The sequence below is a fragment of the Rutilus rutilus genome (assembly GCF_951802725.1).
Source record: "Rutilus rutilus genome assembly, chromosome: 6".
Lineage (NCBI taxonomy): Eukaryota > Metazoa > Chordata > Actinopteri > Cypriniformes > Leuciscidae > Rutilus > Rutilus rutilus.
Window position 1 is genome coordinate 45,815,678 of NC_140214.1, and position 144,179 is coordinate 45,959,856.

General features: G+C 39.7%; 1 protein-coding gene and 1 long non-coding RNA gene across 2 annotated transcripts; one reads left to right on the top strand and one right to left on the bottom strand.

Moving 5' to 3' along the window:
• The first annotated feature begins 1,827 nt into the window (after positions 1 to 1,827).
• On the top strand, positions 1,828 to 107,301 carry LOC311292522 (NACHT, LRR and PYD domains-containing protein 12-like). Its single transcript, XM_084412234.1, has 20 exons — positions 1,828 to 5,063; positions 5,980 to 6,108; positions 8,290 to 8,418; positions 8,906 to 9,013; positions 9,374 to 9,481; positions 9,688 to 9,772; positions 10,050 to 10,245; positions 10,340 to 12,284; positions 12,928 to 13,092; positions 13,671 to 13,844; positions 53,296 to 53,469; positions 53,698 to 53,871; positions 55,005 to 55,178; positions 55,304 to 55,474; positions 101,897 to 102,070; positions 102,301 to 102,474; positions 104,033 to 104,206; positions 104,435 to 104,608; positions 104,844 to 105,005; positions 105,790 to 107,301. The coding sequence occupies exons 3-20, from the start codon at positions 8,360 to 8,362 to the stop codon at positions 105,836 to 105,838; spliced, it is 4,440 nt and encodes a 1,479-aa protein (XP_084268360.1). The 5' UTR covers positions 1,828 to 5,063; positions 5,980 to 6,108; positions 8,290 to 8,359; the 3' UTR covers positions 105,839 to 107,301.
• Positions 18,287 to 21,290, bottom strand: LOC311292584. The gene is made up of 3 exons (XR_014627759.1): positions 20,693 to 21,290; positions 19,615 to 19,649; positions 18,287 to 19,293 (listed from the first exon to the last, which is right to left on the bottom strand). It is a non-coding gene; the product is annotated as an uncharacterized lncRNA (long non-coding RNA).
• Positions 107,302 to 144,179: the final 36,878 nt, after the last annotated feature.

Consider the following 144,179-nt stretch of genomic DNA (forward strand, 5'->3'; position numbering starts at 1 on the left):
TTCAAATGATCTTGGACTTACTTTTCAAAACTACTAATTAGTAATAAAACATTTCCTCTTGACAACAGGGAAAGCTGTTTGCTTAGCATACCGTGAGGCCCGTCGCGACAAGGCAGGCAAACCAAGCAATTGCTTGGGGCCCCGAGCTGGCCTGGGGCCCCAAGACAACGATCTGGTTAAGAATAAAATGCAACGACAAACTGTGTGAGCGCCCCTTTGATAATCAATGCAGTAAAGTGCAATTGTCGGGATCCCCCTCAAGGGGGCCCCTCTCAGTAGTCGCTGACAGCAGCCAGCCAACCACGCGATCTCTGCTGCCGGCAAAATACAAAACCTCCTCGGCAGTCATCATGAAGCGGAATTATGCTTCAGGAAGCCAGAAAAGAATGAAGAGAAAGGAAGAGCAGGATAAGAAAAAACAAGATAGTGGTAAGTAGGGGTGTAACGATACACGTATTCGTATTGAACCGTTCGGTACGAGGCTTTCGTTCGGTGTTCGGTACGCATTTTCAAACCGAACGGTTTGTTGGATCATTTTTCCTGCCGACCAAAATTTCGTTATTTCAAATGTAGGCGCGTTGCGCGTGGCAAGCGCGCTCATAATGTAGAGACGCCGGCGCGACCACAACATTGCCCAACATCAAATGTGCAAACGCAATGCAAGCGGAACGAAACTGGGCTACTCGTTATTGTGTGGTTGACGGACCGTTGTTTATCATTTTGGACCAGTGCAACGCGAGCCGATCGTGATCATGCGACACTGTTACTACACAGCGCTAATAAGAGATCCAGTAAAGAAAGCATTTGAATTCGCCACAGAAGTAATAACATCGCTGCGAGATCTAGTGAGAAACATTCACATAGTTTGGCAGGAATAGTAGGCTATAATGCCTTCAAGTAACATTACGTCGGTTTTATTTTGACATTATGAATACAATGCCCTCAAATGTTAATCTTAACTAAAATAAACATTTGTTTATAACTACTACAATATTACATTTAATTTTTTCAGGAGCTGTTTTGTTTTATATGCTCTTAAGAAGAGTCAATTATAGCTCCAGAATTGCTCAAAGTAAAAAGAAATCATATTTTATGATGCTAGTTTTAATTAAAAAAGAAGAAAAATAAATAAATTAAGGAAATTGGCATTTCTTTCTTTTTGCTGTATCGAAAACATACCAAACCGTGTGTATCGTATTGAACCGAACCGTGAATTTTGTTACACCCCTAGTGGTAAGTGATAAATTACACTGGATAAAATAGCTCCACTTGTCTTGTACAAATGGTGTAATTTTGCAGCAGGTAGGTTAGAAAAAATATGTTTATGTTAGCTACCTGCCTGACGGCAAATGCTGCTTGTAACAAACAGTTAGTGCAACTTTTTTTTCGAACGGACGGAATTATAATATGTTTTTTATTGGGGGGGCCTCCATGTCCATTTTGCTTGGGGCCCCCAAATTCCTTCAAACGGCCCTGCGTCAAACACTACAATTTATGAGTTTAATATCATGTTTTGCTTCGAAATCAAAATTACTTGAAATCACTTCTGTGGTTTCATGTGTGAGAATATATTATTTTATTAAACTCTATAATACAGGCTATGTTGATTAGCATTGCATTAATGGGTTTCAGTGGTTCTCAATTCCAGTCCTCGTGACCCACTGCTCTGCACATTTTGTATGTCTCCCTTATTTAACACACCTGAATCAGATCATCAGCTCATTAGGAGAGACTCCATGAACTGAACTGAGTGTGTCAGATAAGAGAGACATACAAAATGTGCAGAGCAGCGGGTCCTGAGGACTGGAGTTGAGAACCACTGGGTTAGTTCATCCAAAAATGAAAATTAGCCCATGATTTAGTCAAATACTATTTATAACTTTATAATCTAAAATAACTAGCTTCCGCCAGATGACCGTATACGCATACTACGCAAATTCAAGTTCAAGTTCAATATACACATTATGCGTCGGGTCAGGGGTTAGTCTTCCACCGTAACTCGATGCGTATGGTCGTCTGGCAGAAGCTAGTGATTATAGTTTATGGGCAATTCTTAGACTATGGGCACTTTCATGTCCTTTGATCATATTTTATAAAAAACATTTAATTTTGAAAAATGAACACTTTCATAGTAAAATTTACAATGAAAGCACTTTAGGAACTTTTTACCGGTAGTCTACGATGATTTTTTCACCTTTTTAAACATCATTATACATGCAAATATTGCTGTTTTGTGCTTGTCCCACACCCAGACTTCTGACCTTCAATAATGAAAAAGGAAGTGTAAAAAAATGATTTATCTTTTAAATCAGGCCTTTATTAACCCCCTGGAGTAAAGGTGGAGCACTTTTATCAGGGAAGGATGCACTTTTTTGGGCTTCAAATTTTCTCCAGCCATTCACTGCCATTATAAAGCTTGGAAGAGGACATGTTTTAATATAACTCTGATTGTGTTCGTCTGAAAGAAGAAAGTCATATACACCTAGGATGACTTGAGGGTGAATAAATCAGGGGCTAATTTTTCTTTTTGGGTGAACTATCCCTTTAAAGACATACATCATTCTTATGAAAATACCTGAGATAGCTTATTGAACACAGATATATTATCGCTATCATGTGTTTGTCTTCATGTTTCAGCAGTCAAATGTCTCTATTTGCATGTTATTCTATCCATATTGCCATTTCCTGAAACGTCATAAGTGAATCTCTTCTATGAATCTCACTTGTGGACTTTCTGCGCGAGGTATGAATAAGTATGTACTGGGCTTCCAGTATGAATGAGACAGATGACATGAGAGTGTTTAGCGCTCCATATCGCTATCATCTCCCCATTTTGGGTAAAAATAGAAAAACAATACTAAAGTACTTTGTAACATAGTTACTTTAGTAGTTTTTAAGCAAACTACTTATTTGCTCTTACTTGAGTCATTTTATTTTTCAGTACTTCTACTTGTACTCAAGTAAATTATTACTTAAGTAGCAATACTTTTACTTAAGTACAGTTTTTTAGTACTCTTTCCACCACTGTTCAAATGTTTTTCATTTGATTGAGTCATCACTATATAGCCTGGTAAATAAGCAGAATACGGACCAAGTAGTGTATTTCTCAGGCTGGAAGACTGTCATTGGGGCGGATGAAATGATTCAAACAAACATTAAACAAACTTTAAAACATTTATTCAAATATATAGCTGCATCCCATGCAATTAGGCCTACTTCAACCAGTGCACTGTGCACCAATATGCCAATTGTAAACTAATGACATTTTCTATAGATAGAAATTTAAACAAGAAAAAAAAATATTTTTTTTTTAATCTGAACTTCTGGCATTGTCAATTTACAGTGTTTTTTGCCAAGTGCAACACAGTCAGTGACACACTAGGATAGACTATGTGGTGCCTGCCTTTTGGGAAGTGAATCCCAAACAGGGAATGGAAGAAACACCTCATGGTCCATCATCTCATCTCGTCTACATGTAACAGAATATCCCACATCCCCGTCTCTCTCTCCCGCCAGCACTAGCCAGTAAACTCTCCTGAACCGCACAGATCTATGCGATAATGTCGTGAGGGAGACGAGTTACTGCACACCCAACAATACAGATGAGCTGAGGGTCACTATCAGAGCAAGCCTAGCCCATCCATCTCTCTCCCACTCATTTCTATTATTTCTCTGCTGTCCTGTTTCTCTGAAAGACCACATCACATTAAAACACTGTTAATTTGAGTTGGATTGTCCGGATGAGCCGTCTCCAGCTGTCAGTCGTCACTATCGCCAGCCTCGTCCACTCCTCGGCTGGGCTCTCTGGGCTCTCCGCTGCACAAAGGGGATCTAAATAAACATTTGAAGAGAAATTTAAAAGAATTATATGTTTTTTAATGAAACTATGGCTGATTGTCTATATGGATTAATCTAACAGCCTATCACACAGTATAAATCAACATGATAACAGTCTCCTACACAAACTCAAGCAGTTATTTCAGCATCTGCACACACACACACACACACACACACACACACACACACACACACACACACTATATATAGGCCTCCTCTCATGAAGTGACTGGACACCTAAAAATTAAACTTCCTCCACCCCAGTAAAACCAATGCAATTTATTTTTGTTCAGTAATATTTTTTATTTTGTATTTTGAGAGGATTTGATGGTACTTATTAATATTTATGCATTAATTATGGTTAATTTTTGCAATTGAAAATAATACAATTTTTTTTCAGTATTCACAGTATTTCAGATTAATATATAGACTAGGCCTTTTAAATCCATTTTTTGAAGTCAGATTAGCGCCATCTGTTGATAGCCCTCATATATAGACACCATATGTGATGATACATTTATATTAAATCATAAAACATAGAATCCAGAAAAATATAATAAAAAACAAACTTTAGGGAAAAAAATAAAAATATAAATGTGGGCCCTAAATTAAAAGGTAGCTTACTCTGTGGAGTTTAATTTTGAACAAACAAATTATGATGATATTTTTGGCCATATCCAGCTCTATTTTTGAATCATGAATCATTTGTGTCCTAATACAAAACAAAAGGATTGAATGTATAATAAATACAAACCTCAGGATGTCAGTCATTTACAATATCCAGCATCTTAGATAATAGTCCAGAAACAGGGAATATAACAGATGCACTGTTGAAATGTCTATTTAAGAGGTTTTAAACAGGATTTAGAGATATATGTGGTATAATATCCCGCTCCAGTGCAGTAGGTGTCGGTGTGCAACTGTTCAGCTGTTCCAAACCCTCCTGTAGAACACACGAAGAAGAGGAAAACGAAAGTAAAAAACTGCTGAAACCTAAACCTGTTGCTCACTGGATTTGATCTGATCTATGATCCAGAAAACATTTCCACAGATGTCAATTTGGCACAATGCCTCCAAATCTAATAACACTCGCGGCCATTTATGTGTTTAATCCACAATCCATCGAGACCAGCAAGAGATTCTGAGAACGACGCGCGCGGACTGACAACAAGCGTTACTGAGTTTAAAATACTGATAAACTCTCTTCTTAGTGGACAAGACTGCAGGTAAGTTTATTACACTGTCCATTACAGTCATTTGTAATTATTAGGATTCAGGAACTTCATATTGTATATTAAGTGAGATTTAAATGTGAAGTTACAGAAGGCTGTTCTTCTGCTACTCCGAGAACAGGCCTTCTGTAACTTCACATTTAAATCTCACTTAATATACAATATGAAGTTCCTAATAATTACAAATGATTACAGACGAAGAATCTGCCAGAAATTACAATCTTTTGAAGTTAAAACATGAAGTTTTATTGAGAAAGGTTTATTTAAAACAAACATGTTTTTCAAAGTTTTCTCTCATTTCCTCTTCAGTTTTAGGCTGTTGTTTTTGTGAAATCGAAAGTATTTTTGAAGCAGACATTTACAGTAGACAGACAGATGAAGCCTAACGGCAATGAACAACAATCTGCTGTTATTAAACTGAATATTTCAGCTCATATATAGCAATTATGGTTAGTAGTTATACAGTATGTCTATTATAATTCAGGTTACTTTTACTCAATCAGTTATTTTAGGATCATTTGAAAGTAATGAAATCAACCATCACTGTGAACTTGAAGTAATGATTAAATGACAAACGATTCAACAATTAATAAAGATTGGGTAAATCTGATTGTAAAATGATATTAAACTGTAATAGAGAATATAACAAATCAGCTTCAGTTTTCCCACTCAAAGTTTTAAACACAATTGCTTTTCCCCAATGAATTAATATTTAGAGTCAGTTAAACTCATTAAACAATCAGAAATGATTAAGACCATTCGGTTATTTTACATGGCAATATATTTGTCTGTAACTCACTTTATTTTATAGATTGTTTTTGCTGTTGCTGTTGTTGATGATAACTCAGCATTCTTCATTATTGTCTTAAATAAGATGTTCTTCATCTGTGTAAAATGGTGTCATTTCCAGGTGATGCTGAAGGATTGAGTGTTTTCAGAAAGCAGTGCTGATCAGTTTTCAGTGTCAGTTTAGCTGCAGTATGTCAGAGGAAAGAGGAAAGGACTCTCTCTCTCAGATGAGTCTCTCAGAGAAACACAGGTAAGACTGCGTCTGTTTTCATCAGTTTAAACTCCACTGGACTTTGTGTTTCCCTGTCAGTAACACAACTTTAAGCATTGTTTTATTTATATTGTTTTATATTTGCACATTTCTACGGATGTCAATTTAGCACAATGCCTACCAAATCTAATAACACTCGCTGCCATTTATGAGTTTAATCCACAATCCATCGAGACCAGCAAGAGATTCTGAGAACGACGCGCGCGGACTGACAACAAGCGTTACTGAGTTTAAAATACTGATAAATTCTCTTCTTAGTGGACAAGACTGCAAGTAAGTTTAAAGGGGTGGATCAGGATTTTGGACATCGGACCTCATTTCCAAGTTAGCCTGGGTGTTATTTATCAGTGGAGACAGTTTTCAACATTTTTCACCCAGTCCTTCCAGTTGCATAGTTCGCTGGTGCTAGGCTAGCACGAGTCAACGGTATCTGCTAGCCTGCCATTAAAAACAGTTTTACCCACTCCACAGTTCACCAAAATCAAATAAATTATATCGCCAGACTATCGATGTAAATGTCTGTTGAGAGAATAATGTAATAAATCAAACTGCTCTTGCATCTCAATGATCGCATTACATTTACAGGAACTAGTTAACTGTAAATGACTAAGTTATATGTAGCTATACATTTTCTGCACTGGCACCACCAGTCTCCCGATGTTCTGTCCCGGTTCTCTACGGCATCTCCAGCTCCTGTTGTCTCTACAGACATTCTTTCTCTTTCTGCCCTTTAGCATCCATCTCGATTAGTTCTTCGTCTGTGTATTCCGGCTCATACATGTACGGTTTGTTGAATAACACACATTCCTCGCCTGCATCGTCTCCAAAGTCCGAAACATTGGCATGGCTTTCAAACGTGGCCATAGTCCTATGTCTTGTTGATTTCTTCGTGAAATATACTCTGCTTCTGTAGTGATGAGTGTCAGTGGCAGGTAAATATACTTGCGTGATTGTGGACCGGCTCTCTCGGTTGCCTAGGTAACTTAATATCACTCCGCCGCTGTTGTAGATTGTGCTAATAAATACAGGGAACAAAGTATAACTATTGCAATGTGATGAAAGGGTAGTTTGATTTCTTACATTATTCTCTCAACAGACATTTACATCGGTAGTCTGGCGATATAATTTATTTGATTTTGGTGTACTGTGGAGTGGGTAAAACTGTTTTTAATGGCAGGCTAACAGATACCGTTGACTCGCACTAGCCTAGCACCAGCGAACTATGCAACTGGAAGGACTGGGTGAAAAATGTTGAAAACTGTCTCCACTGATAAATAACACCCAGGCTAACTTGGAAATGAGGTCCGATGTCCAAAATCCTGATCCACCCCTTGAATACATTCTCCATTACAGTCATTTGTAATTATGAGGAACTTCATATTGTATATTAAGCGTGATTTAAATGTGAAGTTACAGAAGGCTGTTCTTCTGCTACTCCGAACAGACGAAGAATCTGCCAGAAATTACAATCTTTTGAAGTTAAAACACAAAAAGTTTTATTGAGAAAGGTTCATTTAAAACAAACATGTTTTTCAAAGTTTTCTCTCATTTCCTCTTCAGTTTTAGGCTGTTGTTTTTGTGAAATCGAAAGTATTTTTGAAGCAGACATTTACAGCAGACAGACAGATGAAGCCTGACGGCAATGAACAACAATCTGCTGTTATTAAACTGAATATTTCAGCTCATATATAGCAATTATGATTAGTAGTTATACAGTATGACTATTATAATTCTGGTTACTTTTACTCAATCAGTTATTTTAGGATCATTTGAAAGTAATGAAATCAATCATCACTGTGAACTTGAAGTAATGATTAAATGACAAACGATTCAACAATTAATAAAGATTGGGTAAATATGATTGTAAAATTATATAAACTGTAATAGAGAATATTACAAATCAGCTTCAGTTTTCCCACTCAAAGTTTTAAACACAATTGCTGTTCCCCAATGAATTAATATTTAGAGTCAGTTAAACTCATTAAACAATCAGAAATGATTAAGACCATTCGGTTATTTTACATGGCAATATATTTGTCTGTAACTCACTTTATTTTATAGATAGTTTTTGCTGTTGCTGTTGTTGATGATAACTCAGCATTCTTCATTATTGTCTTAAATAAGATGTTCTTCATCTGTGTAAAATGGTGTCATTTCCAGGTGATGCTGAAGGATTGAGTGTTTTCAGAAAGCAGTGCTGATCAGTTTTCAGTGTCAGTTTAGCTGCAGTATGTCAGAGGAAAGAGGAAAGGACTCTCTCTCTCAGATGAGTCTCTCAGAGAAACACAGGTAAGACTGCGTCTGTTTTCAACAGTTTAAACTCCACTGGACTTTGTGTTTCCCTGTCAATAACACAACTTTAAGCATTGTTTTATATTTGCAAATGCTTTAATCCAAATAGTTAGTTTTTAGATCATAAAATTATTGACAGACATTAGGAAACAACTATACACTTAATTTAATTAAAGTATGCTAACACAACTGTGTCACACAGACATTTCTGCTCTCTATTTCTGTCAATAAACAAAAACTTGACATGTTCTCATAAATTAGAGTCAAGTATTTTTTAACATGTTTAATCTCTCTCATGTATATTAAAGAAATTGTTAAACCAATATATGAATGAAATAAAACAATCATTAACTATAAAACTGTAAATTGTGTGAGTGTGTGTATTTCTGTGGAGGATTAGATAAAGACACAGATGTGTTTCACAGACAGTTGATCCTCCTTTACTAAAGTGTTTTCTCTCTCTCTCTGTTCTTTGTGTCATCAGTGTAAGATCAGGCTCACATGTGTCCAGCTCTGTGTCTCTGAAGAGTGATCGGTCTAAAGAAGGAATACCACCAAACTTCAGTGAGAAAACACCATCATCTAATAAAAGGTATTTTGTGTGTTTACATTACATTATATTGTTGTATTATTTGTCTACAGTGGTGTATGTGAATGATCTTGACTGAATAAAACAATAAGTCACAATAAAACTCAATTCCTGGGAACCTTATGAAACTCATTCAGTAACACAATTACACAGGCAGCCACAAGGAGACACAAATTCACTATGGAAAATAGATCATGAAACTAAACATGTATATATTTATCCATCAAACTGTAGTCATATATGGACAAATGCACATTATACTGCATTTAATTACTATTTGCAATATTAAACCTTTTCAAATGAGCCTAAAGTATCTCCTTTACTAAAGTGTTTTCTCTCTCTCTCTGTTCTTTGTGTCTTCAGTGTAAGATCAGGCTCACATGTGTCCAGCTCTGTGTCTCTGAAAAGTGATCAGTCTAAAGATGGAGATTTACCACACTTCAGTGAGAAAACACCATCATCTAATAAAAGGTATTTCATGATTTTCTAATTGTTTGTCACTCATTGACTGTGTTTAAAAGTTGTATCAGTGAATACCAACCATGAAACATTTTTAGATCCAATATTTATCATAAATCTGATCAAATATTTATAAGAGTATTCACAGCAAATGCTTATTTCTCTTTCTGTGATATTTGCCCGGAAAATCAGTATTTATTTTATTTATTTGATTACAGGCTTCAATATGAGACATTAGACTCAGACGTTCAGACTCACAGGAACCACGAGAATTTCATAGACAATCTTCTAGGAATCTTCCAGGTAGGAAAACACATTTTTATAAATGTATAATATTTACAACAAACAAATATGTTATTTAAATAACAAATTTAAAGTAATTCCTCTAGATCACTATTTTTCCTTTGAAGCACTTATATATTTTTTATTTTTGTTTATTTGTTAAAAATAACAGCTGGTTAACATGTTAGTCTTTTAACTTGATTTTTTAAATATATATAATAGTTGTATATAGATATTAGACTAAATGTAGATGTAAATTTGGTTTAAATTGTGTCTTTTCTCTTACTTTTGTTTGTAGGATCTTGAGAGCAAAATAATCACATTTCTGAAGAATGAACTGGAGAAGTTTAAGAAAATATTACAAAAAGAGAACACACAACACTTTGTGAAGGACTTTATTGAGAACAGATCCAGTATCAAAGAATCAGCTCTTGATCTCACACTACATTACCTGAGAGAGATGAAGCGAGATGAAGCTGCTGATGCTCTAGAAGGTAAGAGACTCATGATCATCTGTCTGATTGTCTCTTATAAATGTAGGAGAGAAAATGAAGACTAAAACTATCTATTTTCTGTTCCTGTGTTTAGAAGAGCTGTTCTTCATTCCTCAGCTGAAATGTGGCCTAAAGAAGAAGTATCAATGTGTGTTTGAAGGAATTGCGAAGCAAGGTGACTCCACACTTCTGAATAACATCTACACAGATCTCTATATCACTCAGGGCGGCAGTGAACAGGTCAATACTGAACATGAGGTGAGACAGATTGAAGTTGCTTCCAGGCGTCATGAAGCACAAGAGATACAGGTTGATTGCACAAATTTGTTTGAAGCTCCTGAACAAGACGACGAGATCCGAACTGTACTGACAAAAGGAGTCGCTGGCATCGGGAAATCAGTCTCTGTGCAAAAGTTTGTTCTGGACTGGGCTGAAGGAAAAGAAAATCAAGATATCAGCTTCATATTTCCTCTTCCATTCAGAGAGATGAACTTAAAGGAGAAAGAAAAACTAAGTTTGATGGACCTTATAACTCAATTTTTCCCAGAGACAAAAGGACTAAACCTTACAAGAAGGAATCAATTCAAAGTGCTGTTCATCCTTGATGGACTGGACGAATGTCGCCTTCCTCTGAAGTTTGATTGTAACGAGACGTGGAGTGATGTATCGTCACCAGCCTCTCTGGATGTTCTCCTAACGAACCTCATGAAGGGAAATCTGCTTCCTTCTGCTCTCATCTGGATCACCACCAGACCAGCAGCTGCCAGTAAGATTCCTCCTGACTGTATCGACCGGCTGACAGAGATACGAGGATTCAGTGACGCACAAAAGCAAGAGTACTTCAAAAAAAGATTCACTGATGAGAATCAGGCCAACACAATCATAGATCACATTAAACAATCAAAGAGTCTCTTTATCATGTGCCACATCCCAGTCTTCTGCTGGATTTCAGCCACGGTTCTCCAGAACATTCTGGAGGAGAAAAGAAATAATGATGTGAAAAACACTCAGGCTGATGAGATCTCTAAAACACTGCAGGAATCAAACACTGAAGACACTCCCAAGACTTTGACACAAATGTACACACACTTTCTCCGCTTTCAGATCCAGCAGAGCCGCCGAAAGTATGATGGAGAATACACACCAGATGTTTCCTGGGATAAAGACGCCATCCTTGCACTGGGGAAACTGGCATTTCATCAGCTGGAAAGAAACAACCTGATCTTCTATGACACAGACCTGGAAGCCTGTGGTATTGACGTCTATAAGGCATCAGTGTACTCAGGCATGTGTACCCAGATCTTTAAGGAGGAAACAGGGATCGTTCTTGGTACCATGTACTGCTTTGTTCACTTGAGCATTCAAGAGTTTATTGCAGCCCTTTATGCACATCTGTTTCTAGACATCAACAAGACAAGTGTGTTTGATCATGAGTCTACAGAACAGGAAAACAGAAATGAAACCATGACTGATTTTCTCAAGACTGCAGTGGACAAGGCGCTCGAGAGTGACAATGGACACCTGGACCTTTTCCTTCGCTTCCTCCTCGGTCTGTCACTCCAGTCCAATCGACGACTCTTACGAGGTCTGTTGACACAGCAAGACGACAAGGCGCTCCAGAGGGACAATGGACACCTGGACATTTTCCGTCGCTTCCGCCTCGGTCTGTCACTCCAGTCCAATCGACGACCCTTACAAGGTTTGTTGACACAGCAAGACGGCAATGACCAGAGCAACAAGGAAATAGTTCAGTACATCAAGCAGAAACTAGAAGATGATCTTCCTGCAGAGAGATCCATCAATCTGTTCTACTGTCTGAATGAACTGAACGACCAAACTCTGGTGAAAGAGATTCAAACCCACCTTAGCAAAGGAAGTCTCTCATCTGGTGACCTTTCACCTGCCCAGTGGTCTGCTTTAGCCTTTGTGTTGTTGACATCAGAGGAAGAGCTGGAGGAGTTTGAGCTTCAGAAATTCAAGAAATCAGACGAGTGTCTCATTAGATTATCGGCAGTCATCAAAACCTCCAGAAGAGCTCTGTAAGTCTTTTAATATATTTTGTCATGTTTTGCTCTCATCTGAAAATGTCTACATTACTCTATAGTGATTCCTCATCATGAACATGAACTTATCCCTGTAAAGCCTGAGATATATGAAATAATAGTCTGATTTTTTTTGAATTTTATTTTTTTTAGTGGAGACAGTTTATCAAACCTTTAGAAAAAATATAAAATACCTTGTAAAAATGTTTGCATGTTTTACATCATATGATACACCAGACTGTTATGACTTATATAGAATTATATATTAGCTCATACTCATACTTGAGGGGAAAAAAGTATATATTTTATTCATATACCCAAACTGGGGGAAAGAATGCTATTTGGTACATATGTTATTTATATTGCCAAAATGAAAGATGAATCTTTCTGAAATTCTGAAAGGTTATAATATAAAACATTGATATTTTTATAAAACAGGCTATGCATACATTATACATTACTAATACATTATCGGTTGTTACTGTATCCCCCAATAATTTGATATTTTAAATGCTTAGTTTATGTAAAAAGTGTTTATGTAAAAATATTATAATGGAAAATATATTTAATATTTATTTTTGGAAAAAAAGTATTGAATGTGCTCCATCTAATTCTGTGATGTGATTTATTTCCCTTGTAGGTTAAATGATTGTAACTTAACAGACAAAAGCTGTTCAGCTCTGGCTGCAGTTCTTGGATCGGACACCAATCTGAAAGAGCTGAACATGAACAATAATAATCTGCAGGATTCAGGAGTGAAGCTGCTCTGCACTGGGCTGAAGAAGTGTAAATTAGAGATACTGAGGTAAGTTGAGCCACAGGAGTCACATGACGAGAGTGAGGCTCGATGACTAACAGAGCGATGCTTGAGACAACAGCGCAAGAGAAATTCTTGGTTACTAATGTACGCCTCATTCCCTAATAGAGGAAACAGAGACATTATGTTAAAGACTGACAAATGGGGTCAGTTCCAATCACCTCTGAGTTCTAGAAAAATGGCCAGTGGAATTTGCATGCCCAGCAACTCCCCCGTACATACGGCTGTATAAGATGGCGGCACACATCCACTCATTCAGGTTTATGCTGAGGAGCCGAGACAGGGTCCCGGCCATTCAGTGGGATAGTTCAGGGTTGTGGCAGGAGAAAAAAATATTGGAAACTAGCGAACATAACATATGGAAACTGCTATTTATGCTGAAGCGCCACGTGGGGAATCGCTGCACTTATCCATGCAATACGCCAGTGAAACACCACTGAATGTGCCGTAGACCACCAGAAAGAGGGGCTTCCTTATTGTAGAGGCGACTGGAAGAGCGATCATTCAGATTTATATTGTTCAGGTTTAACTGATTAATCAGCTGAATGTTTTCCTCTCTGTTCTAGACTCTCTAACTGCAGAGTGACAGAAGAAGGTTATAAAGCTCTGGCTTCAGCTCTGAGATCAAACCCTTCACACCTGATAGAGCTGGATCTCACAGGAAATGATCCTGGACAATCAGGAGTGAAGGAGCTCAGTGATTTACTGCAGGATCCAGACTGTCAACTGAAGACACTGAGGTGACACAGGATGAAATAATTAACTAAATTAGCTCTATGCAGGCTAAATATTCATAAATAATATATTATTTTAGTTATACAATAAGCTGGACAATTTGTTGCATCAAGATCAGATCAAATGCTATGAGCTCTGCCATGATGATGATAACCGTCAACACAGTTTAGTTGTGATACGAGCTACAGGTCAAGTAGACATTATGGGTCAGTATATGTGCTGATATTCTGGAGTATGTTATACCTTGAAAATTAACATGGACAATTTTGTTTTTGTGCACACTTGTCATAAAAAAATTCTAGATAACCTTTTCACTAGTTTGCCTGCCCATTCAGCCTTAAAGATTAATTGTAAACTAACTTGGCTTGCCGTCCTTGGAGGAGGCTCGAAAAAGTATTGCTAAGACAGCAAGCTGGGCAATAAACCGTGAATGGTTTGGCAATATAGGTAGAAAAGACTTAAGACATTAAGCCCTCTCCCCTCAAAGATGAGTAGAATATTTCGCTGAAGTCAATATGGAGAAATATACGGTGGCTCATGGGGTGAATCTCTTGTGGAAGCTAAGAAAAAACGAAGGGGCTCCTGCGGGGAGCAGGGGTAGAAATCACTGATGCGGCAGTGAAAAGAATGGAGGTTATTGCGAGCGGAGTGAGAAATCATTGTTGTGCCAGTTAGAAATATAATTTTCTTTGAAAGTTGGTGCGAAATTGCTGTTGCGGCAGCAAGATACATTTTTATTATGAAAGCTGGTGTGGGAGCTGTGGCTGAAATCACTACTGTGGTAATGAGAAAAAAGTACTCTGAAAGCTGGTGTGAGAGCTGTGGCTGGAATCACTGTTGTGGCAGTGATAAATGAAGTTTACTCTGAAAGCTGGCATGAGACCAGTTGCCAACATCACTACTGCGGTAATGAGAGAGATGTACTCAGGGCCATCGCCAGAACATATAGAATGGGGGGCATTTAATTTTCATGGGGGAGGGCACACTTTTTTATGATCACCATAACAGACATTCACCAAAACAATAACATCCTGTATTTAGCCTAATAAAACAGAAATAGACCTAGTTCTATATTATAACAACACCAGAACACAAAGTAAGATGTACAAATTTTTTAATTTTAAAAATACATTTTCTAATCATAGGCAGAGGGTGAACCAACACCATGAGGATATGCGATTCCCCTTTAAAAACATTTACCATTTACAGGATTTGGCATGGCAGAAAACTTGCATAGAGCGCTCATTTTATAATAATAAAGCGGTTATACAATTTCATTGCGATTTCACAAAGTTACATTATTATCAGTTAAGCTGATGCACAACGAATGTCTTACTGCTTATTATAACGAGAGGATTGCCAATATTCTTTATTACGGAGAGAACTGATCCTAGACCAGCATTTATGGACAGCTTTTCCTTCTAAAAGCAATCAGAATCATATGGAAGCTTGTTTCCACCACAGAATAAAAATAAATAAAAGATAATTGCGACTTTTTATCTCACAATTCTGAAAAAAAAAATGCACTCATTTGCGAGTTTATCTCACAATTCTATTATACATGCAATTACGACTGTATATCACACAACTCTAACTTTATTAGGGATGGGCATTTCAAGCAAAAATAATATTCGATGATTGCTGGGAATTATTCGATTATTACTCAAAAATCGCACCCCTGCCCCACATGCTCACTGGTAAAACGTGTTCGCTCAAATACCGGTCCGACATTAAATTTCTCTGTACTTTAATAGGCTATACGTGTTGTCTAGTTTCTAGTTTCAAATTTATGTTTAAATATATAATGTTATTTTTAAATTTCATCTATGTTGATTATATGAAAAGGGAACAGCATAAGTAAGATAGGATCATAAGATGCGCAATATATCGGGAGACATATTGAGTGAGTCAGACATGATTTTGACCACTTCATTAAGTTTTGTTTTGTAGAAAACCTTTCTTTAAAGTAAATTTCGTTTTGTATAAATTGTATCTTAACCCTCTGGGGACCAAGGTGTTTTTTGAGCCCTTGAGATGTTCTGACATGCCTTGAAATTTGTGCTTTTTTCAGTTATTTATAAACATGTTAATGGCAAAGGTGTAAAATCACTCTATATAGCTCAAACAGGGCTACCAAAATATGCGGGCAACGTGTATGTAGATGTTTGTATTTTTAAGAGAATAATGTTTATGCGTGGTTATTGGAAAAAATAAAAATGAAAGTGGCTGAATTAAGACCACAAAACACATATTAAATATGTGTCCACAAGACTTTTGTCTAATTGATGTTGTACCTTTGAGTACTGGCTTCAAAATTATGTGAAAATAGTCTTGCTTTATCGTTCACAAAAAAAAATACATTGATTTAAGTGGTGTAAAACAGGTTTTGCTTGGAAAGCCAATATGCGAGGGGGGCGTGAAGGAGTAGTTTACACCTGGGATGTCCCACCCACTCTGCATAATAATGACTCTGAATAGTCATTCATTCAGGTGTGACACTGACTGAGCCACAATGCAAGGACAATGTATTTAGAAGAATACTTATATTGACCATTTAAGATTTCGCTTACATCTATCTTGTAAATATGTTTAGCTATTTTATTAAAAATGTTACAATTACAACAATAATTACAATTTCAACAATATTTCAAGTGTACTCTTTCTTTGTAAAAAAAAAAGAAAGAAAAAAAAGATTATAGGCCTACATTTTATCATATGTATTCATTAGTTTGAATATAGCCAACATTGGAACATCTAACATCTTAGTCTATGACTTTATTTTTGACAAAAATAGTGTGACTAACGCCTGACTAACGTTGTTTTATTGAAATATCAGGGCATATAAATGTTAATTTACGTTGCTTATACAAATACATTTTATTTCAACATATTTCAGTCGATTTTTACTCATCTCAGTAGGCTATGGCAAAGCAGTTTATTCTTTCACACACAGACGCGCAATTCATATTCAGGCTAAACACTCTTTACAAATATGTACCCTTCATTCATCTCACAGAAACGCGAGTCATATTATAGAAATGCGATTCATCTTTTTGCTGTTTATAGGCCTACACTAACGTTATTCCATAACGTTATTCCACACTTGAGAAAAGAAAACAGCCTACCTCACTCCTCAGCGCGATCTGCTGCTCATATCAGGAGATATTTCTCCTCATCAGCACTGTGGAAACTTTTCTCCATAAAGGCTATAATGTCTCACTCGCGACGCGCTTTGTTTACAGTTGATGTGGGCGTTTCACAGCTCTGAAATGGTTCTCAGAATTTGCGTTTGAATAGCGCGCGCTCTCCGGGGAGTGGTCAAATTACTTTTGAATGGCTCGTAATGAGCTCGACTGGAGTCGCTCTCTTTTTATACAGATAACAGAAGCTGAGAATATTTGTTTTTTATATAAATTACTTCATTTAAAAGATGCGATCTCAAGCTTTATGCCCGTGGGTCTGTTTGCCTGTTTGACTGAATTTTCGCGGAGTTATAGATCATTTTCGAACGCGTTTCAAACGGGAGTTTACTGACAGAGAGAAGGCAGAAATCGCATCATCTTAATTTTTCTTTATTTGTCAAAAAGCAAAACACTTTATTTTTATTGTGAGTATACAGAAAAATAATAGAAACTGAACAGGATCGATTGATGTATTACACGAAAATGAAAGATCAAAATTAACAGAGCATTTAGTGTTTATTTTCATTGCTAAAAAAAAAAACGAGCAAAACGCGCGGGCGCGTTTTTGGTCCCCAGAGGGTTAATTTTAATCAGTGTTTCATCAACAAATTGCCTGGATTTAAAAAATAAAAAGCAAATATAGCCGACATCAGGACATGGAAGCGCCAGAGCGATCACTAGAGTTGCCCGTGAACTGGAGCTCGTATTATAAATGAATCGAAACTCAGAGTAGTATAGGCTACTTGCCTCACAGACATGATGAGAAATATATATATAGAAAGCTTAAAATGTTTAAATCAAACAAAACAATTCAAAATGAAAAGAAACAGTTGGCTATACTCTCTGCTTATGTAATCCGTATCGTATGAAATGTGCATTTCTCTCTAGAGGCGCGTTCACTACTGCGAACATGGCAAGTCAGCATCGTCAACCGACACTGACACAGAAAACACTACACTGTAAAAAAAAATCCCGTAAAAAAACGGTAAATCTCTGGCAGCAAAGTTTCCAGACGGGTTCCGTTAAATTACAGCAAATAACCATTTCACAAAATTACAGGCAAAAACCGTAAAAATACAGAATTGACTTTACGGTCAAAATTAATTAAATTACAGTACATTACTGTTAATAATGGCTTATTAACCCGTGGAAAAACAGATAAATGATGTCAAATTACATAAAAAGAACATTTAACTTTAAGGTTAAACTGTAAATTTAGGGTTTTATAAATTTATTTTATAATAATGTTCTGTCCATCTACAGTAATTATCTTTTAATATATAGTTTTTCTGTGTAAAATAACTATGAAGTTATGTATAAAAATGTAATAAGTACATAAATTCAAATACAAAGTTTGTATATTTACAGTTTTAATTTTTTGCAGATCCAGTTTCACAACTTTGACCAATCTCTAATTAAGTACTTAATAATAGCAAATGTACAGTCAATTTCTGTTAAATTAACTAAACGTACAAGTACGGAATACCTGCACATTTACAGTATTACTCATTAAACAAACACTGAACATCAAGATACGTGAATGATAGGAAATACAGGCTTAGTATATCATTTAGAACATGTAAAAATATCCACATTAAAAGGCAATTGCTGCATACCTTTATACTCTAATATAACTTATTTCAAATATTTACAATTACATTTTATCCAAAGTGACTTAAAATTAAGAGAACAATAGAAGCAACAAGTGCAGCGACAAGTCCCAGTTAGTGTAGCACAGTACACAAGTTCATTTATTTATTATTAAAACAAAGATTTAGTATTATTGGGTCAAGTGTTTATGAAAAGATGGATCTTTAGCAGTTTCTTGAAAATGTGTTGAGTTGGGCAGGTCATCCCACCAGCAGGGAACAGTCCAGGGAAAGTGATTTTGTGTCTCTTTGGGATGATGGCACCACAAGGCGCCGTTCACTTGCAGAACACAAGCTTCTGGAGACACACAGATCTGAAGCAGTGAGTTTAGGTCTTGCTGCAGCATCTGGATCAGTTGCAGAGGTTTGACTGATGCTGGAAGAGCTGCCAGGAGAGCATTACAATAGTCCAGTCTGGATAGAACAAGAGCTTAGACAAGGAGTTGTGTGGCTCCGATAGGAAGGGCCAGATCTTTCTGATGTTGTATAAGGCAAATCAGCAGGATCGCATGGTTTGGCTGAAACCATAAGCAGTTCTGTCTTGGCAAGGTTGAGTTGAAGGTGAAGGAAGAATTGTCCATCAGGTAGGCTGAGATGCGAGCAGCAACCGTCAGATCCTCTGGCTGGAATGAAAGGTAGAGATATGTGTCATTAAGTGATAGGAAAAGTCATGTTTCTAAATGACAGAGCCTAGTTACACTACAAAAAAAATAAAAAATAAAAAAATAAATAGATGGGTGGAATCTAACACAATCGTGGTCTTACTGTAGTAAAACCAAACCTACCTTGTGCAGCTCCAGTGGCCTCACAAGGATCAAATGAATATTCACATGGGAAAATACAGTATAAAACAATTTAAATGTTCTGCCACTTTTAGTGCAATCATATGGAATCAGAAGACTCGGCCATTACAATATTTTAAATTAGCCTACTTCTTCCCATACCTTGTTTGCCATGATCATTCTGCTTTCCACTTGACCTGAAATCACAAAAAAAAAAAAAAAAAAAAAAAAATTAACAACTCAGTATTACATTTACACATGTCAGAATATGTTCCACTGGGACAATGCAAAACCTCAACTGACTATGATCTGGAAGCTGAGCAGGAAAGGCTAACAGTGATGTTTTGAGCTGAGACACCTAGGGGTGTAACTTTCTGTTCATCTGGATCAATGCAATTTTCATAACCAATGATCAAAAGTATCCTATGAAAAAGGCTACTATGATGACCCCAGGCCATCCAAAATGTAGATAAGTTCATTTCTTCATCAGAACACAAACATTCTATCAACTTTTATTTTATAAGCCTAATATATGCACATGTATGCATTCTATAGCTAACGTTACGAGTTGGCAAGCAGATGCAGCCAGAATATGCAATTTATCATGTTGTGTTCATATTCTAGTCTCATGTGCTTTCCTGTATCAAGTACAGTATTTAGGCTACTGAATTCGTTTTCTTAACAGTCTTGATAGCCACGTTAACCCTTACGAAAATTAACTATGGTTTAACCACAAAGAAAAAACAAAAAAACAAACAAACATGGTAGGCCTATTTGTAGTATAACTGTGGTTATTAAAAATGGTAATAAAAATCCGCCAAAAACGTGGTTACTATAATTTTACTATAATTAAAACCAAGGATATTTTTAAGAGAAGAGTTTTCAGCTTCCAGACAGTGTTTCAAAATGTCCCGCCATTTAAGAGATTGATTTACTGACAGATAGGCCTACTATCGCGTTTTAACGAAGATATTATATACAATTAAACGGACTTTGATATGTATAACATGTCTACGAAAGCTCGTTTTAGGTCTTTTGAGGTGTGGGTTCAACTGATCTTTCTTAAAACAGATGGAAAATGTAAAGACGCATGCTACATTTTCAGTGTTTTGGCCTCCAGCTCTCGCCAGTTAACTGAACATCATTTAAAAATGCTAACGTTAGCTTGAAAACTGTAAACTTAACACAAATGTAATATAAAATATCGTTCACATGTAACTTAGTATAATGAGACTCTTACCTCAGCCGGTGATCGGTTGGCATGATGTCCGCTGTGACGAACAAGGCTCACTGAAAAGGGCGTTATTTCCGAAGAATCCAAACGGACTGACTGACGAGCTCCTGCTCACGGCTGCTCTCGACGAATTTGATTGCTTTGAACCACTGTTGATCTCACAATCCACTTCACGAGAGTAGACTGAATTCAAATCTCCCGCTTGCCCAAACTCGACTGATCAGCTAACGTTAACCGTTGTGGGCGGGAGTCAACAGCGGAAATGAATTTGAATCTGCGTCATCGCGCGCGCGCACTCAAACACACACACACACACACACACAAAGCCCTGAATGTGAAGCAACGGAGATTTGGAAAAATATTTATAAAATATACATGAAATTATGGGAGAATAAGACTGTTTATTATTATACTGTACTATACTAGATTATTATACTGAGAATAATAATGATCAAAATGAGTATAAAATAAAATGTGAAATAAAAAATAATTCAGGCCTACTGTAGCCTATGTAGGGTACTGTACAAATCACAGTCTATGGTACAAATACTTTTATTTAACCTTAAAAAAAAACTCACTTTAACCCCCACATGCTTAATAATCTGTAAGGAAAACATTGAATAGATGCTGATTTCCACAGTTATACCTTCTTTTCTTTGTTTTCTAATTTCACAGAAAAAATCTGTAAAATATTACTTAATAATTTCTGTAAAATTACACATAACTCTGTAAAAATACAGACAAGTTCCTTTTAAAAAACGTAAAATTGCTGTAAAACCAAAATACAAGCAATTACCTGTAAATTTAACAATGGACCTTTAAATTACAGCAAATGCCTTTTATTTTACAGATATTTGCTGTATAATGACAAAACGGTAAAATTCTGTAAAAAAATACAGACAATTACCTGTAAAATTACACTTTTTTTTTACAGTGTAGTTTATTAATAAACTATTAAAATGTCTCCTTGCTATATTTGTCACATTCATAATCATTACTTTTGCCGGTTCTTTGTGACAGTTTTTTAGTGTGTAATTGGCAGCGACGTCGCCCACTGGTTACATGAACGCGTCACCACCTCATCATTAAGTCCGTGGCCAGGGGTTAGCCTTGCCTGTTGCAGCTCCGACTGATTTCCGATTCATAACACTGGAGACAATTTAAACTTACCATTGTCGATATTAGTGCTCCTGTGAGCTTAATAACCTACTGCTGAACAGTGTTGGGAGTAACGCGTTACAAAAGTAATTAATTACTGTAATGCATTGCTTTTTGCTGTAACGCGGTAATGTAAGGCATTACAGGGGGAAAAAAAGTAATATTTTACTCGGTACAAATGTCAGTAACGCGCGTTACAAGCATTGTTAGTTAACCTGGAATAAGGAGTTTTTTCTTCATACAAATTCGCCAAAATCACCGCGAGAGATCAGCAGAGGAGAAACGTCCGCGCAAAATGTTTCACTTTCTGTACGTTAATCAGACAGAGCCGAGATGAGTGAGCCTGCAGCGGATAGTACATTCTCAACAGCGAGAGAGGGAGTTTCTTTTACTGTCTATGGGAGTTTCCTGCTTACCAGTCGCAGTGGTCCAGCGCCGTTTCCATGGCAACTCTGCGCCGCGGCCGCTCCAGTGTTTGAAAGCGACATGAATGTTCAAAGTTCACGCGCACGGCCATTGATTAAACCACGTCAAAATCATGCAGCATTTACAAACATCTAGAATTAGGACATTACTTAAATAAAAATCTCATTAATATTAAATTATACATTTAAAACTGATTTTGGAGATCTATGACTCGTTCATAGACCAAATGGCCTATGCCCACACTACTGCAGTCACTCACAATAATAATTAAAATAAAATAAAAATATTTGGCTTAGTTATTATTCATTAGTTATTTTTATTTTTGCTAAAGTTTAAGCCTAAAGTTTACCCCGGGCTTAAAGTAAAAAGATGTCTGTACCATGCGTCCATGCAAAGTACCATGGTAATATTTGAGGTACCATGGTTATATCTGAGGTAGTATGTACCATGGTAATATGTACGGCAGAATGTACCATAGTTATATCTGAAGTACTAGGGCATGTACCATGTTAAATCTGAGGTACCATACTATGTACCATAGTAACATACTGTACAGTATAGTACTTCAGATATTATCATGGTACCATGATAATATCTGAAGTACTATAAAGTATGTACCATGGTTATATCTGAGGTTCTATGGTATGTACCATGGTAGGTACCATGGTAAATCTGAGGTACCATACTATGTACCATAGTAACATATACAGTACCATGCAATGTACCATGGTACCATGATAATATCTGAAGTACTATATAGTATGTACCATGGTTAGATGTAAGGTACCATGGTACTACCATGGTATACCATGGTATGTACTATAGTACATCATGGTAAAATTTCTTATGGGTCCAAGCTCAGTCGGATACCACATCACCTTCTACTGGATGTGTAATGAGCTAATTGAGCATCATACGCTACATTTAGATTGCCAAATCCATATTGGCAGTTATTTTGGTGAGAGTAACTTAAAAGTAATGCAATAGTAGTGTAATGCCTTACATTTTAAATACAGTAATATTGTAATGTAACGGATTACTTTGAAATGACAGTAACAAGTAATAAATAACGCATTACAGTTTCGAAGTAACTTGCCCAACACTGCTGCTGAATACATCATGGCCAAATCCACTGAATTAAGGTTATTTGCTCTCAATAGTAAATTCACTGAATGACCATGATGATTAGGGGGGCACTTTATGTCATCACAATGCCCCCCCTTGGCGACGGGCCTGGATGTACCCTGAAAGCTGGCGTGAGAGTGGTGGCTGAAATCACTGCTGCGGCAGTGAGAAACGAAGTTTACTCTGAAAGCTGGTGTTAGACCAGTAGGTGAAATCACTACTGCGGTAATGAGAGAAATATATTTTGATAAGGGGAGAAAGCACTGCTGCGGCAGTGAGAAATTAAAGTTTAACTGGAGAACCTGAAGGGAAACCCATGCTAGGTGGACTCGCAGCACTTGAACGGAGATAGGCTGACGGAGCTATAGGGTGGAGGGGGAAAATAAATTCTGCAATTGCATAGGTAAGGAGGAGTGCAGGTGGAATTGATTGATTAATGAACACGTGCGCAGCAGCTACATTGCTGAATGGGTAATTGGTGAGCTTGTCTGTGTCATTAGTTTGAAATTGTCTGTCTGGAGAGCATCTTGAAAGAATGTTTTTTAAAGAGATGGGAGTATTATTGTCGTCAACGAAGAGGGGATCAGCAGGAAATAAAATTCTGGAACTTTTGTGAGCTGAAAATAAGGAAACAGAATGTTAGTGTAGCGGGACCGACTACGCCACCCTAATTAATAGGGAAATATAGATGTTACTACTAAGAATTGGTAAAAGATACACAGGAACGTGATTAGCAAAGAGGGGCTAGAGACGTGGATACCAATAATACAAAAGTTTTTATTTAAATACAATCACTTTTAAATATATAAAAGCTGAGAATCATCAACAGACACATGCAGGAGAGACCCTAATCCAAAGGAGGCCGAGGCTTGATGGCAGACACACTCCCAAGGCTTCAATATCACTCTCAACACCCCGTGTACAAATAACAGCACACCCACTGCAATAAAGTCAAGAAATAATCACACAACACTCTGTGACGAGCTCTCTACCACCACGTACGGGCCTACTAGTGGTCTGCCCCAAAGCCTCAGCTCCTGTAACAAGAGTGTAAAATTATTTATGGTCTCAATATACAACACACTCACTCAACCATGCACAAATAATAAACATTTAGATCAACAAACAAGAAAATACTACAGAAAATGAAAACAGAAAATCAAAGTAAATACAATACTGCAAACACTCAAAATAAACAAATCAAATCACTCAATACACACAAACAATTATAAATGAAAATACTGCAAAATTTGATTGTATAGTGTGGAAGACACTCATCGTTTGGAGTGGTTAATACTGGAGAACGGCGTCACGTTAGGCTGCGCAGTGCGCACTCACATACGCACACACACGTGTGTTGGAAGGAGAGTTTGTTATAAGGATCGTGGGCTAATTTATATATAAAGCAGCAGCGTCAAGTCAGCGTCAAGTCAGCCCTGCCCACCAGGCGTCACAGAACATCTATTCGTCCCAAGAATAAAAGCATCAGCAACTTACAATATATAAAATAATGAGCGCTGTACAAAGTGGGCGTTTCACATACCTTTCATTCACAAACTCGGCATATAGAGGACCCGGGACACAACATCCCTCCGAAGCACGGGAATGCCAGAGAGGCAGGCGAAGAGCAGCCGCCACTTAAGGCTCACACAGCAAACGATCCCCGCAGCTATAAATCACATCGTCATTACCACCAATTGTATAACGTTACCTGTGTACTGACTGATCAGCCAACGCACACACATAAGGCTACCTCAAAGTATCATGAGACACGGGACTGCCATAGAGGCATGCAACAGGAGAGCCGGAGCCGCCAACGGCCGCGAACAATCCTGAAGTAGTGAATAAAACAGTTTACACACAATCCCACATCAATGTTCACCACCTAGTTCAAACAGTGCCTACCTGAAAGCGGAAGCGCTAGGAGAAAGAGGGGCGGTCCCACGGCCAATGACGCGACACCAAACCGGCAAACACACGCACACAAGAGTGACTACAGGTTCTCTCTTTTATACAGTACCACCAAGTTTGTGATTGGACTGCACTACCCCACGCACATTAATTTAATTACAGTGGGCTATATACGTCCCACTACATTAGGTTGGAGGGGTGTGGGTAAATTAACAATATTGAATGGTTGCTCATTAACTGATCCGTTTTGCAATGCTTGAAATTAAAGTGGATAGTGTCTCTGTATAGTACTTAAAGATTGGAGAAAGACTAAATGGATCTGCGGATCAAATTTTAGAACTGCAAGTAGATTCTACGCATCTGAGAAATCAGAAGAATGTGAGGATGAATAGAGTGTTGATTGTTCTGGTGGTGTTTTCTTAGTGACTACCTGAACAGAGGAGAAATAATCAGTTTGCTTAACACTGTACTATCTTACACCTGGCGCACTGCAGCGGCAAGCGCGATGCAAGTGTTTTTTGGTAGTTTCAGTCCAACGCAGTTGTCATTTTTCACGTCCTGCACCACATTGTTTAAATAGCAAATGCATTTGCGCCCATTTGTTTGCCCATGGGCGTGCTGGTCTGAAAACAAGGTGTGTTCTGGCGCATTGTTGGCGCGTTGCTATTTTGAGGCAACAGAAATAGACTCATCATTGACCAACTGAAACCTGGAAAGTCAATGGCACAATATTATTATGTTTTATTTAAAGAGCGCGTTAGTAATGTGTGCGCCTATAGGCGGGTCCACAACGTGTGTACATTCTGCTTATTAAACACACAGGGGTGCACAGCAGCACACAAATATGCCAAATATTAAAATGAAAAGGATTACAATGTAAAAGATTATTATTGTGTACATAAAGATATGGTGGAATCCGTTTTTTTCCGTAGATCATAGGTCTTCAACCCTGCTCCTGGAGGCCCACTGTCCTGTAGAGTTTCGCTCCAACCCTAATCAAACACCTGAACCAGGCTCAACCAGCTAATCAAGGACCTCTGCCGTAGATGGTCTGCTTGCACACTTTTAACTCGCACACAAGCAGTTCCGTTTGCGCTCTGGAGACGGCTTTGGTCTTTCCACTATCAAATTCCATCATGTAAATAGCGAATCTGCCATGGCGCGAGCGCAACTGGCATTTAAGGGGAATGGGAGATGAGACTCTGATTGGTTTAATGCACGCAAATCCCAAAACACACCCATTACTCATTAAGAGAATAGGGACAACCCTTTTAGACCATGTGCCTGGCGCGCCGACCATTGTTCCCGTCGTTAAACTAACAAAAGTGGATTCGGACATGCCCTAAGTGAACTTGCGCCCTACGCTTTAGGCCATGCGCTTAGATAGTTAAAATAGGGCCCTACGAGTGACGAAAATCTAAAGGGATGGGTTCAGATATTTGGATGCTTTTGATAAGGAGGGAATTTGTCAGCTCTTAATAGCTGGGCACTGTTGACAAAAATTAGTTTGTGGATAAATGGGTATGATTGAGAGGAAGATTTACTCGGATGTCAGGTCCACGTAGAGGCACTGGCGTGCATGACGGGCCTGTATATGGAGCTAATTTCCTAAATCTCTGAAAGGCAGAATTTGAAAGAGAGCAATTTGGATTTTATATCCTGCTATATGTTCTGCTTTATTTATGAAATAATTGCAAGCATAAAACCAGATTAGCCGTCTGAGGAGTTGCATTAGTTCGGAGGAACTTGTTCTGCATTTGTTGATGCAATAGACTGCAGTGGAGTTATTGCAATAGAAGAGAATGCTTTTGAAGGCCCATTCTTTATCCCACAGAGTAGCGGCCATGATAAGCGGAGGGAGACATCTCTGCTGCGGCAGTGAAGTAACACGGTTTAATCGAAAAGACTGCACGTTTCGGTAATGTAACAGTTAAGATTTGACGATTTTGACGAAGGCCATTTATGAACCTTTCAAAGCATTAGATGTTGTACTGTTGCTGTCTGTCTTGTTAAATTTGTTTTATTATTATTATCATATAGGGATTGTCAAGGTTTTTTTTTTTTTTTTTTTTTTTTTGTCAACGATACCAGGGACACCGAAACTTTTAGTATGAAACTTTTACGGAAAAATTTCGTTTGGTCCCCGGGGGCCACTCCCCCCCCCGCGGTGGGCCCCCCAAACCCCAAAAATGAAGTTTTTCCTAAATAACTACCTGAACCGTGGCACCAAGGATGAAGAAATTTTTATGGTATGTTGGTCTTAAGGGCCCACATCAACCTAGCCCATAATCGATTGTCAAAGGTTTTTTTTTTTTTTTTTTTTTGTCATCTACTGAATTTTTTCGTCAACGATACCAGGGACACCGAAACACCGGGGAACATGAAATTTGGTGGGCATGTAGCCCCACTAGACTTTTACGGAAAAATTTTGTTTGGTCCCCGGGGGCACTGGGCCCCCCCAAACCCAAAAAATTCAGTTTTTCCTAAATAACTACCTGAACCGTGGCACCGAGGATGAAGAAATTTTTATGGTATGTTGGTCTTAAGGGCCCACATCAACCTAGCCCATAATCACTCATTTGTGATTTGCGCCCCTCCCATGAAAAATGAAAATGCAATATTATTCTGCTTTAATCGCCCCTATCTTCAGTTGAGATGTTCAGAACTGCACCATATTTCATGTGTATGATTAACTTGACATCCTCTGGGGGTATGCTAAGTTTCGTAGAATTTCATCCATGGGGGGGTATAAAATAAATTCATTTATGTGCACATTTAGTGACTGTACACTCATCGGCCTGTAGATGGTGGTGTTGAGCGAAGGTTTGCTGGTTTAGGATGATACTGTCACTAAGGTTGCCAACTGTCCCGAATTAGGCGGGACGTCCAGTATTTTGGGCCTAATTTATTTGTCCCGTGCGTGACCTCCCGTGTCCCGTTTTTTGACAAGCTGATAAATCACTGACTGATACAACAGCAACAGCAGCAGTGCTGACCACGACACTTGAGAATGATCACCGACACCTGTCATCATCCAATCACAGCTTTTTTTAATCACTGTTTTGAGACAAATCATTGTTTGATTTGCGAACATCCTCTGCCGTCTGGTCGCTTCCGCTTCAAGCCGGACTCGTCTCGCGCTAACGGTAATTTCCTTTCACTGTCCACGTTTTGATTTCGGCTAATCAATTTTGGCGAATGCAAACAACGTGATTATTGTTCATGAGTCTAACATCCAGCCACGCAAGAAAACATGTAATCTACCTGAGGGAATAATATGCTCAAAAAACATTTCTGATTATTATTAATGTTTTAAAGCTTTTAGAAAGTACATAGAAAGCTTTTGTAACATTATCTTAACTGTCACTTTTGATTAATGTAATGCATCCTTGCTGAATAAAAGTAGGCAATTACTTTCTTTATTTTTTTTCCCCAAAAATAATCTTACTAACCCCAAACTTTTGAACTGTAAGCCTAGTGTATAATGTTTAAAAAGCTTTCTATTTTAGATAAATGCTGTTATTTTGAACTATGGTTTGTTTGTAATGTGACTTTTTTCATGTATGACATTAAAATTATTTTTTGAATTAAATACATAAATAGGTTAAGCAATACAAATGTGTTTATGTCTGATAACCTTTTAAACACAAACTTAACTGCAGACACTGAAATGACGTACACTGTGTGATACAGTACAAATATTTTGAGTGTCCCTCATTTTCCTATAAATAACCACGATTGTCCCGCATTTTCCTTTTCTGAAGTTGGCAACCCTAACTGTCACACACACACATGCAGGAATACAAACAAACGCAAGCATGCACACACACTGACATCCACACGCACAGACACACACCCATACACACACATACAAATCCACATGCACAGACACATTTGAATACTTTTATTTGGATCTGAAAGACATTACAAAGAAAACAAGATCCAAATACTCTGGGAAAGGTCTTTGACACGGTGACAGGTCATCAATTCATGGCTCACACACTTGTACAGGTCTTTCTATATAAGATTCTCAAAACACTAAGGATAAACAAAACAGCTCCGTCTCCATATCTGCATGCTCCCTATCGAGGCTGAAACAGAGCAGAATTTTGCAAGCCTTTTTGCCTCCTTTTTTTGCAGTCCCCCTAACTGCATCCCCCTGATCACACTCTTATGGACATGGCCCAAACTTCCGAATACCAGAATTATTAGTCTGCAGTTGTATCCAAGATGGAGAATAAGATCTACCAAGGGTTGATATTTCAATAATTTGGAATAGTAGCAAGTATCCATATACAGATCAAAACAGCAGCCCACCTCAAAGACACACACAGATTTCATAGCCTCATTTACAATTACAATGTCAGGAGTATTTGGAATGTTTTTAAAATAGTCACTGTCAAATATGTTATGGTGAAACCAGTTAATTCGTACAGTGCTATGCTTGTAGATCTTACTATCATGTCCACAGATTACCTTTTGCAAGTCCTTTGCAACCAGATCAACCAGACGGTCATGTCTAGCCACATAAAGTCCTTTATAGTTGTAGCATCCGTTTAGTATGTGAGCAACCGTTTCATTTTCCTGCTGAGTTGGGTGTAATATACAATAGGGTTCATGCTTTGATGGATACCATATTGCCAAATTGTACTTCGTTGGTAGACACTGTAATCTTGCTTTAACCATGAATATCAGAATGTCATCTGAGATTGAGGGGTTTGTCAGGACAGAATGAGACACTGAATGATCGGCAAATTGGAGTAATGCAAGTTTTCCTTGTAATCTAAGACCCGTCCAGTGCTGTCTGTTTTGAGTCTGTCTGAGATGAAGAATTGATGCTCTTGCATGTTTAATCTGTAGCTGGTGAGATGTACTGTCGTTATTGAGGATCACCAGGGTGGAAACCAGCGGATTAGTGATTATGTTATCGTTCAGAATAACTCCTTCTCCGTCGGGTCCCAGCCAGGACAGCTGTATTCCTGTACGGCAGCAGAGATCGTTTAAATCTAGCCAGTCGGAGCGCACTCCAAATCCGGCTGCTCTGATGTCTAACTTCCCGTTCTGCTTTAGTTTAAACCCAAGAAACTGGGACTCGTTTGTAGAAGCAGCAGGTATTTTGCGACGCTGTAGATGTAAAAACAGCGATTCGCGTGATAGTTCTCTGCAGTTGTATCGTCATTATTAAGCATGTTTAAAAGATGTCCTGTTCTGGAGGCGGTGTAGAGCCATTCAGTGTTTGGGGCGCCGAGACCTCCGTCTCTACGCGGCTGGAAGATAATGTCCCGAGTTGTACGGCTATTAAGACAAAACCATTTCCTCACCAACTTCACTGTTTCGTTGTTCATCTCTGACAGTGTACATTGTGGAATATGTACGTTCGGGAAAAGGTGTTGGATTTTAGCCGCTGCGATCAGCCCGATGGCTTCAATCTTCATCATTATGGGGAGTGGGGCAGCATCAATCAGCCCGAGTCTTTGGGTGTACTCGTGACACAGCTCTGTGATCTGTTCTTCCCAATCGCCACTGACGTTAAATTTATGACCCAGATAAGGATATGTTTCGTGACGTTCATATAGTCGGATGGGTTTCTGCATTAATGAAAAGGCAGGGGGCTTGTCAGACTTTGCTTTATACCATCTGTTTCCTCCACTGCGTCTTTCATAGAATGCAGCACATTTTGTATGTTTGATGTCTAAACCTGACCACCTTATGAACTCATCTGTGCGGTGGAGCATGTTGGAAATTACACTTTCATCTCTTGAGGAGATTTCCACATCGTCCGCATAGCCTTGCACTGGGTTTGGGGATCGCACACCTACAGGCGCGCACTGGCACAACCACTTCATCCAGGAGTTAATCGCCAGAATGAAATTGATGGCGCTCCACGGGCACCCTGTTTTGATGCCGATTTTAAGTGGTATGGGATCGGTTAGGGCGCTTCCACATATGACTTGGATGTAAGAGTTATTATAAACATCTTTAATTACGTCTGCATACAACTGTGGTAATCTTATTTCATCTAATGCGTGAAACATGACATCATGGGGCAATGTGCCAAATGCATCACGAAAATCCAGAAAGACAGTAAAGAACTTGGTAGATGAGTGTTTGAAGTCATCTATTCCCGTTTTAAGGCAGAAGACATGTTCATTCATCCCCTGCCTATTGACATAAGCTTTTTGCTTTGGTGAAAGTATTCCTGTCTCTACTAACCAAGGAAGTATTCGTGATAGCATACACTTCATAAAAACCTTATAGACTGTAGGTAATAAGGAGATATCTCTCCAGGTAGACGGGTCATCGGGAACATTATCTTTTTTGGGGATACGGTGGATTAGGGCCCCTTTCCATGATTCGGGGACTTTACCATTTTCCAGACAGATGTTAAATATATTAGTCAGAATTGGACACACTGTTTGTTTGGTAATTTTCAGCGTTTCATAAGTCACGCCATCAAGTCCACTTGCTTTATTATTGGGGAGGTCATTAACCACTTTCTCCACTTCAGTGACAGTGAACAGTGAAGTGTTAGGTTGGATAGATTGTACGGAAAATAATGATCCAGTCCACGGCGGTGCATCTAACACGCCCCCAAACCTCTCGTGCGCGCATTTTGAAATGTAATAGTTCTGCACTGACAGTATATTATTCGCGCCGACTGGTACATTTGGATATGTACTGTTGTTAAGAATGATTTGGATTGCTCTAGATTTTCTATTCCGCCATAAATATGCAAGTTTATCTTTGCCCACCTCATTTTGTTGTTGGGATCCGCTCCGTGACGCCCTCAGTGCTGGTTGAACGATGTCCCGCAAAAAGCGCAACTCCGCCTCGATCCAGCTGGCGAGGGAATCCGCGGTCTGGGCCTCGGGAAGGCCTCCGATGGCTCGCGGCATTCTCTTCAGTACACGGATTGTGAACTTCAGAAAAGGTAATCCAAACTGCCTTCCATTTCGCCGGATGATTGTAAAAGTTCCGTTCTTAAAGTAAACTCCATTTAAAACGCGGATGAGTCTGATCCATTTTATCGGCGTTACTCCTGAGAAGAGGAAGTTATGTCTGTCCTCGAGATGTTTCGTATCCAAGGTCTTTCTAAATGCTCTTTCCTGATTTTGGAATAGAATCCACTCGTCCTGGCCCAGTGTTCTTACAGTGGTCGAAAAGTCTGTGTAGTTTCCACCCGCTGGGTGATTGAGCACAGGATCGTGGATAGTCCAGCTTTGTTTGTAAATCCTGCCGGTCTGGAGAGCGTCTTTAAACGCGCTCTTAACTGTTGTTATAAGGCACATTGTCAAAAGTAGTAGCCAGTAGTAGTCAGCCATGTCAAAATACACTTCCCTGCATTAACGCTGGCAGTTACAACGGGTGCTGCTGTTAGAGAATCATGCAGGTAAGCACTCCAGTGCCGCCATGACACACACACACACACACACACACATACGCATGCACACACATACAAATCCACATGCACAGACACACACACATAAACACACACGCGCACACACATGTACGCACGCATACATACATGCACAGACACACACACACACACACACACAGACACACACATACACACAGACAGACATGCACATACTACTACTTTTTTTAGGTATATACATAAACACGCAATACAGCCAAATTGCCCCACGTCATTTATTTTTGTGGAAAGCCAGTGCAGGCCTGAGCGGCGGTCATATTTTGTACCGCCATGCGGTACATCTAGTTATAAATGAGCATGCTAGCGGTGTTGGTACGGCATAATGAAGAAATCTTTTTTAGATTCTTATCATGAGGCGAAGTTTGTAGCATCGCATCATGTGGCCAGCTTGTATGGCAGATGCCGTTTACTTAGCCCAAACTGAGCAGTTCATCTTCAGAAATAGGAAGATGTGGTAGCAATAACTTGCTTTTGCTGTTTTTGTATTAACATTTCAAAAGGAGAAATCACAAATTAGTATTATTAGTCACATTTGTTTTGGAGTTAATAAATAGGTGGATACACTCGGAACAAAGCATGTAAATGAAGTATACAGGTTTAGGAACCCGCCCTAGACTCTAGAGTGTTACCAATCCTAATCCAATCAGCATAACTATTCAAATGCATAGATGATAATCCAATCAGGCTAACTATGCAACGACCGGGGCTGGGGCTGGGGCTCCAAGAGCCATTAAAGACAAAAAGAGAGTCTCAGTGATCTGACTCATTTAACTTACAATAGAGAAAAACAGGTCAGGCAGGAATCTCTTGCTGGAAACTCTGTTTAACAGCTGATATAATCCTCAGTTATACCTCAAATGCTAAATTCAAGGCAAGGCAAGGCAAGGCAAGTTTATTTATATAGCACATTTCATACACAATGGCAATTCAAAGTGCTTTACATAGAAGAAATTAAAATAATAAAAAATTAAAACAGTAAAAAAAAAAAAAAACAGTACAGTACAAACAGTCGGACGAACAGTGGCACAGTGCTCATTCAGTAAATGCATAGCTAAACAGAAGTGTTTTGAGTCTGGATTTGAAAGTGACTACAGTAGGAGCACGTCTGATCTCCTCTGGAAGCTGGTTCCAGCTGCGGCTGGCATAATAGCTAAAAGCAGACTCGCCATGCTTAGAGTGAACCCTTGGTATTTCTAGCTGATATGATCCTAATGATCTGAGTGATCCGTTGGGCTTATATTCAGTGAGCATATCTGCAATGTATTGAGGTCCTAGGCCATTGAATGATTTATATACCACTAATAATACTTTAAAATCAATCCTAAATCTAACTGGGAGCCAGTGTAAAGACCTGAGGACTGGTGTGATATGTTCATATTTTCTGGTTCTGCTCAGAATCCTGGTGGCAGCGTTCTGTATGAGCTGCAACTGTCTTATGGTCTTTTTGGGAAGGCCAGTGAGGAGTCCATTACAATAATCCACCCTGCTGGTGATGAAAGCATGCACAAGTTTCTCTAAGTCTTGTCTGGATACAAAGCATCTAATTCTTGCAATATTTTTCAGATGATAGTATGCTGATTTAGTTATTGCTTTGACATGACTACTGAAACTAAGGTCTGACTCTAGTGTCACACCAAGATTCCTGACTTGATGTTTAGTTGTTTGACCCCTAGAGTGAAGGTATGCGTTCACCTTGAGAACTTCATCTTTGTTTCCAAACGCAATGACTTCAGTTTTGTCTTTGTTTAACTGAAGAAAGTTTTGACACATCCAACTGTTGACTTCATCAATGCATTGGCACAAGGAGTCAATGGGGCTGTAATCGTTAGGCAATAGGGCTAAGTAGAGCTGTGTGTCGTCTGCATAGCTGTGGTAAGAGATTTGGTTCTTTCTCATTATTTGGCTCATTGGGAGCATATACAGGTTGAACAGGAGTGGCGCAAGAATTGAGCCTTGAGGGACTCCGCATGTCATGGATGTCCACTCAGACTTATGGTCTCCTATACTCACATAATAACCTCTCCTATCTAAGTATGACCTGAACCATTTAAGGACTATCCCAGAAAGCCCCACCCAGTTTTCCAGCCTGTCAAGAAGTATGTTATGATCAACAGTGTCAAATGCAGCACTGAGGTCGAGTAGTACCAGCACTGATAATTTGCCTGAATCAGTATTTAAGCGAATGTCGTTTATTATCTTTATGAGCGCTGTCTCTGTGCTGTGGTGCGGTCGGAAACCAGATTGAAAATTGTCAAAGTATCCATTCGAGCATAAGAATTTGTTCAGCTGATTGAAGACAACTTTTTCAATGATCTTGCCTATGAAAGGAAGATTTGAGATCGGTCTATAGTTGCTTAATATGGTCTTATCCAGATTGCTCTTTTTCAGGAGGGGCTTGACAACTGCAGTTTTCAGGGAGTTTGGAAAACTCCCAGAGAGAAGTGAGGCATTTACCACTTCTAGAAGATCTGCTTCTAAACTGTTTAGCACACTTTTGAAGAAAGATGTGGGAAGTGTGTCAAGAGCGCAGGTTGATGTTTTAAGGTGCTGTACGGTTTCTTTCAAAATTTTGCCATCAATTTCTTTGAAATCAGACATAGTAACTACTTTCTCAGGTGGTTTGATCTGTCTGACCTCAGTGCAACTCAAGGATGTGCTGATCACTTTTCTGATATTATTGATTTTCTCAGAGAAGAAAGAAGCAAACTCACTGCACTTGCTGTCTGAGAGCATTTCACTGGGAATCTGGCTTGGGGGGTTTGTCAGTCTCTCTACAGTAGCAAAAAGAGTGCGTGTGTTGTTTAAATGACTGTTTATAATATTTGAGAAGAAAGTCTGTCTAGCTTTGCCTAGCTCCATATTGAAAGCATGAAGGCTGTCTTTGTAGATGTTATAATAGACTACAAGTTTTGTCTTCCGCCACATGCGCTCTGCTTTTCTGCATTGTCTTTTCATATTTTGCACTGCTGTTGAGTTTCTCCAAGGTGCTTTTTGTCTGCCACTCTTCTTCCTGACTTTCACAGGAGCAATATCATCAATTACACCTTTAACTTTTGAGTTAAAAGAATCAAAATCAACAGAGTCTGCAGATATACTTGGTGTTAAGGATATAGCCTTCATAAATAGTACACTAGTGTTCTCATTTAAGCATCTCTTCTTGACACACACAGATCTAGCTTCAGTGGCAGGAGAGATCAATATATCAAAGAAAATACAGAAATGATCAGACAGTGCTACATCCTTAATAACAATCGATGAAATGTTTAGACCCTTACTGATAAGTAAATCTAGAGTGTGTCCGCGATTGTGTGTGGGTCCATGTACATGCTGAGTCAGATCAAAAGTTTTTAAAACAGTTTTGATTTCTTTTGCCATATTGTTTTCTGCATTATCTATGTGAATGTTAAAATCTCCAGCAATGGCAAAACAGTCAAACTCTAAGGTAATTGTTGATAACAGTTCTGTAATGTCCTCAGCAAAGGCTGGAGAGTATTTTGGAGGCCTGTAAATAATGATAAGTAAAATGCGTGGAGCACCTTTTAACACAATACCCAGATATTCGAAAGACAGGTAATTCCCAAATGATATTTGCTTACATTGATAAATATCTTTAAAAAGAGCAGCTAGACCCCCACCTCTCTTAACAGCTCTGCAGACACTCATAAAAGTAAAGTTAGGAGGGGCTGCTTCATTGAGGATTGTTGCACCGCAGCTGTCTTCTAGCCAGGTTTCATTTAGAAACATAAAGTCCAGGTTGTTTGTGGTTATTAAGTCGTTGACTAGAAGTGATTTATTTTTAAGTGAACGAATGTTTAACAGTGCTAACTTGACAGTCTTACTTTTTGTTACAGCAATCTTAGTTTGACGTGTAATAGGCACCAGATTAGTTGAGTTTGCTGTACGGCTATTGAAGGCCTTAGACTTTCTATCATGTAATAGAACAGCAATAGAGAAAGATACAGGCACACTGGGTTCCCGCTTGTTCTGTAAACATTTGAGAAAGTTACTGTTATCAGAGCGGGGACCCGACATATATCACTGAGAGCTGGTATCAGTTGTTTTTAGTTCACCTCGAGCAGATGGAGGAGGGTGTGGGCCCTGGCGATGTGGCAGAGGCCGAAGAGCTCTCACAGGAGGAGGGGGAGGGCGAGCTGGGCCCGCAGGCTTTGGTGGTAGTGGTGCCTGTCGTTTTTTGGTTGGTATCTGGGGGCTTGCAGCAAAAGAGTGGGATAGTTTGGTTTCAGCATGCACCAGTTCTTCCATTTTCTGTGAGAAGCACAGAAGTGGCGATGCTGGAGAGAGGGAAAAAGTGTCTGGTGAAAGGGGCTGTTGCTCTGGTGTTATCAGAGGCTGTGATATGCTGTCCTGGCTTCCCTGGCTGTTTTCCAGGAAGTCGTCCTTGGGTGCTGAATCTTGGAGCAGTTCTAATATGTGTGTCTGTGGTGAGCTCTGTGGGCAGGGCTCAGCTGAGATTGTGTCCGTGGGCAGAGGTTGTTGTGGCGGAGTGGTGGTATCATTGTCCTTGTGTGATATGTCAACCGCATGTCCATTTTGTTGCTGAAGTGAGGTCCTGTGGTCTTTCATACTGTTTCCAGGTGTGTGTGTCGTTCATATTGACACACACTGCAGAAGGATGATTGAGGGAGAAGTAGATATTGTCCTTTAACACTCTTGAACCAAGTTTGTTTGGGTGACGGCCATCTCGATGAAACCGTTGTCGTTGACTCCAGAAAAGATTGAAATTGTCAATGAAGTTTACTCCTTTTATATTGCAGGTTTTTTGCAGCCATGTATTAAGGCCAATCAACTGTGAAAACCTGTTTGTTCCTCTTGCTGGGAGTGGTCCACTGATGAATGTTTGAACTTTCAGTCTTTTAAGTGTTTCAAAAAGTTCATGGAAATCCTTCTTAAGGAGTTCTGACTGCTCTTTATGAATATCATTCTTCCCCACATGAATGATGAGTCGATTTGCAATCTTATGTTTCATCAGAATGTTCTGAAGTTCCCTGTTTACATCAGAAGTTGTTGCTTGTGGAAGGCAGCACGTAGTTGTGTCCCTGCTGCTAATGTTTCTGATTATGGAGTCCCCCACTATCAGAGTCCTGGGCTCGGCTGCGCTCTGAGCTGAGTGCCGCTGTCTGCTCGACCTTGAGCGCCAGTTAACATCAGTGTTAGCTACTGGCCCATTCAGTCTGTGTTCGATCACATTCATCACATTTGAGGATTCCTCATTTACATTCATTAGTACTTCAAATCTGTTCTCAAGATGTATAGGCGGTGGTAGGAGACCAGTGTTTGCAATCCTTGTCAGAGCTGTATATGGGGTAGAGGATGCTACTGCGGTAATATGTGAGGCTCGTGACAATCTGATGTCTCGAGTGCTTTTGGGTTTCGCTCCCTGTTTGTGCCATCGATTAGTAAGTCGATCGGCTTGTTTCTCCTGTCGAGGAGTACTAGTTTCATGGGACTCACCGGCTGTATGCTGAGAGTGTCCATGACGAAGCTCTGTTGTGTGCTCTGTCTGGTTTGGTGGTCCTGTAAGTAACTTTGTTTCAAGAACTGCAATCCTTTGTAAAAGTCTGTGGCAGTTAGTGCAGCAAGTATATTCTTGAACCAGAAGAGGCATTTTCTCTTATCCTTGTAGGCAGTTGTGTTTTCCTTTCCCGGAATGTAAGCTGGTCGGGTAAAAGAATTCTGCGTTTTTGTAGTAATCCAAACTTTGTCGTCTGAGCACTGTGCTGATTTGCTGAAGTTAAAATTAGGTGATAAAAGGAAATAAAATATAAAAATATAAGATATAAAATGTAAAAGCGATAGAGCAAAGCGCGGAGCAGTAAGCAAGAGCGTCCGAACAGTAGATGAGCAGGAAGCAACCAGTCTCCTAAACTTTCTCAGTTTATATACTATTGTATTGGAACCTAAATTAAACATTTAATCAATTTGTAATACAACAGTTACGAAGGACAAATGGACTTGCAATGGTCTGTCATGTCCAGTGTAGAGCTGGTCTCGTCCAGTGTAAACACAGTGTAACAGCGTCAGGAGTTCAGATTCTGGTGTGCTGATATTTGTGTGCAGCCCAACTCACCCGTCCTTCACACACATTCACCGACATTACATTCACTGCATGTGCAAACTCTCAAAACCCATAAATGGCATATTACTTAACAATTAGTTAATAGTCATGTGCCTCAACAAGTAAAGTCATAACATAATGATACATTTGCAAATTATTAGTTAATGATTAATTAAAGCAGACAACTGGAAGTTGAAGTACATTGCTTTGACCAAATGTGGTCATTAACGCATTCATTTACACTTTTAGTTAATAAAATATGTTATTAAGAAATTAATTCATTGACACATTTAATTAATAACAATTCATATATTACTTAATATATTAACCATAAAGAATCTTTATTAGTTGCTGATGCAGTAATCATTAATTAATGGTTAAGTTATTTATGAGTCATACATTAACTCATGATTATCTGTACATTAGTTAAGCATGAATAAATGCATATTAGTGCACCTGTATTGTAAAGTGGTACCGCATTATTTAATGATATAACTTTAGAAATTAGAACTAAAACTTGATAATCATGCATGAATACATATTTGTCATTTTAACTGAACTTAGGACTGGTGGTGGTGCTTAAGATATTGTTGGTCATTCAGTTTTTTGGTAAAAAAAAAAAACAGATAATAATTCTTATTAAAAGATACTACTACTAATAATGACAACATACAACACATGAGCTGCTGGATCTAAAAGACATCATGGCCATCTGTTTGACAAGCCAGAAAGGGGGTGTCATTTAAGGCTTAGAATCTTTTACAGTGAATATAAGGAATATAACCAATTAGGGCTGAAACGATTAGTCGACATTGTCGATAACGTCGACAATAAAAGAATTGTCGACAAAATATATTGTTGTCGAGTAGTCGTTTGATCTCACGTGACCTAATGTGAAGGGCCAGAGTGTAATGCAGCCGTTACAAACATAGATATTATATAGACACTAGATGCCCTATTGGCCGCTGGGCACTGAGAAATGCGGCCGCCATCTTAAACCGGTCGTACTCCTAGTTTCCTTGCGTGGCAGCAGTTAAAGATGCCAGAGCACTGTGGACTATTTTCCTGTTTTAATCGGCGGACCATCGCAAATAGTGCCCGGGGGATTACTTTTAACATTACCGTACTATTGGTTGTATTTTGTGAATAGAATATTACCAGATAATTGAGAACGAGCAAGGATCTTTGATATTACTGTACTGAAATCGTAGCTAGCTAACGTTAGCTAGGCTATGTTTACTGCACCAGCTGGTGTTCACCCGGCATTGAGAGGTGGGGTAAAGTAATAATTACAAGAGCTTCTCGGTTATTTTAGTCCCGTCCGAATGTGCTATCAGTAATCATTACGGACAAAGTCAGTAAAGATTACGGCGACTTTTACCTTCTGTAAAAAGGTCCTGGAAAATTACCTCAGGTAACGTTTTAATAGAGGTGCGAATAGACCCACTGTAAATCAAGTAATTTTGTGTTTAAAAGTAGTTTCCTGTGGTTTAGTGGAATATTATGTTACTGTTAAGCCTACTATGAATATTAAAATACGGCGAACCATGTGTCCTGTATCATAGCTACATGAATGACCTTTGCAGCAAAAAAACCCGCGTGAAAATCAGTTCGGTATTTAGTGAGGTATGATTAATTAAATGCACTGACAGCTCATTGCACCTGCCATTCAGATTACACTGAGTGGAGCGGGTGACCGGTCTAAGATGGCGGCCCCACGGCTCGACCGCGCCAGTAGGCAGTAGCGGTCGATAGGGCGATGTCTATGGTTACAAATGCTATAGCAGGAGAAGAAAACACAGCGCGAAATCAGACACACAACACGAGGACGAAACGACAAGACAGTACAGTATAAGTGGGTGAAATGACCGGGAAATGGATATGGAAGGGAGAGTGGAGAGATGGATGAATGTCCATGTGCGATCAGCATCGCGTGTGCACGCGCTCCTATGATAGCGACAATGAGAGGGAGGAACGAGACATGGATGAATGAGGTGTGTGTGTGTGTGTCAGTGCTGCTTCGCCAGCGGTGGCAGCTAATGTGACTTTATCACAGCTGTATAAGTACTTTTGTCAATATGGCAAAGTTTACTATTTAAGCTATTTTTTTTTTTTTTTTTTTCTATTGAAGCAACTTCATTCCAAGTCAGTGCTATCTCAGTGATCAATGAAACTGTCAGTCAAACAGATATTAGGCAGGCATAATTTGTCAGTTCAATTGTTTTTTCAACAACTGTTTCAAACCAATTTGGCAACAAAAAAACAAAACCATGACTATATAAAACCATATAACTATATAAAACTATAAGAAAACCAGGTGTCAAGAGTGTGTGCATCTTTCCATCAAGTGTCAGGCCAAGGATTGAGATTGGTACGTGATGTCACCGTCAGGAGCAGAAGCTGATGGTAATGCACCAGAAAGCCGGTTGTAGGACCGTACGGTCCGCGTATCATCTGATCATTTCATTTCCTATTTGGACTGGAATAACGAGAAATTAAAAAAGACGGATCGTTTATACGTTTTTTCGTTTAGTTTAAAGGTCCCATGACATGCTACTTTTTGTAGGCTTTAATATAGGCCTTAGTGGTCCCTAGTACTGTATCTGAAACCTCTTTCCAAAAATTAAGCCTCGGTGCAGAATTATAGCCACTACAAGCCAGTCCCAGAATGAGCTTCCTTCAGACGGGCCGTTTCGGTGTCTGTAGCTTTAAATGCTAATGAGGAGGAGAAAGGCGGGGCAAGGTGGAGGGTGGGTGTGGCCTTGACCTTCTTGCTGTACCATGCATGCAGTGTTGCCAGATTGGGCGGGTTGCCGCCCAATTGGGCGGTTTTGAATTTGATTGTGCGGGTAAAAAAGGGTTTGGGCGGGTGGACAAAATTTGGGCTGGTTTGGGGTCAGTTCGGCGGTTTTCAAACATCTACATTTTAAAGTCTAATTGGTTTAAAAACTAAACTAAAGTGTGCATGTAGTCCATAAAATCAGTCATCATGACATTACTGTACACACACGCCCATGCAGAGTCAGCTGGCTTTAGTGTTGACATCACCGACGAGCACGCACTTTTAGCCAATCAGCGATCCGCAGGCAGATGCGATTGAGCGCGATTAGTTGTAGCTGTATATTCAAGTGATCGCTAATGCCAAAGTGATATAGCCTACTGTAATATTCACGTAAGCACTGAATATTTGCGACAGTGATTTACGGCGCCACCGCAAATATTGTTGCTGGCAGGGTCACTTGAACAATGTGACATGTGAAGACGGCTGCACGTTAGCTAATAAAAAGTTTCTAGTTGTTCGGTACTCGCTGTACGTCTCCTCAATTATTACTGCACGCCCTGTGCAACATATACATTTAAACAAGAACAAGACATGGTGTCAGAAGAAAAGTAACTAAAAATGGATTTTGCAGCAGTACCATCTCCGCACATGGACTGGGAATCGTCCAACTTACCAGATGCATGGCGTAAGTTCAGGCAACATGCAGAGCTCATGTTCGCGGGTCCGTTAAAGAAACGAGGTGAAGATGAAAAGTGCAGTTACTTGCTCCTGTGGATAGGAGAGAAAGGAAGAGATATATTCAACACCTGGGCGCTGACAACAGATGAAGCAAAGGTACTGAAAACATATTATGACAAGTACGAAGCATATGTGATGCCCAAAACAAACACAATATTCGCCAGATATAAATTTCATGAGAGAATTCAAGGAGCCAACGAAAGTTTTGAGCAATTTATGACTGAACTAAGACTATTAGTGAAAGACTGTGCTTATGCAGACAGCGAGGAAATGGTTAGAGATCGCATTGTGTTTGGCATTCACTCTCCGCGAGTGCGAGAAAAACTGTTGAGCGTCGGCTCGGAGTTAACGTTAGACAAGGCCATGGATATTGCTAGATCACACGAAGTTGCACAGGCTCAGCTCAAAACGTTTGCAAGCAGCACATACAACCCCCGTGATCAAACCGTGCACGCAGTCATCTCGCAGAAAGAGTCACATAAGCGAACAGTAAAATCTGGAATGAAAGCCTTTCATCGAAGCAGCAATGACGTCACGGAGCGCGGCAGAAATTGCGGTTACTGTGGCAACCAGGCTCACGGTCCTTCTGGAAAATGCCCGGCAAAAGGTAAACAATGTGGCAAATGCGGGAAATCCAACCACTTCGCCAAAGTGTGTCGTTCATTTTACAAAAAGAATGTCCATACAGTGAGCAAAGATGTTTCTCATGATGAAGAAGACCTAAATGAAGAATTTTTCGTGGATGCAGTCTTACAAAAGTCATGTGACACAGAACAAGCATTTGCAGACATACTGCTGGGAGAAGAAAAAACGGAAGTTAGTTTCAAGTTGGACACCGGAGCACAGGTGAATGTCATTCCACTGCACACATTTAATACGCTAAAAGATCAGTGCAAGCTCACACCGACTAAGCACAGCCTCACTGGATATGGTGGTCAAATGCTCACAGTAAAAGGTACATGTGTGTTGATGTGCGGATACAAAGACAAAGAAACACTGATGAACTTCTACATAGTCAACACTCAAGCACCGCCTGTGTTAGGTCTAAAAGCATGCCTGGACCTGGATTTAATCAAGCTAGTGCTCTCAGTGAACGCACTTAGAGAGGAAAAGTCCATCATGGAGGAATATGCTGATGTATTCGATGGCATTGGATTATTTCCAGGGGAGTGCACAATCCATCTAAAACCCGATGCAACTCCAGTTGTTTATCCACCGAGAAGGATACCACTGGCTCTACGTGGCAGACTGAAAGAAGAGCTGCAAAATATGGAAAAACAAGGAGTCATAGTCAAGGTAACAGAGCCTACAGACTGGGTGAACGCACTTGTGGTCGTGGAGAAACCGCGAACTGGCAAACTCAGAATCTGTTTGGATCCCCGCGACCTCAACAAAGCTATCAAGCGTCCACACTACCCCTTGCCAACGATAGAGGACATCACGCCCAAGCTAACGGGTGCAAAATACTTCAGTGTTTTAGATGCCCGTTCAGGGTACTGGGCAATAAAGCTAACAGAAGAATCGTCCAAGCTAACGACATTCAACACTGTACTAGGGCGATACAGATTTCGTCGCCTTCCATTTGGTATCATTTCAGCTCAGGATGAATTTCAACGCAAAATCGATGAGACATATGAAGGTCTAAATGGTGTCGTTGCAATCGTCGATGATATCCTGGTTTACGGTCGAACCAAAAAGGAACATGACGACAACTTGCATGCAGTGCTGCAAAGGTCCCGTGAGAAAGGTGTGAAGCTCAACCATGAGAAAAGCATTGTGAGTGCCTCTGAGGTTCGCTACTTCGGTCACTGCTTATCCGCTGAAGGAGTCAGGCCAGACCCTGAAAAAGTCTCAGCGATCAAGCACATGGAGCCACCAAAGAGCAAGGCGGAGCTCGAAACAGTCCTGGGAATGGTAAATTACCTGTCCAAATTTGCACCCTGCTTATCAGACATCAATGCACCACTTCGTCAGCTGCTCAAACAGTCCAGCGAGTTCATATGGGATTCCCAGCACGACGCCGCATTCCAAAAAATGAAAGATCTCATTACTAAGGAACCCGGACCTGTACTTGCATACTATGACCCACAGAAAGAACTGCACCTTCAAGTGGATGCATCGAAATATGGCCTCGGTGCAGTCCTGCTGCAGGACGGGAAGCCGCTCAGCTATGCCTCAAGATCACTGACTGAATGTGAAGTTAGCTATGCTCAAATAGAGAAGGAGCTCTACGCGGTTTTATTCGGCTGCAAGCGTTTTCATCAGTACGTATATGGCCGGAAAGTCATAGTGGAGTCTGATCACAAGCCGCTTGAAGCAGTGATGAAAAAACCACTAGCCGCAGCTCCACCACGACTTCAAAGAATGATCCTGCAACTCCAGAAATATGATATCACTATCACACACCGGCCAGGAAAGGAGATTCCTGTGGCAGACACCCTCTCTAGAAAGTTCATAGAGGCAGGGAACGACAATCTCAGTGAAGGAATGGACATGCAGGTCCACATGGTATACAAAAGCTTACCTGTCAGTGACGCAAGGCTGCAACAGATCCGTGCTGAGACTGAGTTAGACAGCCAGCTTGTCCAGCTCAGGCAGGTGATTCTGGATGGATGGCCTGGAGAGAGGAGAAAATGCCCTGCAGACATCAGCGACTTCTGGAATTTCCGAGACGAACTGTCATTGACCAACGGAATCATTCTCAAAGGTGAGAAGATAGTCATACCCTCATCACTCAGAGAAGATATGCTCACACGCATTCACGTCGGTCACATGGGCATAGAGAAGTCGAAGCAAAGAGCACGAGATGTGTTATTCTGGCCAGGAATGTGTAAAGAAATAGAACGCATGGTCGAAAGATGCGACACCTGCCTGGAGCAACGCTGTTCAAACACCAAGGAGCCCATGATTCCTCACGAAATTCCAACCAGACCATGGCAGGTGATAGCTTCAGACCTCTTTACCTGGAACAGCGAAGAATACATGGTTACGGTAGACTACTATAGCCGCTTCTTTGAATTGGATAAACTCAACACCACCACAGCTGCCACTGTCATCAGCAAACTCAAAGTCATCTTTGCAAGACATGGCATCCCAGAGAAAGTTGTATCCGATAACGGTCCACAATATCGGGGCAAGGAGTTTGAAGACTTTGCAAAGTCATGGGGTTTCATGCACACCACCACGAGCCCCCATTACCCCCAGAGCAATGGTTTGGCTGAGAAGACTGTGCAGATCGCAAAATCGATCTTGACAAAAGCCAAGATGGACAGGAAAGATCCCCATCTCAGTTTGCTAGAGTATAGGAATACACCTGTTGACAACTATAAGTCACCTGCCCAGCTTCTCATGAGTCGCAGACTGCGATCCATACTGCCAACCACCATCAAGCAGCTCCTACCCGAAATTGTCAGTCTCACAGAGGCACGCTCTAAAAGAGTAAAGCAGCAGCAGCATCAGAAAAAGTATTACGATCGCTCGACTCGTCCACTGTCCCAGCTTCACACTGGACAACGTGTTCGAATTCAAGAGCACGGTCTTTGGAAACCAGCTGTCGTTGTACGACCTGCCGACACACAAAGATCCTATCATGTTTGCACTTCAGATGGTCGGGTGTATCGCAGAAACCGTCGTCATCTTCTCAGCACAAAAGAAGAGCCTGTGGAAAATACCCGCGTTCCTGCAAACATCGAGGAAGAGCAAAACAGCACTGCCTCATCAATGCTTCAGGTACACACTGAAGTACCAGCACAGCATTCAAATGACAGAGAGATCCAGCCCATACAATACCATACCAGATCGGGTCGGGCAGTGCGACCTAGAGCAATCCTTGATTTGTGATTGGTATTTCGTCTGGGGTGTAGGCGGATCGCTGCCCCTATGAGAGAAATGGAATCTAAGATCTGGTATGGGCTGTCTGAGAATAATGGACGTTTTGTTCATAAGTATTGTTTGTCACAGGTGTTTAGATGTTTTGTGAAATACAGCAACCTCTGTGTTTATGCTAGGGTAATGTTTCAGTGATTTGAGTATGCATACTGCATTGGCTTAATGTGTTTTTTTTTATTCTTTCAAAAGAAAGGAGATGTAATATTCACGTAAGCACTGAATATTTGCGACAGTGATTTACGGCGCCACCGCAAATATTGTTGCTGGCAGGGTCACTTGAACAATGTGACATGTGAAGACGGCTGCACGTTAGCTAATAAAAAGTTTCTAGTTGTTCGGTACTCGCTGTACGTCTCCTCAATTATTACTGCACGCCCTGTGCAACATATACATTTAAACAAGAACAAGACACCTACTAAACAGTAAGTTGTATCTACACAGTAAAGAGTGAGATAGTGAGCAGCTCTAAAAACGTACACCTGGTGGGAGATATCGATGGTGAATATAACTCTGAAGAGAGCACAGTTGAATGACTTGAAATGAAATTAAATATGGGACGTGAAATATGTCCATGGTCATGTGCACATTAGCCTAACCTTACCAGACATCGGCAACTTTTACACCGTCCAGACTGCACAATACTCGACCCTGACAGCTGCTGAAAAAGGTTTGAATCAACGATGAATGAGTTTGACTGCTAAATTCTGCGTTATGTTCTGCAATGTTTTCTTCCGAGGGTTAAAGTCATCGGTTCATTTCTTGATTGCCGTTTTGACAGTGTCCATCTGGACATTAGTCATATTGGCTAATTCTCCTTAATTATTGCCCTGTTTTGATCTGTTTTCCTGGAATTTTATTTTATTTTTTATTTTATTTTATCATTGTTATTTTGTTTTAAGGAGACACAAATTGTGCTTATCAACCTTGAATGACATGGTAATGAAATTATATCATATTATTTTGGCAGTAAAATTTTGGGTGGTTTTTTCTTGTAGTGGGTGGGTTTTGGTGAGCTTTTGGGCTGGAAATCACTGTCCCAATCTGGCAACACTGCATGCATGTTTACGTTGGATTTATTGCAATGGCACGAAGACACGCAGTCGTTCAAGCGTTTCAGTTTGATCCCGAATCTGATCCAGATGGAGAAGCAACAGATGAAGAAGTTGCTCCAGCAGGACGTCTCCGAATGGTTAGTTTTAAATATTATGTCTGGATACGGTACTTTATTCGGATGGTTTACAGTTATCATCACGTAGCTAACGCTAACCTACTGTTGCCTTTGTTGCACTGACTTGCTATGTTTAAAGTATAGAGACAACAAGGTCAAATTAGTACTCAATTTATTACTTTGCATATATTACATGAGCAACTTGTAAGAAGATAGAAGATAAGCATGTTTAGTGAATAACATTAATACTTAAAATTAGATCTATGAAACGACAAAATGATATTACATATATTTATTTGTTTAAACAATTTATATTTCATATATCTTAAAAGTAATATATATATTTAAAAAAACATTGCATCACAATTAGTATATTGTGATTGTTACTAACATTTTAGTAACTAAACTGAATTTTATTAGGTTTAGTGACAACATGTTACAATGTTTACATGGTACAATTTCTGGTAAGCTACGCTTTTTTATTATTTCAATTCAATTCAATTATTGTAATTTAATTTAATATTGACTATACATTTCGGTAAGTTGTAGCCTACTGTATCTTTCAACAGTGTTCGTGATGTTTTACTATTAGCTAGTAGAGATGATCGATTCATGTGCGCTAGGAATCTGTCACGTCACATTTACATGCGCCAAAACTGTATTTATTGTTTGAATTTCATAATAAAATTGACAGAACTTTATATCATAAAGTAACCTGCTCTGTCTAGTCTGTCGGTCTCCGTGTCCTCTTTGCTTCGCGATTTTTCTGTGCGTGAGAAAATGTTTGTGTGGTGTGAAAAGTGTCAATCGCGTGTGTCTCACGGTGAATGCGTGAGAGTTGGCAGCTCTGCTTTAGTTTCAGACGTTCAGAAAGCCCAGCTCTGTACTAACCCAAGTTGACGAAACAGTCCTCGGTGAAATGTTTGCCGCAGACATGCAAAACTTTGGGAAGTTGAGTCGGCGCATTTCCAGAGAAAATGAAATGAATCCACTGGTTCTTCTGGGGCTTGGATGAAGGAACTAAAAAAGGCTTCGGTGTTCATTTGTACATCCAATTATTGAGCAATTATTATGCTTCGCTCGCTCAGACAGGCGCGCTGGAAGCTGTTTCATGGAGGGGGGGCTGGGGGCTGGGGGCTGGGTTGGAAAATATGTGACGTCATTATGTTGTGGCCAACGACAAGACATGAAATTTCTCTGTACTGTATATGTGTTGTAGCCATTAAAGAAAACATTTAGTTTCATATTTATGTTTAAATATTATAGGGTAATGTTATTTTTTAATTTAATCAATGTTGATTATGAAAGTGAGCAAATGCAGCATGAGAAAGATAAAGATACATCATGAGATGCATATGACTGGAGACATGGAGTGGGTAAGACATGATTTTTACCACTTCATTGAGTTTTTTTTTGTAGAAAAACTATTTTTAAAAGATTTTCGTTTTGTATAAATTGTATCTTAATTTTGATCAATGTTTTATCAACCAATTGCCTGTATTTAATAAATAAGACGGAAATATATAGCAGACAATGTAATAAGGCACCGGCATGATCACTTGCATTGCACGTGAACTGGAGGGCACCGAAACTCAGCTTGTGCCTCACAGATTTGAGAAATATAGGCTATCTATTATAGAAAGCTTGAAAAGTCTACTTTTAAACGAAACTATTCAAAACGAAAAGAAATAGGCTACACTCTGATTATATCCTATGAAATGTGTATTTCACATGCATTTCTCTCTGGCGTTCATGGCGAGTCCACATCGACAACTCCATCTTTGCAGCGACACAGAAAACACCAGTTTATTACTAAACATTAAATGTCTCCTTTTTATTTTGGACACATTCGTACTTTTGCCGGTTCTTTGTGGCAAGCTTAATGCGTGCGGCCGTGCGCTTGAGTGCGGCAATACCCGCTCATTATCCTGTATAGCCTATTTAAGTAATAAAATTAATATAAAGGGGCGATTTGTGATTTGTCCACTGATGGTTTAAATGAACAACTACTAGTCGACTAGAAAAAAACTTTAGTCGGAGGCAGCCCTTATTCCACATATTTTCGAACCAGCAGGCCATTCTGGGTTGAGCGAGCGACCCTGAGCGGAATGAGCGAGGGAGCGGAATACCGCGCTACTGCGCTCAGACGCCATATCTCTCGTGGACAAACTAAAATCTTCCTACTTCTTCCTAGCTCTTTTTCTCATGGGCGGGAAATATTCTCTGGGTGGGCAAAGCAGAGAAAGGGGAGGTAACATTTCTCCTTATAACGTCATAAGGAGGAGATTCAAGATCAGCCCGATTGAGCTTCCATTTTCTCAAAGGCAGAGACAGATAGCAAAAGCTCGATTTACACCGATTAAAATTTCTAGAAACTTGGGGACCATATACAGGCTAGGGGAACTCATATTAATGTTAAAAAACCTCAGAAAGTGAAAATTACGCGATTCCAGCTTGAATTCTAATTTTTCGTTTGTGGTTTACAAATCGGTTTATTTGATATTTCGTTCGCACATGTGGGCGGCGCTGAAACGGCCCTTTCATCTGATTGGTCAAACCGCTTCGTCTTCAGGACAGCCAGAATAAGAGTCCGTACGGCACACTCACATCCCACTTTAATAAGCTTTTGCACCACTCGCTGACATTTGATGCAGAAATATGTTGCTGGGACACAATTAGTGCTGCTGCGATGCTTCACTTCTAATGTACGACACTTGAGAGATCGCAAGCCATAGGCTACTATATGCTGACATGGAGTTTGGTGTTTTATATATTATTTCTATAGACTCAAGAGCAGCCTATGATTTTTTTTTGCACTGTAGGTCCTGTGTGTCCCTTCGATAAATGAAAATAGTTCAGTATCTCTAAACTTAAAATGTAGGCTATTTTATTTATTTTTTTACTCTAGGCTATAATTACTGTATGAATGAGCATCAAAAATAACATAATATACATGACCATGATAACATGTCTAACCTTTGTGTGTGTGTGTGTGTGTGTGTGTGTGTGTGTGTGTGTGTGTGTGTGTGTGTGTGTGTGTGTGTGTGTGTGTGTGTGTGTGTGTGTGTGTGTGAGACACCTGAATAAATAATTGTGAAAATAGATAGAAATGTAACAGCATGACTGTAAGTGTTGAGGACTCAGTTCACACAAATAGAATGAGATAAAAAAGATAATTGAATCAGCTGAACTTGTAGGATACTGAATACCTGACACAATTATCAGGGTTGGAGAGGAACAGTTGGATTGCATTTATAATCTAAAGTAAACTATTAACAACATTTTTTTAATAACCAGTAATTTACAGTGTATTCTAGCCTTTAACGTTAACAGTTCCTATTCATATTTCAATTTAAGGCCTATAATACAAAATTCACTGGATCATGATGCTTTAAGTAATTAACCGAATACATTAATCTACAAATTACATTTAACAGAGTTTATCATATGTGTGATACAATTTAAAACCAAGCCTCTAAATACTGTAAATTATAAGACAGCACTTTTTAAGTTATTATTGTTACATGCTTAATTGGTTGATGTTTCTCTGAGATTTGCTAATTTCTTTCAAGGTATTATTTATTCCCACTGCTTTATGCATATAATGTTTGTCCATCAAAGCTCTGGTAGTATTTTCTAACAACTAAAATACTTTCTTTATGTTGTTTTCATTTGTCATGAGCTCTATATTTTAAGATGTACTAGGTGTTGATAAATCACATTCAGTTAATGTGAAGGGCCTATGTCAGGGGTGTCCTGATCCTGCAGGGTCAATGTCCTGCAAAGTTCAGCTTCAACCCAATAAACACTCCTGAACCAGCTGAGCAAGTCTTCATGGTTACTAGAAATATCCAGGCTACACTCTCAGAAGAAAATGGTACAAAAACATCACTGGGATGTTACCCTTTTAAAAGTACCTTTTTATTATTAGTTTATATACATATATATAAGGCTACCACCCCAGTTACAGCTTTTGTACCTGATGAACTGTGTTGGGATAGGCTGGAGCTAAACTGCAGGACACTGGTCCTCCAGAAGCTGGATTGGTCACCACTGGCTTGGGTTAAATGTTGTTAAATCTATAAATGAATCTGCACAGCTGGGTGTCTGCAGGCAGATGTGTGAGTCAGTCAATACAATTGAAAATGTAATGTGCAAAATGTTATTTATCTTCACAACAATGCATGCAACCAAACCTGAACATGATTTGAGAGCGACAACACGTTAGCACATCCACATTGGGGAATGCTCACCCGAAACACACACAACCCCGACCCCAAAAGTCATCCATAGGATTGCTCTCTGTTACATATTTTGTCCCAAAGATAAATCATCTACAATGCGGAGCAGACACAGAAATGAAGGGGCGACGCCATAAAACATCCACAACATCCACATCCACAAATACAAAAACACACACATATAGGCCTACACACATATAACACCATGTTCAGGTCTGACTGTATTGTAAAAAACGATGATACTTCAGATACTTCGACCAAAGATTATTTTTTATTGTTATAATAATGATTTTATAATGTCTAAACACATCTAAATATGTGGAAATGGGAAACGAGCCAGTGAGTGATGCGCTGCAGCCATCTAGTGGCTGTCCTTCAAATGTCATGGTGTTTTAATCTTAAATGTGTTTGCTCTCCAGTAGATGGCAGCAATCTTCCACTAAAACACGGCACATTGTCCGTGCTATCTTCATGAGCGATCAGATATAAATTATAACAAATGTAAATACATTTTGCATACAAGAATTACATTACGTATGTTTAAAAAAATTACACTTGTTATTAATCAGTCCTATGAGTTATGAGCTCAGTTTGTAGAAATAATACTTGCATTCAATTAGGAAGAGCACACAGCAGCTTCTGTTGTCACACACACACACACACACACACACACACACACACACACACACACACACACACACACACACACACACACACACCTCATTAAAAGGCGAGTGGGAAATGTTATGTACATGTTATCATGGTCATGTTTATCATTGTTTTTAAGTCCAATCCTTGTTGCCCATACAATAATAGGCTACAGTAAAACATTTTACTTTATCCGTATTATATAAAATATTTTCATTGCATTTTTCAATGGGACAATGACACACAGGAAGGACCCACTTCCCAAATCAGTGCTCTTAAATAGGCTATACATATATAAAACACCAGACTCCATGTCAGCATATTGTAGCCTATGGCTTGCGATCTCTCACATGTGCGAACGAAATATCAAAGCCATAAACCGATTTGTAAACCACAAACAAAAAATTAGAAATCAGGCCGGAATCTCATTTTCCGTTTATTAAACTAAACGAAAAAACGTATAAACGATCGTCTTTTTTCATTTCTCGTTATTCCAGTCCAAATAACTGTAAACTAAAGTCACGGTTTTTATCATGAAACACGTTGTGATTTATTCCAAAGTGACCCAGGCCTTTATAATGCATTTAACTTTGTTCACATAATCTAAATGTTGACTTTCAAAAGTAGGCGCGCCAAGAAGGCTATTCGCTGTATTTTGGTTTATATAGTTTTTAACCACAAATGCTTGTCTTGTACCATCTCTGAGATGTGCCACGTATTACATCATCACGTTGGAAAGGTCACGCGTCACATCATCAAAAAATGTGTTTTGGGGTTTCATGACCCTTTAAAAGTTATATGAAATGAATGTGTAAACATAATTACATCAACGCTTTCAACCTTTGTATTGTTACAATGTTGGTAGTATATTTAAATGAACAATGTGTAGTCTTTCTCTTAAGTGACCTTTACCTTGATATCCCTGTTTATTTGTCAGCAAAAGTCTGCTGGATGAAGATGAACACGTTAGTTGATCATCATAGATCTGAGTCATTTTCTCTTTCTGTCTTCAGTCTGAGTGGATGCAGAATTACAGAGAAACAGAGTCTCATCCTGACTTCAGCTCTGAGATCAAACCCGTCACACCTGAGAGAGCTGGACCTGTGCTGGAATAAACTAGGAAACACAGGAGTGAAGCACTTATGTGCCGTACTGAAGGATTCACACTGTAAACTGGAGAGATTGAGGTCAGTCACATTCACATACAAGAATCAAAATGCTTGAAATCACTTCAACAGTTTAAACTAAAACACTTTAACATTGTATTTGTGCAAACTTAGTATTTTGTGATCTGGTGAAGTAAAGATGAAGATCTCTCTTCCTCTGTTTTATTTGCTTATGAAGATGATGTGACTTTACAGAATAAAGAGTTTTCTTTTCTTTTGTCTTATTTTCTTCTCTCTCTGCTAATGTAGTTTAAGATGCTGTGATATGACAGATGAAGGTTGTTCTGATGTGACTTCAGCTCTGAAATCAAACCCGTCACACCTGAGAGAGCTGGACCTGAGCGGGAATAAACTAGGAGACTCTGGAGTGAAAAACCTCAGTGATCTACTGATGAACCCACAATTCAAGCTGGAGAAACTACAGTTAGTATCATTATACTGTACAGTAATTACAGTGTGACTGAGGTTTATTTATTTGAAGACAGCAGGGCTTATGTTTCATTGTTTATAGCAGTGCACTTTCTGGGTTTCACTATTGCTCACATTTTTATGTGTTTTTTATCTAGTTATTAATTGTTTAATTTCCTGCATTTGATACAATGTACTGATTGTGTACATGCAGAAATCTGCCTTTTCAACAGAGAATAAAGAAGAGAGACGTCAAATAAATAATTAAAATGAAAGAGAAGAAACAGTGTCTTCCAGCACACAGAACTAGTGTGACTGGGTTTCAGAACAGACTATTGGAAACTAAATGCTGCTGTAGCTCTTCAATAAGATGATCATCTAAAGCCGCGTTTCCACCGAAATTACCCAGAACAATCTGTCCCAGGATCTTTTTCTGTGTGTGACTTTCCAGTTCTCGCTGGATTTCGTCCTCCTCATATAACCTTAATAAAGCCTGAACCTCATCGTCGGTCCATCGGTCGTATTTTTTTAAACTCCATTGTTGATTCGAATATCAAACACCCCTCACCATCACCCGGCAGCTCGACGGCACACGACAGGCCAGTGGAGCAGGAGGACCGCGGGGAAACACTCCCACTGTGAGCCTCAGGTCTCCTACAGTGTTAACCGTATTGGCGGCTCTGCTTTGTGCAGAGGCAGTGCTGGGTAACATCAGAGAGACTCTAGCCTTCACGAGGCTGGACAGTCACGACCGCAGGGTCAACATGGTCCTGTTCTCACAGTGAGGACATGAACCATCCACAAACACTATCTCAGCACACTCTTGGCCCAGACATGTGAGATCGTGGCCATCAGAAGAGGACAGGGAACAACCGCATCCAGAAACACACGGACGGAAAGGCATCTTTAAAAAGACGCTCAACATCAGTTTTGCTCTTTTAGGGAAACTGCTCTTTATGCTGAAGCGCCCGGGGGGGAATCGCTGCACTTATCCATGCAATACGCCAGTGAAACACCACTGAATGTGCCGTAGACCACCAGAAAGAGGGGCTTCCTTATTGTAGAGGCGACTGGAAGAGCGATCATTCAGATTTATATTGTTCAGGTATAACTGATTAATCAGCTGAATGTTTTCCTCTCTGTTCTAGACTCTCTAACTGCAGTGTGACAGAAGAAGGTTATAAAGCTCTGGCTTCAGCTCTGAGATCAAACCCTTCACACCTGATAGAGCTGGATCTCACAGGAAATGATCCTGGACAATCAGGAGTGAAGCAGCTCAGTGATTTACTGCAGGATCCAGACTGTCAACTGAAGACACTGAGGTGAGACGGGATCAAATAATTAACTAAATTAGCTATATGCAGACTAAATATTCATAACTAATATATTATTTTAGTTATATAATAAGCTGGACATTTAGTTGAGAACTGAGTTGACTCTTCTGCAGGTTTGTGAGTCCTGCTGCAGAGGAAGCCTGTCAGTATGTGAATAGTGTTGTGGGTATAAACCTGTTACTCCAGAGAGAGCTGAATCTGAGAGAACATGAACTAGGAGACACACGAGTGAATCAGATCGCTGCTCTACTGCAGGATAAACACTGTCAACTCAACACACTGACGTGAGTATTGCTCATTTATTTATAATATCACTTTTTTTTTAAAATGTTTCCCTCAGCGTCACACAGAGCCACAACAATTTAATTTTAATTAAACGGCGAATTAAAAACACACAATTAAAACGTGATATAAAGCTTTAAATATTTGATTAAGACAGTTTGATCATGGGTCAATAATTATTTCAGTTTCTGTAGAGGCAGAACAATGTTTTTTTCTGACATCAGAATCAGAACTGTTCATGACTGCTTTCAGTTCAATGTTTGTATTTCACAAAATGTAAAATGTTTGGTGCAGTGACGGGAGCTTTCGAAACACGCTTCATGAAGCTATGAAACCTTTATGAATTTTCCATTGTTCTTTCAATTTAAAATTTCAATTTCAGTTTATTTATAAAGCACATAATAGCGCAACAATGTTTACCTAGTGCTGCACAAACAATGAAATATTAAAATATAATAAACACAAATAATTATTAATACAGAATATGCAAAATACCTACTCACAGATAAAGACCCACAGACTCTGAGGAGTCTTAAATACACCTAAACCATCTTCAAACTCTTAAAACCCACACCTGTGACAACAGTGCCTCGACACTCATGTATGATCAAAAGACATGACTCATGTATGATTAAATGTCTTTTGAGCTCACTAAGGGTAGATGCTAATCTGATATATTGTGATAGACTGATCCAGTGACTGAGATTGTAAAAGTCTCTTTGACTTCTGCTCCTGAATCCGCAATATACGGAGGGGCTGTACCATGTAAACATTTAAAAACAAATAATAAAATCTTAAAATTTATTCTAAAAGAAACTGGTAACCAATGCATCTTAATACGGGGGTGATATGATCATGGCTGCGTTTCCCGAATCCTTCTTAAGTCGTTCTTAAGTTACACCTTAAGCTGCACCTTATCGTTAAAGGAGCCATATGTAAGATTGTGGCCAAAACTGGTACTGCAATCACTTTCAAATTACTGTAGAGCGGTGTATCCCCTCCCCCTCCCCCCTGACTCCAGGTTGCCAGATAGGTTGCAGGATCCAGCAGGAACGTAGGCTGCTACGTAGATATTAATTGTCATTTAACCCTTCAAGGTCTAAGGGGTTTTAAGTCCGCCAGGCACTATGTTAATATTTTGGTTTCTGGAAGGGTCAATTTTCATGGCAGAGTGAAGAGAGTCATATTTCTGGATTCTATAGACCCTCAGCTATAAGGTGGATGCATTGACAATACACTTCTTGAGACACTTGTATGGGTTCTGATGTGATATATCACCAAGAAATACAAAAAACGGAAGTTCAAATTTTTGTTTTTTATTATATAAAAATAGTAAACCATAATGAATAAGGGATTTTACATCAAATATCGATTCCTCAAAGGGTTTAGAACACCTGTAAAAAATTGGGTGAAAAAATATAAAGAAACAAAATAAATATTTACATTTCTGTGACTGTAGTCACCATACGTTTTTTGGGGAAAAACAGAATATTAGGTTAGGTTAGGTTAGGTATACTTTATTGTCCCAATGGGACATTTGTTTTGGGCTCACGAATACAGCCACTGCATTGTCAAACATATAAAACAAACACATAACATAATAACAGAGAAGAAAGATACACATTTACAATCAAGTAATTGGCCAGAAGCGGTGCTGTGTAGAAAAGGGCGAGTGGTCTGGGTCCTGGGTTCAGCAGAAGATGTAGGCTACTCGGCTGCTCTGGGGTTTCCTGATTTAGACTAAAACACACAGATTTTTTTATTAGTTTACATTCCCACATATCAAAAGTTGTACAGCCTTTAGTACAATGTGGTAAATAAAGATTAGCTATTCATCATCATGTGTGTATTTTTTACATCAAGTAAAGAGTCATAGAACTTCTAACTACAAAATTAGTATTTCTATTATCATAGCAATGATGTAAAGTATGATATTAGTAGGCTATCATGTAAATGACACTACTTTAGTAAAAATGATGTAAATGAGAAAATATGAGTAAATACAATGTCCAAACCAAACCCCCTCTCCATTTCAGCTTTATGTAGACAAATAGTACAGGCCTTAGATAAGGCTTACTGCACCATTATTTCTGAAAAGCTACAATAAAATTTCCCTAAAAGCATTACAATAAAATAGACAAGCAAAGTAAACGAAATATAGCTTATTACTATGCAAAAAATGAAGATGTACTACATGCGGCCTAATCTGCAATCTCATTTTAGCAATAAGCTAATGTACTACCGTTTATGTAGCAGACAAAGGCCCATGAATTTTTAAAATCTACTTACTAATAGTAATAGCGCACATTATTTGATTACTGCACCGTTATTTCTGACAATAAAATAATTTTAATAAAAAAAATGACACAATACATATTAGACAATATATTATCAGCAATATTGCCTTCATACTTACTCCTCAAATGGATCGATTCCGTCCAGAATTGTATCCTCTTCATCTGAATCATATCGGTCTGGATCAGATCCGTTATCACTCTCATCGCTCTCAAAAAAAAATCATTGCAGCAGCTTGCTCGGCACGAGTCGGCTGTGAATCTTCGTTTGGCCATGTTGATTTTCTGTAAAATCTAACCAGTACAAAAACGTCTATCTCCACAGTAATCCAAATGTATCGTGTCCAAAAACCGTATATAAAAAGATTGTGTCTGAGAAGAAGACGCGCGAGATTTATTACAAACCCCTCCCTTTTTTACGTTCCTAGGACACCTGATAATGTCCTTGTTTGTTTTATATTGGTCTGTGATTGGTTCACACACCAACAGCATTATATATCATTTGATAGGGTAAAGTACCAGTCCTCTGTTTTGCGGTAAAATGCTATAGATTTGCACTCAAATACGGAAGGCTTAATTTTTTTTTTTTTTTTTTTTTTATTAAATGCTTGTAGAAGATCGGAAGGCTTATCATTCGCGGAAGTCAACACAGTTTACTCATTATTACGCAGACGAATGTCAGCTTTTTCATAGAAAAAAAAGTAAGTTAATACCTTATTCCATTCCGAAGCTATTAATAGATATGTCAGGCATGCGCACTTTGACGCTCTAGAGCGTCAGTCGACTTTGAAGGGTTAAGTGAAATTACTGAATTTAAATATATGAGCTTGATAAAAATGATCAATCTATAAGAAAATTTCAGATGGCACTTAGAGGCTTTTGCATCTGAACTCTTCACATGTTTCCCGAAACGTTCTTAGTTAAGTATACCTTCTGTAAGCAGAGGTGGGTAGAGTATCCAAAAACTGTACTCAAGTAAAAGTACAAGTACTTATAGAAATATTTACTCAAAGTAAAAGTAAAAGTAATAATCTTAATAGTTACTTGAGTAAGAGTAAAAAAAGTATCCAATGAAAAAACTACTCAAATAGCTAGTTACTTCAGATCATATATATATATATAGTCTCTTCAGTTTTTGTTGCAAAGATAGCCTATCTACTTTTTTTACTTTTGCATCATGAAGTCGTCATATATATAAAATTATATTATTTAGATATTTTTTTTTTTAAATGACTATTATTATCATAAGTAGATAGGCTATCTTTGCAACAAAAACAGAAGAGACGAGCATTATTTCTGCCATCTGTATAGCCCGAAAATCATTGCCTGTCCTTTGGTTTGTATAATAGTAACTTATACAACTACATTTGGATTATTAGACAATGTCGAAATAAAGTGAATCTGCAGAGTGTTGCATTCAAAGGCATGTAATTGACAGAGAAGAAAGAGTTAAAACTCTTCACATGTGCACACGCTCATGACCGCTACTTAAAGGCACACAATGTAGCTTTTCAACCTTCATAATATATTTCCAAGACCCTTGTGATGGTACATCGACTTACAATAGGTTGAATGACACGTCTTCCATAGCCTGACGGGGTCTGTATCGCTTTTACTGGCACTACGTAACTTCAGGGTTCGGGTAGTAACCAGAGCACAAAAAGAACTACAAAACTCAACTGCTTTACGGCATACGTCACTACTCCCACCACTTCCTCAAATTTGGACGTGAGAGGCCAACCAGCGTTTGTTTTCGGCTTTCGTGCGTATGTTTTTGTCATGGGGGCTGTTTACACCTGGCCACTTCATGCGTTTTCTCAGATGGGATAGCTATCCGATCGTGAAAAGACCAGGTGTAAATGCCCTCCGAAACGCATTCAAGACGGATTTGAATCCGATCGCTCAAACCACTTCAGGAGGAGGTCTGAGACGCATTCCAGACGAAACTGGACACGTGTAAATGCATCTGGTTGTTGAAACCACATATGTAAATTGTACTCCTCCCAAAAATGCACAAAAAAAAAAAAGTGTGAGAGTGTGTTATAGGCCAGCGGCTTTCAATAGGTGAGGCGCGCCTCCACTGGGGGGCGCCAAAGAGCCACAGGGGAGGCGCGACACGCAAAGAAAAAAATAACTGTATGCAGCTCTATTGATATCGGTAATTGTGTGTGCCAGTATTAGCTTTAAAATGCGTCGTTCTCTTGTCCCAAGTCAACAGAAGTCAGCATTAAGGGAGGATACGGACAGTGGCGTCATGCCCATTCAAAGTGAGGGGGCACGTGCCCCCTCAGATTTTTCCTCCCTGATAATTTTTTTGTCACAACTTTATTCCTATTATGCTCCATAATATACCAGAGCCTATAACGACTCAAATGTATTCTTCTGGGTGTGTAATAAATCGGTCAGCATCAGCCCTTTTTCCTAATATGGTGTCTGTGTATCAAAGATTAGAATCTTTGCTGTGTATGTTCAAGCAACTCACTCGTCTCGCACGTTGAGCTGGCAATGTTTTACAGATGGTCTTGAAGTGGTAAGTGGGCAAAGCAACAAATCAGCATTGAATTAGTTATCGGATGATATTAAAAGGTAGTGGGATTATTTGTGGTTGACCTGGAAATTTTAACTTGATCAAAAAGTTATGGATTTGATATTAGCTGCGAATTCAGAGCATTAACTTAAGTTGTGTCAGTGTAACGTTATCGATAGCTAGCCTAGTCTAACCGTAAACTAGTTGGCTACCGTTACTGCCTTACAAAGCCATAGTAACGTTATCTGATCGGTTTTGAAACATCTGTTCTGTTTTGTCTTGTGTCAAAGTCTCCAGCTGGTTCAATTGTTTTCAGTTTCATAGAAACAAGGGTGTTAAATTTGTTGTAGGCTAACTGCAAAATCCAACCTAACGTTATCAAGGCATCGACTTGATGTTTCTCCCATAGACTGTTATTCACGGTTCTTCACGGATCAGGCAGCTAATTCAAATGCAGTGAAAAAAGATAGGCTAACGTTACCCGTTCAAAAGCTACAGCATAGCTACAGCATAGTTGGGACACTTTTAAAGTCCTTCATCACATATTAATATTAAAATAACTTAATTTCAGAGCACCACAAAGTCAGACCTCAGCACCTTTATGTACCTTTAATGTAAGATCGTTCTTAGGTCACATACCAATTTAAAATCATAACATAAAAACTGCAATGGTACTGTATTTAAAATCATGTGTAGTAGGCCTAAGTGTACAGTAAGTGTGTGTGTAAACATGCTTTAATGAAGTAGACTTCAAAAGCTTTTGAATTTGAGATACAGTTCTTTCATCAACCTGTCTTTTACATAGGGGACCGTTCGGTATTTATAGAAGGGGCCACCGGAGGAAAATAGGGGAGGGTCATGTCTTTTTATTCTTTGTTGAGGGGAGGGTCATCCAACTTTTTTTAGTCTAGGGGGAGGGTCACCCAAATTTTATATTCATGAAAACAGCAACATTTCAAAGTGGCTTGTTTGGTGCTATTTTTTCCCATTTAGCTCCATGTTGATCTCGCGTTATCAGCCCCCCTTCAATATCAGATGGGTCTGACCCAACAAAAATCCAGTTTGGCGCTGTTTGACAGTGTGCGCGCACTTCAGTTCGCGCTTAGAAAAAGTGCATCATGTCAGAACAGAATGCCAATGAAATGTTTACCCGGCAAAGCTTTAAAGCACGAGCAAATAATGAACTTTTGTGATTGCGAATAAGTGCACAGTGTCCTGTGAGTAACTCTACCGCTGCATTAACATGTGATGTGAACGTACGTCGAGTTTTACAGTATTGGGACTGAGGCGCCAGAACTGCTGATAGAATGTGCGCTGTAGCGCGATACTACCATATTTTAGTTTCCATTCTTATTTTGTTTCCACGATGTGTAAGATGTAGGGCTACCACATCTTTAAATTACGTAGACCTACACCACAAAAATGTCTCAGGTTACGTATGTAACCCTGGTTCCCTGAGAGGGAACGAGACGCTGCGTCGAGACGCGGTGGGAACGCCCTGCGTGATTGCGTCGTGAAGCACGTGTATAATCAGTCCAATGGAAAGACGAGACGTCATAGGCGGGTGACGTCATCGACCAGGAAGCTATAAAGCACCCCTGAAAACAGACCGCGACAGCTTCTGAAAAGCCGAAGCAAGTCGATCACAGGCATGCAGGGAGTATGGCAAGGCGACGCAGCGTCTCGTTCCCTCTCAGGGAACCAGGGTTACATACGTAACCTGAGACGTTCCCTTTCAAGGGAACTCGAGCTGCGTCGAGACGCGGTGGGAACCCTATACCCACGACGCCATATGACAAATGCCTGTTCTGTATGAAGACCATGCGCACACTAGGAAACAAGCACCCTAGACCCTGGAGTGGAGCCTAGGTCCAAGTTATAAATCTAACAAATGTATGCGGTGAGGACCAGCCTGCCGCATTACAGATGTCATAGAGTGAAACTCCTGATAATAAAGCCTTAGAGGCCGCCATACTCCTGGTAGAATGGGCCGGGACAGCCAAAGGTGAAGGCTGTCCGGCCGCTTCATAAGCAAGTGAGATAGCCTCAACTACTCACTTGCTCATTATCTGTTTAGATGCAGGGCAACCCAACTAGGTAACCCGAAGCAGACAAATAATTGCTCTTATATATACGCCACAGGGAGCTCTGTGGACATAAGCATCCAAAGCCCGGACAGGGCATAACAGATTAAGTTTTTCCTGATCTGGGGTATTAAGGTGGAGGACAGAAGGCCTGCAGCACAAAAGACCCACAAATTTAATAGGGACCTAGGAATACAACCCGGCAAGGGGTGAGGAAAGACTACCACCATACCAGGTGCAAATCCAAGTACGTGCAGGCCTCATCCTCATGTACCACGGAGAAGATGAAATAAGGACCTCTCCTCAGAGATAACCCAGCAAAGAAACATTCATTGCAGAAATCAAGTACTGTACCATAGGGCAGATAGCAAGATTCAGAAGGCGTTCTCCGCACCAGGCAGAGAACAGTTTCCATTTCAATGCATATTCAGTCTTCTCGTGGAGGGAGTTCTAGACTGGAGTATGGTCTCCACGACCTCAGTCGAGAGACCTGAATCTATGAGCTGGGCCCCCTCAGAGACCGAGCCCACAGTATCCATAACTCCAGATGAGTGTAACTCCCGGGAGCAAAGATATCGGGAAATGCGTACAGGTGAAGCCTCAACCACACCTAATACGTTGCATCCAGTTCAAGCAGAGCTGGACGCGTCAGGGAGAACCACATAGAGCAATGCGTTGTATAAAACGATGCGAAAAGTAGACTTGAGTCTTGACCGAAGTTCTCCCAAAGGAGCTCCACCACCTCGGGGTGAAGTCTCCATTCCCCGGGCCTCAGCCCCTGCCTCAACAGGATATCTGCTCTGATATACGAGACCATCAGTGCGTTGTCCAGAAGGACAAGCACATGGTGACCTCTCAGGTCTGGCAGGAAGTATTTGAGAGCTCGAAATACTGCCATCATTTCTAGCCGATTTATGTGCCAAGAACGTTGATGGTCCCAAAGACCTTTCGCCGAGCGGCCACTCATGACCGCCCCCCATCCCGTGAGGGAAGCATCCGTCGAAAGCATACGCGTCGATAAGAAGCCCCCAGCACTGGGCCCTGGGCGAGGAACCAAGGTTTCTTCCACATGACCAAGGCACGAAGGCATCGCCGCGTGACCTTGATCATGCGAAACGGATTTCCCCTCGGAGAAAACCCCTTGGTCCTGAGCCACCACTGCAGAGGTCTCATGTACAGAAGGCCAAAAGAAATATGTTGGACGCAGCTGCCATGAGCCCCAACAGTCTCTGAAACTGTTTCACAGTGAGTGACTGGCCTAGTTTTACCCCCTTTATGGCTGTGAGATAAAACACCCGGAAAAGTGGTCCTCTGAGCTGGGAGGAGCACACTCTTCTTGGCGTTGAGCCACAACCCCAACCTCTTTAAGTGAGACAGAACGACATCTCGATGCCGAACTGCCATCTGCTCGGACTGAGTTAAAATCAACCAATTGTCGAGATAATTCAATACATGAATGCCCTGGAGTCTCAGAGGAGCCAGAGCTGCATCCACGCATTTTGTAAAGGTGCGGGGTGATAAACCTAGGCCGAAGGGAAGAACCTGATACTGGTATGCTTCGCCCCCGAAAGCAAACCTCAGGAACCTCCTGTGATGAGGATGGATAGATACATGGAAGTACACGTCCTTCAAGTCTATTGTGACAAACAAGTCCTCGGACTGAGACTGTGACACAATCATATATAGCGTAAGCATACTTTGAACTTGAGATTCTGAAGCCTGTTGTTTAATTGATGCAGGTCTAGAATAGGACGCAACCCCTCATCCTCTTTCGGAACAATGAAGTAATGGCTGTAAAACCCTGACTGTCTGATGGGAGGAGGAACCCCTTCTATAGCTCCTTTTGCAGAAGTGTCAGTACTTCCTGCTCCATAACCAGAGCCTGCTCGGGGTCCACCACTGTGGGGAGGACCTCTAGAAATCTGGGCGGACGAGAACCAAACTGAATTCTGAAGCCCTTTTCTATAGTGTGCAGGACCCACTGAGAAATATGTGGCAGTAGTTTCCACGCTGCCAGAAATTCTAATAGGGGAACCAGTCTCTCGAGACTGGCCTCTGGATTTGGTTGAACAGTCACTTTGGTGCCCTGAAGCGGCGAACCGGCAGGGAACAACCAAACTGACCGCTCTACGCCCCTCCTCGGAGGATCGTATGGGGACGCTGACACCTCGGTGCCCTGAACGGAGAACCGGCAGGGAACAACCGAACTGGCAGCGCTGCAACCCTCCTCAGAGAGTCGCACCCCAGAGGGTGCCGAGGAGAAATGATTTCTCAAAACCGTCCCTGCCCCGGAGGAACCTTCAGAAGCCTGATAGCCTCAGCGTCACGACTTCTAGACTAAGTTTTATTAGAGATAACGACAGTCCTCAGATCTTGCCTACCTCTAACTAGCTTTGTTCCTACGACCCTCCTCGGAGGATCGTTGGAAAAAGCAGGCACCTCAGTGCCCTGAAACGGCAAACCGACAGGGAAACCAAACTGACTGCTCTACGACCCTCCTCGGAGGATCGTTTGGGGACGCTGACACCTCGGTATCCTGAAACGGCGAACCGGCAGGAAAACCGAACTGGCAACATTGCGACCCTCCTCAGAGAGTCGCACCCCAGAGGGTGCCGAGGAGAAACGATTTCTCAAAACCGTCCCTACCCCGGAGGGGACCACCCTCAGAAGCCTGCAGCCTCGGCGTCAGGGCTTCTTCTTCCAAGATATTTTAGAGATAAAACAGTCCTCAGATCTTGCATATCTCTAACTGGCTAGACTGCGACCGCCACCCAAGTCACCTTCGATTGTGGATGAACCCGAATGGCGAATCTCTGTTTTGCCGCACTCTATGCTGCGAGGAGCTTTAGTAGGCTGAGACTGCTCCCGCCCAGCAGTCTCAGGAACATTAGATCGGTGAGGAGGAAACCTCTGGAACGCCGCTGAAGAGTTATTTCTTCGTTTTTTTGAAAGCGGAGCGTCCAGAAGAACAGACATATTTGAATTTCTCTTTACATCAGAAAAAACTATACATATATATATATATACATATAAATATATATCACTCCGTGGCCACCAGCAGGAAACAACCGAACTGACAGCGCTGCGACCCTCCTCAGAGAGTCACCACCCAGAGGACGCCGAGAAGAAACGATTTCTCGAAACCGTCCCTCCCCGGTATAGTTTATCTGTTGCACGACGCAATTCCGAATAGCGTCAGTGCTGTTACATCCTCGCATTCATCCATGTCCTTATATACTTTACCTACCAGTGCTACCTAATAATATTTATCTAATATTTATGATGGCTGGTGGGTACCATCGGGGTTATGATGACGACCCGGGAGAGAGATAGCTCGCAAGCGTCTCTTTAACCCGAGGCACTGTCATACCATGATACTTTATACCCATAACATTACTATAGTTGAAGTTTAGGGATAAACACAAATAGAAACCGGTTTATTCCACGATCTCGACACCTCAGTGTGGAGATAGGGAAAAAACGGCACTCCCCGACGAGGAGGCTGAGATATAGAGTTTTCCTTATATTTTCACTCTCATATATGTTTGGCTGGCCAGAAATATTTAACTTAGCAACAGCACAGGATAAAACCTCCTTTATAAGCTCCTCTTTATTCAACAGAGTTATGAGCTCACTTATTTATTTATTTATTATGAAAACTCAAAAACATCTGCCTTATTTTCTTTATTTATTTATTTATTTATTTTAAACACACTAACGATACCAATTCCTCTGAACTGGAAATCGCAGGATGAATGCCTCATCCCGGGGAGGAGAAACCGCAGAGCGTGCTTCTCCCCGAGATAAAACACTGGATCTAACAGGTGTTTGTAAGAACCATTTGCGATCCCCAAGATGCGCGTCGACGCCGTGCCTCGGCAGCAGCGGGACCCGCGCCTCGGGGCGCGCCCACCGAACCGTCCTCCTCGAAGAACGGCCGGCGGGAGTGGAGCGTCCTCACGGACAGCTTCTCGCAATGCTCACAGTCAGCCCCCTCGAGAACTGACTGTTAGCATGCTCCACTCCCAAACAAGCAACACAAAGCTTTTACTCTGGAGTGTGTGTCCCCACCCGTGATATAACGCGGGCAGGGAACAACACAATGCTTGCTTGCTCTCTTTTGCCATAATATATATATATATATATATTGCAACTTGACAGACAATAATAAATATGACAAGGACAGAATACACAGATCGCTTGCTGAAGGCACAGAAGCTGTCGCGGTCTGTTTTCAGGGGTGCTTTATAGCTTCCTGGTCGATGACGTCACCCGCCTATGACGTCTCGTCTTTCCATTGGACTGATTATACACGTGCTTCACGACGCAATCACGCAGGGCGTTCCCACCGCGTCTCGACGCAGCTCGAGTTCCCTTGAAAGGGAACTAGTTGAGGATAAATTCGTTAAAATTGGGCGATTCCAGTGTTATGGACGTGACATTTGCAGTCAAAACTTGAAATATAAATTCTCAGAAAATGCATTTAATACCAATATTTTGAAACGTCTGAAAGGAGTCAAGACATTAGAAAAATATCAGTCTACACATGCGTTTTATATTTAATATTTTATATGTAATACACATGTGACGTGACACAAAAAATCTTTAACTTTTAGGTGGCAAAATATTTTTTAGTAATTCTATAAATTACACTGTGCAAACCAAAAGATATATACCCACCGGATGAATAAAGATCGGCCTCCACAGAACATAAAATATTATTTTTATTTTATTTTTCGTGTTCGCATTTAGCCTATGTGAAAAAAAGAAAATAAAAAAAAATTTTTTACGGGCGTGACAGTTCTCCATTACGGACATGACTGCTCTGAAAGCGACTTTAAAAAATTCACAGATACCTCAAACAGAAAGCACAAAGCCTTTCTTTAAAGTGAATTTCGTTTTTTATTAATTGTATCTTAATTTTAATCAATGTTTCATCTGGATTTAATAAATAAGAAGTAAATATAGTAGAAAATAGATAATCATGACACGGAGGCGCGGGCGAGTGAACTGGACTCTTGTCTCATAAATGAACCAAAACTCAGCGTAAGGTATAGGCTACTTGCCTCACAGACCTGAGAAATATATAGAAAGCTTGAAATGTCTACTTTTAAACAGAACAATTCAAAACAAAGGAAAACAGACTGCTTTCTGCTTATGAAATGTGCATTTCTCTCTGGCGCGTTCTGAGAAGATCGCGACGCATCGTCAACTTCATCTTTGCAGTCGACACAGAAAACACTTGTTTATTAATAAACAATAAAAATGTCTCCTTGCTATATTTGACATATTAATAATCATTACTTTTGCCGGTTCTTTGTGACAGCTTTTAGATGCTTTGTTGGCAGCGCCACCCACATGTTGAACGAGTCACACCGCATCAGCACCGAAAACATGATTTCTTTCAAATCTAAAATCAAAAATCGTGATACGGACCGAATCGTAGGTTTGGTCTGTCGTTACAGCCCTAGTAAGATGAGAAAGCAACAGTTTATGGTTTAAAAAAACACACACAAAAAAACACAATGGCTATCTGAACATCTTTGCCAAGCGCAAACCAGTACAGAAGTAGGCTAATCAATAAATTATTAGGGAGGGTCATGCCTTTTTTCACAATCATTTTTGAGGGTCATGGAAAAATTTATTGCTGGCGAAGGGAGGGTCATGTATTTTTTGACAACAGATCTCAAAACTCCTCCGGTGGCCCCTTAAATAAAAAACGAACAGTCCCTAATCTTACAAAATAGATACTTTAACTTAGTCCTCAGATAGAGGAGGGTTGCTGCTAGCTCCGTTAAGGTATTTATGTCCCTCCCAAACTGCATTGAAATGGTATGTTTAGCAGCCAGAATAAAAAAAAATTCAGGGGGAGAAACCCCCTGACCCCTCCTAACATGATCCATTTCACCCGTCAGAAAACAATTTCAACGTCTCAGATTGTGCCCCCCCAGAATTTTGGCTTGCATGACGCCCCTGGATACGGAGCCCGGGAAGTCACCTGTGTGAGTAAAAAAAACAACAATCCGTGGCGACGGTTTTGCAATCCGTCCGCTCAGTTTATAAACAGTAGCTACTCATGAATTCTCAAACTGTTCAGTTTAACAAATCGTGCCCACGGATTAATAAACCGTACCCACGAGCTTCTAATCCGCGCTCTCAGACTTAAACCATGCCTTCAGTTTTTGCAATCTGTACCCACAAATTCATAAACCGTGGCCCTTTCGCAATCCGTTCCCACGGGTTTGTAAACTGTAACGTTACTCACGGATTTGTGGCTCGCATTCATTTTAGAAGAGCACCAGGAGGTAGCCTACGTTGTTAACGAATCTTATTGTATATTGTTTTGTTGTGTGGAATATACATCAAATTGTCTCAACAGGCGTCTGCATGTTTAAAGTGATTCTCAATTGTAGCGGGTATGGGGTGGAATATATATACGATTTAATATGATTACATTTTTTAATAATAATTATAATTGCGTGACGAGTTCATAATGCGGAGAGAATTTTGGAGAGAAATTGGGTATTTTTTAATCTCTCTATTTAACTCATCTCATGGTGTGTGATGCTGAACTATCATATGAGTTTCTAAAGGTTTTTGAATTCTTTGCACAGTTATGAATATTTATATTTATGTGCATGCTCAGGCTCAGTGGCCTTACACCTAATTTTAAGCGAAATTTATTTTCAAACAATATGATTTAAATGGTGATGAGTTTACTGATTTGATGCATTTTAAAAAGATGGATGATAGATATTCTTCAATCTTTCTGACAAAGAACAAAATATAATGTGAATTACAGTAAGTGCATTTTTTTTTTAAATGTATTAATTTTAGTGCACAGTGTTTATTATAAGGGGGTAGAATCCACAGCTCAGTACTCGCTACTCACTTCTCATGAGTACTTTTAAATAAGCTACTTTTTTACTCTTACTCAAGTAGTTTTTTGGACAAGTACTTTTTACTCTACTCACACTACATTTTTTGGAATGTAATGGTACTTTTACTTGAGTATGTTTTTTCAGTACTCTTTCCACCACTGCTGATTTTGTTTAAGATGATGTGCATCTCCTTCAAATGTGCGCTTAAAGCCCAGACACACCGTGCCGATTTCAGCCGTCAGGTGTCGTCGGTGGCTCTGGCGCCGATTGCACAAGTTAAAGCATGTTTTGTTGACTTGTGGTTAGGCCTACTGATGTTCAGTGATTTTAAAAGTAGCCTCAATTAGGCCTGCATGAAGTTGGAAATTATTTGCTGTTCCAAAGAATCGTTTATGAATGCACTTTTAAGAAAGTTGTGGAAATAAAATAATATTTACATTTTATCAGTTGTTATTGAAACTCATCATTGCCTGGAACACCCAAAAGATGGCATTTACTGCAAAGGCGCGTGTGGGTTAGGGCAGGCGGACGGGATTTTGGGGAAGGGGGGGCTCGGCTGTCCTTACCTACTCTAAGGGGAGGCTCACATTCACCCAATTTGAAAACCCCTGTTATAGGCGATATGTTATAGCCAGATATGACGACGCTACTGGAACACGCATCACCGCAGATGAGCAACTGAGCATCTGTTCATCAAGCCAACGTGCAAACTATCGCAAATCACAGTGAAAGTAAGTCACAGACGCTAAACACACAATCATCATCATTAAAAGTAAAGATATGAAATGATCTTACCAGGGCTGTTGCTGCTCTCTCTTATTGCGGTCTTTGATTGTGAAATTTTAGCTGATGATCAATAAAATGCAGCTCAATCTGTTGCTTTCGGTGACGTGCACTCCATTAAATCTGCATATAGTGCGGGAATTGAAGATCGAATTTAAATCCGTTTCGCAAAAACACATTTATGTGACCAGGTGTAAATGGAATTGTTTTGATAAATCAGATAGCTATCCGATCTGAGAAAACGCATGAAGTGACCAGTAAATAAATCTCTTATTTGTAAACTATAAGCGTTGTATGTTGTTGCTCTTGCTTGTAGTAGGCTGTCATTTTTTACGATGCTGTTCATTCTTCCATTGTTGATTATTAGACCAGTCCAATAATTTCCACATATGTCTAGCTATAGCTTCGATTATCAGAGCTGTTAACAGACTTGCTAACAAACACTCGTTTCTCTTACGTGTTTTCTGCGTTATGTTTTATTGCCTAGCTTGCCTCACGAACTAGTTTGCCAGCTGAACTCAGGTGTTGTGAGGTGTATTTATCACGTAGTCCTGAGGGATATCAGACGACGCTGTTGACGTTGATTCCTGCGATTATCATGAGAACAGTTTTCAATATCTCACATAATTATCAGGACATAAATAAGCCTAACGTAGAGGTTGTAAATCGTGTAAACGAGCTATATAGTGTAGATCGGTAGTGGAATAGTGGAATAGTGTAAATCGGATATTTACGACAGTGCAAGTATTCCACAGCGACTCTAGGGGTCGCTGTTTGACAAAAACACAATTTCTACATAGTGTGCCTTTAACATCTGAACACAAAAAAACAAACAAAAGTACATCGACGGATCTTCTTCTGTCTGTTCTCCAAAATATAATCAAATGTACATTTCTGCAAGCATGTTTAAACTGGTTAACTGTGTCTACGGCAGGCAAAGGCATTCGTTCTCAAGTCGAGTTCGCACGCCACTGCGCAACAATACACACTAACTACCGCGGGATGGCGGGTGTTCATAAACTGTGAACAATGGTAGCTTATTTAATGTAGAAATTAATGTATATGTCCAAAAAACGGGTAATGTCATACTTTCTAGTAGTGCTTTAGTGGCGTAATAATCTGTTTGGTTGTAAAATGTATTACCTGAGTGAAATGAAATCGAATATCGTCCTGTGGAATCATTCATTCACAGACAGCTCACGAAGATGATCAACTAATAAAGATCTTCATCGCTGGCAAAAATATGATGCATTTGCATATTTGCTCTCACTTGACTGTACTGTAGGTCCACGGCCACTTCATCAAACGCTCTTGGTGATCTTAAATCTTCCTGTTACGACTCCGAGTCGAGTGTGAATTGAAATCGCTTCAGACGATTCAGTGCGTGCAGGAACTGAACAGTTCATTCAAACTGATTCGCGAACCGATTTAGACAGATCTGCCAACTTGTTTGATGAAGTCTTTGAACAGAATCGACTCAAAAGAGTGATTCATTTGTGAACTGAGCATCGCTCAAGCCCAGAAAAAAGATACAGCGCGCTTGGAATAAACTACGCATTTAACAACACATATTGCATTAAAATAAAGTAACGAGAGGAACGTCGTCCAACGTAACGAAGTAAAAGTACATTTTTTTCATTAGAAATGTACTCGAGTTAAAGTAAAAGTACCCACATTCAAATCTACTCTTAAAAGTAAAATTTTTCCAAAAAAATACTCAAGTACATGTAACAAAGTAAATGTACTTCGTTACTTACCCACCTCTGTCTGTAAGTCATGCGTTCTGAAGGTTGGTCTGAACCACTCTTAGCTTCACCTTATCACTGTTGACCGTCTAGACGAATATAAGTTGTAATACACCCAGTGCAACAGGCTAATTCAAGCGTTTTCATGCAAAGAATAAAATAGTCATTACACTGATTGTTGTTAGCTTTTTAATTACATTATCCAAAGGTACATCAGCTGGCAAACCAATATGCAGTAAAGGCTCAGGAGTCTATTTGGGGCGGCAGTGGCTCAGTGGTTCATGTAGGTTGTCTACAAACCGGAAGGTTGGTGGTTCAATCCCCGGGTTCCACCTGACCAAATGTCGAGGTGTCCATGAGCAAGACACAGCTGGATGGCGCCTTGCATGGCTGACACCGCCGTCGGTGTATGAATGAGTGAGTGAATGGGTGAATGTGAGGCTGTATGTAAAGCGCTTTGGTGGCCATAGGTCTGTGAAAGCGCTATATAAATGCAGTCCATATTTAAAGGGAATGATTGTGCCGGGGAGTTTGCTCAAACTATGGCAGCGATACAGCGAATAGTTGTGCTAAAAGATGCGCCGTCCCCGGAGAGCTTTCAAAGGCCAGTGAAAGCACTGCCAGTTGAGCCCTATTCAGATGGCAATTGTTTCTCTCATGGTCGTACGGTATTTTCAACATGTACAGGGCTACGTCTGTGATTTTATTGCCTTCCAAATCCACAGTTTACAAGAAGAGATTCAAAATTCACTGTTTAAATCCTTTTTGATCACTGCCGAGCACCGTATGTACGATGTACACTTTTATTACTGAATGCTGGAAAGTATTTACAAGAACAATATTTCATCACAGCTCCGCCTCAGCGAACAAAAATGGGAAAGAAAAGAAAGCATGTAAACATTTGAAATGGTTATTGTGGCAGCAATATATGATACAATTTTAAAATGTGTAGGCTAGGCTATTATAGGCTATTATAGTTTGGATTATTTTTTATAATATCCCATGAGTGCTAATAAATGCAATGTCCACTATTTCTGAAGAGCTTCTCTTATAAAGAACAGCACTTTCTCACATAACGCAGTGAAGCAGCCCCTGCACGAGAGAATAACTGATTCCCCAGTCGTCGATATCAGCAGATTCAGCAGCATCGCCACGGACAGCACCGGGTAACGGCGCACGTAAGAAGGCATTTCTTAAAGCGGGGCTCAGTAACTTCGGGATTTCTTCGCTGTATTCTTGCTTTTTGCTCGCAGGTTTCTCTCTAGAGCTCCCCCCACAGCTTCGGAATAGATATTTGACAACACTGTTGTAAAAACTCGTAGGCGATTCTCAGACACCAGAGGCTAGTAGATCAACGACATCAAAGCAGATGGAACATTCTTTCAAACGTCTTCTTCCTTCGGGTTCGGACAGCGTGAGGGAGCGCAATAATGACAGTATTTTAGCAGATTTCTTTTGGCCGTAAAGCAATTGTTTACATCGCGAGAACTGATATCACGCGATACTTCCTGACGCGGCCCGCCGGCTCAAAGTTGCAAGTGCGGATTTTCCGCTCACAGGCACCAGGGGGGTGAAATAAGAAATAAACCCGAAGCATTCAACCCGAAATAAGTAATGTAACCATTCCAATGACTCCGAAGCTGTTCAGTTAAGGTAAAAAAGTTACTTAGTTCACCTTTAAGCAGCTTCCTAAGGTATGGTTCGGGGAACACGCCTAGAAAGGGTACACCTTTAGTTAAGTTATACCTTTAGAGTCTTCGTAGCGCTAAGAGACAACGTTATCGGGAAACACAGCCCATATTTACGAGTGCCTGTCGAAAGTATTGCGGCTGCATGTTGGACCATCTGTTTGAACACCAGAATAGAGTTGCAATAGTCTAATCTCGAGAAGACGAACGCATCAATAACCTTTTCCAGATCTTTCCGGGATACAAAATGCTTAATCTTAGAAATCATTCTCAGTTGGAAAAAACTCATTTTGACATTTCTGTGTTTGAATTATGTGAATTGTCGGTCTACATCATCGTGTTCTGTGTGTCAGAATAATCCATCGTATCATCGCATTCATGATCAGACGTACGGCTGTTGTGATGAAGACGAGCCACCAGCTTTTTATTTATTTATTTATTTACAGTGTCAGCGAGGTTTGTCCACAGTGTAGAATATATACAAGTGCCTACACATTTTCAGGCACAGGGGGAATAGGATCTGTATCGGGGTGTTGGATTTTTAACAACATCCCAATAGTAACCAGCCCAAACAAACAACACTCATTTACAGATTATCATACACATGAATGAGGACATAGTTATATGTGAACACTTAGAATTTATGATTAAGTAAATGTTTAAAACCATATCAAATATGCAGAGGCACCCCAATAGGGCAGGCAAGCCAGGCAATTGCATGATTTGATTTGTTAAACATGAAAAGGACTTAACCGTCTGGCATGGCCGCTCGCGCTTACGTTAACCTAACCTAACATTAACCTTTATTATTTCCTTTATTTAACCAGGAGAATCACATTGAGATATTCCAGCGAGACCTGGTCAAGTCAGCGGCACAGAGTTTCACACAAAAGAATAACAATAAGACAACACCACAATTTACAACAATCAAAAATTAGATAAAAGCAAATCAATTAAAACAATTACAAGTATCCTGTAGAACATTTTGCACAAGACGTTTAAAAGTGCTTAAGGTTGGAAGTGCGTCTAAATTAAGAACATTTTGCAATTCATTCCAAGCCCAAGGAGCATAAAAGAAAAACGCACTTTTGCCAAATTCTGACAAAACCCTTGGGACTTTTAGCCAAACGTGGGAACCTGACCTAGTACGATAATTATTTGTGTAATAAATTAAAAGATTTGATATATAAAAGGGTAATTTACCTAAAAGAGCTTTTGCAATAAATAAATACATGTGTAGCTTTCTCCTTTGATATAAAGATGACCAAGATAAAGAATCATATAAAATACAATGATGCGTCCGTGACTCTGCACCGGAGACAAAACGCAAAGCTGCATGATACACAGAATCTAGTTTTCTAAGTAGAGATGTAGCTGCATGCATATATAGAAGATCACCATAGTCAATTATAGATAAAGCACTCTCTACTATTTTCTTTCAGGCCTCATGGGGGAAACAGTTTTTTAAGCGATAAAAGAAACCTAATTTTGGCCTAAGCTTCTTCAACAAATGATCAATATGTACATCAAATGCTAATCTTTCGTCCATCCATATACCTATAAGAAATCACTCTTTCTAATGGTATATCATTTGTAGTTATAATTGAAATGTCGGTTACTTTAGAGCGACCCCGGCTAAAAATCATATATTTTGTCTTTTTAGAATTTAGAACCAATTTTAAAGGGGTGGTAAAACACCTTTTTTTGAAGGCTTGATTGTGTTTGTGAGGTGCACTGTAACATGTGTTCATGCTTCGTTTTTAAAAATTCACATTATTTTTCACATATTTAACCATTATTCTACACTGCTCTGTCCCTCCTTGTAAAAATGGTCGGATGATTTCCGCGTTCTATGAAGCCCCCCCCCTCAAAAATACGCAATGGGCTCAGATTGGTTAGCTGGCCCAGTGTGTTGTGATTCGCTAACCGCCGAGTACACGTAGTTCGGAAACGTCATGCCCCTTACCCTTACCGGTAGTTTGTGCTTCAGTAAACAACGGCGTCAATATTGCCATACAAATTTGAGCCCGAATCAGACCCAGAGAATGTTAGCGGAGAGGATCGAGCAGAACCTGTTCAAGAAACGGCTGTTAAAGGACGTTTCAGAAAGGTATGTTTTTTAATGCTATGACACTGTTACTTTTGTACGATTGTATCTAAATATCTGTCGCCAGAACTATTAAGCCAATACAAACACTAAACATTGGCTTTACAACAGTAACCAAATCAAGCACAAAACCATGTTTAGCATGCCTGTAGATAAACAAGCCTGTAGATAAACAATACATAAAAGCTATAATCAAAGAATAATTTACACTGATCACATAAACGACAACAACCACGAATATTCCAAGTTCGCTGCGCTGGTGATATTAAACAGAAGTTTGTATGTGTTTGTCGGATAAGTATGAATTAGCATTTAACAAACTGGTTTGTGGAGCCAAACAGCATTGTCCTTCGTTTACTTCCTTGCTACAACATGCAATTAACAATAGGAACTATTACAGGAAAACACATCAACGAAAAAATCATACTTACAGGTTGTGGCCCGTAAACAGTTTCTGTTTTTAAAGTTGGAACTGTTCCATCTTTCAGGACTAGCCGTTGTGCGAATCCTTCATCGGAGGAGGGGTTTATGTAAATATTGGGCTTAGTGATGTCAGCAAGCCCGCAGGAATGGAACGCAGGCTTCTGGCTGCTTTATTTTAAATAAGCACCAGATGGCGCTGTTCTCGGCACTCTCGAAGCTTTGAATCTTTTCCCGGAACAGTAAGGGGAAAGCCTCAGTGATTCATGAGGCTTTATTTCCCCATCCCTACAAGATAACTCACCTGCTGTAAACATAAAGAGAGAGATATAATGCGTTTTTTATTATAATAACAACTTTATTTAATGATATAAGTAAAAATATAATAAATATGTAATATAGTAGCCTACACATATTTAGCTAAATACTCTCTATAGCTCTTTTTCTAGCCAACTAACGTGCTATAGCCTATATATTATGGTCATCAAATGGCTTTCCTAAGGTAAATGTTATGTGACATAATTGTTCTCCAGCTGTTTTATTGACCCCTTTGTTTGTTTGATTGATTGATCGATATTATGTATGAGGAATATACATTTTGGTAAGTTGTACTGTATCTTTCAACATTGTTCATTCGTGTTTATTTACTAGCTAGAGATGATCGGTTCACGTGCCGCCAGGGATCTGTCACGTCACATTTACAAGCGCCAAAACGGTATTCATTTATTGTTTGAATTTCGTAATAAAAAAGTGACAGAATCTGAGAGCTGAATTTTTTTTATATCATAACTACCGGTAACCTGCTCTGTCTAGTCTGTCGGTCTCCGTGTCCTCTTTGCTTCGCGATTTTTCTGTGCTTGAGAAAATGGATGTGTGGCGTGAGAGCGTGTGAAAAGTGTCAATTGCGTGAGTCTCACGGTGAATGCGTGACAGAATGGCTGGCAATAAGGACGGATCTTTACTTAAGGGCTATTGGGTCTATTTGATATGGGTCCACACCAATCAAGCTTATCTTCTCTTGATACCGACGAGATGAAGCCATTAGGCTACTGCTCCCCTCAACTCAAATCTGCATGCGGCTAGGGGCAGGACAGATGTCATGTCAACAATATGGCCGCGGTTAGCTACTTCCGGTGTTTGCGAATAAGGCCTATATCATATCATAGTCCGATTCATTTTTAGATTTGCTTTTTTAAATTCTGATGGATTTGTAAATAAATCAGATATTCTCTTCTGACTCGCCATAGTTAGCTGAGTTTGTTTTTTCGTTTGAATATTCTAATTTTAGCATAGTCACGTCCAGAGGTGTGTAGGGTACCCAAAAACTGTACTCAAGTAAAAGTACAAGTACTTATAGAAATATTTACTCAAAGTAAAAGTAAAAGTAATAATCTTAATAGTTACTTGAGTAAGAGTAATAAAGTATCCAATGAAAAAACTACTCAAGTAGCGAGTAACTTACTTCGGATTTTATATATATATATATGAAGAAGACTTCAGATGCAAAAGCCTCTGGGTGCCATCTGAAACTTTCTTCTAAAACAAGAATTTTTATCAAAGCTCGTATATTTAAGTTCAGTAATTTCACTTTAATGACAATTAATAGGTACTTTTCATTGCCATTTAAGTGAAATAACTGAACATAAACGTACAAGCTTGATAAAAATGCTCTTTTAGAAGAAAATTTCAGATGGTACTTAGAGGCTTTTGCATCTGAAGTCGTCATATATATAAAATTATATTATTTAGATGTTTTATTTTTATTTAAATGACTATTATTTTCATAAGTAGATTGGCTCTCTTTGCAACAAAAAGCATTTTCTCCCATCTGTAGCCCGAAAAAGAAAATCATTGCCTGTCCTTTGGTTTGTATAATACAGGGTTCCTGCAGGTTTCAGTTAGTCAAATTTAAGACCTTTTTAAGACATTATAAGACCATAAAGATTGAAATTTAAGACCTACACGACGCATTGCCAAAAAAAATATTCAAATCAGAGAATTCATTTTATTTCAATGAATTCAGTAACTGAAAAAGCATTAACTTAATTTACAGATAAAGCAATCACATTAGTAACCTTCCAGACCCAACAACGCGTGTCAGAGAAAAGAACAGAATCAGATATAATTTTTTTATAGAAAATTGTACTTTGCATATTATAGGCCTACTGTAAAAAACACATAATTAGTTGATTTTAGTTGATCATAGTTGATCATAACTAGAGATGAAATGGCATGAACATTTCATTTAATTATTATAGTGCCAAAAATTACCACTGTTATCACAGAATCCTGTTCAAAAAGTGCTAATACTACACAATGAAATCAATTCACCAAGTTTTATGTCGAAAAAACAGCAAATAACAAATAAAATCAGCATCAATACACACTAACATAAACATTAAAATAATACGATTAAAAATGATAGCCAGATTTTAAAAGTGTCTTGCAGCATGTTATATACTAACATGTACAAGTTCAAATAAAGTTGACAAAAAAGGTTTTTATAAAAAGATAAACCTCACATATTTCAGACTTTAATTTATCTTTTTTGACTCATTCTTTTTATAAAAAATGATTTACTGACATTTACAATACAGTTTAGCTTATCTTTTATTATTAATAGTAAAATTCGGTCCGATTTTCCCGTGGCGTCTGTCGTTGCTATACAACCATGCACTGCGCTCTCCACAATGACAAAAAAGTTTTAGTGGCTAATGGATTTCCACCGCCGAAAAACACTTGCTGTAGCTCTGTTACAAGATTATTTACGGAGAAGAGAAAAACACCCGTAGTGTTTGGGTGCACCTGCATCCTTCATGTCTTTTTTCATGTCGCTGCGCCTGGAAAAAAAGAGCGCGTCACTTCAATTATAAGCGCGCTTACCGCGCCGTCCGCGCGCCTACATTTTAATGAACTTGAGCTTGAAAAAGACGCGATATGTGACCTGCCTCTTGGCGAGCGACTCCGATACTTTTTTGCTACTTTGTAATAACTTTCTGCGGCCAGCGTTTCTGGAAATGAACGAGGGTAAAATCTTTAAGACCTGACTAAATGAAATTTAAGACCGCGGATGAAAATCTGGCTGTTTTTAAGACGTTTTAAGGCCTTAAATTTAAAGTTCAGAATTTAAGCCTTTTTAAGACACCGCGGGAACCCTGTAATAGTAATATAACTTATACAACTACATTTGGATTATTAGACAATGTCGAAATAAAGTGAATCCGCAGAGTGTTGCATTCAAAGGCATGCAATTGACACAGAGAAGAAAGAGTTAAAACTATTCACATGTGCTCGCGCTCATGACTGCTACTGAATATCTGAACACAAAATATAATCAAATGTATATTTCTGCAAGCATGTTTAAACTGGTTAACTGTGTCTACGGCAGGCAATTAAAGGCATTCGTTTTCAAGTCGACCCTTACGAAAATTAACCATGGTTTTACTATAGTAAAACTGTAGTTAACTACGACCGTAGTAGCCGTGGTATTTTGGCGGAAACCATGGTTTTACTACAGTTATATTGTAGTAATACTATAGTAAAACGGTAGTTAACTACAACCGTAGTAACCGTGGTATTTTGGCTGAAACCATGGTTTTGATACCATGGTTTTACTACAGTTATATTGCAGTAATGCTACAGTAAAACCATAGTAACCATGACTGTAGTTTTCTCCAAAAACCACGGTTACGACAGTCATGGTTATGGTTTTACTGTAGTATTACCACAGTGTAGCCATGGTTTTACAAAATTCTTGAATTACATTTAAGCCATTTACTTACAACAAACATCTACCAAATAACAACAGAAAGAAGTTACCATTCTATGATACAGACTTTATTACAGAAATTACATAATCTGAAAACATATAGACTTGCATTTGTTCTCACATGTGACATAAAACAATAAACTACAAAGTTATACAAAATTATTGGTGATAAAGTGCAATGGTTAAATTCAGTTGCTAATTTACAAATAAAAAAATAGCAATTTGTTCCACTGTAATAATGATTTATATACAAATATAACACAAATAAACATGACTTAGAGCACCTTTAAATACACAGCATCTACCTCCTCTAAAAATGTCTATAACATGTAAACACGTGTTCAAAACAAGCATGTTTGCAATTTATACTGTACATACATTAACAAGATGACAACAACATTACTTAATTACTTCATTACTTAAACATTACTAAGAATTTAATGGAAAATTCTTACATGTACTAAAACAAATTCAGAAGAAATTAGCAGTTCTTTGAAGAATGTTTAAAATTATATCCACTCACAAGAGATGAAGACATGGAGTCTCCTCAAGAGATGAAGACATGGAGTCTCCTGAAGAGATGAAGACATGGAGTCTCCTCAAGGGATGAAGACATGGAGTCTCCTCAAGAGATGAAGACATGGAGTCTCCTCAAGAGATGAAGACATGGAGTCTCCTCAAGAGATGAAGACATGGAGTCTCCTGAAGAGATGAAGACATGGAGTCTCCTCAAGGGATGAAGACATGGAGTCTCCTCAAGAGATGAAGACATGGAGTCTCCTGAAGAGATGAAGACATGGAGTCTCCTGAAGAGATGAAGACATGGAGTCTCCTCAAGGGATGAAGACATGGAGTCTCCTCAAGAGATGAAGACATGGAGTCTCCTGAAGAGATGAAGACATGGAGTCTCCTCAAGGGATGAAGACATGGAGTCTCCTGAAGAGATGAAGACATGGAGTCTCCTCAAGGGATGAAGACATGGAGTCTCCTCAAGAGATGAAGACATGGAGTCTCCTCAAGAGATGAAGACATGGAGTCTCCTGAAGAGATGAAGACATGGAGTCTCCTCAAGAGATGAAGACATGGAGTCTCCTCAAGAGATGAAGACATGGAGTCTCCTCAAGAGATGAAGACATGGAGTCTCCTCAAGAGATGAAGACATAAAGTCTCCTCAAGAGATGAAGACATGGAGTCTCCTCGAGAGATGAAGACATGGAGTCTCCTCAAGAGATGAAGACATGGAGTCTCCTCAAGAGATGAAGACATGGAGTCTCCTCAAGGGGGATGAAAATTCTAGGTGAAGAAGTTTTTGTTCAATAACATGTGATGCAGCATCCATGCCAGTAGTTGTCAGTATGAAGTCTGTCATATAGGCCAGTAGGTTACAGTCCAGCTTTGGTTTGGTTCTGTCTTGACCTTCAGCCCAAATGGACACAGGAGCTAAAATGAGAAGAATACACACCACATTAACACACGGCTTGCCGGAATACTCAACTGTACTATTGAGTAGCCGAGTAATAATGTCCAAGTGCAATAATGTCCATTCAGCCAGTGTTTTCATAAATAACCCATAAATTATTAGGGCTCCAAAAGCCAAGCAGAAAGAATGTACATTATATGATCAGCTGAGTGTATTTTCTTTTACTTATACTCTTGAAAGGTTAAACAGAACAAAAAGTACAAGTCTCATATAGGGATGCACCGATCCACATTTTTTCACTTCCGATCCGATCCCGATATCTGAATTTGGATATCGGCCGATACCGATACTATTCCGATACCAGAGCTGTGTTTTCTTTAATATTATTATTATCATTTTTGTTTATTTTATATGATGCTGAAATAAACTTCTCTCAACAGGCAAGTAATAATATGTTATGTACGTAGCCTATGTATGCATGTATGTCCCAAAAGGCAACTTGAGGTAAGTAAGTTATAAGGTCAGAAAAGGAAGTCAGACAAACAGGAAATCCTGTTAACAGGAAAAATCCCATTCTGAAAACAAATATGCAACTGGGGTTTCAAATTGATTGTCATGTCAATATTTATTACATTCCCAAAATGTAAAATACTTGCGTCTTGAAATATAAGAAAAGTGCAAGTGTAAACATCTTACACACACACTATCTGAAGGGTGATCCTCGCTCCGATGCAGTAAATGCTCGATCAACATCAGCATCGTGCAAACAAACAAACGGATTTTGCCTCAGACGCGCGTCGATTTCGCTTCAAACTTTTGCTTTTTACGCACGTCAATTTTTCTCTGGACGCGCGAATGGATTCAAAATATCCCTAACTTGAACATGTTAAACATCTAATTTCTGTAATAAATTTTAATTGTAATTTTAAAAACATATAAACGTTCAAATGTATGTTCAAATTATATGTTAAAGCTAGTGTAGTAATCCCAGCAGGCACTTTATCAAGATTGACATCACTCTGTCATTATGGCAAACAAACTCTTAGGACTAAAAATTCAACCTCACCAGAAAAAAGAATATCATAAGATTAAAGGGATACTCCACTTTTTTGGGAAATAGGCTAATTTTACAACTCCCCCAGAGTTACACAGTTGAGTTTTACAGTTTTCGAATCCATTCAGCTGATCTCCGGGTCTGGCGGCACCATTTTTAGCATAGCTTAGCATAGATCATTGAATCGGACAAGACCATTAGCATCTCTCTTAAAAAAATGAACAAAGAGTTTTGATATTAAGCCTATTTAAAACTTGACTCTTCTGTAGTTACATCGTGTACTAAGACGGACGGAAAATGTAAAGTTGCGATTTTCTTGGCTGATATGGCTAGGAACTATACTCTCATTCCTGCGTAATAATCAAGAAACTTTGCTGCCGTACCATGAGTCCAGCAGGCGTAATGATATGAACTCTTTGTCAAGGCTCGAAATTGCGACCATTTTGGTTGCATATGCTCCTGAAATTTAATCTGTGCGACCTAAAAATATATTTGGGAGCATTTGTGCGAGTGCAAATAATGGTTGTGGTGCGACCTGTTTTCATTTCTCTAAAAAACGTTTGCAAATTACTTCACAGTGTGTACCTTATGTGCGCTGATACGCGATGGCCGGACCGTCATTCTATCCAACTTTATATAACCAGTCCCGGGGTTTTTGCTGCATTGATTTTTTTTGGCGGCCGCCAAAGCCTTTGATCGGTGCGTGAGTGACTGCTGCGCTTGACGAGAGAAAGCCCCGGCCGCGTGCGCGCACTCTCACGTCTTCAAACAACACGAGCGCTGTCTTGCTCTCTCTCCCTCGCGCATATTAATCAAAATCATTTGACACGATAGAAGAAGGGCGGAAGACCGAAGTTTCACGTGGAGCATTCGGAGATTTTTTTTCTCCTAAATTACTGTGGAGTGTGAATTGTGCTAAAAAATAAACTACCGGGATAATCACACAACGCTTGCCGTATGCTACACTTCCACTAATGACACTCCGATTCGCGAACTAATGACTCATTTGAACCGATTCACTTTAATGTGAGACGTCTGAATCGGTGTATAACAAATCGGTACCACTTTACAATAATGTTCCACTTATTAAATTCTAGTTAACACAGTTGTACTATTAAAAAAACTGCACTTTGTTAATTTGTTAACCATTGTTAATGTTAATTTCAACATTTGGGCTACTAATAGCCTATACATTATTGATTTGTTTTTTATTTATTTTTTATACATAGTTAATGCACTGTGAAGTAACATTAATGTACAATGAACAGCTGTATTTTTATTAACTAAGATTAACAAAGATTAATACAGCATATTAATAGCAATAGAGTGCCAAGTGCCAAGCAAAAAATGCAGGGACAGGTGTGTGGCAAACAAATCAGGTTCAATTATTAAGGCTTTTAATCGGCAGGATACGTCAAATATAACCATACTGTCTATGAATATAACACCGCATACACCATCGCCAAATAAGAGCTTGCCTTCACTAAATTTATGTCAAATGACAAATCATGTGCCAATATCATCGGGGTGAGATGATATAGAGCCAGAAGACCAAATTTCAAATCTTGGCCACAGGATGAAATAAAATTTGTTAATATATAATTTGTAGTTGTGGTGCTCCTTAATTTTTGGTGGGTGCTCCTAAATTTTTGCTGGTGCTCCTAACTTTTTGAAGTTGGGAGCACCAGTGCTACCAAGTAAAAAAGTTAATTTCGAGCCCTGTTTGTTCATTTTTTTAAGAGAGATGCTAATAGTCCTGTCCGATTCAATGATCTATGCTAAGCTATGCTAAAAGTGGTACCACCAGACCCGGAGATCGGCTGAATGGATTCGAAAACAATAAAGCTCAACTGTTTAACTCTGGGGAGTTGTAAAATGAGCCTATTTCCAAAAAAAGTGGAGTATCCCTTTAAGAAACTCAAATAACTCATTGTACTGATACTTGCCTCACAGCTAAGGATGCAGGAAGACTTCCAGATGTGTGATGATCAGTGAGACCAGCACTGGTAGTTTACCCCATCATCTTCATGATCTAAAAATCAAAAACATATTTGCTGAGTTTCAACAAAGTTCTCTGTTAAAATGAATGACCTGTATATGACTTAGGGCAGAATCAGGTAAGTTAATCGCAATCATTTAAACACAGAGAACGAGTGATCAACTATTTTATCTGTGCACTGTTCAGTGGTGTTCAGTCACGTTCAACTGCATACAGTATTGTGGACTAATGTAAAGTACACCAGCATGGAACCTCTGGTTAAGCATTCATTTACAATAATTACCTATTAAATGTGTACTCACGACACAGAAACTCAATTGCTTTAAAATATATTTGCAGACGGTTAATATCACCGACTCGATTCGTACCTACACAATTTACACTCGTTATTGTCATGTTAAGTTGTAACGCTTTATACATTTGTTATTTGGTTAAACATAAAACCCACGTTTGAATTTCCTCTTCTCTTCATCTTATAATTCGGGTCCGGCCTCTGTGAAGCGAGGGCGAAGCCATGGTTGTTGTGGTGCTCGTGCTCCGAAGTTCCCGCTCTCCATCTATTTGAAAATGCAGTAACGGCTGCAGCGACCTTGGGCAATCAGTTTTATGTTGCCTAATAGCAAAGTTAACATTTAACAGTTATAGTGGATAATGGAAAACAAACGCCATATGTGTACACGCAATGACTTAATACTAGTCAAAGATTAAAGAGTGTAACTTATAACTTACAAGTCAAACATGGCTAAAAAGCATTCGGTGCAAAGCTAGTTTAACTCGCTAAATTAACGTCAAGTGGCTATAACATTTATATTTTCGACTTGTGAACTACATATAAATGTAAATTATCAGAACTCACCTTTAAATTTCATCTTCTTCAAGTTAAATATTTCAAATAAACCAACAAACTCGACGGCGCTGCTGTCGTGTAACGATAGCTTCCAGCTGTCAGTTCGGAAAATTCCTTGGCTGAAGTGATTTTGACCAACCAGCGTCTTGTTGCTATCCCACATACTCAATGCATCAACCAATCATGAATGAAACAGTAATTTGACCTATCACTGCACCCTTGACGTGAGAACAATTAAAAAATTTTCCAATTGCTAACACACAATTTTGCAAACTATTTTTTTCCTGGTTTTATTAAAATACTTAACACAATTTACAAAACCACACACCCAAACTGCAAAATACCGAATATATCATGCAAAATGAAGCACTGCAACCAAAACTACATAGTAGTGGTTGCACACTTCATCACAAAATGGCACACACACTGCATTCATTCATATCACCAGATTTTTGTCTAACCAACTACTGGTGGGCATAAAATCACTTTAGTACGCTTTGCCATAATACTAAAATAGTTCAAATTGTAGAAAATTCTTCAGATTGTTCACAAAAATATTTGCATATACACGTATGCTGTTGAAGGTTTTTTTTTTTTTTTTTTTACCAAACAAGTCAGTGCAACATATGCACAGCAGATATATTTACATTGGACTGAACAAAAACATGCAAAAAAAAAAAAAAAAAAAAAAAAACCAGTACACTGAAAACCATGGTTCATTTTGTAGTTACTATGGCTTTACTATAAAAACCATGGCTCATTTTATGGTTACTATGGTTTTACTACAAAAACCATGGTTAAACCAAGGTTATTGTAGTAAAACCATGGTTCATTTATAGTTACTATGGTTTGACTGGAAAAACCATAGTTAACTATGGTTCATTTTGTAGTTACTATGGTTTTACTACAAAAACCATAGTTAAACCATGGTAACTATAAAAAAACCATGGTTAAACCACGGTTATTGTAGTAAAACCATGGTTAATTTGCAGTTACTATGGTTTTACTGCATGAACCATAGTTAAACTATGGTTCATTTTGTAGTTACTATGGTTTTACTGCAAAAACCATAGTTAAACCATGGTAACTACAAAAAAACCATAGTTACTACAAAAAAACGTACTCGGTTACTAAACGTAACCTCTGTTCTCTCTAGAGAGGGAACGAGTATTGCGTAAGCTAGCTTACGCTGCGGGAAAGTCTCCTTTCTCGAGATACTGAAGCCAAAAATTATCCTAATTTTTTAAAAACTTGTCAACGCAGTGCGGCAGCCTGCAGACCTAGGGCAAGCGAATCGCGTGCCCATTGGCTGCTCTGCGGCAACTGCAGCAGCCTATGGCTGAGCCTTGCGCGTGACGTCACGTCCAATGAGCGCGCTTGGCGCGCTTAGTGCGTCACAGCCCGTCATTAGGGGTGTGGCTTAGCGTATATAAGCAAGGAACAGAGGCTGCTTCGCTGGTTTCTGTCGCATGAAGCGAAATGAGCTCGTGGCGAGAGCACGGCGGGTTACGCAATACTCGTTCCCTCTCTAGAGAGAACAGAGGTTACGTTTAGTAACCGAGTACGTTCTCTTACGAGAGGTTCTCTCGTATTGCGTAAGCTAGCTTACGCTGCGGGAACACCTTTGTCAACGCCGTGCGCGCGCCCAGCATCCTGAATGAATCCCATGGGGAGCCCAGGGAACGCGAAGCGGAGCTGGGCGGCCAAGATACCACAGTACACAAGCACATAATATGGGGCAGGGAGCGGCACAGCCGGTCCAACTAACACTTCCATATAGTGTAGCTCAACCAGTAGAGCTAAATCAGCAGCGTAGCCCGCGCACAGACAGTGGGCTGGCTTACGCGAGACTTAGACTGATAGCACTTTGGCCTGCAAAGCGGGAACTTCCAGGTTGTAAAACCTAACAAATGTGGAGGGGGAGGCCCAGCCTGCCGCTGCACAAATGTCATGAATGGGAATCCCACTGGACCACGCCCACGATGAGGCCATGCCTCTGGTGGAGTGTGCCCGAATGCCCAAAGGGCACTGCAGGTTTTTAGATGCGTAAGCAGCTGCGATAGCATCGACTATCCATCTGGACAGGGTGTGTTTCGAGGCGGCGAGACCCTTGGTGCGCCCACCAAACGAAACAAAAAGCTGCTCTGAACGCCTGAAGGCGGCGGAGCGCGAAATATAGCTTCTCAGCGCCCTAACTGGGCAGAGGAGGTGACTATCTGCCTCGCAGCCAGTATTCGGCAGGGCTGAAAGGGAAATGACCTGCGCTCTGAAGGGAGTGCCCAAAATTTTTAGGACGTACCATGCCTCGGTCTGAGAATAACTTTAGAGTCATTGGGTCCGAACTCGAGGCACGCAGCGTTAGTGGATAACGCGTGAAGGTCTCCCACACGTTTTACTGAAGACAGTGCTATCAGAAAAACGGTTTTGAGCGTGAGGTATTTCATGTCCACAGTTTCTAAGGGTTCAAAGGGATGTGCTTTCAGTGCGTCTAGGACCAGTGAAAGATCCCACATAGGAACCGAAGGGGGTCGCGGGGGGTTCATCCTCCTCGCTCCTCTAAGGAAGCGGATGACAAACTCGTTCCTTCCTAATGCGCGGCCCGGCTCTGAAACAGAGAGCGCTGAAATGGCCGCGACATAGACTTTGAGCGTGGAGGGGGACCTGCCCGCGTCCAGTAGCTCTTGAAGGAAGCACAATACTTGCGAGACCCCACATGTCTGTGGATTGAGCCCTCTGGTAGTGCACCATTTGTTAAACACAGACCATTTAGACGTGTAGAGCCGCCTCGTGGAGGGGGCTCTAGATTGTATGATCGTGTTCATCACCCCTTCTGGTAGATCAGCATGTAATTGTTGAGGCTCCACGCATGCAGAGACCAGTGCTCTGGGTGGGGATGCCAAATCGAGCCGCGGGCTTGAGAGAGAAGGTCTCTCCGCACCGGAATCGGCCAAGGGGCTGAGTCTTCCAATTGTATGAGTTCCGGGAACCAAGCTTGGTTCTCCCAGAACGGGGCTATGAGGAGCACTGTGTGGCGCGCTTCCCTGACTCTCTCGATGACCTGAGGCAGCAGAGAGACTGGTGGAAACGCATATAGCGGGCCGCTGGGCCAAGGCTGGGCCAGCGCGTCCTCGCTCTTCGAAAAGAACGCTGGGCAGTGTGCGTTGTCTTTTGACGCAAAGAGGTCGACTTTCGCTCTGCCAAAGCGGCGCCACAGCGACTGGACTGTTTGGGGGTGTAGAGACCACTCCCCAGGGGGAACGTTGTCCCTGGACAGTCTGTCGGGGCCCTCGTTCAGATGGCCAGGCACATGCGATGCTCTCAGAGAGCGCAGAGAGTGCTGAGCCCATACGAGGAGGCGTTCCGTCAGGGCGCAGAGTTGCTTTGATCTGACACCGCCCTGGCGGTTCACATAGGCCACTACTGAAGTGTTGTCCGTGCGGACTAGAACATGGTGACCATGGAGGAAAGGGAGGAAGTGCATGAGCGCTTTCTCGACCGCGAGCATCTCTAGACAGTTTATGTGTAGGAGATTCTCCTGGTCTGACCAGTGGCCAAAGACCGGTCTGCCTTCGAAGAGCGCTCCCCAACCTAGGTTGGACGCGTCTGTTGAGACAACTTTCCGGTGTGAAACCACTCCCATATTCACTCCCGTGTGATACCATTCGGCTGCTAGCCAGGGCTGCAGGGCTGAGACACAGACCTGAGTCACTCTGATTAGCGAGCCGCCGGTCGCCCAGGCTCGATGGGATACGCGCGTTCTCAGCCAGCGTTGAAGCGGGCGCATGCGCAGTAAACCCAGCTGAAGCACTGCTGCAGCTGAGGCCATATGCCCCAGAATGCGCTGAAATGCCTTCAGGGGAACCCGGTTGCCTTCTTTGAAGGATGCCGCGAGGCGCTGGATGCGGCGCGCGCGCTGCTCCGACAATCTGGCCGTCATCGCCACCGAGTCCAGTTCTATTCCGAGAAAGGAAATCGACTGCCGGGGCGAGAGCGAGCTCTTGGTCCAGTTGACCGCTAGACCCAGACCCTCCAGGTGGTCGAGTAGCGCTGTTCTGTGAGACACAAGTTCTGTCTCTGACTGCGCTAGAACGAGCCAATCGTCCAAGTAGTTCAGAATTCGCATTCCCTGACTCCTCAGGGGAGCGAGAGCCGTGTCCATGCATTTCGTAAATGTACGGGGTGCTAAAGACAGGCCGAACGGCAGGACTGTGTATTGATAAGCTCGACCGTCGAAGGCGAATCTCAAAAATGGCCTGTGACGGGGAGTTATCTGGATCTGGAAATACGCGTCTTTCAGATCGAGAGAGATAAACCAGTCTCCTGGGCGAATTTGCACGAGGATCTGTCTGGTTGTAATCATCCTGAACGGCCGTCTCATGAGAGCCTTGTTCAGATGTCTCAGATCTAAAATAGGTCTTAATGCTCCGTCCTTCTTGGGAACGAGGAAGTAACGGCTGTAAAAGCCTGACTCGCTCAGGGAAGGATGCACCTGTTCTATGGCCCCTTTTCGCAGCAGCTTTGTTATTTCTGCTTGAAGCAGATGTGCTGTTTCCAAACTCACTTTCGTTTCCGTCTGCGCTAGAAAGCGCGGAGGGCGACGAGCAAATTGGAGCGAATAACCGTGTCTTATGGTGTTGAGCACCCATTCTGACGCGCCCTGAATAGCCTCCCATGCTTTTGCATGCATAGCTAGGGGTCGAATGGTCTCTGGGTTCAGATCGCCGCGTTGCGCGGGATGGGGAACCCGTATCAGAGAAGATGGGGCGGCGCGCGCGCCGCCGATGCTCGGACACGAGGGCAGAAGAACAGGGCTGGCCGACTGTGCAGAATTTAGTAGCTCGATCTCGGGCGATGGAGCGTGAACTGCTGTCAAATAACCCAGGCGCGAGAGCGGCGTGGGGATTATGGTGTCTGAAAGTGGGCGCGCGTGCTCGTGAGCTGGCGCGGGATTTGCACTTATGACACGGCCAGTGTTTGGGGGCTTTATGAGGTTTGCAACCTGTCTGGCAGAGCGGGCAGTGGGCAGGTGTGAGCACAGGGCTGTGGGCACATTTCCTACACTTGATGCTCGAGCGGAAAGTTTCCGCTTTAAGAGATAGCGCTCTGGACGCGTTGCCATGGGAACCTGGTCTGTGTGAGGCAGTGAGCACACGGGAGTGGGCACTTTTTCTACACTTAATACCCCTGCGGCTTGAGCCGTAGCAATTTGAGGTAACTGAGTGACAGAGCGAGCAGCGAGTAGTTGTGAGCACGGAAGTGTGGGCACATTTACTACATTTAGTACTCGAGCGGTGTGAGGCCGCTTTATGAGAGAGCGCTCTGGGCGCGTTACCATGGGGATTGTACTTGTGTGAAGCAGTGAGCACATGGGTGTGGGCACATTTTCTACACTTAAAGCACTTATACTCTTTTTGAGATTTATCTGGGTCGCCGTGAAAACGGCGTTTGTGTGCAGGCGAGCGAGTGTTAATACTGGCTCGTTGGCTGCGGTGTGTGCTGCTGCAGTAGCCTGAACATAGGGGACTGACAGAGCTGTGCGTTTTGATGGCGGTCCGGCCGTAGCGGGACTCAACCATCTTTTCCTCCTTGCGGATGCTAGGAGGACTTCGCGGGCTCGGGCTTCAACGCGATCTTGGGCCGCGGGCCCCGTGGGGGCGGCGGTCTGTGACGGCTGGTCGAGCGCGACCTGGGGCGATTGCCCTTGCGTCGCTGCGAAGCGCTGGGGGGCCTGGAAGAGCGCTGGTTAGAGCTGCGCACAGGAGGCTGAGTTTGAGGGCGGCCTGTGGCTGAGCTCGAACGGCGGGGCAGGAAGAGGTCCATCGCCTGCGACGCCTTCTGTACTTCAGAGAACCGATCCACAATTCCGCTGACCGCAGGGCCAAAGAGGCCGGTGGGCGAGAGTGGTGCGTTCAGAAACACAGCGCGCTCTGACTCACTCATGTCCGCGAGCGTCAACCAAAGGTGTCTGTCGATGACGGTGAGCGCGGCCATGGATCTGCCGATGGCTTGAGCAGCGGTCTTGGTAGCGCGCAGCGCGAGATCCGTAGCGCTGCGCAGATCGGTTAAGGCAGACTGATCCGAGCCCTTCTCGTCCAGTTCACGGAGGAGGTCGGCTTGAAGGATCTGAAGAATGGCCATTGAGTGCAGGGCGGAAGCAGCCTGGCCGGAGGCGGCGAAAGCGTGGCCGGCGAGAGCTGAGGTGGTCCTGCAGGCTTTAGACGGCAGGGCAGACTTTGAGCGCCATCTAGCAGACGGCGGGCAAAGGTGCGTTGCCACAGCATCCTCAACGGCGGGGATGCCGTTATAGCCGTTCTCGGCGGCTCCGTCCACCTGGGAGAGAGCCGAGGAGACTGGCGGGCGGAGTCTGGTGGAGAACGGAGCGTTCCAGGACTTAGAGAGTTCGGCGTGGAGCTCAGGCAGGAAGGGTGCTGACCTAGAGGCAGGCGCAGGGCGGCGGCTAGGCAGAAAAAACCCGTCAAGGCGATTGGGCTCCGGCTCCTTAGGTGGGGACCAATCCAGTCCCATTCTCTCGACCGCTAAAGTGAGGAGGCGGAGAAGCTCTGCGTCAACACTAGCGCGGGTTCGAGAAGACTCCAGAGTCGAGGGGGCGGAGCGGTGAGAGCCCGACCACTCCTCGCTGTCAGACGCGAGCAGAGAGCAGCTGTCAGCGGCATCATCTGCATCATCCCCCAGGGCGACGGCAGTGCGGGCAGTGGCCGGCCGCTGCGCGTCGGTGAAGGGTGGGGGGGAAGGAGAGAGCGAGGCTCGCGGGAGAGGATCCGGCAAGCACTCAGCTGTAGCGTCCAGTTCCGGCGGCCTTTGAGAGCGACGTTTCTTCTTTCGTGGCCCGGAAGAAGCGGCCGGAGAAGGTGGAGTTTCTTCAAACTTATCGAGTCGAGCCCGTAGGGTCGACATCGGTAACTCCTCACACTGTTCGCAGCCGCCCTCGGAGAGAGCGCGAACAGCGTGGTCAAAGCCCAGGCAGAGAGCGCACAGCACGTGGCGGTCTCCGTCGCTGAGCGCGGCTCTGCACGAGCCACAGGATGTGCGAGGCATTTGAAACAACGCCTCGCGCTCTTTTAGATGCAAGTGTGTCGCGGCGGACACACTTGCTGGTCGAGCGCGACCTGGGGCGATTGCCCTTGCGTCGCTGCGAAGCGCTGGGGGGCCTGGAAGAGCGCTGGTTAGAGCTGCGCACAGGAGGCTGAGTTTGAGGGCGGCCTGTGGCTGAGCTCGAACGGCGGGGCAGGAAGAGGTCCATCGCCTGCGACGCCTTCTGTACTTCAGAGAACCGATCCACAATTCCGCTGACCGCAGGGCCAAAGAGGCCGGTGGGCGAGAGTGGTGCGTTCAGAAACACAGCGCGCTCTGACTCACTCATGTCCGCGAGCGTCAACCAAAGGTGTCTGTCGATGACGGTGACGGCTACATACTATCTAGTAGCCTAGTGCTAGTAGCCTAGTGCTAGCCTAGTGCTATCATGGCGTAATAATCTGTTTGGTTGTAAAATGTATTTACCTGAGTGAAATGAAATCGAATATATCGTCCTGTGGAATCATTCATTCACAGACAGCTTACGAAGATGTTCAACTAATAAAGATCTTCATCGCTGGCAAATATATGATGCATTTGCAGATTTGCTCTCACTTGACTGTACTGTAGGTCCACTTCATCCAACGCTCTTGATGACCTTAAATCTTCCTGTTACGACTCCGAGTCGAGTGTGAATTGAAATCGCTTCAGACGATTCAGTGCGTGCAGGAACTGAACAGTTCATTCAAACTGATTCCCGAACCGATTTAGACAGATCTGCCAACTTGTTTGATGAAGTCTTTGAACAGAATCGACTCAAAAGAGTGATTCATTTGTGAACTGAGCATCGCTCAAGCCCAGAAAAAAGATACATCGCACTTACGCATTTAACAACACATATTGCATTAAAATAAAGTAACGAGAGGAACGTCGCCCAACGTAACGAAGTAAAAGTACAGTTTTTTCATTAGAAATGTACTCGAGTAAAAGTAAAAGTACCCACATTCAAATCTACTCTTAAAAGTACAATTTTCCCCAAAAAATACTCAAGTAAATGTAACGAAGTAAATGTACTTCGTTACTACCCACCTCTGGTCACGTCACGTCACGTCATTTACGTCAGATCGACTTTTGAAATATATTTATTTCTCAATATCACAAAACCACATTTCTGCCGTGCAAAGGCAAAAGACCGTAACTTTGTTTTTGGTCGAAAATGAGTTATTTATATTTTTGGCACATTCAAGACCTCCTTTATCATGTGGATGAGTATCTTGAATCAATTCCGTTGTTTTTTCGATAAAATAATGAGTTGTCTTAACAGTAACTTCCAAAAGCCCATGAGAAACCAAGGCAGAACACCGTAACACCAGTTACCGCTCGTTGGCTGTGTTTTGGAACGCTCAAATTGAGTTACGGTACTCTGCCTTTGTTTATCCGCGCGTCAATATGACGTTACTGTGCCGGTGTTATATCAAATAATGCTACCTACCAGATTGTGCGGTTATCTGCCTTTGTTTTACTGTCCATTAAAATTAAAATTACGGTGTAGCCTGTGTACTTTGTACAGCTGCCATCAGTCCCTGTAACTTCTGATGTCCTCAGAGCTTTGTCCTGCACAAATGCGGTCAGAATATTTATTATGGTCTGAACCCGCTCCATCGACAAACGTGCGATATCGATCGCGAAGGATTATGCAGAGTTGACAGAAAAATGTTACACATGCCGTAACAGATGAATACAACCAAGAACTAAAGCCCCGCCTCACCCAGTTCGGGTACTGGACCTGGTTGAAACACTCATGCATCTAGCTGGCAGAGTGCCAAAACTTCGCCGGCGCCTTCAGCACCGCCCTGAACACGGTCGAGCCAATGCTGGACTAATATATCTATGGAGGTATTTTGTCATGTCAAATGTATTAATAATGCCATCAGAATGCAACCAAAGCCCAGGATAGCAATAAGTAGATGGCTATAAATAATTGTAAATCATACAAAATAAATGCCATGATCACTAGATTTTACACAGGTATTACTATAATGATTTTGTTAATGCTGATCAGCTACCAAATATTAATAATGTGGAAGTTACTGCCTTTTGCCTTGGCATGAATTCTCACTTTTTGCTGACAATACAAAGGCAGAGTACAGTAACTTTACAATAGTGGTCAAAAGTCAAGTTTGAGCTCAAGATTGTTTTATGTATAAAATTTTCATTACTAAAACATCTATTTGCCAGATTTTTTTCTCAGTTCCACACTCTGCAGATTTGACATCATATAAAAACTAAATTATATTTTGAACAATTTTATGAATAAAGGTGGAAAATTAAAAACCTTTTGAAAAACAAAAACTTTATTTCAAGTCATATCATTTTAAATTCTCGTGCTGTCAGCAGCCCTAGTTCCCGCGGCCATGGGTACATATTACATTTAATACACATACAAATATTTCATCTATTTGATAATCAATAATAATCCATTTTTATATATATTATATTATATTTATATATATATATATATATATATATATATATATATATATTAATAATAAACACATAATCCATTCACACATAGTACACAACACATAATCTTGCATTTAAATACACACACGAACACCTATTCACACTAGACATTAGGCTTGTTTGAGATGCGCTTGCCTCGCCTGTAATGTAGTCGAGAGTAGGCGCTGCAGTGAGAGGAGGAGTGAAAAAAGCGCAGGCAAGACGGACAGATCTCTCTTCTCGTAGTGGATCTGACACCTGTGAGATCAAAGATGGATATCACAGTGTTGCTAATAAACTGGATGGAATTTAAGTTCTGTTATTTTTATATGAAAATAAATATAATGAACAAGACACCCAAAGTAGCATATTTATTTAATTCCATTCCAAATACGTTTATCAATCTTTTTTTCTTTAATACATGTGGGGGGGGTTATTTTTATTTTATAAAAATTACACTGCATAACCCATAGATATTAGATCGCACTGTCAGATAGTTTGGGAATATTTCACACATAACGTATACACATAAAACATATCAGAGTTTTAAAATCAAACATTTTAAAAGAGAACAATACATCACAGTTGTTTAAACCAATGAACATTAAACTGTGTCGTCAGCAAGTCGTTTCCCATCATGCTTTTGATCAGCGCAGTCGGTGGAGAGCAACTGCACGCGACTGCAGAATCCGACACGTGCGACTTGCGGTCGCGAGAGCATGACATCAGAGCAAGGCGGACCGCGCTCGGACACATTTCTAACCGGCATGCGTCTCGCGCTGATCACCGGTGATCGATTCTGCGCAGATTTTGCTCATCTCAAACAAGCCTAATGGTTTCGTCAGCTTCCGGTTGCGATGCGCCAGCGCGACCCGGCCGTGATGTCATCAGCGGCCGCCGCTTGATCGGTCTTTCAATTCAATTCAAATTTATTTGTATAGCGCTTTTCACAATACATATTGTTTCAAAGCAGCTTTACAGAAAGTGCATTTCAGAAATGTACATAGAAAAATAAAATTAGTTAATCATGTATTAATTTAGGGCATAACATCGCTGGCGTTGAGTCGTCTCTTCACGGGCGTCGAGTCCCACTGGAAGACTGACTACGCCCTCACAGACACACAACACGAGGACGAAACGACAAGACAGTACAGTATAAGTGGGTGAAATGACCGGGAAATGGATATGGAAGGGAGAGTGGAGAGATGGATGAATGTCCATGTGCGATCAGCATCGCGTGTGCACGCGCTCCTATGATAGCGACAATGAGAGGGAGGAACGAGACATGGATGAATGAGGTGTGTGTGTGTCAGTCAGTGCCGCTGCTAGCCATTTTGGTGCCCTAAGCATGATTCCTTTATGATGCCCCCCACCCTGACCCCGAAAAAAAAAAAAAAGTTTGTTTTTGCCAGTTTAACTTTTTATTACCCAACATATAACTCAATACCAATAATAACACAAAAACAGCATCACAGTATAAAACTTAAGAACACTAAAAAGAGAAAGTAAAATCTTCACAGCTTTGCTGACTTTGTATTATGTAGAATAGCCAACACACACTACACATTTGAAAGTGCAAACTTTTCTTCAGTAAACAGAATAGCAAATAAATAAATAAATTTGAATAAATTACATTTATTAGACAAAATATTCAAACAAATAATCTTATACCGGAAAAAATTATAAACATTTAAAACTGAAAGCATGGCAGCCAAGGAGTTTTCCCCCTTTATTCCTTATTTATCAACTATTTGATAAATCTAATCTAATTTAATATAAAAGCATAATAGAATAAGGTGCAATAATGCACACAATTAAACAGTAATGTTTGCTTTATATCATTCATAATGACATTTTATATTTTATATATATATATATATATATATATATATATATATATATATATATATATATATATATATATTTAACAGGAATTGTTAGCCTACCATGTGCACTGCACTGACTGCTAACGTTAACTGTTACTGAGAAAGTATTAACCACCGTCACGTCAAAATAAACCATAAACTACTGCTCAATATCTAAAGAAAGATAGTAAAGAAAGTAACAGCTAGCTGGCATCAGTTATTTGTAAAATAGGTAATGTTTAACAGTAAAATCTCAATGTAGCTTGCACCGAAGTTATAATAACATAGTTTGCTAACATTAACGTCAGCAAGTTCGAGGCGCATTACGATTAGCAGCAGCACCATGCAGCACATTTCCCGTATTTAAGAATGATTAAACATGGACTTACCTGCAAGTGATACACGGGCATCATCTCGCAGTTTCTTTTTCTTTCTTTTCTCAGATCCTGACTCCTGCTGTCTTTTCGGGGCCATTTCCAAAAAAGTTGCCTAATGTCTGTCAAACTCAGTCAGGCGCCTGCGCGGACGCGTCCTTCGCATTCGCAAAGGCGCCCGCGCGAACAATCGGCACGGACCATCCAACGGGGGGCGGTACTTTCTAGACTAGTCTAGAGCAATTAAATTATCTTGTTCCCCCTTTTTGTTACATATACATGGCTAAAATGTGCCTAATAATATTTCTATAGGCTAATGAAATAATATGGCATTATAATTATTTTTTTTATTAGGCTATTTTTGGTGCCCCCTCAGCACTTGGTGCCCTACGCACAGCGCGTGATGCGCGTGGTGGGAGCGGCGGCGCTGGTGTCAGTGTCAGTGCTGCTTCGCCAGCGGTGGCAGCTAATGTGACTTTATCACAGCTGTATAAGTACTTTTGTCAATATGGCAAAGGTAGTTTACTACATCTAAGCTATTTTTTTAAATTTTATTTTTATATCGAAGCAACTTCATTCCAAGTCAGTGCTATCTCAGTGATCAATGAAACTGTCAGTCAAACAGATATTAGGCAGGCATAATTTGTCAGTTCAATTGTTTTTTCAACAACTGTTTCAAACCAATTTGGCAACAAAAAAACAAAACCAGTTTATAACTATATAAAACTATAAGAAAACCAGGTGTCGAGAGTGTGTGCATCTTTCCATCAAGTGTCAACCCAAGGATTGAGATTGGTACGTGATGTCACCGTCAGGAGCAGAAGCTGATGGTAATGCACCAGAAAGCCGGTTGTAGGACCGTACGGTCCGCGTATCATCTGATCATTTCATTTCCTATTTGGACTGGAATAACGAGAAATTAAAAAAGACGGATCGTTTATACGTTTTTTCGTTTAGTTTAAAGGTCCCATGACATGCTACTTTTTGTAGGCTTTAATATAGGCCTTAGTGGTCCCTAGTACTGTATCTGAAATCTCTTTCCAAAAATTAAGCCTCGGTGCAGAATTATAGCCACTACAAGCCAGTCCCAGAATGAGCTTCCTTCAGACGGGCCGTTTCGGTGTCTGTAGCTTTAAATGCTAATGAGGAGGAGAAAGGCGGGGCAAGGTGGAGGGTGGGTGTGGCCTTGACCATCTTGCGGTACCATGCATGTTTACGTTGGATATATTGCAATGGCACGAAGACACGCAGTCGTTCAAGCGTTTCAGTTTGATCCCGAATCTGATCCAGATGGAGAAGCAACAGATGAAGAAGTTGCTCCAGCAGGACGTCTCCGAATGGTTAGTTTAAAATATTATGTCTGGATACGGTACTTTATTCGGATGGTTTACAGTTATCATCACGTAGCTAACGCTAACCTACTGTTGCCTTTGTTGCACTGACTTGCTATGTTTAAAGTATAGAGACAACAAGGTCAAATTAGTACTCAATTTATTACTTTGTATATATTACATGAGCAACTTGTAAGAAGATAGAAGATAAGCATGTTTAGTGAATAACATTAATACTTAAAATTAGATCTATGAAACGACAAAATGATATTACGTATATTTATTTGTTTAAATAATTTATATTTCATATATCTTAAAAGTAATATATATATTTAAAAAAAATTGCATCACAATAAGTGTATTGTGATTGTTACTAACTTTTTAGTAACTAAACTGAATTTTATTAGGTTTAGTGACAACATGTTACAATGTTTACATGGTACAATTTCTGGTAAGCTACGCTTTTTTATTATTTCAATTCAATTATTGTAATTTAATTTAATATTGACTATAGATTTCGGTAAGTTGTAGCCTACTGTATCTTTCAACAGTGTTCGTGATTTTTTACTATTAGCTAGTAGAGATGATAGATTCATGTGCGCTAGGAATCTGTCACGTCACATTTACATGCGCCAAAACTGTATTTATTGTTTGAATTTCGTAATAAAATTGATAGAACCTGAGAGCTGAGATTTTTTAATATCATAAAGTAACCTGCTCTGTCTAGTCTGTCGATCTCCGTGTCCTCTTTGCTTCGCGATTCTTCTGTGCGTGAGAAAATGTTTGTGTGGTGTGAAAAGTGTCAATCGCGTGTGTCTCACGGTGAATGCGTGAGAGTTGGCAGCTCTGCTTTAGTTTCAGACGTTCAGAAAGCCCAGCTCTGTACTAACCCAAGTTATTTCCAGTTATTTCCAGAGAAAATGAAATGAATCCACTGGTTCTTCTGGGGCTTGGATGAAGGAACTAAAAAAGGCTTCGGTGTTCATTTGTACATCCAATTATTGAGCAATTATTATGCTTCGCTCGCTCAGACGCCATATCTCTCGTGGACAAACTAAAATCTTCCTACTTCCTAGCTCTTTTTCTCATGGGCGGGAAATATTCTCTGGGCGGGCAAAGCAGAGAAAGGGGAGGTAACATTTCTCCTTATAACGTAATAAGGAGGAGATTCAAGATCAGCCCGATTGAGCTTCCATTTTCTCAAAGGCAGAGACAGATAGCAAAAGCTCGATTTACACCGATTAAAATTGCTAGAAACTTGGGGACCATATACAGGCTAGGGGAACTCATATTAATGTTAAAAAACCTCAGAAAGTGAATATTTCATGTCATGGGACCTTTAATAAACGGAAAATGAGATTCCAGCTTGATTTCAAATTTTTCGTTTGTGGTTTACAAATCGGTTTATGGCTTTGATATTTCGTTCGCACATGTGGGCGGCGCTGAAACGGCCCTTTCATCTGATTGGTCAAACCGCTTCGTCTTCAGGACAGCCAGAATAAGAGTCCGTACGGCACACTCACATTCCACTTTAATAAGCTTTTGCACCACTCGCTGACATTTGATGCAGAAATATGTTGCTGGAACACAATTAGTGCTGCTGCGATGCTTCACTTCTAATGTACGACACTTGAGAGATCGCAAGCCATAGGCTACTATATGCTGACATGGAGTTTGGTGTTTTACATATTATTTCTATAGACTCAAGAGCAGCCTATGATTTTTTTTTTGCACTGTAGGTCCTGTGTGTCCCTTCGATAAATGAGAATAGTTCAGTATCTCTAAACTTAAAATGTAGGCTTTTTTTTTTTTTTTTTTTTTTACTCTAGGCTATAATTACTGTATGAATGAGCATCAAAAATAACATAATATACATGACCATGATAACATGTCTAACCTTTGTGTGTGTGTGTGTGTGTGTGTGTGTGTGTGTGTGTGTGTGTGTGTGTGTGTGTGTGTGTGTGTGTGTGTGTGAGACACCTGAATAAATAATTGTGAAAATAGATAGAAATGTAACAGCATGACTGTAAGTGTTGAGGACTCAGTTCACACAAATAGAATGAGATAAAAAAAGATAATTGAATCAGCTGAACTTGTAGGATACTGAATACCTGACACAATTATCAGGGTTGGAGAGTAACAGTTGGATTGCATTTATAATCTAAAGTAAACTATTAACAACATTTTTTATAACCAGTAATTTACAGTGTATTCTAGCCTTTAACGTTAACAGTACAGTTCCTATTCATATTTCAGTTTAAGGCCTATAATACAAAATTCACTGGATCATGATGCTTTAAATAATTAACCGAATACATTAATCTACAAATTACATTTAACAGAGTTTATCATATGTGTGATACAATTTAAAACCAAGCCTCTAAATACTGTAAATTATAAGACAGCACTTTTTAAGTTATTATTGTTACATGCTTAATTGGTTGATGTTTCTCTGAGATTTGCTCATTTCTTTCAAGGTATTATTTATTCCCACTGCTTTATGCATATAATGTTTGTCCATCAAAGCTCTGGTAGTATTTTCTAACAACTAAAATACTTTCTTTATGATGTTTTCATTTGCCATGAGCTCTATATTTTAAGATGTACTAGGTGTTGATAAATCACATTCAGTTAATGTGAAGGGCCTATGTCAGGGGTGTCCTGATCCTGGAGGGTCAATGTCCTGCAAAGTTCAGCTTCAACCCAATAAACACTCCTGAACCAGCTGAGCAAGTCTTCAGGGTTACTAGAAATATCCAGGCTACACTCTCAGAAGAAAATGGTACAAAAACGTCACTGGGATGTTACCCTTTTAAAAGTACCTTTTTATTATTAGTTTATATACATATATATAAGGCTACCACCCCAGTTACAGCTTTTGTACCTGATGAACTGTGTTGGGATAGGCTGGAGCTAAACTGCAGGACACTGGTCCTCCAGAAGCTGGATTGGTCTCCACTGGCTTGGGTTAAATGTTGTTAAATCTATAAATGAATCTGCACAGCTGGGTGTCTGCAGGCAGATGTGTGAGTCAGTCAATACAATTGAAAATGTAATGTGCAAAATGATATTTATCTTCACAACAATGCATGCAACCAAACCTGAACATGATCAGAGAGCGACAACACATTAACACATCCACATTGGGGAATGCTCACCCAAAACACACACAACCCCGACCCCAAAAGTCATCCATAGGATTGCTCTCTGTTACATATTTTGTCCCAAAGATAAATCATCTACAATGCGGAGCAGACACAGAAATGAAGGGCGACGCCATAAAACATCCACAATGCAGAACGAATACAAAAACACACACATATAGGCCTACACACATATAACACCATGTTCAGGTCTGACTGTATTGTAAAAAACAATGATACTTCAGATACTTTGACCAAAGATAATTTTTTATTGTTATAATAATGATTTTATAATGTCTAAACACATCTAAATAAAAAACTTGTGAAAAGATGAATACCTACAATATGTGGAAATGGGAAACGAGCCAGTGAGTGATGCGCTGCAGCATCTAGTGGCTGTCCTTCAAATGTCATGGTGTTTTAATCTTAAATGTAGTCTTTCTCCATGTGACCTTTACCTTGATATCCCTGTTTATTTGTCAGCAAAAGTCTGCTGGATGAAGATGAACACGTTAGTTGGTCATCATAGATCTGAGTCATTTTCTCTTTCTGTCTTCAGTCTGAATAGATGCAGAATTACAGAGAAACAGAGTCTCATCCTGACTTCAGCTCTGAGATCAAACCTGTCACACCTGAGAGAGCTGGACCTGAGCTGGAATACACTAGGAGACTCAGGAGTGAAGCACTTATGTGCCGTACTGAAGGATTCACACTGTAAACTGGAGAGATTGAGGTCAGTCACATTCACATACAAGAATCAAAATGCTTGAAATCACTTCAACAGTTTAAACTAAAACACGTTAACATTGTATTTGTGCAAACTTAGTATTTTGTGATCTGGTGAAATAAAGATGAAGATCTCTCTTCCTCTGTTTTATTTGCTTATGAAGAAGATGTGACTTTACAGAATAAAGAGTTTTCTTTTCTTTTGTCTTATTTTCTTCTCTCTCTCTGCTAATGTAGTTTAATCCGCTGTGATATGACAGATGAAGGTTGTTCTGATGTGACTTCAGCTCTGAGATCAAACCCGTCACACCTGAGAGCGCTGGACCTGAGCGTGAATAAACTAGGAGACTCTGGAGTGAAAAACCTCAGTGATCTACTGATGAACCCACAATTCAAGCTGGAGAAACTACAGTTAGTATCATTATACTGTACAGCAATTACAGTGTGACTGAAGTTTATTTATCTGAAGACAGCAGGGCTTATGTTTCAGTGTTTATAGCAGTGCACTTTCTGGGTTTCACTATTGCTCACATTTTTATGTGTTTTTATCTAGTTAGTAATTGTTTAATTTCCAGCATTTGATACAATGTACTGATTGTGTTCATGCAGAAATCTGCCTTTTCAACAGAGAATAAAGAAGAGAGATGTCAAATAAATAGTTAAAATGAAAGAGAAGAAACAGTGTCTTCCAGCACACAGAACTAGTGTGACTGGGTTTCAGAACAGACTATTGGAAACTAAATGCTGCTGTAGCTCTTCAATAAGATGATCATCATAGATGGTGTTTTAATCTTAAATGTGTTTGATCTCCAGTAGATGGCAGCAATCTTCCACTAAAACACGGCACATTGTCCGCGCTATCTCCATGAGCGAAATTAAGAAATTAAATCAGATATAAATTATAACAAATGTAAATACATTTTGCATACAAGAATTACATTACGTATGTTTAAAAAAATTACACTTGTTATTAATCAGTCCTATGAGTTATGAGCTCAGTTTGTAGAAATAATACTTGCATTCAATTAGGAAGAGCACACAGCAGCTTCTGTTGTCACACACACACATACACACCTCATTAAAAGGCGAGTGGGAAATGTTATGTACATGTTATCATGGTCATGTTTATCATTGTTTTTAAGTCCAATCCTTGTTGCCCATACAATAATAGGCTACAGTAAAACATTTTACTTTATCCATATCATATAAAATATTTTCATTGCATTTTTCAATGGGACAATGACACACAGGAAGGACCTACTTCCCAAATCAGTGCTCTTAAATAGGCTATACATATATAAAACACCAAACTCCATGTCAGCATATTGTAGCCTATGGCTTGCGATCTCTCACATGTGCGAACGAAATATCAAAGCCATAAACCGATTTGTAAACCACAAACGAAAAATTTGAAATCAGGCCGGAATCTCATTTTCCGTCTATTAAACTAAACGAAAAAACGTATAAACGATCCGTCTTTTTTCATTTCTCGTTATTCCAGTCCAAATAGGAAATGAAATGAAAGGAAATGTTCATTCGTTTTTTTATTTAATATTGAAAGTAGAAAAACGAGAAAACGGTTCCTTTTTTGTTTTAATTTTTTCAAAAGTATTCAGCTTGATTTTTCGCTTTTCTAAAACTATATATATATATAGTTTTATAGATGTGCCACGTATTACATCATCACGTTGGAAAGGTCACGCGTCACATCATCAAAAAATGTGTTTCGGGGTTTCATGACCCTTTAAAAATTATATGACATGAATGTGTAAACATAAATACATCAACGCTTTCAACCTTTGTATTGTTACAATGTTGGTAGTATATTTAAATGAACAATGTGTAGTCTTTCTCCATGTGACCTTTACCTTGATATCCCTGTTTATTTGTCAGCAAAAGTCTGCTGGATGAAGATGAACACGTTAGTTGATCATCATAGATCTGAGTCATTTTCTCTTTCTGTCTTCAGTCTGAGTTATTGCAGTATTACAGAGAAACAGAGTCTCATCCTTACTTCAGCTCTGAGATCAAACCCGTCACACCGGAGAGAGCTGAACCTGAGCGGGAATAAAGTAGGAGACTCTGGAGTGAAGCACTTATGTGCCGTACTGAAGGATTCACACTGTAAACTGGAGAGATTGAGGTCAGTCACATTCACATACAAGAATCAAAATGCTTGAAATCACTTCAACAGTTTAAACTAAAACACGTTAACATTGTATTTGTGCAAACTTAGTATTTTGTGATCTGGTGAAATAAAGATGAAGATCTCTCTTCCTCTGTTTTATTTGCTTATGAAGATGATGTGACTTTACAGAATAAAGAGTTTTCTTTTCTTCTGTCTTATTTTCTTATCTCTCTGCTAATGTAGGTTAAGCTGCTGTGATATGACAGATGAAGGTTGTTCTGATTTGACTTCAGCTCTGAAATCAAACCCGTCACACCTGAGAGAGCTGAACCTGAGCGGGAATACACTAGGAGACTCTGGAGTGAAAAACCTCAGTGATCTACTGATGAACCCACAATTCAAGCTGGAGAAACTACAGTTAGTATCATTATACTGTACAGCAATTACAGTGTGACTGAGGTTTATTTATTTGAAGACAGCAGGGCTTATGTTTCATTGTTTATAGCAGTGCACTTCTGGGTTTTTTAAACTAAAACACTTTATACTCAATATCTCACAATGAGTCTGAGTTCACATTATATTTGTGTAAAATTCTTCACATTCATGATTTGTTTGTAAGATAATCTCTCTTCCTCTGTTTGTGTCTTTCTAGTCTGATTGACTGTGGCATTACGGATGTTTCTTCTTTAACTCAGTCTTTGACGAACTCAAAAGCACTGCAGTTTTTAAAAGAGCTTGATCTGAGAGACAATAAGATAGGAGACTCACAGCAGCGACTCAGAGACGAGCTACGAGACTCAAACTGTGTCCTGAGGTGAGGAAACATCACTGAGATATTAAAGAGATCTTCATTTACCTCTGATATGTGAACAAACCTTTCAAACATTCGTGAAAGGAAATTATCATTAAGCTTTATTGCAACAAAGGGTTTGTGTGAGAACAAAATGTGAAGTTATTGAAATGTTTCACACAAAGGAGGAAAGAGAAGAAAAGCTCACTGTCACAGCTTTATACATCAACACCTGCTTTATGAACTGTGTCAGTAGAAGTGAATCATTTCAGTTTGAAAACAGACTTGGTCAGATTGTAGGAAAACGCTGCACTCCTGCTAAAATCAGTGCAGTTCCAGCTTCAGCTCACAGCGTCCAGCTCACATGAGAAATGTCTCTGTCTCTAGTGTGTTTTACTGTGACAAGCAACACGTCACACTACTTTACACTTACTTTACTCTCAGTGATTTACTAAGAGCCTACAAACATGTTTAAACTAGAGGACAAACGGCTTTAACTAAAGGTTTGTGTTTGAACTCAAAATAACATTTGTATTTGCTCCCTGTGGTTTATTCCATACGCCGTACACTCATTAGTTTCTCCTTTACAGAGACTCAATAGGAGTCGCACCGACACACACACACACACACACACACACACACACACATATAAACATGATTCATGCTTTACATCTATTATATTTGTAACACAAATATCTATGCAATCTATGCATGTAAAGTCGGTAATTAATCTGATTACAGGAATTATGTCAGAAAAATTAGCATTTTGTTCCAATGAATACTGATTGTTTTCTCATTGTTCATCCAGGACGGAGACGAGTCTGCTTTCCTGGAAGTTCAAGAGCAGCTTGTTTTAATTAAAGGTGGAACAGGATGAATCATGGGACTGTATGATATCCTGCAACATCTCCACAGATCTGGGACTCACGCAAGGATCTTATTTGTGGACTTCAGCTCCGCTTTCAACTCCATCATCCCGGATATCCTCCTGAATAAACTGACCCAGCTCTCTGTACCACCTTCATCTGTCAGTGGATCTCCAGCTTCAGACAGACAGCAGTGAGTGAGGCTGGGAAACTCACATCTAGGACCTTCACCATCAGCACTGGTGCTCCTCAGGGTTGTGTGCTCTTCTCCCTGTACACCAACAACTGCACCTCTAAACAGCCTCTGTCAAGCTCCTGAAGTTTACAGACGACACCACAGTCATCGGCCTCATCCAGGACGGAGAAGAGTCTGCTTACAGACTGGAGGTTAAAGAGCAGCTGCTGTCTGGTTCATCACAACAACCTGGAGCTGAACACGCTCAAAGCAGTGGAGATGATTGTGGACTTCAGGAGAAACACCCCAGCATTATTCCCACTCACCATCATGAACAGCACTGTGGAGTCATTCAGGGTCCTGGTCTCTACATCTCTCAGCTCCTGAAGTGGGACAATCGTATTTGCTGTATTGCAGAAAAGGCCCAGCAGAAGTTGTGCTTTCTTCATCACCTGGAAAAGTTCAACCTGCCACAGGCACAGATGACACAGTTTTACTCAGCTGTTATGGAGTGTGTTCTGTGCTCTTCTATAACTGTCTGGTTTGGGTCAGCCAGTACATCAGACAGAAGAAGACTGTAATGGACTGTTAGGACGGCTGAAAGGATCATTGGTGTGCATCTGCTCAACCTTCAGGACTTGTCCATCTCCAGAGTGAAGAAACGGGCAGGAACGTCATCACAGACCATCACACCCCGGACACAACCTGTTTGCTCTTCTGCTGACGTTACAGATCTCTGTGCACTAGAACATCTAGGCACAAAAACAGTTTTCCCCCACGCTTAAACAGCGAACACAGCAATTACCACCTGTTTTATTATTCATTCTCAGTACTCGAGAGAGAGAGGCAATAATTAGATATTGTGTAAATACAAATGTAGATTTGCAGTTATCATTGTGTCTCAATATGTAGAATTTTCAGGTAAAATCATACCATATATTGTGTTGACAACTCATCAATTAAATATTTACTGTCGTTATATTCTGCCTAATTTGATGTTTAAATAAACACTGACAAAAACTATACAAGATTTAGGGCTGGATGATATGATGATATACTGTATATATCATTGATATAAGTGATCACATGGATTAAGACGTATATATTGTATTTATATAAAGCATTCACATGTAAATTTGCTTTATGTATTTCCCTGGTGTTGAAATCAGGCTCATATAAATGTCAGAAACACGATTCCTGCTGCATGTCAATATCCATGATCACTGGATCTCTGGTAAGTTGTAAGGAACACTATATCGAGTCCAAGCTTTAGTTTAAACTGATAATGGTTTGTTTTACTGGTGTTTTCTCAGTTTCTCTGTTAACTCCAGTCTAGGGTGACCATACGTCCTGTTTAACCAGGACATGTCTGCCCAGGATTTCGAGATCGCCCAAAATGCCCGGGATTCGGCTTTTGCTTTCTACAGTCACCATTCATTATGTTTACATTATTACATTATTTGACACTGACACGTACGTGCCAGCTTTGCAGGTCATGCATTCTGCTTCACACGGATCCCGATCGAGACGAAAACACAGGAATTTTCTTAGCAATGCTAAAACGCACATCAACCAATCACTTGTTTAGCGTTCATGTAAACGCTACATTCAGATTCACCAATCGGAATTAATTCAGTCCTACTGAATCAAAAGGTGTGCATGTAGAAAGCAAAAGCCATATCCCGGATATTTTGGTCGATCTCGAAATCCCGGCCGGACATGTCCTGGAATATGGTCACCCTACTCCAGTCACACAGCAGCTCTTCTGACACTCAGTCCGGCTGAGGGATCAAGATGAAAGATGAACGAGCAGATCAGGAGGATCCACAAAGGAATGTGATTGTATAAAGGATTGTTAATACCGTGATATTGTGTGAACAGAGGCGTCAGCAGTCGACAGCGAGAGCAGCGGCACCCGGACAGTTTAGAGGAGCACACAAGCTCACAGCGGGAGAACATTAGCAATGAAGCTTACTTGACAACAACAGTTAATATATCAATATCCTAACGAATAGAAATAGCCTTAAATAATGTATAGTTATCGTCATTTTTCCGTCTCTTATGTGAAAGCTTAATCTGTATAGCGTTTACATGTGCGTTAGCAGCGACCTTTTACAGTTTTACGTCATCAAATTGCAATCAGATCGGAGAAATTTTGTGACTACTGATCGAGTCATAGAATGTGATTATCGGCCGATACCGATCTGAGATCAATCGATCAGAGCAAATTTTTAAATGAAATATAATTTTATGTGTTTTTTTCATCATGATAAAAAAATGGTGACTTTTTAATGTTCTTTAATGTTAATATTTAAAAGAGTTTCTGATATGTCAGTGTTTTTGGAGGTTACCATTGTGGTGAAGTGTAGACCATGTGCTGGGGTGAGGACGTGCGAATGTAACCGGAATAGGTGATGGAAGGCAGTGTTAACCTATCAGTAAGTAGTATCTTCTATTTAAAGACTGATTGGCTGTTACCTGGGGTGTACGTGTCACGTCCGATTTTCCCAGTTTGTTTTGCTCGTGTTGATGGTGGTTGTAGGTAAGCGTGCTATGTTTTAAAGTCCGCGTGAACCGGAAGTTGCAAACGACTTTTCTCCAGTGCTGTGACGTATTTCCCAGTGAAAAGGAATATTGAACAGAGGGCAGGGTTTTACTCTAGCGCTCCTCCTCTCCATCTCTCGCTCATAGCAGACTAACGATTTGAGGGGAGTGGTTAAGCGTTTCTCAACCCAAGCCGTCAAGCATACGTCATCAGGGAAGGTCCTCCAATGCAGAGAGGAGGGGCATTTTCAGATTTTGATTAAAGATTACGAAGCCAAAACATTTTTTTTCCGTGTTTTAACTTGCACGGATTAATTGTTCACCACAAGACTAGTACTATGCGCTAACAAAGTAAATAGGGTCCATTTTGATTTCAGTTGGACTTTAATAGGTGATAATTTTGGAAATTGTTGGTATGCATAACCTGAAATCGTTTGTATGCTAATCATAGTGCAGCTTTATGCTTTGGTGTTGGTGCCCTTTTCGTACTGCTTAGTGGATTTGATGACTGTTTGCCTCTCAGGTATGTTTATTGTTAAGAGCTTGTTCTATAGGGCTGGTATGGTTGTGTGGGCTTAACATTTCTTTTCACATATTAAATAGGCATGATTCCCTGTATCCCATTGTGTTATCGGTGGGTATGTTTGTGACCAATCCGTGTCTATAAAGCGTGCTATCTGGCGTGATATCCTGATGGTAAGTGATTAAACGTAACTATAATTGGGTGGGGATAGTATTATGATTGGTAACATCGTTTTTTGTGTTTGCTATAGAGCTGGTAAGTCCCGCCCCTTCCGTAAAACCCCGCTGGACCTCTAGGTTGAAAAATCGTCAATGCAAGTGAATGGGAGAAAATAATTATTTTCTGGTCCCGTTTGAATTGTGCCATGAAGGTGAACATATGTTGTCTGTGAATTTTTTTTTTATATAATCTTTCATGTTACGAGTTTGACAGTATATGGTATGATTCTTCGGCTAGCAGTTGTGGAAAAGACATAACGAGAAAGACTACATGTCGCCTATGTGACGTCACCCCATAAAGTTGACTTACCCGTGGTTTTCGCCAACCTCAACGATTTTGTCCTCTCCTTGAAAGAAGGCGGTGAAGTGCACCAAAGATACAGCCATGTTTAGCGGGATCCGTGAGCTAGTGTCCGTGTGCAAGTGGTGGTGACGTTTCAAACGCGTCGAAAGCAGCGAAGAGTTGTAGTCCACAAAGTGCTCTCACACAAAGTCTAACCGTATCAAACTTCTACCCGCTAAATTGTAGCATTCTTCACACAAAAGATTATATAAAAAATTCACAGACAACATATGTTCACATTCATGGCACAATTCAAACGGGACCAGAAAATAATTATTTTCTCCCATTCACTTGCATTGACGATTTTTCAACCTAGAGGTCCAGCGGGGTTAGCGAAGGGGGCGGGACTTACCAGGATTCTCCCTCTCGTTCTATGCCGTGATTGTTTGCTGCTGTCTTCGCGCTGTTAAAGTGCTGCGGTTTATACAGCCGCGCCGACGCGATCATCACCATAAATAAAAGGGGACTGCTCGTTTGGTTCTTATCGTGGCGTTTTAGTGCCCTGCTTCATATTTCTGGCTTGTGTGGGAGGACTACTTAGCTCCTTCCGCTTGTAGGGGAGCTAAGCTGCCCTCTGTTTCTCTTTGAATTAAACTTTTTTTTTTTTTTTTTTTGTGTTTTCTATTATTTCTAATTCTGTGGAATAGTTTGTTTGGTTGAATTGATTTGCTTTTTCTTTTCTTTCATCTTTATTATTGTAAAACCAATTAACTGCTCATAGCTTGGGATGCAGGTGATCAACCATCTATGTAACCCTATTTGTGTGTGATCATCTACTGAATTCAAGTTGTTTTGTAGTAATTTCAGGTGACCAACCATTTGATTCTTGTTTTTTTTTCTCCTTATGTCAGTTTGTTATTGATATTCATTCATTGCTGTGAGGACTTGCTTTATTAGTGTTCCACATTATCATTTCTATATTCATTTCTATTGTATCTTATTCTTTTTATGTTTATTGCAGGAGCTGGGGTCCCACGGTTGGATTGCTCTTCCTCCTTGTGGTGGTGGTTCTTCTTTATCGTGTGCGGTGTACACTTTGAGTGCTTGATAGTGTGATAGACTGCTGCACGGGTGTGCGTGGACGTGTGCCTTGTAAAACCGATCTCCACATTGATTCCTGCCGTTGGGAGCCTCAGCCCTGCCGGTATTTAGTTTTTGTTTTACATATACACATAACTGCTATATATCAAGTTGGGTTGTATATGTTTTTCTTTTGTTTGAAGTGGGGTTTTAGTGTCTCTTGTTGGTTTTGTTTTTTTAGTGTCCAACATTTTAAATCATTTCTGTATTAATAAATATTTGTATTTTTGTACATTACTCACGTCGCTTGTCTAATTCTATGAGGGAACCGAACCTGTGTGCTTTGCTCAATGTTTGAGTATTTTCCCTGGGGTTAACTCCTAGGGTGGCGTAGTCGGACTTTCTTATTAGTAAACAACTTGGGCTTGTGTCTCAAATTACACCGCCCCGCCACACTAACAACAATTAAAGTGGTTTTAATAATAATAAAAACAACTACTTTAGGCATGCATTGGATGTAACAAAACCGTGTTCTAGCAAATGCCTAACATTACGAGTCTTTATGGAGTAAAGATTTTGTAAAAGGTTTTCTTATTACATAGCATTTATAATAATTGTTGAACGCATTCACTAAATAAACAAATCAACATTTCATACTTTCCTCTTTCTGGCAGAGCGGGAAGGAATGATTTGAACAGAGAGATACGAAGTGCGGCAGGTTAGAGTGTTTTGGATTGCATAAAATAATAAAAGAAACAAACAAATACATGGCGAAAGAAGTGTTAGACAGCAGAAGAAGGGATTGGGATGATTTTTTATTAAACTTAGGATGCGGATGGCCGCTACTCTTTCACGTATCTTAGTATGTGGTGTGTGTATGTGTGTGTGTCTAGTAGTATGAATGCATGCATTTGTATGTGTGCGTGTATGAAAAGTCCTAAATGAAAACTGTGCAACCCAATGTCACAAAAGACTTGTATATATGTATTAGAATTCATTTTTCAACTTAAAACTGTTCGTTTCTTTCGTTCGTGATTTTTCAGGGTTTTTTTCTAAATAAAAAATCAGTAAATTTATTCTCGTTTTTTTATTTTTGTCTATTTAAATTCTATTTGCAAGCTCACCACACACAATAATGGTCAATAACTGTAATTTGTTGAAAGCTAATCTTTCTCTGAAAAAGATGACAGCTTGCACATGAAGATAGCACATTGTTTTAGAATTTTACAGTCAAAAAAATCAAAATATGTGAAAAACACCTATTTTAGCTTCAGGTTCTAAAGGGTTAAATCAAATTATTTGTTTTAATTTTTGTTTGATTATTAATTTTAGGATAATTTAACTAATTAGTTTTAGACAAAATTAAGAATGTTAAGCTGATTCAACTAAATGGCATTTAATTAACCTTATGTAATAAACTTTAAGTCTACTGAAATAAAAAATCTGAAATAAAAAATCTGAAATAAACAATGTTAATTAAATGCAACATAACCCAGTTACGTATAACCTGTTGACATAAAAAGTTAAGTAAATCCACCATATTTTCCAACAATATTTTGATTAAACATTACAAGGTCAAAACATATGCACGGGTGAATTGGTCCCAATAGATCCATAACATGCATTTAGAAAGGACAGATAGGATGGAATTTCTTTTTGTGCAAACTTTAAGTTAACTTTTAGCAAAGATTAAAATGTTAACGTTCAGTCCCTGAAGCGTTTATTAAATTGTTTATTAAATGTTGTGTAACACAGATATGGATATAATACCCAGCATTCGAAGGGGTTGTCCTCTGGAATTGGCCTGTCACAATCCACTCATTAGAGTCAGACTCATCGCTGCTTTGAAACAAAAAGTCAGTTTCGGACTCCTCACAGCGTTTGTTCATCAAGGTGGTGTTGGTCATGAAGTGTCTTGTTCCAGTAGGTTGATATGGATACGTTATCATCAGGCTTTGGCACACGGTCCTGCACGTCTGGTGTCGGGCCACCCCACTTGTAAAAGCACCAATTGTTTCCACCAAATAAAATATAACCCAGTCTTTGGCAGAGAAATGTTTGGGAGTTTTCGGAGCAGCCATTGTAAAGCAAGAGTTGAGGAATGTTTTCTGCATTTTAATTACTGTATCGTAACCCTTAATTAAACACCATATTCAGTAGGTAAGGGGCCTGTAGGTGCGAAACATCCAAGGACGTGACGCCTTCAATAGTCATAAAACACCCACACTTGGTGAGATTATTCAGCTAAAGGAATCATCAGACTACAACTTGAGTTTTTCTTGCAAACAATGCATTGTATTTTGCTGGTGAATCAGCGCAGGATGACACACTGTCTTTTGTTTCATACCGTAGATTGAAAAGATTAGAAAGATGTCTTCATTCTTTGTTTTGTGGCATTTTAAAAATACTACATATTTTACAAGATTAAATATTTCAGAGATCCTTGTGCTGCAATCTTTATCTACATAAAGAGTTAAAGTATAAAATATACATATAAGCACTATTTAAAAACTAGGATGGTATAATAATATAATGTAAATGTCTCCAGTGAAGATGATGGTTTAAACCATCATTTTATTAAATCAAGCAAATTCATGTGAATACTGTCGTATATGAACAAACAGAAGAAGAGAAGACCTTGGCATTCTGCTGATGAGGGACAAAGACAGTTTTTCTTAAAGAAACACAAATTGTGAAGACAAGCATGACAGATTGTCTGTCTGCGACACCTTGACTCGTATAGTGTACGGGACAGGATGTACAGTTACAGTACACGATCATTATGTCTATGGAAGCCCCATAGAGGGTTTGCACCTACGTCATGATTCGGTCAGTTACCCGGATGCGCGGCCATATTGGAGGTACTCGGATGTAAATAACGGCATGGATTTCACTGTTTATGTACTACTGAACACATTGTTACACTAATTTATGTCTAAACCACGGAAAAAACACACGGAAGCTGTGAAATCATATAGAGAAGGACTTAGTAAGCAGGAAAGAGCACGAAATTGACAAACTTAAGTTAATATGTGGTAAAGATCCGAACAAGCTAGTTTCTCTAGTCCTTACTGTAGTTCTTCCTTCTATTTCTTATCCCGACATTGACTATGTTCAGATTGTCAGTCCAAAAAAAGCACATGAAACCCCTTTCAAGCTACATCCATATGTGGTTTGAAATCCTATTCAAATCACATATCAGGAAATCCACTTCAGTCTGAACGCTCTGATCAGACTTCGCGTGGTTTATGTGACTTTCTCACGCCACGTAAAATGTAAACACCAGATGTTGTTATAGGGAACATGCTGAAAGTCGTTGCCGAAACAAGGCTGTGTTGTTGCAAAGTGCCGGACGAGCAGAAAATTATTATTTCTGAAATGTATTTTGAAACCGGCGTGGAAAAAGAGTTGTGCACACCAGCCTCCTACAGTTCTGCAGCTCCAGACGCAGTAGTCCAGCGCGGCGGATACACATCTCCATGTTGTACAATTTAAATAAGACAACATTTCTATTGCAAATGCAAACCCCTCCATGAATAGTATGGAAGCTTATGGGTAGCAATATTCAATTTGAAATGTAATATGCAAAATGACAATGCAATATGTAAAATGGCAATGCATTTCTGTATTTCAATTTTCCCATCATTTGTGCAAAGTTTGGTGCAAAATGAAAATGAAAATTCAATTATAATATTTACATTTGCCATTTCATACACTAGTTTTAAAGCAGCACTAGGTAACTTTTCAACCTTCATAATATATTTCCAAGACTCTTGTGATGGTACATCGACTTACAATAGGTTGAATGACACGTCTGCCATAGCCTGACGGGGTCTGTATCGTTTTTTAATCGTACTTTTAAACTTCGGGTTTCGGGTAGTAACCCGAGAACAAAAAGAACTACAAAATTCGACTGCTTTACGGCATAGGCTACCTCACTTCCCCCAACACGTCCTCACATGCTGTTGGACTTGTAAGTAACGTTATATTGCTTATATTGTATATCACTCGGACAAGCTTTCACTCGTTAGTGTGAGCTAAAAAGCACCTGGCGTTCTTGTTGATGGATTAGTAGACATCTTCGGAGGCAAGCTGTTTATTTGTTTATTTGTTTATTTAAAAGGATCCCCATTAGCTGACTCCAAGACGACAGCTAGTCTTTCCGGGGTCCAGACAATACAAACAAAACCCAATAATTACAATCACAATTACTCCCAAATATATCATATATAAATACACATAAAAGAACAAGAAAAAGTAACAATACAAAAAGTACTGATTAAAATAATAATAAAATAATGAAAAACAACATAGCACATGATACAACCTCACTCAACCAATCCAGACGATATTATGATGTTGAAAACAAATACAGTCTTAGTCTTTTTTTAAAACCAGTTTTTCCCTTAATTTCACGAACCCCATCTGGAAGATTGTTCCAAAACACAATTGACCTATAAAACACGGTCCTCTTCATAGAGTCAGATTTAGGTAGGGGTAAAGAAATCTGTCGACTATTCGCCCCTCTTGTGTAATGTGAATGCATATCTGAACAGCAAATTATACTATCATAAAGAAATTTAGGAGTCTGAGTGTTAATAATTCTATGAAAGTATACTAACATATTAACAGATAGTCTATGCTTGACCATCTGCCAAGCAAGACATTCATGCATCTCTGCAACACTAGTTCTTGAAGAACAACCAAGAACCAGTCTTGCAGCCTTGTTTTGAGCCACTTGTAATTTTTTTAAATGACTGCTTGATGCAGCAGACCATACAACAGAACAGTAATCCAAAGGACACAAAACCAATGTACAAACAACACGACTAAACAACTGTGAATTTAGAAACTGCACATTTACGCATTACTGCAACAGCTCTACCCATTTTAGCAACAACTTTGTTGATGTGATCAGACCATGACAACGTGCAATCAAGCCAAAGTCCAAGAAGCTTCACCTTTTTTACTTGCTGTACATTTTGACCATTTATTTGTATATTAATTTTAGGATTATCAGATAATCTATACTTAGAACCAAATATTATACTCATAGTTTTTGAAATATTTAGAACAAGTTTATTTGTTTTGATCCAGTTATACAATTTGCTGATCTCACAAGACAGAACCTGATTAAGCTCTGAACATGTCGGGGCTGCATAATAAAGAGTAGAATCATCAGCAAACATAGTCAATGTAGCCTTACTGAGTATATACGGCATATCGTTTGTAAAAATTGAAAATAACAAAGGTCCGAGGCAACTTCCTTGAGGGACACCACAATCCAGGGACTTGCTACAAGATAATGCACCATTAAAATAAACTCTTTGCGACCTCTCCGACAAATAGCTCTTAAACCACTTGATTGCTGAGGAAGTAAAACCATAACTAATAAGTTTGGAAATCAAAATTTCATGGTCGATCAGATCGAAGGCAGCACTGAAGTCTAGTAGTAGTGTACCCACTAGCATTGATGTTAGCCAGCTATCCGACATTTGTGTCATTGCAGTGCAGGTGGAATGACCATACCTATAAGCATGCTGAAACATCGTAGTCAAATCATTGTTAGAAAAGTAATCTTGCACTTGCTCAAATACAATCTTTTCCAATAATTTACTTAGAATAGGCAAAATGCTAATAGGCCTACTATTTGGACCACAGAAAGTTGATTTGGTGTCTTTGGGTAAAGGAATTATCTTACCCTCCTTCCAAAGTTTTGGACACACACCACTAATCAGACATCTGTTGAAAATGTGACAGATTGGTTTAGAAATATGTCCAGCTGATAATTTCAACAGCCGACTATCCAAGTTGTCTGTACCAGCAGACCCACCAACAGTCAAAGATCTCAGCAACATTTCCACCTGCACAACATTAACCTGATGAAATTCAAAACTACACAGTTTATCTTTCATAATACACCTTTCTATTAGCTCGTTGGAGTTGGAATCTACAGTGTATTTCATTGTCTCTCTAAAATTAGAAACCTTATTAACAAAATAATCATTAAAATAATTTGCAATCTGTATTGGCTTAGTCAAATAAACTCCATTCAATTCAACAAAAGAAGTACAAGTAGATTTTTTCACCATGATTTCATTAAGTACATTTCACATTCTCTTACTATCTGTACCACTATCGTCAATTCTCTTCTGAAAATATTTTTTCTTTTTCACTCTGTTCACCTTGGTCACATGATTCCTTAAAGTACAATAAAATTTTCTGTCCTCAAGAGAGTCAGAAAGAACCGCAACCTTTTTAGCCTCTTCCCTTTAAGCCATTAAGCTCCTTAACTCAGTATCAACCCAAGGAGCACTTTTGGCTTTAACTGTAAATTTCTTTAATGGGGCATGATTGTTAACAACTCTCATAAAACAGTCCATAAATAAATTAAGGGTTGCATCCACATCATCAATGTCACTTATCAAATTCCATTTAATATTATCCAGTTCATTTAGAAAACTCTCCTCATTAAATACCCTATAAGATCTTTTCATAATGATTTTAGGACAGGCTCTAGGTAGCTTAGTTCTCCTGGAGACAGCAATACAGTTGTGATCACTAAAGCCAACTGTTACAGAAACGGGTGTTGAGCACATATCAGGATTATTAGTGTAAATATGATCAATACATTTTGATGTTAAAGATCCTGTATTGTTACTAGAAATTCTTGTTGGTTGATCCATTAATTGAGATAAACCACAGGTGTCTGTCATAGTTTTAAGCTTATTCTTCAGAGGACAAATATCAGATAGCCAATCAATATTTAGATCACCCAGCCAGTATAGCTCTCTGTTTTCCTCTGTCACCTTGTCTAGCATATTACATAAACCATTTACATACTCTATCCTGGCACTAGGTGGCCTATAACAACAGCCAAGAATAATCGGTTTTAAATGTGGAAATTGTACCTGTAACCATAACACTTCAACATCATCAACCATTAAGTCATGTCTCAGTTTAACAGGGAAATGATCCCGTATGTAAATGGCCACACCACCTCCAAACCTGTTTCGATCATTTCTATAAATTGAAAACCCCCCTATATCAACATCTGAATTGTCTATGAAGTGATCCAGATGAGTTTCAGAAATCATAAGTATGTCTATTTTGTTCAATTGCAAAAATAAAGACAGGTCTTGAATTTTGTTCCTTGGACTACATATAGTAATATGAGCAAGGATTAAACCTTTAGGTAGTTTATTTATACTGGTCATCTTAGTTGAATGGTAAATAAGTCCTATATTATAATCTAGTTGGATATCTTGTGCCCTAAGTTATTTTATCATCATCAAGTAGACTACATACATATAAGTCCTGCACACAGACACACATGCATGTACACAAACATATATAAAATTGAGCTTTAAAGCTCATTAGGCCTATAACTGACTTTGTCCAGCCCTTGGAGTGATGATCAGTTTATCATACTTCAAACTCGCTTTATCACCTCTCTCTCTGGCAGCTTTCACCTTCGGCCACAACTCTTTCCTCCTCAGTTGCACAGCTTAAGAGAAATCTTCGTTAATGTAGATCCTAGTGCCCTTTAATTTCTTGGCAGAAGAAAGAATCAGCTCTCTATCTTTAATGCGAAGAAGTTTGACAACAATTTTCCTTGGCCTTCCCCTCTCCTGAAACTGACCAAGTCTCTGGGCACGCTCAATGTCCATGTTTATTCCATCTAAGCCCAAGTTTTTTGAAAGCATTTCTCGCACCTTTTTCTCTGATTCACACCAATTCTCTCCTTTCTCGTCAGCAATGCCATCGATTAAAATATTTGTTCTCCTGCTCTGGTTTTCAATGTAGTCAAGCTTGTTGAACATTGCATCCAATTCCTGCTTGGAAGTAGTAATATTTGTCTCAAATGCCCTTATCTTTGCCTCAATCACAGTACATCCCATCTTCTCCTCTTCAAACTTTGTTTGGGTAAATTCCAAGCTGGTCTTTAGCTCCTGTACATCTCTGATAACACCATCCAATCTTTTGTTAGTTCCATCCATGATCAGCTGAATGAAACATTTGAAGTTATCTTGCTGCTGCAATAACATATCTTTATACTGTAGATCCCTCTCTGCTGCTCCATTAACTGGGAGAGTACACTCATTGTAACAACAGCATCCTCCTCACAAGGAGATGTTTTAGCATTTTTAGGAGGTGTAAAGGAATTTTCCCTTAACCTAACTATCCAAAATAAAACTGTTGCGTCTACTCATCGACACAGAGCGTCTACTAATCGACACTTAATAAATAATAAAACTGTTGCGTCTACTCATCGACACAGAGCGTCTACAATCGACACTTAATACCCTTTATACTCTAGCTCTTGCGTCTTCAATCGACAACTGGCTGAGTTCACTAACCTAACTTCTTTGATTCCCTAAACTGACCTGCTGCGCAGCAGAAATGAACAGACAGACTTTCAGCAAATGTCCTCTAAATGCTTTAATAACGGCCGGGAGAGTCTTCGGGCAGTTCTCAGAGAACTCTCCCAAGAAGAATCAAGGCCGGTGGATCTCAGACAAATTCCATTGAGACATCCCACTGTAAAACACATATACAACAGTTTTTATAGTATAGAGGTATGACATAAATGTCAGGCTGCATTACATAATATCCCCACTATTTGATTGGTTCTTCATATGCAAACCCCTCTGTTACTAGGTAAAGCAAACTCTGATCTTGTGGTGACTTCATCTGTAATCACAAGATTCTAACAGACTGTCTAGTTTCATTTCCCAAAACTGTGTTATTTTTACATACATACGCACACAGTCAAAGACACAAGTTTTCCATTGGTTTCGTACAGTACATCCTGTTCCAATGTTAGATGTTAAATAAGGTTAGATGTTAGAAACATGATTAGTTTAATATACAGTTTAAAATCTCCACGACAGTTCCCCTATCTGGTCGTAATTACTAATCACACGACCAAATATGAAATTAAATTCTTCTAATCAATTTTCCATACCTGCAATCTAATTTACCTTTACTAAATCATCCCATTATAAGTCATTGACTTTAATACCACCTGATATCTCTAATCATACCATGTTCCATCTTTTACTTTATAATACCTGTCAAATATTCCTTCAATCAGCATTCCAAGTTGTAATTAAAATACCACCTGTTTCCAATATTACCACATCACATACCATCTTCCACATACACATACCATCTTCCACATAAACATACCATAGTACATTGCCTTTAAACTTTAGTAGACCTTGAGTCAAGTTTAAGTATCATCCTTCTCTGGATTTTGAATCTCATTGATCTATTAGGCCTTTAACAGGCTGATACTGCTGATTAGCCATTTTTCTTAACCTTATCTTACTAGCTTTTAATTCAAGCAGGCGATTGTTTTACTTAGTCAGATCTATTTAAGGATCTGTGTAATAAAATCGAACCAAAAAAATCTATAATCTTTCATTTTTTATCCTTAACACAAATATCAATAATTATATTATTTTGTTTCAAACAATGTCATTATTTTAAAATTAACTCTCACCCAGCTGTTGCCATGAGAATAGCTTTAGCTGCTGATATGCCATTTAATCTTTTATTATCTATCCTAAAATCCTATTTTTTCCCAGAATTAACTGATGGACATAAACATGTCCTGCCTCTATTTGTTTGCAATGCGGAATAATTCATAATGGAGCCATTGATCCAGATCATTAAATCTGTAACTTCATTCTGAATTAAGAAAGCTTTTTAGAATTTTGTTTTATGAGCAAATATTCTATTTCACTGAAATGTCTAAACTGTTAAGATTCATTTTAGTTTAAATTGAACATGTTTGTGTTACATTGTTCTTGGTCTTGGTTTTAACTTCATGCCCCCTACATAATTTGCTTTAACTCGTTGAAGACCTTTCTCAACAACACAAATCCATATTTCATTTCTGGAAGCCGGGCTAAATAAGCAAGCACTGTTACTGCATTCCTAGATAGACTAGACCCGCAGTCACCTCTCAGATATCAAATACAGACATTAGACAATACATGAAAGGAACATTTCAATAATCACACTGGTAACTTCTTTAACTAATAATAATCCAGAAATTAAATATCTTTCCCAAAATCAATCTCCTTTTGAAAGTTTTTCTTTTGCTATTGTAACAACTGGAAACACCTAAAAAATATTTAATTTAGTCATTCATTCATCGCTATAGAAGTTTACCCTATTATCTATTCGGACCTAGTCCGGCAAAGTAACTTATCACCCATTCTCTCTTATTAGAGAACAACTATTACAACTATTAAATTTTTTAGCATCTATGATATCTGAATTAGGGTTCTAAACCCCTCAAGTTACTTCAAAAATAGTCCCTAGATTATTTATTATTTTTACAGTAATGTACCTAGTTAGAGTCCCATACTCTACAGAATTAAGAGATTTTCCTCTTAATTTACATGTACCTGCAATATTTTCAAATTAATCAGTAATTGTTCAAATCATGAGATCTATATCAATTCTCAGTTGTACATACAGTATAGTCTGATTGAACCAAATAAAACATCAATAAAAATCACACAAAATTAATTATTATACTACGCTTAAAACATTAGTTGGTCCACATCTTCCTCCAGATGTGTTGATCATCTCGTTGTCCCATGGACGTTGAGGGCTGGTTGGTGTAGTTTAAGTCGAGATGCTTGGACGGAGGTGTCACACACTGCAACCTTGCTGATAGTTGCAAGATTTTCCCTCAGAACACAACCGCAGTCCACTGGACCTTGTTTGTGGAGTGAACCATAAGAACAACCTGTGAATGGAGACCTTAAGTATTTTTGTTAGTGACAACATGTATCATGTCGCCAGACTCATCTGCTTATCCGGCCGGTCGTCCTTTTTTGATGAGACCTGTAAAATTTCATGTTAAACAGTAACAAGACAATATTTTATACATTTGGAACAGAACCAGTTCTGTTCGATGAGGTCCACCATGACATCCTGTAAAAAGGAAAAAGTTAAGTATGGGGTGGACAGGGCAAACTTGCTTGCTCTCTGCCTTCCCAAAGTTATACGCTGCGCGTGTGTGTGTGGCATTGTTTCTTTTCTGCCACAACAATAACCCAGCTTAGGCTAGTTAGCCAAAATCATCCATGGTCGTTGTTCTGTTGGCCATATTTTCTTCCCTGTGGGTCATATTTTACCCTGTGTGTCATATTTTAACCTGTGTGGTCATATTTTAACCTGTGGGGTCATATTTGACCCTGTGCGCATAATTTACCCTGTGGGCATAATTTACCCTGTGGGCCCACTTTATACATTTAGATACAGCTGTTTTGATTGACAATTTATTTGTCTCTGTGTTTCTCAGAACACCATCTTTCACACACTTTCATACACTTTCATACACCCCTCTCTCTGGCCAGAGAATTATACCTTTTTGTCTGCTTTAGCAGTTTATGAACTGAATGGGGAACATATATTTATTAGGAGTGGAATACCACCAAACCCGAACGGCAACAACTTTTCCGTCAAAGCTACTGAACGTAGACATACTGTGGCATTCCCCTTGCAACAGTGTCTAAACGTTAGGATATTTATTTTCAATTGTCCGATGCAGTCGCCATGTGTTTAAGTTTAACACAGTGAACGTAAACCTTTTCAAAATCAAATAGATTAAACACTTTAAAATAATAATCGTATAGATTTGCAGTTGAGAGAATCCATTTTAATTTCCCAAATGCAATTTGTCATTCTTTGCACAATTAAAAATTTTCAAACTTTTTGTTGTTGCTCACAAGCTATTTAAAAGAAGATTTGGAAATCTTCACACAATCTTAGATCAATGGACAAAAAGAAAATAACATTTCCATCTCGTACCCCTGGTGATGACAGCATGTGATTTCAAAAGTCTATAATTAGAAAACATTGTTTCTATTGAATCTAGAGATTACCTTTAAATGAAATGGAGTGACCAATTGTTGCTAGTCATAATTTCTCTTTAGACGCCTTGTGGCCTATATTATATTTTTCTTTTCCATAGAATTCTGCATAGTCAATAACCTAATGCTTTTACATAAACCTCACTGCCATGTCCAGATTGGAGAGTCATGCTCTCACTTCTGCTATTGAACTTCTTGCAGTAGGGCTTGTTAATGTTACCTATTGAAAGCAGATTCAAAGAGTTAGTTGAAGAAACATGAAGAATATGAAGAATTGCTGAAACCAGTGGATAATCAAAAAACAATCAAGTTAAATAATAATCAAATTTGAAGCAGTCTCTGTAGTGATCATTGAAAGTGCAGCACCTAGCCCATACGGAAGATACATTGGATTGTCAAGGCAGCTGTCTGAAATCTTGAACACTCAGAGAACCGCAAAAATAAAATTAAACAGCTTAATTTCCAAAAGTCTCTTCTGGTTTACAACACAGCAATTCTTCAATTTATTAAAAAGCTTAGTCCTTCATTGCGGAAAAAAGCAAGCACTTCTTCTTTGCAAAGACGCAGGAAAAAGCAGGAAAACTTCTCTAATTATAACACAGTGTATAATGTAAATTAAAAGAATTCTTTGTCTTTTCTTTTTTTACAAGAAACCAAAATAAAATGACTCTTAGATGTCAGTTATGTGCTTGTTCAAATCACAATTTCTATTTAAAGTTGGTCACCCAATCTCATACTATGCATAATGCACAAAAATTATCTTAGTTAAACATAAACCATTGACTCTTAGAATCTCATAGATCAAAACCATTTTTCCACACTGTCTCCCAGGGATAACGGGATACAAATTCTAGACACCTTCAGATAGAAAGTATAATATTTAAACACGTGCATTTACAGTTTCTCTCAGTCCTTCCAACAAATTGCAAATGCTTTTGGACATGCATCAATTGGTTTCATACAACTCTCTGCTGTTTTATAACATTATCATTTGCTTATGTCATGTCAGTCAAAATTAACTATACTTGTGAATGCTGAATAGATATTCCATATAAAACTAATAGTCCTCATTTCATTGCTTGAGTCATTACATGCAAAAATGTTGAACTAGTTGTCAAAATCTGTCAAGCAAATTTTACAAAATTTTTTAAATCTTTTTTTTTTCCTGAAAATGTCTCCTAAATTGAACAATTTGCAATTGAGCAAGAGATGATATTCGCTGTGATGTAATGAAATTATGTGGCCAGACAGAGAGGAACATCTGGATGTGCATGAATGATTACAGTACTATGTATGTTGTATGTTCAGTTCCAATATGTACTGCAATATTGTGTACAGTTGTGCACAGCTCTACCCAAAGGGAGTTTGTTTGTTGTAAATAAGGGTGTATTTGTTCTTTTGCACAATGCTGTGAACAAATTAGAATTGCAAAGAGCATATACAGTAAAAATGTGAAACATACATATTCAGTGTCTTGTACTCAGTTACCTCACTAAATACAGCACTGTGTAACTTTACTGTATTTTTCAAATGGCTGTGCAAATAGTATATAGTGCTGTCTTGAGCATTTTCAGGTAGTGTCACCAAGATCTGACTTTTTTGCATTGGAAAACATTTACAGAGTAAACTGTCATAATGAAAACATGACAAAGCCATTTGACTATCTTGTTCATAAACAATGGTGTCTGGACTTTTTATCTTGATGACACTGACACTTTCATTGACATGAATACTTGCTTTTGAGGAATGAGCTCTCCATTTTGAGCAAGTGACACGCTTTTGCAGGTTATCAACTAGGTTTTGCAGTTTGTACTAATTGTTTTGAGAATTGCATTAACTGTGGCGCAAATGCAAATAGCGATGCGAGAAACGCACCAAAGCGACAGAGAAAAACCGCAATATCTTACTATTTTTTCATCACTTTTAAGAGCCCCTATTGCTCAGTTTTATATATCTCATCTACATAAATACATAATTAAAGTCTAACCCATAAAAGTTTCTTTATGATTCAAAATTTCCTAATTATCACAGAGTATTTCACATGTGCATATTCCTATTATTATGACTTATAATTTTAACAATTTCTGCAATGTTTAATTGATTTCAAAATGTAAAAATTCATAAATCTGAGGATAACAATATTGATCTAGTTATCTTGTTTCCACATTTCTTTCTTTATCTATATCTTTCTTTATTAACCTTTATTTAATTCAGTCAAAATCAAAGTCTTTTTCAAACAAAACTTCAAACAAAAAGCAAGTTTCAGTACTGCAGCATCTCGGGGTATTTTCCCCTCCCGGATCTGATTTCCAGCATGACAAGTTGCTTTGCAGAAGTTTTATTGACAGCTTTTTTGAAGCACTCTTAATACAAAAAACAAAATACTCAACATATACCTTGGTTGCATTTAACCATAATCATTCATTGCCCTTAATAGACAAGGTAAGAAACATTTTTTTCAAAATCCCTAAATCTTTTAGATGTGATTACCAGTTTTCTTCTAAATTTTACTTAACAGAAACAGCCAATTTTTAATTAAACCTTTTAATTAATTTAGAAGCATTTTAAAGGAAAAGTGCTGAGGTCTGTCATACTACCTTAATACTTTAAGTCCTTTTAGCCCGACTGGAATGGTTCCCTCTGTCGAAGAGGGTTCTGCAGTCTGGCAGAGTGAAGACAACGTGGTTCCTCGCCCCTTTCATTCAACAAAGGGAGATTCCGAGGACTCCTGGCTGGCTCGCCAAATTGTAAAGGAATTTTCCCTTAACCTAACTATCCAAAATAAAACTGTTGCGTCTACTCATCGACACAGAGCGTCTACTAATCGACACTTAATAAATAATAAAACTGTTGCGTCTACTCATCGACACAGAGCGTCTACAATCGACACTTAATACCCTTTATACTCTAGCTCTTGCGTCTTCAATCGACAACTGGCTGAGTTCACTAACCTAACTTCTTTGCTTCCCTAAACTGACCTGCTGCGCAGCAGAAATGAACAGACAGACTTTCAGCAAATGTCCTCTAAACGCTTTAATAACGGCCGGGAGAGTCTTCGAGCAGTTCTCAGAGAACTCTCCCAAGAAGAATCAAGGCCGGTGGATCTCAGACAAATTCCATTGAGACATCCCACCGTAAAACACATATACAACAGTTTTTATAGTATAGAGCAGTGGTTCTCAACCCGCGGCCCGCGGGCCGCATGCGGCCCGTCACAAATGCTGATGTGGCCCATGCTGACCACTTAAGAAAAAAAAAAAAAAAAAATTTTTTTTTTTTTTATAACTTATAGTTTTACAATTCATATTTCATTATTGTTTTTTTTTTTTTAAATGTATTAAACCAATAAAAGTTTGAACAATATTTATTTTTTTGTAAAATAATTTTGGTGATCATGTGGTTTCAGATATGCGCAGTACTGACGCAACTATGAACTGACAATTACACAGTTAACGCACACAATTACAAGCGCGCGCTCTGGCAGATTTAAAACTCATCAATTAACGATCAAAATGGACAAATTTGTTATTAGAGGAGAAAAAAGATGCGAGGAAAATACTGATAAAGGAACACATGCAAACAAGAAGAGTCGTAGCATCAGCAGTGAAGGTAGGAAAGTGCTTGAAGAATGGAAGAATCAGTTTGCTGTCAACGAGCGAGATGGACAGCCTTTCTGCTTGCTCTGTAATAAAATACTGGGCGTATGCAAAACTTACAATATCAAAAGGCATTTCGATACCACCCATGCAACTTTTGACACGAAATATCCACCTGGATCTCAGGAAAGAGCTTTCAAGATAACTAGTCTTGAAAAAAAAATGCCATTGTTGAACAGAATACAATGCGAGCTAGCTTAAAAGTGTCTCAGGCCGTGACATTAGCAACGTTCAAAATTTCCTGGCTCCTTGCCAAACACGGCAAACCATTCAGTGATGGAGAGCTAGTTAAGAACTGTTTTCTGGAATCACAATGTCTGTTTGATGATCTGAGCAACAAGAGCGAGATAATTCGCAGGATAAAAAGTTTACAGCTCAGCAATGACACAGTTACTCGTCGAATTTCTGAAATGTCTGAGAATTTGACAGAACAACTAAAAACTAAGCTAGCCACTGCTTCAGCACTCAGTTTGGCTGCGGATGAATCGACAGACATCGGATATGTTGCTCAGCTTTGCATTTGGGTAAGATGTGTGAATTCAGAGACTTTTGAGGTTACAGAAGATTTATTGGCATTGAAATCGCTACATGAACGAACAAGGGGCGAGGACATTTATAGAGCACTTAGTGAAGCATGCAAAGACATGAACGTACCGGAATCCTCAGTTGTCTCCATCACTACTGACGGTGCGCCCTCAATGACGGGAAAACACAAGGGTCTCGTAGCTGAAATGCGAAAAATCTCCCCTGACTTGTTGGCATTTCACTGTATTGTGCATCAACAAGCACTATGCAGCAAGTTAGTTGATGGATACTTAGTGGAGGTTATGAACACTGTGGTCAAGGTGGTCAACTTCATTCGAGCGCGGCCTCTAATGCACCGCCGTTTTATTACGTTGTTGGGCGAACTGGACAGTGCTTACGGAGACCTCATTCTGCACAGTGAAGTGAGATGGCTAAGTCGTGGGAAAGTCTTGCATCGCTTTCTGGCTGTACTCCCCGAGATAGTAAACTTACTTAATGACATCGGCGAGGGAGAAAGATTTCCAGTCTTGAGAGACAATGAGTGGAAAACAAACGTTGCTTTTCTTTCAGACGTCACAGCTCACCTAAACAAGCTGAACTTACAAATTCAAGGTGACGAAAAACATGTTGATGACTTGTTGGGCTGTGTTGAGAGTTTCAAAATGAAGCTAGGGCTGTACACTGCACAACTCAAAGATAATGATTTAACTCACTTTCCACTTCTGAATGACGTGTGTGAGGGTGTACTGGACATACAACAGAAAGAACGATTCGTTAAAACTGTCAGTCAAATGCAGGAAAAATTCACCTCTCGTTTTTCTGATTTTGAGAGAATAAAATCTGCAGGACATTTCATCAGAGAGCCATTGACTTTCCCTGTGGAAAAAATCAAGGACTTGGCTGCAACTTTCGGTTTGTCCCGCCGCGCACTCGAAGATGAACTGATGGATGTTCAGGCAAGAGGACACAGCCATACCGCGCAACAGTCATCCTCAGTTACAGAAATGTGGCGAAACATCTCTGGACAAAACCTCAGATTATTAAGTTCAAAAGTGCTTTCCATATTTGGGTCGACATACATTTGCGAACGCACATTTTCTGCAATGACGCGCATCAAGTCACGTTTCCGTGCGCGTCTTACAGACTGCAACTTACAGTCGCAACTTCATTGTGCTGTTACTCCTTTTGAGCCAAATTTCACCAAACTGATCTGCTCCCGACAACATCAGGTGTCCCAGTAAGTAGAATTATACTCTCTAATAATAATAATAATAATAATAATAAATCTAACTGTAATCATTTAGATACCTTAATATCTGGTTAGTTGGCATTGGTGACGCCAAATGTAAATGATATGCGGCCCGTGAAACTTGAACTTAGACATAGTGCGGCCCACTGAAAAAAAAGGTTGAGAACCACTGGTATAGAGGTATGACATAAATGTCAGGCTGCATTACATAATATCCCCACTATTTGATTGGTTCTTCATATGCAAACCCCTCTGTTACTAGGTAAAGCAAACTCTGATCTTGCGGTGATTTCATCTGTAATCACAAGATTCTAACAGACTGTCTAGTTTCATTTCCCAAAACTGTGTTATTTTTACATACATACGCACACAGTCAAAGACACAAGTTTTCCATTGGTTTCGTACAGTACATCCTGTTCCAATGTTAGATGTTAAATAAGGTTAGATGTTAGAAACATGATTAGTTTAATATACAGTTTAAAATCTCCACGACAGAGGCATGATGTGTCTTACCAGGATGTACCGGAAGTTGATGAAAGTTGCAAATGTTGATGGTGACCGATCTGTTTGTCAAGGTCCTAGTAGGCCCAAAAGCCCATCAACTTGGGCTACAGCACAAGCTCAGCAGATAGTGGAAATATTGTCCCCAATATTGAGACGAAATTTAAATAAAATGCAACTTGAGTCAATTAACCACTAAATTTGAGAACACCAGAAAGGATTCAGTAGATTTTTTAGTAGTCTCAGCCTCAGACGTCACGCCCACGGAACGTTGTCTAAACGTCTGATGCATATGGTACACTTAACTGGAAACACTTCAGGAATGTTGAAGTCGTCATCTGATTGGTTGAATTTTATCGGATTTCCGGGGGGCGCGAGTGTCGCGTTTATTTTCGGTCCGCCGGGAAACAGCGCAGACATGTGATTGCGGAAGAAAAACTGTTGTGTTTACATGAGTGACAATGAGCATTTATCAAGATCAGCTAAACGTAGGATTCTCAAAAGTATGCGAGGTTCACGGCATAGACTCTTTAAGAGATGTCCAGGAGTTTTGTTTGAGGCACTTAGTGGAGACAATAAAGACGCCATTGTTGTTATACATGCACGAACAGATCAATGACTTACTGCTTGTTTTCTACTCCTCCTTTGATTTTCTATGCTGACTGACTTGTTGCACGCCGGTCTGTTGTTGTGGGGACATTTCCACGCCCCGAAACGTGACGCTGAACGAAACGAACTGTAATTGGTTGTTTAACATGTCGGTCAAACGGCCTTATGGGCGGGCCTTGGCCAAAGAAAGCTGCTATGAATTCCAGACCTTCAGCCGTCAGTCTGAAGGTCTGGCTACGCGAGACTAGATTCTAAGAGGCCAGGTTCTCAGAGAAAACTCCTGGCAGCCATCTTGAAAAAAGTAACTGGTTTACAAGCTGTGCTTGTTCGATGTCCGACGATTTGTAACGCGTTGTGTTTATTCCCCAATCGAATGAGCATCAAACACAAGAATGAGCATCAAACACAAGAATGAGCATCAAACAGAAACAACCTGCTTACAGGGTGTTTGAGGTGCACATACAATACAGACTGCGACAGTTCAACAGGGCGCGCGCAGCTCTTAAAGGGGCCACACCTTATTTCCACTCGTTACAGCTTCCATCCGACTGAACAGGGACCGGTATACAGGGGGAAGGGGATCAGGCCGTGAGTGAAGAGACTGCTCTGCGTGAGTGGTATTTACGACAGTAGCGTTAAATACAAGTAGTCCACAGCGACTCTAGGGGTCGTTGTTTGACCAAAACGGAATTCTTACCTAGTGCTGCTTTAATATGTAATTTGAATCCATATTTTAACGCTTTATAAGTTGCATAATTAAAATTAAAATATATTACAGAAATGATTAGATATGTTTAACATGTTCAAGCAAAAACTGTGGCAAAATTGTAATTTAAATGTTATTTTTTCTTAATTGCATTTACACTCACAGTTAAGACACTTGCGATTGCATTTCCATTAAGTGTCACGCACTTTTATTTAAATTATTTTATTTAATTCTATAATACAGGCTATGTTGATTAGCTTTGCATTAATGGGTTAGTTCATCCAAAAATGAAAATTAGCCCATGATTTACTCAAATACTATTTATAACTTTATAATCTAAAATAACTAGCTTCCACCAGACGACCATACGCATACTACGCAAATTGACTTGCGCCACAAGAGTAACCTGTGACACATGGCTTCAAATTTTCTCCAGCCATTCACTGCCATTATAAAGCTTGGAAGAGCCAGGACATTTTTTAATATAACTCTGATTGTGTTCGTCTGAAAGAAGAAAGTCATATACACCTATAGATGACTTGAGGGTGAATAAATCAGGGGCTAATTTTCCTTTTTGGGTGAACTATCCCTTTAAAGACATACATCATTCTTATGAAAATACCTGAGATAGCTTATTGAACACAGATATATTATCACTATCATGTGTTTGTCTTCATGTTTCATCAGTCAAATGTCTCTATTTGCATGTTATTATATCCATATTGCCATTTCCTGAAACGTCATAAGTGAATATCTTCTATGAATCTCACTTGTGGACTTTCTGCGCGAGGTATGAATCAGTGTGTACTGGGCTTCCAGTATGAATGAGACAGATGACATGAGAGTGTTTAGCGCTCCATATCGCTATCATCTCCCCATTTTGGGTAAAAATAGAAAAACAATACTAAAGTACTTTGTAACATAGTTACTTGAGTAGTTTTTAAGCAAACTACTTATTTACTCTTACTTGAGTCATATTATTTTTCAGTACTTCTACTTGTACTCAAGTAAATTATTACTTAAGTAGCAATACTTTTACTTAAGTACAGTTTTTAGTACTCTTTCCACCACTGTTCAAATGTTTTTCGTTTGATTGAGTCATCACTATATAGCCTGGTAAATAAGCAGAATACGGTAGTGTATTTCTCAGGCTGGAAGACTGTCATTGGGGCGGATGAAATGATTCAAACAAACATTAAACAAACTTTAAAACATTTATTCAGATATATAGCTGCATCCCATGCAATTAGCACAACATTAGCACTGCATCCCATGCAATTAGGCCTACTTCAATATGCCAATATGCCTACACCAATATGCCATTTGTAAACAAATGACATTTTCTATAGATAGAAATTTAAACAAGAAAAATAATATATTTTTTTAATCTGTACTTCCGACATTGTCTATTTATAGTTTTTTTGCCAAGTGCAACACAGTCAGTGACACACTGGGATAGACTATGTGGTGCCTGTCTTATGGTAAGTGAATTTCCCCTTGCCCTTCCATAGCTGTGCTCGCCTTTTGAGCTTTTTGTTGGCCACCCAGTAATGAGGGAACGCCTGTCTCCCAGTGGTGTTTTCCGACGAGCCACTGCAGTCGGCTGCTCTCCAGTGCTCGTTTACATGCCTCTTCTCGTACATCAACAAGTACTGGTTAATGGTTACTAGTAACAAGTACATTTTGTAACAAGTGATGGTGTGTATGTGTGTAAATGGTAGTAACGTGTGTGTGTGTGTGTGTGTGCGTGTGTGTGTGTGTGTGCGTGTGTGTGTGTCAGTCACCACCGCCCCTTCAAACACACATATTTTCTGTCACCACAAAACACACACACACTTCCGCACATCCCACATCCCTGTCTCTCTCCCGCCAGCACTAGCCAGTAAACTCACCTGAACCGCACAGATCTATGCGATAATGTCGTGAGGGAGACGAGTTGCTGCACACCCAACAATACAGATGAGCTGAAGGTCACTATCAGAGCAAGCCGAGCCCATCCATCTCTCTCCCACTCATTTCTATTATTTCTCTGCTGTCCTGTTTCTCTGAAAGACCACACAACATTAAAACACTGTTAATCTGATGTCTGCCCTCCTCTGCCTGTGGGATTGTCCGGATGAGCCGTCTCCAGCTGAGCAGTCATCACTATCACCAGCCTCGTCCTCTCCTCGGCTGCGCTCTCTGGGCTCTCCGCTGCAGATGCACAAAGGGTATATAGATATTATTCAATCTAAATAAACATTTAAAGAGAAATTTAAAAGAATTATATATTTTTTAATGAAGCTATGACTGATTGTCTATATGGATTAATCTAACAGCCTATCACACAGTATGAATCAACATGACAACAGTCTCCTGCACAAACTCAAACAGGTATGAGGCTATCAGTGTTTTCAGCATATGCACACACACACACACACACACACACACACACTCTCTCACTGTATGAGGACACTCCACATGATCTTCATCTCCAGAGCTGCTCTTCAGAGTCACTTCACAAGCTTTTCCCCGTTTCATCTGAGGAAAACTACTGTCAAACACACACTGAAACTGACTGATTACTAGGGGTGTAACCATTCCTTTTAACAACGATTCGATTCGCGATTCACGGTTGTCGATACGATTCAAGGACGATATTGGTTCATTTAGAACGATACGATCTGAAATCGATTCAGTGACTTTTTAGCCAAAAATTCTTGTAAGGGAATCAGGTATCAATTAATTATGGATATAAACAAACAAGTAAACAACAATTAATGTCAAATGCATTCACATTTTATTTTAATAAGTAGGACTGCACGATTATGACAAAAATTATAATTGTCGATTATTACCTTGATATTGTAATTGTGATTATTAATTACGATTATCACAACATTGAATGATGTTTTGAATAGTTTGGCCATGGGACCCACATTTCCCCACGGTCATCAAGCCGCGACCCACCTATTTAGGAATTATATAGACCTATTATAATACATTTGTTTACGCAAAAATTGTTGACACACAAGTTCTGTCCCCCTTTACTTAACATACAAAAAAAAAAAATTGTACGAATATGACAAATACTGATAGACAGTAGGCACTGCGAGGTTAAGCTATTAAATAGCAGTCCCAAACTAGTTTTTGTTAATACAGTCTTGGTATGAGCCACCAGTCATATAAAATATACAAAATAACCAGTAAGTGGCATTTTGTTATGGAAACAACAACAATTAGGCTACCATGGTGATACACAATACTTAGAAGAACTGGTAAAGAAACATGGAAACTGCTCCTGATAAATAACAACACACATGACGTACCAATAACATAATTTATTGGTATTTTACTTTTATTTCTTAACTTACTAATTTACGACGTTGCATTCTCGTATGTCTTTTGCACTTTAGTGAAGTGATACAGCGCTCCGCCGCATTTGCGCGTGCAATTAAAGAGTGCGCGCTATGAGCACAGAGGACAGGAAAGTCCGTTTTTCTGAGGTGAGAGACTTTGCGCCGCTTGTTGTCTTTGCGCTGCTGCTGGCGCGTCACGCATGGCGATGACGTCACAGATAGGCAGACTGAATCGAGTAACGTTTAACGCCTTTATCATTAAAAGTGCAAAGAAAAAACATCCATATAAAGTCTGACGTGCTTAAATCCAATGCGCTATTTCCTAGTATCGATACCTTTTAAAACGATATTAGATCGATATATGTCGTCCGGAAGGCCAACTTGCCGAGCACAGATTGATGCAGTTGGATCGTAGGAATATAAACCGATACATCGATGTAGTTGATGAATCGTTACACCCCTACTGATTACATTTAAAAATAACGTTTTTATTCATTTCAAAACACATCATATTTGATGCTACATTTGTATTCAATCATAAAACATAGAATCCAGAAAAATATAATAAAAAACACACTTTAGGAAGAAAAAATAAAATAAAAATGTGGGCCTTAAATTAAAAGGTAGCTTACTCTGTGGAGTTTAATAGTGAACAAACAAATTATGATGATATTTTTGGCCATATCCAGCTCTATTTTTGAATCATGAATAATTTGTGTCCTAATACAAAACAAAAGGATTGAATGTATAATAGCTTGTTTGCATATGACGTCACGTCACTGCGTTGCCATGGTGCATGCAGATGGAGGGCAGGAAGTGATTTGTTACATTTAGGAAGCATTGTAACAAACTTAAAATGCCGATGTTTTGCGTAGTTTATGGTTGCTCAAATAGATCAAACCGAGAAACCACGAGGAGCCCTTACAGAAAAAACACATGAATTTCACGTTATCACATGTTTTCCACATGTGATTACATGTGACCTCATGTGAACAACATGTCACCACATGTGAACAAAGTTTCACCACATGTGAACAAAGTTTCACCACATGTGAACATAATGGAGCATGTGGCACATGTGGAAAACATGTTACTATAGGAAAACATGTTACTATACTACTAATGTGGAGCTCATGTGAAATATATTTGCAAATAATTTTTAACGTGAATCATGTTACCACGTCACAAATACTGCACATTTTCAGCTTCATTGTAAAGGGAAGTTCAGATAATTTTACTGACTCTGATCTTTTGAATCTCGTTCATAATTAAAATGTTATATGTTAATGGACAAATCCCCAAACACAACTTACGCAATGTTGATGTTTCATTCATCCCCATAAGCAGAGCTATGCAGTGGCACTAATATTGAGTAAGATGAAAATTATTGTATATATATGCCCCTACCTCCTTTTCTAACGGTTCAGTAAGGGACAGCACCAGGTTCAATAAACTAGTGCCTAAGAGATGTTGTATTACAAGGCCCCTCTGGTGTCACTGAAATAACTACTTTTCTTTTGGAAATTTACTCAGAATAAATCCCTACGCCCTTTAACTGATGAAGTCAACATAAACACTTCTGAGAGAATAACACACTGTTAGGAGTACAAAACAAATAAAGAATTTAATTAGAAAAGAATTTTCAAATGGTAACTGGCTCAAACAATGAATTTCAGAATGTGAAGTATCCACACAATCACATTGCATATAAATCTGACACAAATTTACCCCTTAAGGGCAATATCTCTGATGCCAGACCTACGGAAATTAATCTCTAGGTCAAATACACTCAGTATAGATTCAACCAATGAACTTAATAGAATGAATGTATACAATAACTCACAGATTATAAAACATATACTCTGAGTATTCACATATTATTTTCAGTGCACTGAATAATACTAAATAAACCAATAGATAATGCTGTGGGCCCACACACACCAGTCATTCACACAACCCACCCCATTGCAGGCCTGAAACGTGGCTCGTGTTCGTGGTGGCCGGGAAACTGACAAATGGCCCCTTCACTCTCCTGAGCACAAAACAAATCAAACAGATACCTCAAATTCCACGTGAGACAATACAGCACTCCGCGAATCCTGAAGCAGGCCTCGCGCAGCTCCTCGTCCTCTCTCTCGCTCGTCAGCCGAACGAAACGCACCTCCCACGGCGCCAGAGGAACCCCAAATAACTCGGGTATCTGGGGCGCTATCTGGTCCTCAAGGTCTCCGTCGTTGAAGAGGAAACAAAAGCGATAACTGTCTTTAGTCTGGTAACCGTTGTTTTAGCTTACGCATTCAGATGCGCGGATATGCGCATTGATAATTCACCTAACGTTAAACAGTCTGTATTCGCGGCTGCACGGCAAATTAACAACACTGGAAATGGCCGTAAAACACTCGCGGCAATCTCAAAGAAGCACACACAAGCGATTCAACTCTGTGTCAGTGCTTCACCTCTGATCTACATTACAGTTAAAGATCTTTTAAACTTGTAAATCGTCAATCAAATCACTCTCTTACCGCAAAAACGTCTCTCACATTCACAACTCTATCTCAACTCCCGCACTTGTCAATCTCAACTCTCTCATCCCTCTCGAACAACCACTCAAGTTACACAAAACACCAGCGAGGGCGGGACTTAACTCACATAAACCAATAAAATAAGAAACACCTAACATGATGGCTAATGCCACGTTTTCCACATGTACACATCAATCAAACTTGTAAGATGCACGAACGCTCTTAAAGGAACAAACACCTTATACACACTACTGAGATGTATATTTCATTCACATTTTAGCTCTGGATTAGAACTAAATACAAACTAATAAATTGAGATAACCCATTAAATGAATAATTATATTCTACTGGGTTACATGAGTTAAGAGGAAGGAATGTGACACAGAGTGAAGGTGCACCCAGGACTGAGTCTGACAGTGAGGAGGATGATCTGTGGTATTGCTACCCGGATGGTCATAAATGTTGAAGGTGGGAAATCAGAAAAGAAACCCTGTGGCACAGTTTGGTGTCACCCTATGGCACAATGTACTCAGTGTGCTCGTGTGAGTGCTCATATGGAGCCCAGAGTCACCGTTAAAGTGTAGAGAAGTAATCTCATGGGGTCATGAGATGTTTTAGAAGGGGGAGCATGTAACCCAGTAGAATATAATTATTCATTTAATGGGTTATCTCAATTTATTAGTTTGTATTTAGTTCTAATCCAGAGCTAAAATGTGAATGAAATATACATCTCAGTAGTGTGTATAAGGTGTTTGTTCCTTTAAGAGCGTTCGTGCATCTTACAAGTTTGATTGATGTGTACATGTGGAAAACGTGGCATTAGCCATCATGTTAGGTGTTTCTTATTTTATTGGTTTATGTGAGTTAAGTCCCGCCCTCATTCATTGCATAGGATACAACAGAGAAAGAATCAACTTTATAGAATCATTAAGATACATAGGTATTAATACACTGTCAGTAAAAAACATATTTCAATACGCACAGAAAGAGACAAGGGTTTATAGTGCTCTAATGAGGTATCTAAGAGAAACAGGATTGGTTAACAGAATATAGGTTATATGATTTTTTTTTTTTTTTTTTTTTTTTTTTTTTTTATATAATTAGTTGATTTTTGCTTCACTCGATTAACGCTTCACACTCCTGTCCAGTTGGTGGCGGTAAATGCACCATTTAGCTGGTTTGCCAACCGCCATAAAACTCCGAAAGAAGAAGAAGAAGAAGAAGTCCCGCCCTCGCTGGTGTTTTGTGTAACTTGAGTGGTTGTTCGAGAGGGATGAGAGAGAGTTGAGATTGACAAGTGCGGGAGTTGAGATAGAGTTGTGAATGTGAGAGACGTTTTTGCGGTAAGAGAGTGATTTGATTGACGATTTACAAGTTTAAAAGATCTTTAACTGTAATGTAGATCAGAGGTGAAGCACTGACACAGAGTTGAATCGCTTGTGTGTGCTTCTTTGAGATTGCCGCGAGTGTTTTACGGCCATTTCCAGTGTTGTTAATTTGCCGTGCAGCCGCGAATACAGACTGTTTAACGTTAGGTGAATTATCAATGCGCATATCCGCGCATCTGAATGCGTAAGCTAAAACAACGGTTACCAGACTAAAGACAGTTATCGCTTTTGTTTCCTCTTCAACGACGGAGACCTTGAGGACCAGATAGCGCCCCAGATACCCGAGTTATTTGGGGTTCCTCTGGCGCCGTGGGAGGTGCGTTTCGTTCGGCTGACGAGCGAGAGAGAGGACGAGGAGCTGCGCGAGGCCTGCTTCAGGATTCGCGGAGTGCTGTATTGTCTCACGTGGAATTTGAGGTATCTGTTTGATTTGTTTTGTGCTCAGGAGAGTGAAGGGGCCATTTGTCAGTTTCCCGGCCACCACGAACACGAGCCACGTTTCAGGCCTGCAATGGGGTGGGTTGTGTGAATGACTGGTGTGTGTGGGCCCACAGCATTATCTATTGGTTTATTTAGTATTATTCAGTGCACTGAAAATAATATGTGAATACTCAGAGTATATGTTTTATAATCTGTGAGTTATTGTATACATTCATTCTATTAAGTTCATTGGTTGAATCTATACTGAGTGTATTTGACCTAGAGATTAATTTCCGTAGGTCTGGCATCAGAGATATTGCCCTTAAGGGGTAAATTTGTGTCAGATTTATATGCAATGTGATTGTGTGGATACTTCACATTCTGAAATTCATTGTTTGAGCCAGTTACCATTTGAAAATTCTTTTCTAATTAAATTCTTTATTAAGTTGGCTTGAGAGAGCCAACATATTGAAATCCTATTTAAACTTATTAAGTTGGCTTGAGAGAGCCAACATATTGAAATCCTATTTAAACTTATTATTATTATTCTGAGACTAAAATTTCTATATGAAACTCGTCCTAGAGCTTTAACTCTACGTACTCCAAACTCGGCTCAGACACTCAAACTTTTCTGACTAAGTGTGCTATCTATTTTCAGACTGATCGGACTTACGGTTTTCCTAAAAATGACGATCAAAACTCGGAAAAACTCCCATTGACTTAACATTGGGCATTCTAAAAAAATTCAAACTCACCAACCGACAAAAATTTAAATCTAAATCCCTTGAAAACTAATTCAAACTGCCATTCTATATATATTAGCCAATGAAACTCATTTAAACTAATAAACTCTAATCTCATACACTTATAAACTAATTAACTTAAATTTAATAACTAATTAACTAATAAACTCATGAATTCATAGACTTATGAACTCTTAAACTCATAAATTAATAAATTCTGAACTCTAAACTCATTTAAACTTATAAACTCTAAACTCAAAAACTTGTACACTTATAAACTCTAAACTCATAAACTCTGAGTGTGTGTGTGTGTGTGTGTGTGTCTGAGTGAGTGTGTGAGCGAGGTAGTCTGTGTGAGTGTGTGTGTGTGTGTGTGTGTGTGTGTGTGTGTGTTTGTTTGTATCTATCTAACTTATTTATATATCTATCATAAACTTCAAACTGCTTTAAACTACTTTAAACTTCAAACCAATTTAAACTTCTTAAGTTTAAAGCTCCCAGCTCCCAAGCAACTCCATAGCAACCAAACTTGAGTACCCTAGCAACCGTTTTGCAAGACCTATATCTCTGTATCAGAACATCGTATAGAGATGAGGTTTGGCTCTTTTGACTCATGCTAGCAAACAGCACTTCCAACATGCTACATATGCTAGCAGTGAATAGCTACATGCTAATAGCGATTAGTTAAGTGTTAAATCATGCCAAGATCATGCTAAGAACTCTATAAAAACTCCATAGTAACCATCTGTGATAACTACCAACCACCTAGTAACACCATATCAACCGCCCTGAATACCATAGCAACCCCCCAGAACACCCTAGCAACCGCCTAGCAACCACCCAAAAGACCCTAGCAACCACCCAGAACACCGTAGCAACCACCCAAAAGACCCTAGCAACCGCCTAGCAACCACCCAAAAGACCCTAGCAACCACCCAAAAGACCCTAGCAACCACCCAAAAGACCCTAGCAACCACCCAGAATACCCTAGCAACCACCCAAAACAGCCTAGCAACCACCCAGAACACCCTGGCCACCACCTAGCAACCACCCAGAATACCTTAGCAACGCCTAGCAACACCATAGCAACCACCCATAACACCCTAGCAACTGCCTAGCAACCACCCAGAACACCCTAGCAACCACCCAAAATACCCTAGCAACCGCCTAGCAACCACCCAAAACCGCCTAGCAACCACCCAAAACACCCTAGCAACCGCCTAGCAACCACCCAAAATACCCTAGCAACCACCCAAAAGACCCTAGCAACCACCCAAAATATCCTAGCAACCACCCAGAACACCCTAGCAACCGCCTAGCAACCACACAAAAGACCCTGGCAACCGCCTAGCAACCACCCAAAACACCCTAGCAACCACCCAAAACACCCTAGCAACCACCCAAAATACCCTAGCAACCGCCTAGCAACCACCCAGAATACCTTAGCAACCGCCTAGCAACACCATAGCGACCACCCATAACATCCTAACAACCGCCTAGCAAAAAACTTTCCGGTCCAAACTTTCTCAAGCCAACTTAAAGTTTGTCTCGACGAACTTTCGCATCTAGTTAAGTTGGCTTGAGAGAGCCAACATATTGAAATCCTATTTAAACTTATTATTATTATTCTGAGACTAAAATTTCTATATGAAACTCGTCCTAGAGCTTTAACTCTACATACTCCAAACTCGGCTCAGACACTCAAACTTTTCTGACTAAGTGTGCTATCTATTTTCAGACTGATCGGACTTACGGTTTTCCTAAAAATGACGATCAAAACTCGGAAAAACTCCCATTGACTTAACATTGGGCATTCTAAAAAAATTCAAACTCACCAACCGACAAAAATTTAAATCTAAATCCCTTGAAAACTAATTCAAACTGCCATTCTATATATATTAGCCAATGAAACTCATTTAAACTAATAAACTCTAATCTCATACACTTATAAACTAATTAACTTAAATTTAATAACTAATTAACTAATAAACTCATGAATTCATAGACTTATGAACTCTTAAACTCATAAATTAATAAATTCTGAACTCTAAACTCATTTAAACTTATAAACTCTAAACTCAAAAACTTGTACACTTATAAACTCTAAACTCATAAACTCTGAGTGTGTGTGTGTGTGTGTGTGTCTGAGTGAGTGTGTGAGCGAGGTAGTCTGTGTGAGTGTGTGTGTGTGTGTGTGTGTGTGTGTGTGTGTGTGTGTTTGTTTGTATCTATCTAACTTATTTATATATCTATCATAAACTTCAAACTACTTTAAACTACTTTAAACTTCAAACCAATTTAAACTTCTTAAGTTTAAAGCTCCCAGCTCCCAAGCAACTCCATAGCAACCAAACTTGAGTACCCTAGCAACCGTTTTGCAAGACCTATATCTCTGTATCAGAACATCGTATAGAGATGAGGTTTGGCTCTTTTGACTCATGCTAGCAAACAGCACTTCCAACATGCTACATATGCTAGCAGTGAATAGCTACATGCTAATAGCGATTAGTTAAGTGTTAAATCATGCCAAGATCATGCTAAGAACTCTATAAAAACTCCATAGTAACCATCTGTGATAACTACCAACCACCTAGTAACACCATATCAACCGCCCTGAATACCATAGCAACCCCCCAGAACACCCTAGCAACCGCCTAGCAACCACCCAAAAGACCCTAGCAACCACCCAGAACACCGTAGCAACCACCCAAAAGACCCTAGCAACCGCCTAGCAACCACCCAAAAGACCCTAGCAACCACCCAAAAGACCCTAGCAACCACCCAAAAGACCCTAGCAACCACCCAAAAGACCCTAGCAACCACCCAAAAGACCCTAGCAACCACCCAAAAGACCCTAGCAACCACCCAGAATACCCTAGCAACCACCCAAAACAGCCTAGCAACCACCCAAAACACCCTGGCCACCACCTAGCAACCACCCAGAATACCTTAGCAACGCCTAGCAACACCATAGCAACCACCCATAACACCCTAGCAACTGCCTAGCAACCACCCAGAACACCCTAGCAACCACCCAAAATACCCTAGCAACCGCCTAGCAACCACCCAAAACCGCCTAGCAACCACCCAAAACACCCTAGCAACCGCCTAGCAACCACCCAAAATACCCTAGCAACCACCCAAAAGACCCTAGCAACCACCCAAAATATCCTAGCAACCACCCAGAACACCCTAGCAACCGCCTAGCAACCACACAAAAGACCCTGGCAACCGCCTAGCAACCACCCAAAACACCCTAGCAACCACCCAAAACACCCTAGCAACCACCCAAAATACCCTAGCAACCGCCTAGCAACCACCCAGAATACCTTAGCAACCGCCTAGCAACACCATAGCGACCACCCATAACATCCTAACAACCGCCTAGCAAAAAACTTTCCGGTCCAAACTTTCTCAAGCCAACTTAAAGTTTGTCTCGACGAACTTTCGCATCTAGTTAAGTTGGCTTGAGAGAGCCAACATATTGAAATCCTATTTAAACTTATTATTATTATTCTGAGACTAAAATTTCTATATGAAACTCGTCCTAGAGCTTTAACTCTACATACTCCAAACTCGGCTCAGACACTCAAACTTTTCTGACTAAGTGTGCTATCTATTTTCAGACTGATCGGACTTACGGTTTTCCTAAAAATGACGATCAAAACTCGGAAAAACTCCCATTGACTTAACATTGGGCATTCTAAAAAAATTCAAACTCACCAACCGACAAAAATTTAAATCTAAATCCCTTGAAAACTAATTCAAACTGCCATTCTATATATATTAGCCAATGAAACTCATTTAAACTAATAAACTCTAATCTCATACACTTATAAACTAATTAACTTAAATTTAATAACTAATTAACTAATAAACTCATGAATTCATAGACTTATGAACTCTTAAACTCATAAATTAATAAATTCTGAACTCTAAACTCATTTAAACTTATAAACTCTAAACTCAAAAACTTGTACACTTATAAACTCTAAACTCATAAACTCTGAGTGTGTGTGTGTGTGTGTGTGTCTGAGTGAGTGTGTGAGCGAGGTAGTCTGTGTGAGTGTGTGTGTGTGTGTGTGTGTGTGTGTGTGTGTGTGTGTGTGTGTGTGTTTGTTTGTATCTATCTAACTTATTTATATATCTATCATAAACTTCAAACTACTTTAAACTACTTTAAACTTCAAACCAATTTAAACTTCTTAAGTTTAAAGCTCCCAGCTCCCAAGCAACTCCATAGCAACCAAACTTGAGTACCCTAGCAACCGTTTTGCAAGACCTATATCTCTGTATCAGAACATCGTATAGAGATGAGGTTTGGCTCTTTTGACTCATGCTAGCAAACAGCACTTCCAACATGCTACATATGCTAGCAGTGAATAGCTACATGCTAATAGCGATTAGTTAAGTGTTAAATCATGCCAAGATCATGCTAAGAACTCTATAAAAACTCCATAGTAACCATCTGTGATAACTACCAACCACCTAGTAACACCATATCAACCGCCCTGAATACCATAGCAACCCCCCAGAACACCCTAGCAACCGCCTAGCAACCACCCAAAAGACCCTAGCAACCACCCAGAACACCGTAGCAACCACCCAAAAGACCCTAGCAACCGCCTAGCAACCACCCAAAAGACCCTAGCAACCACCCAAAAGACCCTAGCAACCACCCAAAAGACCCTAGCAACCACCCAAAAGACCCTAGCAACCACCCAGAATACCCTAGCAACCACCCAAAACAGCCTAGCAACCACCCAAAACACCCTGGCCACCACCTAGCAACCACCCAGAATACCTTAGCAACGCCTAGCAACACCATAGCAACCACCCATAACACCCTAGCAACTGCCTAGCAACCACCCAGAACACCCTAGCAACCACCCAAAATACCCTAGCAACCGCCTAGCAACCACCCAAAACCGCCTAGCAACCACCCAAAACACCCTAGCAACCGCCTAGCAACCACCCAAAATACCCTAGCAACCACCCAAAAGACCCTAGCAACCACCCAAAATATCCTAGCAACCACCCAGAACACCCTAGCAACCGCCTAGCAACCACACAAAAGACCCTGGCAACCGCCTAGCAACCACCCAAAACACCCTAGCAACCACCCAAAACACCCTAGCAACCACCCAAAATACCCTAGCAACCGCCTAGCAACCACCCAGAATACCTTAGCAACCGCCTAGCAACACCATAGCGACCACCCATAACATCCTAACAACCGCCTAGCAAAAAACTTTCCGGTCCAAACTTTCTCAAGCCAACTTAAAGTTTGTCTCGACGAACTTTCGCATCTAGTTATTATTATTATTCTGAGACTAAAATTTCTATATGAAACTCGTCCTAGAGCTTTAACTCTACGTACTCCAAACTCGGCTCAGACACTCAAACTTTTCTGACTAAGTGTGCTATCTATTTTCAGACTGATCGGACTTACGGTTTTCCTAAAAATGACGATCAAAACTCGGAAAAACTCCCATTGACTTAACATTGGGCATTCTAAAAAAATTCAAACTCACCAACCGACAAAAATTTAAATCTAAATCCCTTGAAAACTAATTCAAACTGCCATTCTATATATATTAGCCAATGAAACTCATTTAAACTAATAAACTCTAATCTCATACACTTATAAACTAATTAACTTAAATTTAATAACTAATTAACTAATAAACTCATGAATTCATAGACTTATGAACTCTTAAACTCATAAATTAATAAATTCTGAACTCTAAACTCATTTAAACTTATAAACTCTAAACTCAAAAACTTGTACACTTATAAACTCTAAAAAAAATAATAAATAAAAACTCCATAGTAACCATCTGTGACAACTACCAACCACCTAGTAACACCATATCAAACGCCCTGAATACCATAGCAACCACCCAGAACACCCTAGCAACCGCCTAGCAACCACCCAGAACACCCTAGCAACCA

What these genes read in the sequence shown, in the direction of transcription:
- LOC311292522 (XM_084412234.1), top strand. Translation starts at nt 8,360, where the DNA reads ATGTCAGAGGAAAGAGGAAAGGACTCTCTCTCTCAGATGAGTCTCTCA. An exon ending in TGTAAACTGGAGAGATTGAG is followed by an intron (nt 102,071 to 102,300) that starts GTCAGTCACATT and finishes CTGCTAATGTAG; the next exon opens with TTTAATCCGCTGTGATATGA. An exon ending in TTCAAGCTGGAGAAACTACA is followed by an intron (nt 104,609 to 104,843) that starts GTTAGTATCATT and finishes GTGTCTTTCTAG; the next exon opens with TCTGATTGACTGTGGCATTA.